Source organism: Lepisma saccharinum, chromosome 21 (genome assembly GCF_977018435.1).
Source record: "Lepisma saccharinum chromosome 21, izLepSacc3.1, whole genome shotgun sequence".
Lineage (NCBI taxonomy): Eukaryota > Metazoa > Arthropoda > Insecta > Zygentoma > Lepismatidae > Lepisma > Lepisma saccharinum.
In genome coordinates this window covers 42,259,497-42,403,675 of record NC_139249.1, presented here as the reverse complement: position 1 = coordinate 42,403,675, position 144,179 = coordinate 42,259,497, and the positions used below count along the sequence as shown (strand labels likewise).

Below are 144,179 nucleotides of genomic sequence, written 5' to 3'. Positions count from 1 at the left end.
TACTAGATACCTAGGGCCGCACAAAAATGAGAAGCTGAAGGAGCAGAAGTGAAGAAGACCATGGACTATTAAAATTTCTTAACGTTGTTATAATAGCAGAATAGAACATGTCAAATCCTTTTTCTTGCTAATTTCATGAACGAAGGAGTATCTAGCGCTTAAATAAGTTCTTACATCATGACCATATTTTCAAAGGTCACGTGATACAAACAATATGTACAATTTTATTGCTCGAATATAAACAATTGTTCCTCGAAATAAGAATGTAAACATTTTGAATGCCAACAATTAAAAGTCAAGTGGAGAGATAATGAAGGCTGAAATCAACATCCTTGTTTCTTGGTTCGCGTCCAGTGTGGCTATTGTTTTCCTTTAGTGCGTTTGCGGTATTTGTGTTATATGGCGAAATATATATTGAAAGTGGCAGTTTTAATGAACAACGAAGTTTAATGAATATTTTTAATCAGATGTATCGATATTTTAAACTATACAAGTGCTATTAGTACAGAGTGTGCATTTTGCAGACAAACGGGGCTTTGGCGTCTAGACTCACACTCAGTCTGTGTGTCGCTAACCGCCCATGCGTGTTCGTCATTGCCTGGCTTCAATTTCACCCTAATCTTCGCGTGACCAAAAGAGACAGAAGCGAGATGTAAACTAATCAAATCAATAAGTAGATAACAGCAGCAAATGTTGTGTCTTCATGCAAATGTCGCATATAATGTGAAGGCTAGGATGAATGATGAAACAGGCTGTTGGAACAAACACAACTTCATGTCCAGGTTTTTTAACCGGGATGCGAACCTAGGACGCCGTGTGTTTTGTGGCACGCTACGCTAAAAATTCAGCCACAGAGCCGGCTTGCGGGAGTGATTTCCGAGACGTAAACGATATAACTGAGAAGATGAAAAGAGACTGTTGCATTGGCGTCTTCAAGTCTGCACGGAGCGTTCACCACATCAGTTGCAAAACCTTAACTTGATTTTGCTGTTTCATGGGTGATATTATTTATTCCCATATTTTCGGTCATTGTGTTTCTGTATAATCAAGGGGTCTCGGGTTCGATACCCGGTGGAGGCACTAGTGGTTCGGATCCCAATTTTAACTGTAGGTCCAGTCCCGATTAACCTGACTGTGAATAAAGTGGACTTAAAACACCAAGTCAATTAATTGTGTTTTTGTAGTCGAACTTTGAGATATGCATGCGAAAAGAAATGTTAATTCCACGATGGTGGATTAAGGGTGTATGCTTTGTTAACTGACTAGCAATTACAATTATGGAAAATTAAATCTTTGTAGGTAGGCTCACCTAAAGACTACTGGTAAAATGTTTTACTTTTATGTAGGACTGCTGAATTCACCGCATTATTCCTACAAGGGAAGGGAAACTATGCCTTCAAAATGTAAATACTTTTATCCAAAACCCGATTAGCCTTCCTGTGCATAAAGTGGACTTGAAACAAAAAAATAATCAATCAATCTTATCCAAAACGCTAGTAAAAAAAGTAAAAAAAGAGGGTGGGAAAAGTTGTTTTCAGCACTCTGTCGCTGTCCTCAATATTTCGGCATCCATGTCTTACTTCAGAAGCACGGACTTGAACTTTCCTACAGTATAAACGAAATATTACGTGCAACCCTCCCCCACTCCATCCGCCAAAAAATCTGCTGCTACCAGGGGGCTCTGGGTTCTGCTCTAACTCCGCGCTTTTAATCCGAGGAGACGTGGTTCTTCACACATTGACTCACATGCTAGCCTTTCATGAAAATTCGCGCTTTTAGTAGGTCATTCCCAGTGAATAGAACTGCGGAGGTGTAGCTCGCGCACATTGAAACAATGTTTGTTAAAAAGAACTTACGAAGCTTATTTCACGTCAAAATAGAGGCCTAGCAGTCTTTGTCGAATTGTATGACTCGTTCCCGTGTGTCTCCATATCGATGGCGGGGCAATCGTTTCACGGTTAAGCTCTCGAAATTAGTAATATTTTATCATTACTGCAAGAATTGTGCGTTACTCTTCCTTTCCTTTATGCTTACTTGAGAAATGTAGATTTATTTCAATTTCACTGGTTTTTATAGTTTTCACTTTGTTCTACAATACGTATATCCTATCAACATACGTATTTTGTATTTTTACCTGCTCAAATGATATAACTTGGTTCTCTAATATCTAGAGTTGAACAACGGCCAATTTGTAGCCATTTTTATAACTTACTTAAAACTGTTATTCCAACAAAAATGATTTGTGTTATTGAAGTCGCGACTTTAGAATTTTATGATCTGTAGGAATCGAAGATGAAAGAGGTACAAATTACATCACCTAGCCTATACCTTTTTTCGACTACATTTGAATTGTATTCTAGCTCAGGAGTAAAAGACAGAAGAGGAAAGGTGGCAGCCAAATTGTTGAATGAATGGGAATCTGACCAAAGCGAAGAACCCTTCAGCAATACCATATAATACATGATTGCAAGCATAAAACCATTGTTTTACAAAAGAACTACAGTTAAGACTGGAATAAGTTTGGTTTTTCTTATCCCTAGCTTCCCCTGGCGTACAAGAAATTAACATACCTGAGGGGGCCTCAGAGGCCCAGACATTTTTTTCCTTTTTAACATTAAAATTAAAATTCATGGAACAATTTTTTAATGAATCATTTCTTCTTTTGTTTTTCATATAACTTATATAACAAATATAATAATTGCAAAATGACCATCATGTGAACCAATTATTACACGAGTCTCACACACATTTTATCATTCACTAGATCTCAAAATTACATGTTAATGTTGAATCAATGGTATTTCTTGTTTTCGTATGTGCTGTTCTCAAGTAATTATAATAACTACATTAATTACCATAATTATCAACCAATTGTACACTGTTGTAGGCACAAGTTTCATGGCGGAACATACTGATGGGCCCACAGCGTGAATTTTCCTCCTATGTACGTTACCTTCATCATTGTATGAGCAAAAGTAATTCAGAAATATTGGTAGGGACCATTGCAACGTATTTTAATTTATTTTCATTTTTTAAATACAAATGTCCGCAGTTGAGAATTTGGTTGGCCTGGAATCCCCCCCCCCCGGGTAAGCTAGTGCTAACAATATATCATTTTAATTAAGGGCGCGGGGGAGGGGCTGATTCCAAATAAATAATGGTTATGCACAATATAATGTAATTTAGTCGGTAGGGCGCCTGTCTGCCACACGGGAGTCCCTTGGATGATCTAAGGTCGAAATGTTTCCGTCGTTGTCCCCGCGTAAAGCGACTGGAGCTCATCCAGCCTCAAATAAATGGTGGGTAACTAGAGGTAAAACTCTGGGGTGTAAAGGCGACAGGAACGTAGTGCTGATCACATCACCTCCAAATTGGCCGGGATCGAAGAGTGTGTGAGGCCTTACACATCTTTTTAGATAGTCTGATAGATAGTCTGTTAATCTTTACGAGACTAAAACAAAATGAAGAAGAACTGCATTTAGAATGTAATCGTTATATGCGTACCTTCAGTCACTGCCACAAATACTGTAGGCGCAATGCCTATCAAGTGTGTTAAAAAAACACCCCGAAATGTTTGCCGAAATCGTGGCCATGACGTTGGGTGTGATTTCGCGCAATGAATATCATCCAGTGGAAACTGAACCACTGAGGCTCGAACGCCGGACCGCCGCATCGTTACATGTGATACCGTTACCACTACGTGACTTGCGATAGTGGACAGCAGTCATACTATTTCCCCATCTTTCTTTGCAGTTCACGTTAATTGTGCAGCGAACTTGAATCAATTGGGGGTATTGCGTTCCCAACTATAACTATCCCCCTGCACACGCCACTGATGCTTGGGTGTATACATTACTCTCGTTCACTTGGAAGTGAACCCGAAACTCGAGCTCTCACAGCAGATCCAGCACACATGTCTGGGCGAAACAACTCCAGAGTCCAGACTCTTAGGCGCCAGTAAAAGTTAGCGGTGGAGTCGTGCGAGTTTCGTTGAAAGGAACGTTCATTTCTACACACGTGGCCAAAGTCCTTTGTTACACTGGTTTTGTTGCGTTTTTAGTGTTGTCAATATTTAGCTGCAGGATACATGCAAGGCGTGACAAAATTACGATTTATCTTTTGCAGAGTAAAAAAAAAATCTCTTTCGATAAAGTTAACAACAACGAGATAGGAAAATACTTAACCAGACATCAACAAAGTGAATAACAGCATTTGCTTTTCTTCACCTTTTGATGTATTACCAACGCAAATAGATGCCATTGTTTTTTTTAAAACTGCCGATACTGTGCGTAGATGCAGTGAGGACTTCTGCCACCAAAATGGCACGTTTGCTGTCTCTTCCAATTCTCTCTATACTCTGTCCCGGGTATCTATGGAGCAAGGCTGCGCAAGAAAGGGGAAGAGTGAGTAAGCGGAGCGCTGCTGGAAAGGGTGGTCGTTGTTCACCTTTACCACAATCCCGTTCCCTCGCACGCGTTCGTTAGTCAGTCCTCCATATTGACTGATTGCGCAGAGACTTGCTTTCGTTCGGCCGCTGCAGAGAAACCTGGGGCAGAGCATATTTCCAAATTATTTCCTATTTGCCTCATTAGAGATACGAAACTGACATAGGAATTCCAACCCAGAATTTTTGGTGCTAAGATAATGAGTCCACCGAGATTTTACAATCCTAACGTCCTTTAACTTTTCCAAGCAATCATAGCTGAAAGATATAAAAAGGTTCGATTATAATTCTGTTAAAGTAGAAGCATTTTTCGTAAGTAACGAAAGCGCTTTGCTCATATTCGAATAGCATCGTTCAGTAAACAAACGATTCATTGATTGACTTTGTGTTTTAAGTACACTTTATGCACAGTGTGGCTAATCGGGACTAGACCTACAGTTGAAGGTGGAACCCGAAACACTATATTCCTATGCCTTCATCCGCTATCGAACCTGGGACCCCTTGATTACAAGGCGACGACGTTACCACTACACCAACGGGGAGGTCCCAGTTAACAAACGAAACACAATACGAGTGCAAGGAAGAGTAACAGTGTAAATAATGCTTTCTTTTCTTCTACAACACACCCGATATTAACACACTTTCAAACAACATCGCTAATTTTGGTTACCGTCAATACTTTCTTCTACAGATGAAGCAAATGAAAATTGATATGTGAGGGCATAGTCTTGCGCACGGGGGGTGCCAATGGTGCCTGACCACCCTGGAATGTATCCTCAAAAAATAAAATATGTAGAAACAACCACTACAATAATGAAAGTTATATTTCCCGTAATGCCTCCAAATTGGAATTTTAACAGTTTGGTCTTTCTCGAGTTCTAGCGAGATGGGAGAAGCGATTTGCAGCCAAAGCAGGAAACATCTGGAAACATCTCCCTTTCTCTCATTCTCATTCTACCTTTACTAACCAGATATTGTTGAGAAGCATCGACATGGAGAAAAAGTATACAAAATTGATTTATGTACGAGAGGTGGTCAGAATTGCTACAGCGTAGAGCTAGAATTTATGTTTGCATTCATTAATATTTACATCGCTTTTCAGCCACTATTGGCGACGACGAAGATGAATTATGAGTTACACTTACAAAGGTAGACTCATGCAGGCCGGAACTTAAAAATACTTGATTGATTTATTTAAATTATGGACACGTCAGCACATTTAACACTCACTCTGGTCCCCCATTTCCCAGTTCTTCACTGCCTTCATTTGAAAATGTTGGTTTTCTTAAAATTTCGGAGTGGACCGTAGCCCCTTCAACCATCCCCCCTCGGCCTACGCCAGTGATTACGTACAGTCGAGGCAAATACTAGAACTGCCGTCGTCTGAAGACTCAAGTCTGTACACCCTAGTTAAAAACAGATGTTGCGAAGGGCAACTTAGCATGCAGGGCGCCAACACGCAACCGCAGAGGATTATACTGTCCGTGCATCTGGGCTCCAGATCCTCATTATTCTGCAGAATGCGGTCCAGGGTTTTACTGCGTGGAATTCGTACTCTTCACAAACGTCACGCCTTACACCTCACACAGGGAATCGAACCCGGATCCATTGGCACTTAGGTCGCCAGTTTACCACTGAACACGCTCGACCACCGAGCTATCTACGTATGACCCATACAATGCAATGAAAAATGCTGCACGCCAGGCTGATAAAAATCAGAAGGACTGATAATAGCCTAATTGTCAAAATACTTTTTACTCCAAGGTGTGAGTTTAACGACTAACTAAAGTAAACCGTGCTCTAGAGAAATATTTTAGTGCTAAATTTTGGACTTTAGAAGATGTTGACTTTCTTAAATGTTCCCTCCTAATATTCTAAAGCTCATGAAATATTGTTGTTTTGCAAACACCAATTCACTTCTTCCCTGCCTACAGAGGAACGGGACCCGCCTCTGCAACTCATATGACGTCATGCTTCAGAAGGGAGAGTTTCCAGGACCGCGTTGCATTCACCTTGCGGTCTTTCAACGGTGGGAGAGCTCCACCTTTGACCCCTGTGTACCTTCACAGCATGATTCAATGCACGTAGATTATATTTACCTTTTACCTTTAGAATAAGTAATTGGTCGAGCACTCTCGAGTCACTCTCGGGACAGAGTATACAAACAGAGCTACAATGTGCCTAGCTCGTAACTTCACTCAAAGTTTCAGAAAATTGTACATGAAAGGCCGAGTTATCCAATATATATAAAGCCCCAATCCCACCACTGACTGACTCACTGACACAAATGTTCTCCATGAAGGAACCCCCGGAGGCGAGAAATGCCCGATTACGACACCCCATGAAATCGTCACAAAAGGCCGAGAAAATTCAAAATAGCTCAAATAGCCCTTCTTTTTTCACGTCCTTAGCAACCGTTGCCACGGACATTTTTTGCAGCACACACTGTTTCCTTCAATTCTTAATTGTGGAGATACATTATATTTCTCACAGATCTACAACACACAGCTGAATCAACTCCTGGCTTTGAAAAGGTGGATCAAACGAGGGTGACATCTACATAATAAGGAGTTTCAGCCCAGATACAATTACGTACATATATTGGTAAACTCAATGCGAAAATATTATCTACATCGTGGTTGCTTTAACTAAATGTTTAGAGGTATAATAACAAACAATTATTTAGAGAGTTTGCCGTGCTTGTTGTTCACCATGGAAACGGACGTTTCCCGTTTTGAACGAGACAGTCCTGTTTGAGAGGCGTGTCCCGGTCGTCCCTTCGTTATTATTTAAAAACACTATTTGTACCGTTTTAGAAAAGCCTAGGGGTTAGCTTGAAAACCAAGTATAAAGTTGAGACATTTCATGCTAAAAAAAAAGTTGTATTGTTTTGCGTGTGTTCCGTTATTTGTAGAGAGTGCATAAGTATGCCCAAGAAACGTATATGCAGTTTCAATATGAACTTGGGACAAACCACAAACTGAAGTGGGAAATCTCGCGTCAGATGTGTGGGGTAAGGTTTTTGAGGAGATTTACAAACGGTTGGTGAAAAATAAAGCCGCTCTCAAGAAGATTGATTGTTCTGATACATACTTCTGGCACTCCCCAACTTCTGCGTAGGGCTAACATCAAAGGTTGATCAGAAGGAACCAGAAATACTGTGTAAGTCACACCGAGATTATAATAAATAATAGCTTTTGACAACGAGAGATCATATTTCAAATAATAAAATAATAATAATACTTTAATTATAACAATAAATTTATAATTAGGCCTAACTGATTTTTCAGGAGGGGAGGAGGTACACTGATCTCCTTGGGATGTTTTGGGGTCAAAATATTATGGGCACCCTACTACTAGGGTGCCAAATATCTAGCCCCTGGGTTCTCATTCCATTGTAATTATCATACTCTTACCATGAAAAGGTCTCCTGCGTATTATCTGCGGTCCCGGGTTCGAACATAGATGAGAGCTCCACAATTTGGGTGATGACGCAACACAATTAATATAATTCAAAGACTTAATAAGGTTCTCCAGGCGGGGGAGAACCGGAAATTTTTCCACCTGTTCAGGCAGCTCCGGCGTCCACCCATCGTCGTATAAAGTGGGTACCTGGAGGAAACTCTGGGTGTAAAGGCGGCAAGGGACGTGGTGCTGATCACATCACCCCCACCTTCGGCCGTAATCAAGAAAGTGTGAGGCCCTAACCCCACGCTCCCTATACGCCTTCATGGCGTGGTGCATTGCACAGGGGAGCACTTTCCCTTCACCTTTTTTTTTTTTTTAAATAAGGACGATCTGGCTCCTATTGAGAAATTCTGATAACAGCGTCGATGGGACTGAATGCGATCAACGAAGAACCCATTTGATAAGCTCTGGTCTTCAAAAGGCTGTTGGACTATAGAGTTACTAAATACATGGTAAAAACAGATAACTTGGTCCAAATTTAACAATGTATATCTTGTCCCAACCCTCCATCCCCGGTCACGTTCCTGGTCTTGTATATATATAAGTGTCACTTCACCAGAAACCGAATTCATTGCCTGTGTGCTCACTGCAGGTCGGTCTGCCTGAGACGATTCCAGACACTTTGGCGCCAGCGGCCAGCTGGGTCGCTCGGAACTTGCTTTTGGCGCGCCACGATTCGGATGGAAACAGACAACTCTGCTAGTGATTCTTGCAGTCTAATTCTCGAATGAATATTTCACTTGCTCTCGTTGCCTTCACTAATTCTATTTAAACCAGCCCAATAATCAAAGAACAAAATAGCTATATTGGGAACCTTTCCAACAACTCCCACATTCGCAAAATAGTACATATTGTGCTTGGTTAAGTCCGCTTTATGCACAGTAAGGCTTATTGGGAATGGATCTACAGTTTAAAGTGGAATCCAACCCACGAAGTGCCTCCACCGGGTATCGAACCCGGGACCCTTTGATTACAAGGCGACGAAGAAACCAATACGCCATTTTTTTTTAAAGGAATACCCCTAACCGGAAGTATCCCCCGTTTTTCACTATATTATCAAGATTTTCATTTCTCGGTTATTCTCAATTTTCAGTTTTTCTCATTTGGACAAACAAATACCCGTGCCTTACCCGGGACTCCCACCCGGAACCCCTGACGTCGTAGCGCTCTGTGATAACCACACCGTCACGGAGGTCGACATGGCCATCGGGGAGGCTTTAAGCGGAACTCGTACCCCTCCTACTTGACTGCGAGAAGAACTACCGAAATAAGAAAGGACCGGGAGTCCGGTAAAAAAGGCGCGAAAACGAAATGCTTGTGGTCCAGGTGCTAGGACGCAAAGAAGCACCAGCAGACTTCATGGGTGACGTGGAAGTAGAGGTCAGGTGATCAACAGTTACTGTGATTGGGTGGTTGCAAGGAATGAGATTTATAAAACATTTTCTTGTTCGCTCCATTCGCGAAACAAACATTTCTCTACGATTCACATCAAGTTTATACGTCAATCATTCATTATTACAATTATGCCCTATTTCAGGGGATCCCAAACTTTGTAGTTTCAAAAGTTATCCGCGGCGCCCAAGTCAGAATATAGGCATAGGCCTATCTAAAACTTGCAACGCTAAGTTAGTGTTGTTAGGTTGCTTGCCTTATGTTAAAAAATAAGCACATATTTCAAATTCAGAAACATTGTTTATGTAAAAAGTACTAAATAAGCACATGTTTGGAACAATCATATCTAAAACCCTGTGTAGATTAACAAGTAAGTGGCATTTCAGTTAAAATTCCGGAACAATTCTATTGCGAGTGACCCTTCACAACGATGAGGAAAGTGAGATCCTAGTTCCAGCGAATAATTTGTTAGGGCCGCTTCAGTTGATTATAGTGCACGCTGAGTGTGCACATAAAGTAGAGTTTCAAATATAATGAGTGGCTTCGCAAATGATCTACGGAGACTGTATTTGTATAAGCATTCTCTTCCTTTCCTGAGGAGAATTCAATAAAACAAGGCTTGGTGTAGCTTTCAGAGGGGAGCGGCACGTGACACGCTTAACTTGCAAACCAGCATTCAGAAATAAATGCAACCTTTCGTATCAAGACAGGTCAAGCTGCACGTGGAGCTCTGATTAGGCCGTTTTCTCAATACCGTGCATCCTGTCACCTAGTGCTCTTGTTAGCTCATGCGCGGTGAATGTTTGGATTTAGACTAACTGTGCTAGTGTCGCTTGCCGTTTGCCGCTTGCAGCTTCTGTGTGAATTCTCCGTGTCGCTTGTCGCCTGTCACTTGTCGTCTGTCGTTTGCAGCTTTCTTGCCTTGTAAGGGAGAGAAAGCGCCAACCAACACATGTCCCTTGGAAGCGAACCAGCAGTAATGAATTGAACCTTTCGAACAGAAGCGACACGACAAAATGCAGGTGTCGCTTGTAGCTTGCGTGTCGCTCTGATTGGCCAGTTTTGTTAATACCGTGCATCATGTCGCTTCGTACTTTTGTTCGCGCATGCGCGGTGAATGCTTTGCCTTATATTGAATGGTCTAATGTCGCTTGTCGCTTGTCGCTTTGGTATAAAATCTCCATGTCGCTAGTCGCCTGCCGTTTATGCCGTTTAAGCAGATTCCAGACCGAAGCGTAACGCGACAAGCGACAAGCCTCGGTAATCATTGCAACGTTTCGAACTGATACAGCACGGTAAGCTGCAAATATTGCATGTCGCTTGGTTGTGTCACTCAAACTGGCTACTTTATCAATGTTGTGCATCGTGATGCCTCCACTTGTCGTGCACGGGCGGTGAATGTTTTAGTCTACAAGACAAAAGGGACCCGTGTCTCTTGTCGATGTGGAAGCACACTGTCGCTTGTCGTATCCGTCAGAATTCTTCCCCTGACCCCTTCAAGGAGACTTCAGATCGAAGCGACAAGTGGCAGGCGACAATCGACAGACAACACTGGCATGGACGTCAGCAGGGTTTTTTCCAGGGAAGGGCAAGGAAGGTATTTTTTTTTACAGGGGGAGCAAATAAGCCACATTTTACCCAATGTTCCTTCAAAAAAACATTGCTTACATTTGAATTTATCATGTTCGTGCATTAATTAGCACATATTATTGTGGCTGAAATGGAATTATATGTGTGAAATATATAATTTTTGGTTGACTTTCATTTTCCAAAGGGGGCACGGATCCCCCTTGCCCCCCTCCTTACGGACTCCCATGAACACTGGCGACTTCGATCTAAAGCAAGAAATTCACCGCTCATGCGCGAAAAACCTAATGCACCGAGCCGAAAGCGACATGTGCAGCTTGCCCTGTCGCATCAATGCGAAAGGTCGAATTGATTACTGAGGGTTCAATTCCAAGCGATACGTATCTCTTGTCGCTTGTTACTTATTGCGTTTCGCTTGGTAGCGTTCCAATAAAGAGCTTCGTTTCACACAGTTGCGGCATGATAGGCCACACAAGCTTGCTTTGATTTCTGAAATCTTCAAACAACACATAAAAGTATGCAAAGTAAAAATTAAGAGTCAGCGATTAGGGTAAATGTGATTATTTTCTCAATTCCACAGTGGGGCAAAAACTCCTTAAGTACGCCACTGACTGCGCCGCAGTTAATCCCTTCCCAACTCCGCCGCGAGAGGAACTCTTCTTTTCTTCCCCCTCCCCTTCCCAATGATCTGCGCCGAGACAGATAAGTGCAAGCTACGCGCTCTCAAATGACGCCGTAAAGCGCGTTTCACAACTTTTTGCCCAATTCGGTATGGTACGTAGCTGCTTACACACAGGAAGAAATCATGTGACCTACAAGAATTGTGATTGGTTGGACGGGTTTTGCAATATTGATTGGTACCCACAACGGATGCAATTGTATTAAAATTACAACACGTAAAATAGACAGGTGATATTGGTACCAGGTTCCAACAAGAATAGTAACTATTTTTTCGTGAGGAAAACTGCATAAATGATAATTTTCAAAAACCACGGTGGTATTTGTAATCACATGCATGGTCTCGACATTTTAAAATGAATTTTATTTTGCTAATTTATCAAATTATAGTGGTTCCAACAACATATGTACACTCACTCGGGCCTTATAAGACCACGTTTACACGTATGTGTGTGTGTGTGTGTGTGTGTGTGTGTGTCAATATTTTTGGCTTTGGTATTTATATAAAATTTCTTGGTGTTCAAATCAAAACTCTATATTTAATAAACCTATAACAGGTTATCAAAATTCTGTATATTAAATCAAATAGATTTGTAATTCAATTTATACAAATCTGCAATATTTTTGTGTTTAAAAATATGAGCAGTACTGCAACAATACAACCTTACTCTTCAACAGCTCTTACAATACTGGTTGATATGCAATGCAAAATCTCTTTATATACCCTAAGCACGGACCGCATTGAAAACATCTGAAACAATAAGCCAATCAGAATATAACACATCATCACTTTATGTCATAACCAACCAAACAGAAAACAACACATGTCTAATAATTTATTGCATAATATTAGGTAATAATTTGTTGCAAAACATGATGCAATATAAATAAACCAGAAATAGGCCGGAAGTAGGCAAACCGGAAGTGGACCGGAAGTAAACCGGAAGTGGACCGGAAGTAAACCGGAAGTGGACCGGAAGTGGACCGGAAGTAAATATGTATGGGTGTGGGTGGGTGAGGGTGTGGGTGGGTGCGGGTGTGTGTGGGTGTGTGTGCGTGGGTGGCTTAATTTTAAGTGTGGCCAAAAATAATATCAAGAGGGGCATATTTTTGACAGGATTATGGACAACAATCTCACAGAAGTGCCTTTTATAAGTGTAGGCAAATCAATCTGAGGGGGGTCATACTTTCCGGAAAATTCCCGAGGGCATTTTTACAAAAAATCTTGGATTAGACAGAGTTCCACACTTGAGCAAAAAGCTCATATGGGCATGTTGAGCTAGTTTTAAGTGTAGGCAAATCTGCTTGAGGGGGGTTCATACTTTCCTGAGTTTATAATATTGTAAATACAACTACTCTTGTTTGCCTGCATTGGTATTTTATATCTATTATATCTAATTAATATGTAATAAATATATACAATAAATAAGGATTGTTGTTGTAACCTGGATCAAATTTTCAGAAAATGCCACTGTTCTGTATGCTACTATCTGTTGATGTGGTGATTGAACAATGTTCTTCATTTCTCCCCATTTATTTGGAAACCAAAGTTGTAACGACCCTGCGTGGTCGCCACATTTAACGACCCTGAGCGGTCGCAATATTATATTTTGTTAAGAAGGTTTGGATAAAGAATGCATGCTAAATGTTTAAATGTGTTAACGGATCCACCTCTACATTTATTAGTTTCGCTTATTATTATTTGAACCTGTGTGGTCGTTGTATTCTGTACATGTAAACGGGTCCACCTCTACGTTTATTAACTTCGCTCATTATTAGACCCTGCGTGGTCGTTGTATTTGGTAAATATTATCATTTATTGTAATTTACTCTGTTCAAATCGTTGCAAAGTCCTGCGAGGCTCAATATCAATTGTATTGTCTGAATGCACACAGTTTTAGTTTATATTGACACGTGCAACTAGTGATTTTCCCACTAGTGTTTTCTTAATGTTACTTCTTGGATGTTTCTCAGTACGAAGTTTGCTATATGTAAAAAAATGAGTTAGCAACGCGTACTTGTAGTTAAAATGTTCACCACCTATGCGCCACCGTGAGTATAAAGCCAGCGCAGCGAGGCCCGGGTTCAGTTGGCTTTCTGGTCGGCTCACGATAAGGTCTCTCTTACCAACTGACCTGGAAGAAGGATCACTCCGATCTTACGAGAGTCCAAGCATCCTAAAGAAGGAAGGAAGGAAGGAAGGTGCACACCACTCTTGCGAGAGGCCAAGCACCCGAGAAAAGTCGCACTCCGCTTTCCAGCGAGAGAGGTTGAACTCTGCCTTTGGCAAGAGAACCCACTCCACTTTAGAGTGACAGGAACCGCTCCGCTTGTTGCGAGAGATTTCCCTCCCCTATCAACCTGCGGCACCCCGCCAGAGTAGTGTGGCATTGGGTTTCCAGACAACCTACTCTCTCTTTCAGGGGAACCCGTGGCGACTGCGGCGACCAGGCCCTAAATAAAATTAGGTCCCCATACTCCCCATTGGCGCCTCACTGCGAGGAATGAATTGGATGTTCCCCCCCTTTTTCCTTCGAGTCTAAAGGTGGTACAGGTAAAAGCACGTAAGGGATACAGGTAAAGACTCGTGTGCTAACGGACATCTTTGTGTTCAGATTATAATAAACTTTATATATATTGATGAAGGAATTGGGAGCATAAAAGTCAAAACATTAATTTGCCTCCAACATCGCTCAGAAGCTCGCAAGTTGAACGCTCATTCACCCCACATTCCACCGGATGCAGAGCCGAGCAACAATAATTTTCCACTCGGCTCTGCACAGTCAGCAAGGCAACGGCCCTCGCCAGCGGTGAGTGCACCTCCACTGTAAATTTCCATCTGCATCCAGGGATACCCCAGGTGCACAGTGTAGGTGCAAAGTCCACCAAAGTATGACACAAATCCAATGTATAAAACCGCTGGAGACGGTAAATCGCTCGCTCACTTAGCTCCAATACCACCACCAAACTGATCGACGAGAAGAGGACGACGGCCTGCTGAGAGATCGCGACACTACGAGGCGGCAACAAGCGAGAAGTCCATAGCAGTCCGGATTAAGCCAACCGAAGAATCTGCAAGAATAAAACAAGTCGCCGAATTGCCTGCCGTCTCTTATCGTCATCTTCGATCTCTCCAGCGGGCACCAGTCACCGTCGCCGACGCCAGAAGCCGAGGGCCAGACCAACAGCAAGGGGTGAGTAGCGTTCAACAACACAGGCTCCCAACAATCCTTCATCAGCCTCCTTAAGGGTAGAGGTGGTTAGCCAAGTCAAACTTAAGACCTATTGTATTTATCTGAGCTACGTCCCGGCGTGACTCGATCCCGTACCTTACCCGACGTCACGCTACATGGTGGAGATAGCCGGCTCCACTCCGTGGATTTCCATAAATTTTTTTTTTTTTTACGTCACTCAAAACCCCATAATATAAAATCCCCACCGGACACAGCAGCAACCCTAGAAATTCTTCTTTTTCGATAATACACTTCGTATTATAAAACCCCCACTTGTTAATTTTTTCTTCCGCTCAGTCTTTCATTCCTTGTGAATAAGTGCATAAAAAATTCCCCCTCCCTAAATTCGCATGAACGAATCCCAAATTATTCTTCACGAAGAGCTAGACCGTTCTCTTGACCAGATTCTCTCCTTAGCCTCCGCTATTAATTCCCCCGCTCCTTCCCCACGAATAACCAGATCCAAGGCTCAACATCCCGATTATCCCCAGTTTCTAGGTGGTCTAGAAACACCCAAACGAAAAAAGAAACACCCAGAACCCCAAACCAGTACACCTAAAACTAACACCCCTACCACCATCAATCCTACCCCTACCACTATCAATCCATCCCCGTCAATAATGTCCGTAAATATACCCCATGGCTTATACCCCGCCCCCTTCACAGGAAAAAACCCTCAAGAAGTTGAGCAGTTTTTTTTTAAAAGTTCGATAGCATTGCGGGCGCTTTGGCGTGGGAGGAAAATAAAAAACGCGAAATGTTGCCATTGTTCCTCGCAGACATAGCGCTCACATTTTTGAACGATCTCAAGAAGCAGCCAAACTTCAACACCCTCACCTTTCCGCAAATCAAAAAAGAATTAATTTCATTATTTAAAGGCAGTCACTTAGTCAGCATCCCCATCCAAATTTTATTAGAGACAAAGCAGGAAATTAACCAGTCCATTCATGATTATGTCATTCGTAAGAAAAATCTCGTCCTTCAATTCTTCCCGCAAGCGACGAACCCTCAAATCCTTTCTTATGTTGTGTCGGGACTTCGATCTAAACACATCGCTGCGATAGGAGACAAAGAGTTCACCGACACAAGTTCTCTTATTGCACATCTGCAAAATCAAGAAAGGCAAGACATGCTGATTCAAGCTAGACGCAATGAGGAACAAAGTGAAGCGATGAAACTGATAGATGCCGCTAAGTACATGCACTCCATTTACGCAACAACCTCCCCTCAGTTTCCCAACTGTACGCAACCACAGGTCAGCAACACGCATCCTTTCCCCACACCTCAGCCTGCTTCGTCATTTGTGACGTATTCCCCCCTACCCCCCTCCCGCAGATCTCTCAAGCTCCATACAACTTTCTTCCGCAGCAATCGTATCAAGCAACACCAGCTCTCCCAACCAACTCCTGGCAGGTCCAAACCACGCCCACAGCCCCTCCTTCCCTCCCCTCCAGTCAAGCTCCACACACGCAGTCCGCTAGTTCTACCAGCGCGACCGTTTCCCCGTCTTGCAACGCAATTTTGCCATCTGGCGGTTCAACAGCGAACCAACTAGATTCAGTCACTAATCAATTGCAAACCTTAACATTAGAAAATAAAGTTGAAGCGTTGTGTCACACTGTACAGAACCTGGCGGATCAAATACAATCAAATAACAGTAATCAATTTCAGACCCGGCCTACTTTTTACGGCCAGGGGAATGGCAATCCCAGAGGTTCTACTCGCGGCATGCGACGTAATTTCAGATCTCGAGGTGGAAATAATAATTCAGCCGGGGGGCGACAAAATTCACAGTTTTCGCAATGCCAGATCTGTTTCCGTTCAAATCACTCTACCAGGGACTGTTTTTATAATCCAAACAATGAAAACAAGGGCGATTTAAACTGAAAAACCGTGTGAATCGATGGGACGGATCCACACGCAAGACAAAATTTGACACAGTTCCTATCCTTGAAAAAAACAACCTATTCTTCATTCAAGCTCATGTAAATAATAACCCCCTAGAAATTATGATTGACAACGCAAGCCAGATTAGTATTTGTCCTCAGCATTTAATTCCACCCAATGCAAAGAAAATTCAAATGCACAGCATTATTAAAGACGTCACTGGTAACAGACTTCCTATCTCAGAAATTGTAATACTCCCCCTTCACATAGGAAGATATAGGTACTCCCACCCTTTTAGAGTTGTGCAATCCAAAGAATTACCTCCTCTCCTTGGCAATGACTTCTTGAAGACACAAAATTGTGACATTTCACTTAGTACTAACCTGTTAACTCTTAGACGCTTAGGCCATATTCCGAACTATATCCTTCCCACAAAATCACACACCTACACCATCCCTGATGTAATTTTTTCTAAACTACACCCTACTAGCAACACAGTTTAGTAACAATCCCAGAAAATGTAACCCTAAAGCCTAGAACCCGAACATATGTTCCAGTTTCCATCACTCCCCCCCTCCCCCACAATATCCTACTCACACCCTCTCAGGAAACACTCCTTACATACAATATCCTCATACCCCATGCTCTCCTTAACACTTCTTCCCCTCTGTTACTAATTCATAACCCCTCAGAGAAACCAGTCACGCTCAAATCCAACACCCCACTTGGCCAAGCAACCCCCTGTGACATAATAGTAGACATGACAGACGCATCCAACACTGATATGACTACCACCACATACGCATGCACGGAAGACAATACAGACAACACAAGACTGAAGGAAAGTCAGAAAAAATTTGACCCATCTTGCATCAGTATTAACCCCGACTTATCAGAGGCAGACAAACAGAAAATACAGTTAGTATTTGATTATGCTGATGTTTTAGCTTGGAAAGGCGATAAACTCACCACAACCCCAATTTATGAGTACGACATTGACATTGGCGACAATAAACCTCCCTATATGAGACAATACCCCATCCCTTTGAATCTTAGAGAGCAAATGAAAATTGAGCTTAACAAGCTCTTACAAGATGGCATCATTCGCAGGTCCGAATGTAGTCCATTCCGACACCCAGTTCTCTTAGTGCGCAAGCGAGACAATTCGTTCCGCGTGGTGTCTGACCTTCGGGCACTGAATAAAATTATTCAGCCCTCTTCTCTCCCAACACCTAACATTGATAACATTTTAGCAGACATGGCAGGCAAGAAATATTACACAACCCTTGACCTTAAATCGGCATTTTTTCAGGTAAAATTAACAGAAAGGTCAAAGAAAATGACCTCATTTGCAATTAGTAATTGTGGAAATTACGAGTATGAAGTATTACCAATGGGATTGAAGACAAGTAGTCAGGTCATGAACAATGTAATGTCTATGGCTCTATCTGACATAGATAGTTCCGAGATATCTGCATATACGGATGACATAATTTGCTACACAAACTCAGTTGACGCAATGCTACAAGTTTTACATAAAGTCTTTGCTAAATTACGTGCAGCCAATTTGAAACTAGGGCCAAATAAATGTAAATTTTGCTTTGAGGAAATTCCAGTCTTAGGCCATCTTGTGTCGCAAAAGGGATTTAAAATTTCTGATCACATCCTGCGTGCAATCAAAGAATTCCCTCCACCTAAATCTAAGAAGAATTTGAAATCCTTCCTAGGCATATGCAATTTCATCAGACGCTATGTACAAGGGTTTGCGGAACCCGCAGAATGTTTGTTCAAATTACTCAAAAAGAAAGTAAACTTTCATTGGCATGAAGAGCATCAGAAAAGCTTTGAGGCATTAAAAGACAAAATTATTTCCGCACCCATTCTTAGACCTTATGACCCAAAGCAGACTTCATGCGTATACATCGACGCGTCATACCAGGGTATGGGTGGTTGTCTTATGCAGAAGGATACTGATGGAATACTGCATCCGATAGCTTTCTGCAGCAGACACCTTACAGACGCTGAGAAAAAAGCAGATGTCTTTTCTCTTGAAATTGCAGCTGCCTTTTATGTCCTAAAATCATTCAAATTCTTCTTAATCAACACACCTTTTATAGTTTTCACAGATAACCATGCATTGTCTTACCTTAGAACAACAAAACAGTTGTCCGGGGTCCTTGCTCGAAGATCACTCTTCTTCCAAGAGTTCGACTTCCAAATCCACCATATCCCATCATCACAGAATGGTATTGCTGATGCATTATCGAGGAATCCTGTAGACCCAGCCCCTTCCTTGCCCAACAACACAGCACAAGACACTTCCCTTGTCACAGACGAGGAGGACATACTAAATCAAGTCTTCGTGTTACAATCCGATGACTTTGACATAGGTACGGCACAAAGAGAGGACCCATACTTACAAGCATTAATCAAAATTCATGAAAACCACCCAGATGCTGATCACAAATTAGAGAAAACAGCCTACTCATTTGTTATTGACAATGGAATCCTTTATAGGAACACTAAATTTTCACCAGGCTATAGAAGACAGTTATGTATTCCCCAAAAACTAAGAAAAGAAGTGTTTCAATTAATTCACTGTAACAAAATGATGGCCGCACATCAAGGTGCTGCTAAAACATACTCCCATCTCTCTTTACGCTACTATTGGCCTAATCTAAAGAAATACGTGTACGCTGCAGTACGCAAATGCACTGAATGTCATGTAGCAAAAAGGGCTCACGGAGCCGTACAACATACACTGCAAACAAGCCCACTCGCTAGTCATCCCTTTAGCCAAATACATATTGACGTGTGTGGACCACTGACTTCAACCTCTGACACAGGACACAAATATTTTCTATCCGTTGTTGACAATTGTACCAGATTTGCCATAACTACAACCCTCCCCAACCATGATGCCAACTCAATAGCTAATGCTCTTGTCTCCCACGTTTTTCTCATTTTTGGTCTTCCAGAGACGATTATGCTTGACAGGAGCTCCCCGAACTGTAGCAAATTAATACAGGAATTATCCAAAATTACTGGTGTCACATTAAAATTTGTTGATACTGCTGCCCACTTCAGAAATGGTGTAGTCGAATCATCTTTTCACTACTTGAAATCCATCATGAAAACTTATGTGGTACAAAAACAAGGTAAATGGCATGAACTTTTGGCTAGCGCGACCCATGCCCACAATGTAAGTACACATCTTGGCATGAACAACTCCCCCTATTTTTTGCTATTTGGACAACACCCTAGGTTAATTGCAGATGCTGTTCTCCCTACTAATCCCAACACCACTATCCACTCTAATGAACAGAGAATAGAACAACTCCAGGCCGCTCGAGAACTAGCACACAAACATTTAGCTAGGCGATTTGAGCAGCAAAAACAATGTGCTGACAAAAAGACACAACAAACAACCTACTCCCCTGGACAATTAGTGTATATTTCGGACACTACCCCTCATCCCCACGTACCCAAGGCATTTTCCTCCTCCTACAAATTTCAAGGGAAAATAATTTCACAAAACGACGCCAATTCCTATTTGGTGGAATACACCGATGGTCGTGGCAAACTGAAAACCGATGCTATCACGATTCACCGTTTGAAACCAAAGCACCTTGACTCGGACGAGTCTGTCACTTAAATATTCAATTTTTCCATTTTTCACCGTTGCACAGTCCATTCACACTTTATAAATATTCTTTTCGCACCCACATGTCAATATAATACTTGTATTTTCGCAATTTATTTCACAACGGACATTTTTCACTCAGCCGCACACAAGAACGAGCACATATAAAAACGGAAGTTCCGCCATTTTGATTCACGTAGTATCCTCTTCTTCCTGTTCCCTCCTCCTCAACACTGTACACATAAAAGAGTCGGGAATTAACTTTAAAAGCAAGTTCGAAGACTAAAATAAACTTTTAATATTCCACAAAGTAATAATAATAAAGAAGTAGAAAGTAAAAACGGCCAATCAGGAACGTAGTCTCTCAACTGACTACTGGTTGAGTACGTGAATTTTCCACTCGCTAGCAACAACGCGATTTTTTCTGTCTGCAGCAAGCAGATTGTAAAAAAAAAAAAACTCGCACAAGTATCTGCGCATGCGTGACCTACCCGTAGACGAATCTCGCACAGCTAACGATGTAGCAATCGCCTCGGCTCGAGCAAATACATCGCGGAGCGCAAAACGTAAACAAATGGTAATAAAATACAAACAAATAAAAATGCAGAAGTTTATATTATAAACTATTCAGTCTCGAGAATCGCTTGCATTACAGCTTGTTATTCCTTCTCTTTTCAAATTTATCATTAGTGCTCTTTTACCTTTTTATTTGAGTAGCTAACTCGGAAAACAATTTTTTTCCATCACAAATCTCATGCTTAATACCTGCTATTTTTTTTTATGCAAACTCAGTTTTAAAATTGTATCTTTGTCCCTTTCAGGGTTCACTACCGACAATGGCAGTAATGTTACTACTTTCCTTTTTTTCCCTTATTTTTTCGGTCACCACGGCGACTGAACATGTGAAAATTATCTCGGGAATTTATCTGAAAGAACTACCAGGCACCATCCCTTATCATTATACCATCCCCATCTACTATAATGTGAAATTACAAATGCCTAAACCCCAACACTTCCCATCAACACTACATAATGCCATGTGCAACAAAGGTGAAGCAGATTCCAACCAATGTAAACTTGCGGTCCAACTCCAAAATTTTCATTCACACCTTTTTTCACACCTTTCACTCTTCACACGACCCACTCCCACCACTTCCGTAGTTAGACAAAAGCGTGCACTCCTTGGCTTTATCAGTAGCATTGCTAACTATTGCTGTGATTTTGCCACTACTAAGCAACTAGAACCCTTATTCCAAAATGCTCATGAAGTAAAACAAACGATATCTAACATTAAATTACAACTGCAAGCTAATCATATTTTCTATCAAAATTTAACTGGTGAAATTCACTCTTTCCAACATCAGATTGAGGATGTTTTTACTGAATATGCTAACCACTCTGATAGTTTGGCTAGAAATCAGGAAGCATTGATTAATAAACTCAAAAATTTAACAATCAAAGATGCACATCAAGCACAGGCGTATCTCATCGAATTTATGACCCTAACCTTCCAGCTTAGCCAAATGTTCACCCTTTTTGAATATGAGAACACCATTAACAATTGTAAACATCATTTTCTCTCTGAACATGTTGTATCTAAAACAACACTGCACCGAGACTTGAAAAAGATTCAAAAAAATATTCTTCCTACTGGATTTGATATAGCGATTCCTCTCACCCTTATTGACATGTATTATCAGATACCACTGTCCCAGTGCAGAATATCTGCTGATGCTGTCAATATTGAGTTGAAAGTGCCTATCACTTCCACTCAGACGAAATACAAACTTTATTTAGCAATCCCTGTACCCTTTTCGTATCAAAATTTAACATGCGTAGTGTCGCATAATCCATCGTATATCGCCATCGATGATTCTCATAATGTTGTCACCATTAGTGGTACAGACCTTGAAAATTGTCAGGTCCATACACAGAAATTGTGCCTTCTGCCTTCTCACACAGGAAGACACGATGGGCTCAATTTCTGTTTTTCCAAATTGATTCAAGCAACAACCGTGGCTGATACGATGAATGTGTGTACCTACACATGTCACGAATCCCACCTCACTGATGTGGTCAAATTAGATTTAAATGTATATGCAATAATTAATCCTCCTCCTACCATCACCTTTTTTTACGCTATTGGCTCCACTTTACATTATAATCTTACCCCTTTTCACGAACCCGGTGCAGTATTGTTACACGTGGCTTGCCGTACAGATGTACTTATCACCCCTGATATCAAAATTCATGCTATCTTTCCTTGTGGTTTCGATCATTCAACAATCCACCGAACAATTCATATCCTTCCTGCTGCCTGGACCAACAATCCCAATTTTCTACTCGAAACCCATTACAAAATTTCCCCCCTTGTGAATGCAACGGCTCTTTATCATAAGCAATGGACATTTCATATCCCTCACCTTAACCTCTCCCAATATAAAGTTCTTGACATCCCTCCCATAACTCCACTTTACAGACATGCGGATTTTCCTATCATTATATTTTTTTGTCTGGCTCACATGTCTTACTCTAGGTGTCATATACCAATTTAAAATTCTCCACATTCCCCTTTTCTTATGTTTTACTTCTAAGGCTCGTGCACTTACCCCTCATGACCTTGTAAAATCTCCTGCACATACAACCACCTATCTCTTCTTAATTTTCATAGCTCTGCTGCTTCTCTGTATTTGCATTACCTACATGTATTTACGTCTAAAACGTCACACTTCTTGCTGTTCATGTTGTCACCGGCGAACCCCATCTCCTCCTAAGACATGTTCCGTCCCTATTATTAGTCCTCCTATTTCCGTAGCTGCTATATTTCAACGTCCCGCACATTCTCCACCACCCCCTCCCACTCTTCGTCAACTTACAACTCCCACTCGCTTAGCTCCTCCTCTTCCCACACGTATCACCTTCGATGATGGCTACTGTCTACCCACCCCTGTAATTTCACTTATGTCACCTTCGACTCCAACCTTTACTCTTCCGCACTTAGGCGAACACCTTTTCTTATAACTTCCCCTTCCCTACGCTTGTCGGCTCCCCCTTGCACAACGTCACCATCTGGCCATACTACACTCACGGCGTTTCTCAAGCATCTCTTCGGCAGTTCCGCATACAGCCAGTCACCCAGCAGTCGGTCAGCGAGGAATCATCATGGCGCAGCAGTCATCCTGGAGCAGCTGTACAAGCAGCCAGCCAGCCAGCAGCCATCTATTGCAGACATCATGCAGCCAGCCAGCCAGCAGATATCTTATTTCAGCTCATCATGCAGCCCGCCAGTCGGCCAGTGGACATCATGCAGACATCATGCAGTCCTCATGCGGCTCATCATGCAGACATCATGTAGCCAGCCAGCCAGGAGACCTCCTATTGCAGCAGACATCATGATGCAGACATCATGCAGCCAGCCAGCCAGGAGCCTTCCTATTGCAGCAGACATCATGCAGCCGGCCAGCCAGCAGATATCTTATTTCAGCTCATCATGCAGCCCGCCAGTCGGCCAGTGGACACCATGCAGACATCATGCAGCCAGCCAGACACCATGCCGCCATCCTGCAGCAAGCACATAAACATGTAGCCAGCAGACCACAGGCAGCCTGCAGCTCAGCATACCACCAGTGGTCAGCATTCCAGCTGAACATGCAGCCAGACCCGTGCATTACAGCTATACCGACAGCTCCAACTTTTTTTTTCTTCTCCACATTATTATATACAGGGTTTTTATTTTTCTTTACTCAATGTACTTTCAATTATTATTTCAAAATATACTCTCCATAACCATCTCTACTCTGCTTTGTAACCACTCACAGTGGATACGTCTTGGCCAAGGGAATGATGAAGGAATTGGGAGCATAAAAGTCAAAACATTAATTTGCCTCCAACATCGCTCAGAAGCTCGCAAGTTGAACGCTCATTCACCCCACATTCCACCGGAAGCAGAGCCGAGCAACAATAATTTTCCACTCGGCTCTGCACAGTCAGCAAGGCAACGGCCCTCGCCAGCGGTGAGTGCACCTCCACTGTAAATTTCCATCTGCATCCAGGGATACCCCAGGTGCACAGTGTAGGTGCAAAGTCCACCAAAGTATGACACAAATCCAATGTATAAAACCGCTGGAGACGGTAAATCGCTCGCTCACTTAGCTCCAATACCACCACCAAACTGATCGACGAGAAGAGGACGACGGCCTGCTGAGAGATCGCGACACTACGAGGCGGCAACAAGCGAGAAGTCCATAGCAGTCCGGATTAAGCCAACCGAAGAATCTGCAAGAATAAAACAAGTCGCCGAATTGCCTGCCGTCTCTTATCGTCATCTTCGATCTCTCCAGCGGACACCAGTCACCGTCGCCGACGCCAGAAGCCGAGGGCCAGACCAACAGCAAGGGGTGAGTAGCGTTCAACAACACAGGCTCCCAACAATCCTTCATCAGCCTCCTTAAGGGTAGAGGTGGTTAGCCAAGTCAAACTTAAGACCTATTGTATTTATCTGAGCTACGTCCCGGCGTGACTCGATCCCGTACCTTACCCGACGTCACGCTACACTATATATATATATATTGCAATATATATGATATATATGATGAAGGAGACAGTAAACACTTACCACACGAAGAGAAATAATTCTATATTTCGGGATCTGAGTCGCACTTTCAAGATAGAACATAAAAGATCGACGACACTTAGAGAAGAGGCACAGAATACTGACCGTAGCGTCTCTACAATCAGTGTTGCCAGAAACAGTTGATAGAGAACAAGAAGTACTTTAGCCAGTGTTTCCTGTAAGGTGGGTGGGTAGTTTCGGGGAGGAGAGGAAAGAGTTACTAATTGTCTAGGTTGAGTCCGGGGGGTATAGTGGCATGAATGCCTGCTATATAGGCCCTTTCCAATCACCTGCGGAAAGATGTGTCAGAGCAGGGGGGGGGGGTAAAAGATGGATGATGGCAACACGGAAGCAGTTATTGAAGGTGGTGTTATGGCTGTTGGTGTGGATGGCAACTGTGAAATCGGAGTTTTGGGTGGAGGAACGGTGATTATTTATCCTTAGATTCAAGGGGGTGGTGGTTTCGCCTAAGTAGAAGTTGCCGCAGATTTGGCAGATGAGGGTGTAAATTAGGTTGGATGAGTGGCAGGTGCCCTTAGGGTGAACGGTGAACTCACCTGGCGCTGTGTGGATCAGGAGGGTGGGGGAGGTGATGGGTATGGGGCAGGTCTTGCATCTGGGTTTGTTGCACCTGTGAGCTGGGGGAAGTGGTGTGGAAATTGCCATCCACACCAACAGCCATAACACCACCTTCAATAACTGCTTCCGTGTTGCCATCATCCATCTTTTATCCCCCCCCGCTCTGACACATCTTTCCGCAGGCGATGGATAAGGGCCTATATAGCAGGCATGCACACCACTATACCCCCCGGACTCAACCTAGCCAACCAGTAACCAGTAACTCTTTCCTCTCCTCCCCGAAACTACCTACCCACCTTACAGGAAACACTGGCTAAAGTACTTCTTGTTCTCTATCAACTATTTCTGGCAACACTGATCGTAGAGACGCTACGGTCAGTATTCTGTGCCTCTTCTCTAAGTGTCCTCGATCTTTTATCTTCTATCTTGCAAATACGGCTGTTCGCAAACTCCAGCCAACTCAGCGTAGATCTTGAGTGGATTACGCAGACGTCACACTTAACGTCATGTCGACGTCACTAGCCAAACTGTTCCACGCTGCAGTTTACGAACAGCATGGATTATGGCGTGGTGGATCGTCTCGTCTGCTTGACTCTTGAGCATGTTTAAAAGCAGTTGACTTTCTTTGGAAGTAGTATTAGGAGTAAATAGCATTAAATCTCACTTCTATATAAAGCTCGGCTACATTAATATAAATTAATAGAATATTTTGACAAGATTTAGAAATTGACACAAAAAATAACCGAAAAAAATGATCATACGTATGCCTGCACATCAAAAATGATTATTTTGTAGTATTTTCTTGGTTGGTGAATTTAGTTTAGTATACCGTGTGTTATCACCAACTAATATCGTAAATGAAATGGTTTCAAAAATATTTATTTCATTACAGTTCAGATCAAAAACTACTTTTCATTGTTTTATACTTTTTTCTCTTCGGATACCAGTTTTTGCATATTTTCCCCATATATACACATCTACGGAAAGAAATAAGATAATATTAACTACATCTTTTCATTCAGCTGCCTTTCTGACTTACGAAGGCATCAAATAAATGATTGCCGGCCATTGAAAGCTGTCGCGTCGTGCTTCTGCTAGTTTTCGTCTGCAGTCAGCCAACTCAGTCGCATCGAGAATGGCTTACAAATCTTACGAGCCAAGTAAGCCGGATACGTCACCGTGAGGTCACGGAACCGGAAGTGGGCGGAGCTAGCCGTACTTGGATTGAGTTTACGTACAGATGTAGCCGGCTTCGTCTAACTTGGCTGGAGTTTACGAACAGCCGTAATGCGACTCAGATCGCAAAATATAGAATTATTTCTCTTCGTGTGGTAAGTGTGGTTATACTAAAATTAGGATCGAGCTCTACAGGCGATAGGATCAACAGTGACAGTGATCGTACTAGCCTCAGGAGTAGCTTCCCGCGAGTGATAGGATTAACTATTTCTTGTTCCACATAATTTCTCTACCGTTACTACTCGTGTGCAGTGCTTCGTTTACTTATTGTTATTTTCTCTGATATCGTCCATTTGGAGCAATGCCCATTCGACCACAGTGGCCACCGGCGGCACGCCGGCCCACCCCAACAACGTCGACATGTTCGCAGAACGGGAACGAACAGCGGCGGAAGAATTGGTAAATTTAGCGACAACTGAGTTACCTACTCCACTTCAAGAAGATGATATATCAATGGTTGATGTAGACAAAAGGAAAGGTAAAAGGACTCTGGATGAGGTGAGTACTGAGGACAATGTTCAAGACAAAATGTTCCGCCCCTCACAACCTGAAAGACGCCAACCAACTTTATGGTATTCGTCAGAGATACCAGGACCCTATGTCGTCCTTTTGGACGGAATTAACCAAAATATTGGCAAACTGTCTGGAGGCAGCATTGGCAATAAGTTTCGAAAGGCTGAAATTCCCATAAACTTAGTAGAACAATGTGGACGGAATTGGGTGAGGGTTACGTTACAAACAGCTGACCACGCAAATAATCTCATCCGAAATACTACCTTCTTAGACTCACTAGGTGTCAGAGCTAAAATCCCACAAAGTCTCATTGAAAGGGAGGGCTTGGTCTATGGAATTGAATTTGACGTCTCCGAACAGGATATTTTAGATGGTATTACTTCTCCATTTCGAGTCATATGTGCCAAACGATCGAAAAACAAATCTGGAAAGGAGATGGTTCCTCCACCTTAGTCGACACTAAACTGATCTGTTTGACTTTTCATGGCAAATTTTTACCGGACAAAGTGCTTATTAATAGTGAACTATTCACGGTCAAACCGCGTGTGCGGGCTGTACTTCAGTGCAAAACTTGTTTCCGTTATAGTCATTCGCACGTCCAATGCAGATCAAAACCCCTGTGTCCCACTTGTGGACAGAAAAGACACGGGGAAGGTTGTACCAATGCTCCTTTGTGTATAAATTGTAAGGGCCCACATGGGGCACTTGATCAAACCTGTGCCATTTGGCAAAGAGAACAAAACATCCAAACTAGAATGGCGGAGGAGAATATTTCTTATCATGAAGCTAAAGATAAAATTGCTGGAACCTAACCCCTACCTTCACGAGGGACGATATCCTCAATCCTCATTTCAACAAACGGGACTTCCCCACATTAACTCATTGTAATTCTACCCTGGCAACCGAGCGTGGTGTTTCTCATAGTGTTTGGGATAATCCCTTCCATCCATTAAGTTCCTGTAATCAGCTAGAAACTTTGCAATCCGCTCCAGGAAATCGTGCTAATCGAAGACCTGTGGAACCGGTCTGTACTCCAAACAACAATCCCCATAGGCCTGTTTCCCAAACGACCTCGGAACGCCGGGAACATATCTCTCATCGACGACAGAAAACTAAAATTTCTCAACCACGGGGTGATCAATCTGGTTTATCCTCATACAGTAGCCCCACTTCGGAGGATGAAATTTGTCCTTCTTTGCCCGTAGGAAAACGGGCAGTTCCCCCGATAGTTCCAAGGCCGCGGAACCCTCAGTTTCCGCTTACCAACCCTATGCCAGAAACAAGTCTCCCGTCCCAAGACATCCATCGAACCCGCTATGACCATAAGACATTATCTAGTGATCACCAAATTCTTTATCATTCTCTCCTGGACCTTATCCCAAACCTCTGGAATTTGGCTATTAAAATTCACGACTTCAAAGAACAAGAACAATTACTTCGCAAAATTCAAGATCTCACGTCCCATTTACTTTCTATTATATCGGGTCGCTAGCCTGTCCCGGTATAGACCGCCTTCACGTGTCTTTTCCTTTTTTCTTTCTTCTCTTTCTTTCCTCCTCCTCCATGCTATTTTCTGCCATTATTCAATGGAACGTCCACAGTTTTTCGGCCAGAAAATGTGAATTACAGCGACTTGTGGCGGATTATAAACCCCACCTTCTTAGTTTACAAGAGGTGAAAGGCACAAGATATGAGAACTACCGATTACCACATTTTATCTCTTACGGTCCTCCTTTCCCCCCAACACAACAAGGTGTTGCTATCTACGTACATGAAAATATTCCACATTCTCTCCTTTCTCTCACCCCTTCTCTTCCTTTGCTTCAACATTATAATGTAGAAATTGTTGCTGTACGCATTCAATTTCATCAACACTTATACACACTCCTATCCCTTTATATCCCTCCACACCACTTTTCGCAGACCATCCCTCTATCCACCCTCACTGAACTTCTAACCTTACTCCCAGGACCCTACCTAATAACCGGAGATTTCAACAGCCATCACCAGCTGTGGGGCAACGACCTGACCGATAGATTAGGTTACACCATTGAAAATTGGATCCTTGAGAATGATTTTATTATTATGATTGACGGTACCCCCACCCACTATCCACACAATGGTTCCCGTCCGACCAGTATCGATTTAACATTAGTGTCTCCTAACCTTTTCTCTCATATCAATTGGACCAATGATTTTGACTTACGAGGGAGTGATCACACTCCGATATTTCTTTGTTTACCGAATAATTTCTCGAAGACAGGCGTGAATGACATTCCCGTCCGTCGATGGACACGTGCTTCTATTAACTGGACCACCTTCCGCTCTTATTTTCTTAAATTATATTATACGGATGATATACCCTCACACCGGACTATGACATATACCAAATTCCTCCACATGATTACGTTAGCTCTTGATCGGAGCGGCACGCGCCAAAATTTTTTTTCCATCGATCGATTTCCCAAGATTCATTGGTGGAACACTCAGTGTGCCGCCATCAAAACCAAAAAAACAGCACTCACAAAACTTTATGCCAAACACCCCACGCCCGAAACCTGGCTGGTACTACACAAAATTCAGACTCTCGCAAAAATACATATACCAAAGCAAAACGACAGGCATGGAAACTCTTCTGTCAGTCCCTCGATATGAATCTCCCAATCGGAGTCATTTGGCGCAAATTCAACTCTTTACGACACCCCCATGTTCCTCGTCCCCGACCGATTAATAATGCCTGGGAAGTTGAATTTATGGATATCCTCACACCTCCTACAGTCACCTTACCTCCCCCCTTTATAGACCAGACAAACATCACATTTACAGCAGATTTCCCCCCTGTTACAATACCGGAACTCCAACATATTTTAGAAAACAGCCCATCAACTGCCCCAGGATATGATGGTATCACTTATGACATCCTCAAACATTTACCAGAACAAGGACTCAATATTCTCATGGCGATTTTTAACTCTGTTTATCGTAGGGGCAAAATCCCGAGAGGTTGGACCCAACATGTTGTTATCCCGATATTAAAACCGAATAAACCAGCTATACATGCTACATCTTATCGCCCTATTGTTCTCATACCGGTTATGGCTAAACTTTTTGAAAGAACTTTACAACACCGAATATCTTGGAATTTAGAAAAACACATTTTTTCCCCTCCCTCCCAAATGGGTTTTCGCACCGGACTTGGCAGTCAAGATGCCATCTGTACCCTTACAGTGGCACTTCAGAATAGCCAAATAATGCTTGATTGATTGATTGATTTGGTGCTTTAAGTCCACTTTATGCACAGTAAGGCTAATCGGGACTGGACCTACAGTTTTAAAGTGGAATCCGAACCACTGTGTGCCTCCACCGGGAATCGAACCCAGGACCCCTTGAATACAAGGCTACGACGCTACCACTGCACCATAGGGGAGATCCTCCAAATAATGCGACACTATTGCTTTAGTTTATTCATCGATGTTGCTCACGCCTATGATTTGGTTCAAATTCCAATATTATACCACATTCTTGATACTCTTCATATTCATCCGGTGGTAGCACAATTAATATGGCATCTATATCAAGAACGCATATTAGTTTTTTTTTGGTTTCCCCATAATGTCACAGGACCGCGATTAATCCGGAGTGGTATCCCACAAGGTTCCCCACTCAGTCCAATCCTTTTTAATATATATACACAATACTTACATCAAACATTAAATTCTAATCATCATATTCAATATGCAGATGATTTTTGTTTCTATAATAGTACAGCAGATGCCACTAGAGGCATCTTAGACTTACGCAACTTTATCCTTCAATTACGAAATCAATTATCGCTCCGCGGTTTATCATTTTCCCCGGAAAAATCTCAGATTATTATTTTTAATCCGTATATGATTACTCGTTATCCTAACAACTTAACTCATTTACAACAAATTCCGGTGGTTCAAACCTGTAAATACTTAGGAATCCATTTTGATCGTAAATTAACTTGGCAAACACATCTTACATATTTGCTCACAAGAGGGAAAAAATTGATAAACATTTTGAAAGGGCTTGCCAATACCAAATGGGGTGGTCACCCCTCCATTATGATACTCTTTTATAAGAATTGTTTTCGTTCCCTTTTTGATTATTCGGCTCCCGTATTGGGTGGAATGTCTGATCGATGGCTACAAAAAATGGATATTTTACAACGTCAGGCACTCTGCCTTTGTCTCGGCTTAATGGCATCCAGTCCCAATGTTAGCGTTTATGGAGAGAGTACTGAACCGCCTCTCTCCCTCAGATACCAATACTATACCATGAAATACATATTGACAACATGGGAAGGACACCCTCACCCCTTTAATACCGTATTCGCTATTCAAAGACAACTGAATGAAACTTTAACCCTCGATCGCTTTCGCCCTCGGCTTTTCTTTTTGTCTTGTTATAATATTGATCGAGACGCCTACCATCTCAGCTTCACATTTACATCTCCTTTGATTTACACTTTACCGATACTCACCGCCCCTCTCCCTAATATTAATTATACCGATTTCGGTCGACACGAATACTACAAAGAATTATGGCCCGACTACACTTTTATTTACACAGACGGTTCCAAAGATGCCGACCGCGTTGGATGTGCCTTTTATGTCCCTCGATACAATGTTGTACGTCAATTTTCCTTATCGTCAGAAGCATCTATTTACTCGGCAGAGTGCTATGCCATTTATCAGGCTTTGCTCCACGCTCGTGAAGCACACTACACGCACACTTTAATTCTAACAGATGCCCTCAGTGTATTATTTACGATTATTTATCTCGTTGTGGTAAGGCAGCTTATCGTTTGCAACTCTTTCCCACCTTAATTTTACAGGAGTACTTTCACCTCCACCACAACGACCAACGCGTACAGTTCACTTATGTCAAAGCGCATAGCAATCTTAATCCTTATCAAGACCTAGTGGATCTTTATGCCAAAACAGCTGCGGACGTTCCTTCCCCCTCTCCTATCCGACTTGCCTATACTGATCTTTTACCTCGGGTCAAAAAAAAAAAAAAATCATTCCCAGTGGGAAAATTGGGTTCATGCCGCAGTGGCAAAAACCACTACTTATAAATGGTTCATCGATAAACTCCCTATTCGACCCTGGTTTCATCACCTAAAAATGCCTCGTGAAGTGATCACTTGCATCCTACGCCTTAGAACGGGACACGTGACCACAAACGATCATCTGGCAAGAATTCACCAAACTCCCTCTCCCAATTGTACCTGTGGAGAACATAAACAAACCCCCACCCATTTATTTTTCAATGCCCGCTATGGAATACACAACGACAGGCACTTTTTCACAGACTCCTTCGAAAAAAGGTTACTTTTCCTCTCTCCTTACCCTCATTACTTTCATCACCTTCCCCCTCTACTATGTGGATTCTCTATGGATTTGCTCGACAGTGTGGACTTCGCTTTTGATATCATCCCTCATCATTGCAGTGTTATAGTGACAGTGAAGTGAAGTGTAACAAAATATTGTGCTGTTCATACTAGTGCACGAATTTCCAGCCCTCAACGTTTTCAGACCGTTACCCAGGACTGCTACCATACAAGCAGTGAGGGGCATGAAGAAGAAGAAGAAGTATGGTAAGTGTTTACTGTCTTCTTCATCATTTGTAATTATCCGCCCTTCTGGCACCTTTTCTGACCTTATTCCTGTGTTATATATATAAACCTGGTTTAATCTTTCTTTACACCCAGCAAGCCCTGAGATATTTCTGAGTCTTTGTACTACGGCTGAATCAGTTAGCACATATGGCTAAACTTTTGCCGACCACCCAACTGCAGTGTTTAGTGTGTTGAATGCAGCCAGTACCAGTACTCCTGCGCCGTGGTGTTGAGCACTGCGTGGGTGGACGTTGCATAAAGTTTTGTTCCAATGAGCTGCATCTAATGGAACCTATCTCTCAAACAATATTATTTACATTCCCTGTAACTAAAAATGTTGCACAGTGTTTTTGAGTTGCAAATCATGTACCATAGGTTACCTTGTGCCTGGACAACTGTAAATCTATTTTCAAGAATTACAAAACAAATTATTAATGAATTAATCAAAACAAAACAGAGAAAATAATCTTCACCCTAAATAAGGACATTGAATGTACCTCAGTAAAGCTTCTTGGTCTACATCTAGAATCAAAATTATCGTGGGATGTGCAAACAAACAAATTATGCTGCAAAGAGGCCAGAGTTATCTGCTTATTATATGACAATGTCTGGAGTAAAGACAATCGTTATTCTATAATGAAACATACACACTCTGTTTCCTCGGATTAAAGTATCAGGCATCTAGCACAGTAGGGGTGATTTTTCTCACCTATAGTACAAACCAGAAGTAGAATCCAGGAAAGACATGAACACTAGTTAAAACTCTTAGCATGAACTGAAACATAAACCATCATTAAGTGAAGTAAAACAGAACTACAAAGACATGGATAAAGATTTAGAACAATTATATATATTTAATTCAAAATAAACAAGAGCACACAAAATTTTTCTTTGCTAACATGAACAAGCTATTCAGTACTCTGATACAAGACACTCGAGGATCCTTACAAAGAACTAAGTCTTGTCCTCGACTTTACCTTCTTCATTACAGAATAGATAACAAGTTTGAAAAATCACCGTTTAAAACTAAGAATGATGAATTATAACGTGACTTACACAAGAAATTAATAATTACTCATTCTTATAAATTTACATAAATATTTGAAATTCAGAGATTATTACTTCTGAGAACCAATCATAAACTTTCTAGCTAGGATTTATCCCATTGCATGGCATAATCTTGTTAATATAAAATTCCTAATGCAACAAAGATTTAGGTTCAGCTTCTTTGACATCAAGCAGCTCGAAGGAACTAGACGAGGTTAAGATTTTTACCATAGAAGTGCCAAATGAGGCTCAATGATGTGCAGTACTTACGATCGTAGCCACTCAGCTGGACAGGTCAGGAGGTCTACTCCATACATACCAAGGGGAAATTTCAGTTACTTGGAGAATATCCGATCATGGTAGCATTCACAACTTGGAGTTCGTTTGGAACATCGTGCAGTATGACTCGAAACTTGTCACTTTTTTGCACACCATACACTCGCGAATCACAGGGAAATATCCGTCCTTTACAACGTGCACTGTTCACTTTCTCTGCAAACTCCTGCTCGCATGCGAATTACTTAAGAAATATAATATTCCTTTTTTCCATGAAAAACTTTCGCATGTTGTGCCTACTGCACTTCTCATATTCAACTAAATTATTTTCCTTTCTTTATCACCGCAAATGAAAGAAATAAGCCACACACTATAACACAGTACATCATTTTTACCAAACACAACAATAGAGGCTTGCCTTCAGATTTCAGTACCAAGACTTGCTGTTTCTAAGAATAGAAAAGTAACAATCTCTTTGAGCACAAGCTGCCGTATGTTAAGAATGCAGCTGTTTACTCATAAACATTCAAGACTGTGAGTGATTGTTGCTCTCTTACCAGCAAATACAACACTGCAAGCTTAAATAAAGCTATTTTTAAATCGAAACAACTTGCACATACATTTGGTTAAGAATGCATCTTAAAGCAAAATTAAATGAAGTTATCAAGTGCATAGTTATAAAAGAATAAAGCAGACACCTCTCTGTATTATGAACATATCACAGTTTATTATATACTGTGATAATTCAATAAACTTTGATCCTGCGCAAGTGAAAATTTATTGGTGCAATCTTATTATGCATTCTTTCATAGCTATTTAACATATGGGATTTTATTATGGGGTAATTTGTCAATTGCTGGCAGTGTATTCATTTGGCAGAAAAAAAGCAGTAAGAAATATAGCTGGAATATTCAACCAATCTGTTTCATGCAAACCTCTTTTCAAGCAATATAAAATAATGACTGTTCCATGCCTATACATATTTAGTTGCCTAATGTTTATCAAAGGAAATATTCATAAATTCAACATGAGATACTCTGTACACAGACACAACACAAGATTCAGTTATTAGTTGGACACACCATCAACAAGGCTAAGCAAAGTACAACATAATTACAAACACATGGGAATAGAACTCTTCAACCAGCGGTCAGGGACAGCTCACTATGCACCTCTTGAAAAATTTAGAAGGGTGCTGCAAAACTGGCAAGGAGAAAAGGTTTTTCTACTCAATAGATGAATTTATTCTGCACTCAAAAGATTATTTAAATTTTTAGAACTCTCAATAGTATATGTAATACTTTCCTCTCCATACTCACCTCACCCTATAGATTCGTTATTTATGTAAGCTTGTTTATGCTATTCTTGTATTATGCCTTATATTTGTACCGATGACGACATCTATTGCATTATTGTGATTATTGTATTAATATTGCAATATTAATGATGAATAATCATATTGATATTGATATACAGTGAGGGTGACTATGGCTCATTGTCCTCTCTGTAGTGAGACAGATATGTGGGGGGAGATATGATTTGTTCTGAATATTGCTTGAATTTTACATGATTTAATACTTTTTTAAAACTTTGCCTAGTTAGTTTTTTGGAGAATAAGATATGAAACTCTCAATAACGTTGTAATAACTGCAGTGACGTGCGGTGACGTCGACACTTGGGGTAGCAATCAGTGTCATGCTCAAGGGGAGGGATTGGTGTGGCTCATACCCCTCCCCCCTTTAGGGGCCAGTATTCCTAAAAATAGAATGTGAATAACAGGAAAAGATTGCAAAATGATGAATGAGTACTAAGAAAAGTACACGTAACCCCCACCTCCATTTGAAAATAGAAAAGATTTGATTTGACTACTAAGCCAGAGATCCTGGGTTAGAATCTCGGCTTGGCCATGAGTATTCTTTGAGTGTGTCCCTTCATCCATTATATTGTATTATCTTCACGATTAACCAAAAGTGATGGAAAAGTGAAGTAAAATAAACCAAATCAAGCAATCAATCAATGATTTGACTTGATTTTTGTTACTTGGCGTCGCTTTTTTCTCACATTTGGTTAATTGCGAAGATGGTACAATAAAATTAATGAAGGGACAAACACAAAGAACATCTATGCCCAGGTCGGAGTTCGAACCCGGAACTCCTGGTGTCGTAGCACGCTGTGATAACCACTCCCCCACGGTTGGTTGATTTGGTGTTTTAAGTCCATTTTATACACAGAAACAAAACAGGTAACAAAACACACTTTTTTGTAGTTTCTTCAATAATATTCATTTGGCTTCTTGAGTTCTGAGATACATTTTTCATTTCAAATTATTTCATTATTCACTGCAGAGTACAACACAGGAACAAGAATGCACGCTCATCACGGGTTCGAATCCCAGCGTGGATTGTTCGAGGTCCCTTCATTAATTTCATCACATCATCCTCATTTTCGCGATAACTAAATGTGGCAGAAAAGCAAAGTAAAATAAACCAAACCAACAACAATATGAATGTGCGTTCTCTTGCCCAAATAAATACATCCGTTGGAGGCCAAGAGATTAGTATATTAAAAAAAAAACACTACTAAAACGAGAGCGAGAGAGAGCCTGAGCAAATATTTGTACTTTAATCATTATATATTCCTATTTGAAAAAAAAAAATAAAGTAAAATAAAATTTAAAAAATAAGAAAGTATAACATTATTGTCTGCACATAACACGTTCCCATTTCATAAATAATAAAACTACTTCCCATACATATTGTACAACGTGTAAAATGTTGTGTAAATACAGAGAACATATAAGTACTGCTGAAATTTTTCCTTTGAGTTCTTTAGAAGATTTACAAAGGAATCGAATGGAAACCAATCCCCTATCTGTCCTATAGGAGATAGACTAGGGGACCCGAATACATGGGCTTTCAAGCATTGCAGCAGGGCGAGGGGGCAAGGGAGGTAGAGGCAGAAATCTTCCCTTTTCCTTTGGAAACTCGTTTCTACCTGGAACTGCTAAGGCGGAAGAAGAGCGAGCTAGGCCAGTTTTGTCTGCGGATCACACCGAGGGACGAGAAGCGCGTGAAAAGAAAGTGTTGCATATGAACTGTGGCTTTAACAAGACAATAAATATTGTGATTTGAAAATAATTAGAGATGTGAGATTGATTGATCTATTCTGCTAGACTAGCTACTCCGCAGTGCACGTCACTGAGTAACTGTCATAAAATAGTTTTGTCATCACCTTGTAATCAAGGGTTCTTGCGTTTGATATTCCAATGAAGACACATTGTGATTCAGGTTCCACTTTAAACTGAAGGTCCAATCTTGATAGCCTAATTAAACTTAAAGTGAACTCCAAACAAATTTTGATAACTGTCATAAAATTAGAGCTCTTGAGCTGATATTTTGTATATGTCTATCGTGTATTGATTCAAAGAACTTATTTAATGAAACACTTGGGTTCGAACATTTTTATATTAACTCCAAAACACATGTCTCAAAAAATCAACAACAAGTAACTATAACAACAATAATATATATGGCTGTTTCCGCCCATGGCTTCATAACTTCCACTAATATATAACAATGTCCATATAGTGCTCTTTAATCTTACTGTTAGAAAACTGTGGAAATTGCATTTAGCCTGGTTGATAAAAGTAGTTTTCAACAAAATGAATGATTATTCATACATTCATACTAGTGTCTTTTTAAACAATAACCATGTGTTTTATCAAAATAAATACCAATGTGAGTATAGATATTAGTTTGATAAAGTATCAATACATTGTCAACAACATAAAAGTTTGGTAGTTAACTTTGCAAATTTTAGAAAAAATAATTCTGATAGCATTGTCTTGTTTTTAAATGGTTACACATTTTAAAATTAATTTCTATTTATTTTTCATTCTATGTAAGCTTTAAAAATACAAATACCTAATTGTCATAACTTTGAGGAGATTTCAAATTTCTAATATACAGTTCATTTCCCTGTACAAGAAAATTTAGTTTTTCTTTACAAGAAAGGTGTGAAACATCAGATAAACATGGCACACACACAACTCTCTTCCTCTGTTTTCAGAGAAAATATATAACACTAGTGTTTTGTGTAATTGCAGAATGTGCTGCCAGGGATCTAACAAACCACAAGTTCCTTCAATACCACCTTTCACACCCACGTCAGAAGACAATTGTCATTTTTTATCTGATAGTCCTGAAACACAAGTTCTGTCAACAGAACAGTTGCACCGTTTAGTACTGCTTGAGTTACTGAAATTAATTCGTGCAAGACCGAAAGAAATATACAATGTAAGATGGAAAAACATGTTACCATGGACTGTTAAATAAACAAGTTCAAATTATTGTATAATTTGCTTAATTTGAGTGCAAAGATCATGGAATTATTTACTCTCTAGACATAATACATAATTTACATTTGTCACTTGAGATTAAATAGCATTTGTTTAACACAACAATATTTATGTTAATGAAAGTATCATATGTATCATATGATATAGAACATTTGCAAACAAAATAGTATATGAGAAGCAATAAGCAATGATACTAATTGCAACAGTACATATGTCAGTTTTAATTTATTCCTGATGTGAAAAGTTTAGACAAGATATAATTTTATATATATACAATAAACAGGGTTTTATTAATTTGTTGAAATGATAAATATTTGTATGTAGTTGACTTGGTTAGCATTCTGTGTTATTGAGTTTTTTACAATATTTTGTAGTTTTTATTAACAAAGATATTTTTCACCTCATTTTGAATTATGTAGTGGTCAAGGGAAGTGTTTTTTTTTTTTTTGTTTTCCTTAGCCTATTTTAAACATTGGGTTTCCATTTCAGCTGATTCAGGGTTGTTAAATGTCAAGGAATTTTAAATAAATTCAATTCCTGTCCAGGAGAGAAAACAGCAAGCGTAAATGGGTTCTGGACCGTAAAGAACCTTTTTATCTGTAAAGTATTTCAATTCGGTCCAGGAACCTTTTTTCTGCATCAATTTAAATATCGTCCAAGGACCCTTTTTCCGGATTAATTTAAATACTATTTAGGAACTTATTTTTAAATGAAACAAAATGCAAGTTGGATCTAATTTAAATTGTGCGAGAAAAAAAGTTTACGGAACCAAATAGAACTATTAGAATGTATGGATTTCTGGATCGTTAATAATCCCAGGTTTGTTAATTTCCAGAAATTGTAAATAAATTCAATTCCAATACGGGAGAGAAAATCATGAATTGTAAATGAGTAGTAGGTCGTAAAGAACCTTTTTATGTATAAAGTGTTTCAATTCGATCCAGAAACCATTTTTCAAAATGAATTTAAATGTGATACAGGTACCTTTTTTCTGGCTCAATTTAAGTACGGTCAAGGAACCTTTTTCCCAGATCAATTTAAATTCGGTCCAGGGACCTTTTTCAATGAAACAAAACACAACTTGGACCAAATTTAAATTGTGCGAGAAAAAAGGTTCCAGTCCTGCAGCGGAACCCAATAGAACCTATTAGAATTTGTGTGTTCCTGGACCTTTAACAACTCTGAGCTGATTGCTACAGTAATATGAAGTCCTCTTATTTGCGGTGTGATTCAACAAGCTGTTCATACATCACATGATAATAAAATGCATGGAACACTTAACCCTCAAAAGTTGAAAGAAAATGATGGAGTTATTTTTATATTTATCTAAAAATGAAATATGTATTTCATGTAAACATGGCAGCAAATTAAATACTCACTCCACTTATAATGATGAATAAATCTGTGCGACGTAAGAGCAAAATGTCATTTTTAGACTAGAAACTAGAGGTAGTTGGGACTAATTATAGGTGTTGGATGTTGCCTTATATTTTAGTGTTTCAAATGGCAGTTAGAAATTTTGTGCTTTAATTCCTTTTTAACTTTGGGCATATCAACATCATGTAAACAAATGGTAAGTAGGATTTGGTTTCTTTAAAAACGGTAATTCATGTGATGTAGATTTCTGACTTGTGGATGATATCAAAAGTGACCACTTCTAGTTACTCTTCTGTGATATTGTTAATATTTTGATTAATATACTAAATATAATATATAATATATATATTCTCCCCTATACGCCTTCATGGCATGGTGCTAAGCACAGGGTAGCACTTTACCTGTTTTTATACTAAAATTGGTTTATGCATGTGCATGCATGTGTGATATAAATGTCCAGTTATTTCACGTGTGTAAATTTGTCATACAAAAGTGTTTCAAGTCGTTAAGTTTTAAATGTGTATCAAGTTGTTTAAACTCAATTGAAATATCTTTATTGAAATAATGAACACTTTAGTTTTAAAATGAAGCTTTATATAACTAAAAATTCAAATTGTTGCTATTGAAGTAGCTAAAGAAAAATGTACTTATTTCTGTGATATGATATTGTAACATACCAATTATTCAATAAATGAAAGATACCACATTTTCCTTGTACGTTATGTAACATCTTACCATTTTGTTTTTTCCCTCTTGTGTTAACTCATTATTCAGTGATACACGTTACTTATATATTACCTTGTCATGCACAGTTTATAGTTTATTGTTTAATGCTTACACAGCTGTAGTTTGAGTAGCCTTCTTATCGACATGTAAACTTTTAATTTTTTAAACTGTTATGGGTTGTTTTGCCTATTCAAACAATTTGAATCTGTTTCTCTGGTGTATAACTAATTATACTTCTTCAGAACTAATGAATAATTTTGCATAGTTCATTATGATTATAGAGCAAAATGCATAACTATAACAGCTTCCCACCAGTAGGACTGAGTTACATGGAAACTTCTATCAATGCATTTGCATTGTCTACTTCACTGCAGGACCATGCAAGAAGGCTTTGGTTCTCCAGAATGGAACAAGCTATAACATGTAGAGGCTATTGACTTCTTCAGCAGGGGTACGGCAATCTATGGCAACACATTGTTCAATTTGCTTACAAGGTTGGTTTCCACTGATATAATTCGTTACTGTTGTCTGCTCTTACACTGAGATACAATGCCAGGGGTACCGGGTTTGAATCCTGGAATGAGTAATATTTGGAGTGTCCTTCATCAGTTTCATCATATCATCACTCATCCTCACGATTAGCCAAAAGTAGCAGAAAGGCATGTAAAATAAACCAAGTCAATCAAGGTTGCCTGTTGAAACTGGTACAGTTATGCCTTTGGCTCTATAAAAACCTAACTACTTCAGCAATAAAACTAAAGTATTACATATGTTTTATTATTATTATTATTATTATTATTATTATTATTATTATTTGCTTTAAATGAAACCTAACTTAATTTAATCTTGCAGATTGTGGAACATCTGTGCCTGAAGGTGAATTATATGTAGTCAATGGACAGCAGGCTGAAGTAGGTGAATTTCCTTGGCATGCTGCTATTTACATCCGCAGAAGGAACAACCAATGGGATTTCTGGTGTGGGGGATCACTAATATCAAATGAAGGAACAGTTTTATCAGGTAAGAATTTCTGAAGATATTGCTAAATTCTCATACATACTTTGCAATAAAATGCACATACATACAGTAGTTTAGAAATAGAAAAGCAAGCCAGTATCATTATGCATGACAATACACTACATATTATTTTTGGGGGAAGAAAGATTCATGAACTTTACATACAGGCTGTCATTAAAATGACATAGAAATGCATAGATCACCAAAAATCTCACCAAAGAATCTGTGCTCTGAACCTTCAACTTCTCCTCCTAACTTACTGTCCTAACCAACCTGTTCTCTATCCACACATTGCCAATCTCTTACCACATCCCTGCATTCCAATCCTTGTCGACTCTAACTTTCTCATGCCTCTTAACATTGGGTGAAACATGCCAGTGGTTGGCTAACATACTATGCAGCCCTTCTTTAAGAGAAAAAAATTCTGAATTAAAACTTCAAGATGAAGGCAAACTTTTATGTCACATTCTGGATGTCAAAAGAATTATAAAATTAAATGTATAACATAACACAGGTATTGATGCAGCACGAATTAGCAAAAATGGCATGCAGCCTGTTAAGATAGGAGAGATGTATTTCACACCCTCCAGTAAAATTGATCTTGGCTGAAAATCCTTGAATAATCTTAGCACAACCACACACACATTTCATTCAATTGCTGTAATTGAATACTCAAACAAATGCTTCAGCAATTTCTTTTGTTATCACCTGTGCTCTTCTTTATTCTATTTTAATCCATGTTTTGGAGTAAAATAACTAAATAGATGTTTTAGGAAAAGAAAGCTTGACTGTGTTTCTCTTTCTTTATATATATATATATATATATGCTGCATTTCTCTCCCTCCATTTAAAATAAAAATTATTAATTAAGATTGAATATGAAGGGTATAAGTTACTCTCCCCCTCTTGAGATACTTGGGGGTGGGTGAGAATGTACTCAAAATGTTTGTGCCAAATAATATAACATATTACTTGTTTCTGCTATAGCTGCTCACTGCTTTTGGGACAGGGCACTTAAGAAGCCAGCTTCAGCAGACAAATTCTGCATCTCTCTTGGAAGATATCACAGGGATTGGGGTACAAAGGATAGATATGTTCAAGAAAGATCGGTAAGTTCTTCTTTGTCATGCATACTTTTTTTGAATATTGCATTTTTTAAGTACCATAAGGAGAAAGTTTAAGTTTTTTATACATATCATCCACACTTATCACCAGGAAATGGACACATATGTAGTAAAAATGGGCTAAAGACGTAAATACATAATTATTTATTTTCACCAAAATCTGGAGTTTAATACGGACATAAAATTGTAAAAATTTGCCTTTTTAATAATATGTATAAGACACTACATGAGTTATGTAAAATACAGTCTCGGCGTTATAATTATTACTGTGACTGTCTTGAAGAAACAAGAAGCAAATCCAGTATGTGTCCCACAAAGTAGCTGCTTCTGGTACTGCTGTCGGATGCACAACTATACGCGTAGTAGCAAGGGTGGGTCTTTGCCAAAATAACATTTGAAACAACGAGGAGCCAATGATTGAGGCCTCATTCTCTATTGTTGTAAATAAACAGGAATTTCAAGTGTTTTAGAATGGCAAAAGCAAACAGTTGAGACGTGTAAAAATGAGAAAGAAATATTGTTTGGATGATACAAAACTTGAAATTAATGCAATTATACGGTATTGAAATGGTCTTAAACTTTCTTTGTTTAACTTCACTTCGGACTTTGTCAGTTATTGACAAGAAATTCACCCAACTCTTTCAGTCAGATGGGACAGTTATTGTGCAAATATGGAGTACATGTTGATAAATGTTCTGAAATATGGAAATAATGAAAAACTAAATATGCTGACCAAGGCAGTACTTGATACAGAGTCTGAAGAAGACCTTGCTAGAAGGTTGAAACATTACGTTTAGTTTGTTTTTCATAAAATAAATTACTGCCTTGGTCAGCATATTTAGTTTTTCATAATCATGGAAACAAGGCTTAATGGTGTTATAAATGGAAATAATATGTAAAAATAAGTAAAATATGGGCCAAAACCTAATATATGTACAAATATTTTAAATGAAAACTGAATTTTTTAGTCTACATGGCATGATGCACAAAGATAACACAAAATATATATTTGATTTGAGCTCTATACATAAATATGTATTTCCATATATAAGTCCGTTCCGTACTTATTACCATAAACATTCAGAAAATAAATCAAGAAAACAAAACAAATAGAAAATGTAAAATCATCAAGTTATAAGCATTTACTAATTTATGGATGATGATGTAAATTAAACAATCTTTTAAATATGAAATGTGATAAAAACAGATTATTGATAATTTATTGCAAACATTTGTCTTTCTTCGCAATTTTCTTACATGTTAGCTTTGTCAGTAAATAATAAAGATTTACTTACGTGAACTTTTGAAATTTCATATTTCCGCGTTGCACAATTTAATTGTAATATAATTAAGCCTTATTTCCATATCAAAAACACTAAGATGCTGACCAAGTAAGTTTATTAAGATTTAAAAACACTTAACATGTAATATTTCAACCCTATATTTTGGTCTTCCTCAGATGAAGAACTAAACTAAAAAAATCTACAATTTAATGGTTAAATGCTATTAATTTCAAAGACCCTCTGTTTACATTCACTAAGGGTACGGCATCTGGTATAAATAATAATCATGAATAAAGATTTAGAATCAATCAGTAAGCAATATACTTAACAAAATTACATACATACACAGTTTTAGTGATTTTTCAGAAGTTTTTTGTTTTTAAATTTTTGTACACACAATTTTTTGTGATGCCAACATTCAAAAACACTGTGTGTTTCTAACCATTGACGTTTGAGATAGGCAACCCTTCATCAGTTCATGCAGTTATACACTCACCGATATCCCTCTAACAAAAACACAACAACACCGAGATCTAGGTATCCTCATACAGAGGTTGTTCGATTTATATCCGACCATGTTTGATGGGTACTCACCTTAAGAGATACCGCGCCGCCACCACCGATCATGTTCTATTGGAACCCCAGCTTTGTGGACTATCTCCCGGCATCGCAGTTTCCATTGCAGCAAGCTCCAGTGCAGGACAGGCATGGGAATTCTGTCCCACTCCTCCCTGCAAGCTTTCCATAGACCATCCAGGGTGTGCGGGTGGCGATGTTGATTACGTTGTTTCAACAGTCCAAATGCGCAAAAATCCATTGGACTGGCATCTGGGCTTTTCACAGGAATGTCTTCAAACGGAATGACAGGAATTCTTAATTCCTCTTCCATTTCCTGATAAAAACGCAGTGATGTTCTGGCGGTATGACTCGAAGTCTTGTCCATATGGATCATCACCTGGTTCGCATCCATTCCATACAATTGTGGGATGTCTCTCCGATAGATAGGTGTCAGAATATAGTCTTGGAAGTATCTGGCATTCACCTTCACGTTTTTGTCCACCTTGTGTATCATCAAGTTACCCTCATATTCGAATCCCGTCACAACCATAAAGCCACGAGGGAAACTTTCCCTGCACTGACGAAGAAAGTTGCTGCGCCCCTTGCCGTCAATGTCACGGTATGATCGCCCGAATGTGACCACCAGCAGTGAGATGGACATATGATTCATCCATTGTGACAACTTTCTTCCATTTGGAACCCGCCAGGTACTTTTCATACAGTTTCCTACAGTTCGTCTTACGTTCGGCAATGTGATGCGGTAGAAGGTGGTGTACACGGGCCTTCTGCACACACTTCAACGTGAGGCGCTTGTGAATTGTTTTGTTCACAGTTGACGGTGCAAGGTGAAATCTGTGGGCCATATCACGTTGAGTCGGGGGATTTTCTTGGCACGCCAATCGACTGATCCCCTACGCACTACGGGTGACACTTTGCTTGCAGCCCTTCTCCTGGTGGTTTTCGTGGGTGAATGTTTCGCATGGAGAGCCTGTTGTGTGTAACGGGCCACAATAGCTTTAGCAGTAGTCACCTCGAGTGTTAACCCATTCTCCCGACACTGTTTCACAATGCATACGTATGAAAACTTAGCATGGAAAAGGGCCATTACGTAACCCTCCCAATACCGGTTGATTTTCGGCGCCATTTCATAACATTCACTACCAACACTCACGCACCTACAAGGTCAGACACAACACTGCTCCCGCCAGCAGACCCATAGTTCCAGCATGATATGCCACGTGAAAGCACCGAATCGACAATGGTCGGATATAAAGCGAACAACCCTCTGTAGATTCAAAACTCACTTTCGAAAACCACATCATCAACCATCACAAATAAGGCAATGCGTTTGCTAGGCCTACTTTACAGATTCACCGAAATCCATAACCCGAAAGCACTTTCCATTTACTTCAAAACATTTGTGTCCCCCATTCTAGAATACTGTTCACCCATCTGGAATATGGCTTCCCCTTCTCATACCTTCAACATCCACAGTGTTCTCAGCTTTTTCCTCTCCATCGTTTGATATAGAGTGCAGGCCCTGAGACTCCTACCTAACAGAGATCTGCTTGTAAACTTAACATAAATAATCAAGTATCACCTAGATATGTTGCAGATATGAAATTACTACATAAGATAATTAATGGAAACCTAAGATGCAGCATCCCACTCCACGAACTCTCCCTCAGAGTGCCTAGATATATAACACGAAGCAAGGAAACTTTCCACACTCCAGCTCCCAGACTCTCACTCATACAACGTTCATTGTTCCATAGGCTACTGAAACAATTCAAAATTGTGCATTGCATTGTGCAAATAATCTGTTTACCTTGGTACTGTTCTTGGCTTGTTTATTTAATTTAATTCGTGTGTGTTTTATTAACATTAGTGTACTGTTTTACTGTTTCTTTTCAGTTTAAAATGGCTTCTGCTGTACTGGAAATTTCAATAAAGAAATAAAGAAATCTTCCCAAAATGAACACCCTCGTGGGCTTATCTCAATATGTATATTTATAAAAATATGCCCCTTTGTCTCAGTAGGGATGATTTAACCTCTAGGGACAATAATTAGTTTCACATACACCAGATTTAAAATTAACAATATTATATTTTTTGCACATTTGATGTAAAATTTAGAATATAATGCTTTTTGAATATGTCATTGATATTAATTACATGGACTGCTCCAACATGCTGAAATTTCATGTTTCCCCTTTTGGCACATTTGTATCTCAGAAGTACAATTTTTCTGTATATTATAGCTAAGAATGTAATTGCATTAACAATTACAAAATATAAGAGATAGGAAATCGGTAAGGATGGAAAAGATTGGATTGATCTTGCCCAGGATAGGGACAGATGGAAGGCTTGGGTTGCTGCAGCCATAAACCTTCGGGTTTAAGAAGGCTAGAGGCTAAATTTTTTGAGTTTCAAGATCATTACTAATACTACTCAAGCTAAATTAACAGTGATAATAACAGGGTATCTAATCCTAGTCTAAGCATATCACCTTCATAGAATTAATAAATATAAAAGAATGAATATTAAATATTTCATTGTTAAATTGGTGAATAAAATCCTAAATTTGATTTTAAAAACTACACTTAATACACAAAATAAACATTTCCCTTCTAATAGTACATTTGTGTAGTTATCAGAGTATTAAGTTTATTCCTGTGTAAAGGAATCCATATTTGCTTCTCAAATATTTACAGCAGAATTATTCAATTTTCCGTGAATTTGCTAACTTAGAAATTAAGACTTCAGAAAGTGTCGTGCCAGTAAATAAACTCTAAATTTCGTGTTTAAGAGTTTATTTCACATCTTGTACTTCATTCTGCATTATTTCGTGACAAAACATGGCAGGAAAATGCACCTCATATCTTTCAAAAACATGAAAAATGAACATTACCATGTGTGTTTCTGTCAAGAATGAAATATTCACACCCCTACCAATATAATATTGATGCAACTGGATAATCACGTCTCTGCAATATAATCGATATCCGTACAAAACAGATGGTCAAGCTCAACAGATCTGATTATTTTCAAACGTAGCAATATAAAAAAATTGCCAGATGATCAGGATGGAAAAGATGCATTCAGTTCATTTCTAAGAAAAGAATTCTTACTGTTTATTATCACTTACAATTGCCCACAGACAGTGGGTCTCCCTGAGAGCTTAGTGGTGAACTTGTGATGAAGCAATCGTGAGTATGATTCCCAGTGGAACCAAAATGCAGTGGATCATATCCCACTTTAAATTGGGAGTCCACTCCTGATTAGAAAACGAGCAAGTAAATGGACTTGAATTTTCTGCAATTGCCCACACAAACCTTAAGTAATCACATTTCAATTGTCATCCTCTATGTGCTTCTTATAAGGTTCATCAGAAGGAGAGAGAGAGAGAGAGAGAGAAGATGCTAATTCATACTTTTGTCTTTGGGAATTATATAATCCCAAAATATTGTATCTAAAATTAATGACTGCCTCAGGGGTCCAAGGGGGTTTCATGATGTGCCTGCGTTATGGGAATTTTTGGGTGGGACAAAATTTTATACCAATTCTATATATCATCACACAAAAATGGGTGGGGATCATATCATTTGATTGACTTGTTATTGATTTTTAGTTTTGATTATTGTGTTTGGTTTTTCTACCTACCTGGGTGATCGCGGCGATACGGTTGAAATGAGGGGCAGGGGGTCATCCCCCCCAACCTTCGATGGAAGTCAATTCTAGGGTAGCAAGGGGGGACAAACATTGATGGCCAAAGGCACTTGCAGGGGGGGGGGGCACAGAGAAGCAATTACCCCTTCGATTTCAAATTTTATGCAAATAAAAATACATTTTGTAAAATTTTCTTGCTTGCTTCGCTCGTTTTTGTCAAGTCCAGAGCTGTAGCTAGAGGCGGCAGAAGTCGGCCATGGGCGCCGAATGATCTAGAAAGAATTGTAAAAGAGAGAGAATGCCATGGTAGGCAGTGAAATTATTTGTGCCCTATTAAATCTATATTTTTCTCAATTGCAAAAATTGGATCTAAAAATTTCCTTGCTCACTTCGCTTGCATTCTGCTTGTTTTCTGTAATGTAATGTATTTAAATAATATGTGTTGTATATTTGTATTGAATAAGCTTTGAATATGTACACAATTTAGTGTTAGCTTGTTGTATATGCAATTTCTATTTTATGTTGCTCCATGTTGCATATGTGTAAATCATATGTTGTACATGAAAGTTACATATGTATCTTCGGAATGCATTTATCATTCATTTTCTGCCATTCAAAAATATGGTTTGTGTGCTTGATTTCCATTATTAGCTAATGTGAAATTGACGGTGTTGAAAAAATATTTCACCTCGTTTATTTCAAACAAATGCTTTAGCACAGACTCCTACCCCCTTTTTGCGTAATTTATGAGGATAATAAAGTATTTGATACTACTACTGTTAGTAATAATAATAATAATAATAAAGTCATTATTAATGCTTTATTATTATTATTATTATTATTATTATTATTATTATTATTACTGGTACGTTTATCCTGGTACTTGCACTCCCCAGACAAAAAAATCGTGGTTGCACCTCTATTATATTTTTCCGCAAATTTTGTCTGACAAAAATTATTTTGAGTAATTAATTCTGCATAAACGGGGGGAATGTTCTACCTTTTGGGGGGGAGTGCATCATGGGCCTTGGGGGGGATGGGCATCCCTGAACTGCCTTGTCCTATTTCACTTACACCAAACAAAAGAGAATTTAAGGTAGTGAAATTGGCTTTCATGTGAATACTTACTCCTTGGTATTTCAGCCCATAATGCATACAAGGGGTCCCGTGTTCAGTACTCAGTGAAGGCACATAGTGTTTCGGATCCCACTCTAAACTGTAAGGTCCAGTCCCGATTAGCCTTACTGTGCATAAAGTGGACTTTTTTAAAACACAAATTCAATCAATCATAGTGGATCTTTGCTTCTACAAGAAGTTATTGCCATTGGTCCAAATCCATGGAAACTATCATCCAGTTTCAACTTCAAATACATACATGGCATCATTTCTAACGCTCTTGTTCCTTCTATCTGGTTTTTGCTCTGCCTGCCAGTTATTTTCTATCTCCTTGAACTGCCATATATTATTTTTCCTTGGCATCTTAACTTCCGCCATTCTCTTGACCTTAGGCTTCATGTATTTTGCAATTTTATGCCTGAAGTTAAATATAACGGGTGTCCCACTAGCTTTCGAACCCGAAAAAAACGTTATAATTTCCGAACGAACATACATAGGAAAATGAAATTCACAATACTTATACCTTGTTTCATACTGAATACATGATCTTCACAGCAGGTGCTGCAAGTGTCTTTCCTGGATGTATGTCCAGACATGTTTATACACAGCGTTCCATATTGGGAAAAGTCCGATGTAGAGTCTCCGGTGTGATCTCGTGAATCGAATTCTCGATGTTGTTGCGGAACTCTTGCAGTGATCGTGGTTTATTTCTGTAGACACAACCTTTAAGGAAACCCCATAAAAAGAAATCTGGAGAAGACAAATCTGGGGATCTTGGCGGCCACAATCCTTTGGAGATGATTCTGTCACCAAAAAAGGACTCAATGTCTGCCTTGGAGACGTTGGAAGTATTGCATGTCACTCTGTCTTGTTGGAAATAACCACGACGCATTTATTCATCATCCAGGTGATTCACAAACACACTGAAGATGTGTAAGTAAACTTGTGTATTTACTGTCTTCAAAGAAGGTGGGTCCAATGATACGCTGTTGAGAAATTGCACACCAAACTCCCACCTTCAATGGTCCTTTACGGCATCCAAATTCACGTTGAACGGTCTGATACGGTCTCAATATCCAATATTTCTTTACAATGAACACGCGTTCTGGTACGGTGTACCGATCCATCCTTGGGATGCAGGGACTCGCGCATCACACTAACCCACATGCACCACTTCCCCTGGCGCCACCTACCATCTTTGTTTTGACGCGTGCGTTTATTTTCAACCCTGCCTCGTGTTCAGCATGAAACAAGGTACGTGTATGGTGAATTTCATTTTCCTATGTATGTTTGTTCGGAAATTATAATGTTTTTTTCGGGTTCGAAAGCTAGTGGGACATCCATTAGTTCTGTATTAAATGTTGTTCTCTAGTATTGATGGGACCAAATATTCAGTGCAAAACCCTTCTTTAAGGTCTTCTACAGTTTAAAGTGGGATTCAAACCACTATTTGCCTCCACTGGTTATGAAACCAAGGACCATTTGATTACAAAGTAATGGCATTACCATAACACCATTGTAGATGGCCAATATGACAATATATATATAACAAATCAGAGGACGCTACTCTCTCATTTAAAGTTATTTTGATTTGTGAGAAAGAAGGTAAACATAAACATAAAGTTTTCCTTTAGTAATGTTTGTTTGCTGCCAACATTCATTTTCTAAATTCAGAGGTTGTGTTGTTCGTATTTGTCACTAGTGAGACCAGATGGAAAATCTATTTACTTGTTGAAATTTTTGTGTCTCAATCTCCTGCAGCTTCATCCTATGTGTAGCGCCAGCTTTCATATATTTTGTTTCAGACTTACACTCCATGGCAAAAATGAATCGCCCCCACCCTTCCTTAGTAATAAAGTCTAAAAATTTTCCTCGAAGCAGTATTTCTTCATTTGTGGATTTATTTCAACAATGTAATATTTACAACAGTTAGTGTGTGATATTTTAAAGTACATACTATGTAGATGAAGTAGGGAGTTCTTACATTTTCCTACATTTTTGCACATTATTATTATTATTATTGTTGTGACCCAAATTACATTAATTCTTTGTTATTATATTTTTTATTGCAAATGTACAGTATATTTATTACATTTTTCAAGAAATAATTAAACAATAACGGAAGGCAATAAAGGCCATAAAGCCTTTCTTTATTGATTTCTTCATTATTACCTTCATTGTTAGAGTAAGTAAAATATCAGAAAATGTTAAAATTTCGTACAGTATGTACAATTGTCAAAATAAACTGCTCGCCATTAAAAATGCAACACCCAGAAGGAGTAATCGGAATCGGACGATATGTGCACAGTGTGTATAGGAGAGGTGCAGAAGGAAATGATTAGGTGTTCAAGACCGTCATGCGTCATGTGCACCTGCCACGCCATCTGGTAAGTGGTACCTGTAGCAGGTCAAATAGGTGCAGAAGAGCAGTGAAAGTGGATGGTCGTGAGTGTAGTGTGTTAAAATCGGTCAGCAATGCCACGTCGTCGAATACGGCAGCGATTCCAGCAGGTTTCCCAGTTCAATCGCGGCTGAATTGTTGCATACTGTGAATGCGGATTATCCTACCGTGAGATCGGTGCCCGTGTAGGATGGAATGCATCCACAGTGATCCGTGTATGGAACCAGTGGGTCCAGGAAGGCACTGTAGAGCGAGGTAGAGGTTCACAACGTCCGCATCGGACGACGGAACGAGAGGACAGACGTCTGATACGCATGGCCCTTACAGACAGAACGGCCACGTCAACGAGGATTGCGCATGAAGTACGGGATGTTTTACAATGTCCAGTGTCCCCACGAACCGTGCTTCGTCGTTTGGAGAACCGGGGAATTTTTTTCCCGGCACCCACTGTTACGGATTCCTCTGACGCTAGAGCATAGGCGTTTGCGTCTGAGATGGTGCCAAGACCGTCGTGCATGGATGGCGGAGTGGAATGCTGTAGTGTTCTCTGATGAATCCCGCTTCTGTATACAACATCATGATGAACGTACACTCGTGTGGCGGCTCCATGGCACTAGGCTTCATGACGCCTGCATCATGCATCATCACACAGGGCCTTCATTGGGTATCATGGTATGGGGTGCCATCGCCATAGGTGTTCGTTCGTGTCTCGTACGCATTCAAGGGATATTGAACAGCCAACGGTACATACACAGGTTTTCACCCCTGTTGCTGTCCCATTAATCCATGCACTGCATAATGCCACTTTTCAACAGGATAACGCGTGCCCCCATGTTGAAAGGAATGTCCTCGCATTTATGGAAGCTAACCACGTGCCCCTGCTTCCTTGGCCAGCACTTTCGCCGGATATGTCGCCAATTGAACATGTTTGGTCCATGGTGGGTCGCCGGCTGGCCCAACTCAGGTTTCCGGCACGTAATGTTGAAGACCTCTGGCACCATGTGGAAGCCGCTTGGGACGCCATATCACAAGCAGACATCGATAGACTTATTCTGTCCATGCCTCGCCGTGTTGCAGCAGTTATTGCCGCCCGTGGAGCCTGTACACGCTACTAGCTTCTTGGGGTTATGCAACCATGTTCTACGTGTCACATGTCACACCACCGAGCTCTAACTGTAATCATTTTCTTATCTTATTATGAACTACATATTTGCCAAGTTTCGTGTTTCTATCTCATTTCCTTCTGGGTGTTGCAATTTTAATGGCGAGCAGTGTAATTAAAAAAATAAAACATACCGCTTGAAAAAATATTAGATTTTATCACAAGTGGTCGATTCTTTTTTGCCGTGGAGTGTATTTTCAATCACATATGTGTGGTATTTTGGATGATGTATCAAATTTATCTATATAAAACATTATAAAAGCTAGAGTGCCTTACACCCTGAGTGGTAAAAAAGTTTGAAATATCGGATACACAGCACAGCACTTTATTAATAAATAACTGAGATAACTTAGGAAGCTTATTAATTTTTTGTGAATGGTTTGATATTAATATAAATTATTTAAATATAATTTTGTAAACGTATGAAATAATGAAAATTATGCTTTTTATTGTTAGGTAAGGCATATCGTTATTCATGAGAGGTACCAAGATTTCAGCAACAACTATGCAGCAGACATTGCCATTGTTTTTCTTGAAGATCCTATTACACTTGTAAATGCAGTACGACCTGTTTGTATTGACTGGAGAAGATTGCTTACTCGGGAAGCTCTAAGTGATGGAAACATTGGAGCTGTAAGTATTTGTAATCAAGAATAGATTTTTAACAAGTATTTCATGGGATTCATATTATACAAATGTATCAATGATTTTAACTATTGATAGACCTTTTAACCTCTTTAAAAATTTTGTGCACTGTCATGCGCAAAAGACATTGTAGCTATGGAATCAATTACACACTATTCAAATTCATATTATGGATGTATGCACAAGTATTGCTCGTCAAAATGTCCATGACTATTTTCATTTACATTTTTCTTGCTTCTCACATGTTCTAAGAAATGGATTTTTACATATGCTGGTGAAGAGGTTGGCAGCAACTTGTGTGAGGTTGTGTTTCAGTTCTTGAAGTTCACTTTGCAAAAACAAAGAGAATAAACATGGTGATTGACAATTTGCTTTGTAATACTTACACACCCCAGCGTACTCTATGCCTTCGTTCAGGGTCTTGTCTAATGATGAACCAATCTAGGGAGTTTTTGATAGCCACAAGATATTTTTGTTCTGATGCATGCCATGTTACAATTGAAAACATTATTGTAGATAAACATGAAGAACTGCTTTGAAGTGATTTTCTTAAAAAGTTCTCCTTGTCACATTTTATATTTCGAAGATAAGAAAAACTCAATATGCTGACCAAGGCAGAAATTTATTTTATTATAAAACATAAACTAAACTTAACGTTTCAACCTTCTAGCAAGGTCTTCTTCAGACTCTGCACCAAGTACAAATGTAACAAGGTACAAAAACAAGATGATATATACCACACAAACATTACTCCCCTCCAGACTATTAGAAAGTTGTTCTGGAACATTCTAGCAGGTGGCTTTCCCTTGTCAACTGTACTTTTACCTAAAAGGCTAAACATTTTCTTCCATCTGGAATGTGGTTAAACTCTTTATCTCATGCTCTATTTCCTTCATTCTTCTTCCTTCTTCTCTCCTCTTTCTCTCTTGTCCTTTCCACTCTTTCTAACACCTTCTTCCATTCTTTGTTTAACTTCAGTCCCCCATTCCAATTCATTGTGTCTTCTTCACCTTTCTTCTTTATTTCCTTGGCCTCCTTCCATTTTCTCACTATGTAACTAATTAGGTGAGAGGTGGTGGCATAGCAAATGTAAAGACTGCTGCTGTATACCTACCAATTCACCAACCCTACTAAATTCAGGTGAAGCCATAGTGACCGAAAAAAAATTCAGTAATACGCGTGCAAAAAATATTATATTAGGCCACTAAAGGTAGCCACTTAATTATCGCAAAAAAAATTGGGGGGGGGGGGTTACTGTGATGCTATAATCAAAAATTTCAAAATAGGGGGGGAAATTTTTTTTTCCAAAATTGAGCCCAATTAATTATTTCTGTAACAAAAAAAAATAAGTACAACCAGCTCTGGTACCAGGAACTTTGTAACTAATTAGGTGGGTAGTTAATTAATAAGTAAAAAGGGAAGACACGAACTGAGGCCGTGGAACCAAAATTAAACGTACCCAAACCCAACAATTACACAAGTAGTTTTGTTTGAAGCTTATGACGTGTTTTTGTACCCAGTAGCCTCAGTCTCGTAAGAGAACTATGAATCGGAACAACCCAATAGATTAACAAAGGGAATACCGCTCGTATTAATGCCAAGAGAAGTTATTTTCTGGAAAAAAAGCTTTAATCTGTAACCGAAGTTGGGGGTTCGTTCCGTGTCCATATACTTACAAACCTAATTACCCTAGTTGGATCAAGAGTATATTTTCTAGGATAAAATAGGTAAGACAATTTATGACTTGCGACACGTGGTCTAATTTATTATAATAGCCTCGCAACGAAGACTGACTATTATTTTTCCCAACATCAAATACATCAACATAACAATTAGATGAACCTGCGTCCATTCAATAGTCCAACCCTTCGCCAAACACTATAACAATAGATCAGATCAATCTCTTAATGTTACTCTCCAATGAAATAGCATTAACAAATTCCCCATTAAGTGAATGTTTATTTTAACAAATTAGCTTATCAGCAATTTTTATAAAAATGTTTCTTCTTATAAATTATGGAGACCTAATCCTGAATCTGTGGCCTTTCAAATGACATTACACAAATCTCAAATTCTGTGGTGCTCTTACAAGAGTTTTGTCTTAGGTACGTTGCGTATCAATTTCTTCCCCAATACATCGGTGTGAAATTATGTAAGTGCCTTTTTAAATTCCTTTTTACCAAGTCGTAGCGAACATGTTCCTTGGTTATTTATAAAGCGTAACGCTACGATAATACTGTACATAAGTAGTTCGCCAATTTAGGCATACGTGAACAAGAAAGGGAGCAAAACGTCGCGCCACGTCTCTCCAGGTCATTTGTGACGTTCGTTTGACAATTGGGAAGTGAAAAATGTAACCTTTTAGTTTGCGCTCTTTACAATATTCTCTTGAATTCACACGTGCAAAAATCCACCATAACTATGTACATTCCACGATGACACTTCGTTATTCACTGGTCACTATCACAAAAGGTACATACCTCAGCGACGAGTCATTCAAGTGCAGGGTTCCTTGAACAATGGAAACGTCAAAAGTCAATCATCCTCTTGCTAAGCGCTGTTATGCCCAAACACGTCCCTTCTCAAAATTTACGTCCATCCGTTGAGCAGTGAAGAAAAGGCGAATAGTTCAATCTCGCAATCGATCCCACGTGAGCATTCTAGCCAGACTTCACACGACTTGACTTTCCTGGACGACTGTTTGTATCCTTCTCTCGAACATCGTCAATTACACCCACCTCGTGCGTAGTCAACTTCGAGAACAAAAAAAATAGGAATCAAAATGGGCAGCAGTCAAACACTTTCGTAATAGTCACAACACAACGTCGATCCTCTTTCAACAGCAACAACTCTCTCGTGTATTCTTCTCCATACAGTTTCGAAGAACTTCTTTTGCCGTGATCCGAGAGTTAAAGGTAGGCAATGTTCACAAAGGTCGATCAATGGGAGGAGGAAGTAAAACTTGCCCAACGTATCCAGTGTTCCTTCAAGTGGAGAATGTTGCCCAAAACTTCGGCTTCTGTCTATGCGTAATCGCGGAAAACCGGCGATGATGCTGAGGGCCTCTAACGGCGATTCAAACAACTATCCCTAACAAAAAACAGACGCAAAGCGTACCGAAGTGATGAGGAAAACTGTGAGGTTTTTCTACGTGATAATATAACGTATTACTTTTATTACTATTCTGCGTAGAAAAATGTCACAATCTCCCCCTGCTGGCACAAACAAGAACATTTCCCATTCATACATACTCAAAACCAATACCATTTAAAACCTGAGCACCATAAATGTAAACTAATCCACCAAATAATGAAGATATATATATACAATTAGGCCAATTCATGACATTCTAAGTAAAGTTATTGCAATACCATCCTACTAGATCCAATTACTTATATAAAGAATAGGAATTGGTGTGCCGTATATAGACTAAGTCGTCATATATATGCTATAACTTCATAATACCTCTTCCAATAACTCATTACATTTTTCAAAAGACAAAACTAATACCATTCTAAATGTATAAGATACCACCTTGAAACTGGAGCATATTAAATAATTGAAATAATTAATAAATGCAATTAAGATGAATGGAAAATGAACATGACTTAAAAGATTGCAATCTTATGGTGAAAAATGAAGAACAAGTGACATGAAAACATTTGACAATCAACGAAATAGAAAATACATTCCAGTACATTGCTAAAAAAATACCTATGTATACACCCATAAATGGTCAACAATCTTCACAGGTTCTGCACATAAATTGCACTGTATAAACATTAAGATCAATATTAAACCTGAAACCGTTGCACTTTTTTCCTTGGGGGGGGGGGGGGGGGGTTGAAGATTTAGGAAGTAATCCTGGTGTCAGCTAGTACGTTGAAATATTCCCAGTATCATTGGGCATAGGTTGATAATCCCAGTTGATGCCTCCTTCCTGAATTCCATAGTTGATACATAGTACATGTAAGTCTCCTCGTAAATCATGAAAATAAACACAAACCGCAAATTAGAAGGAAAATAGAAGAAATATAGGATAGAAGAGAGGAAACATGAAAAGAAGGGAAGACAAAGGGAATATAAGAGCACCATTACAAGTTTTAAATAGCCAATAATGAACACACCATCAAGAATTACTACAGGTGATACCAAAAGACTTACTAAATGAATTTAATGTTTGGTATTTACTAATAAACAAGCTCAAAAGGAGCATATTTTAACAAATATCTATGAAAAATAGAGTTATACAGTGTTCCAACAGTGAAGAGAAAAGAACACCTCTTCATGATCATGGAAAATACATTATACAATAATCAACAATGAAAACCCTTAGTATCATAATGTACATATAAACAATAATAACACTGCACAGATATACTTATTGCCTAATGTACCTCCTACATTCTAAATTATGAGTCACGAGCATTGTACCCATTTGGAGAGAAACGACGTCAGCAGTATTGTGTAGAATGCCCGGTTCTCCGGCAAAAATTGCAATACAATGTTTGAAATTGTCGCTGTGGGTGATTATAATTGTGTCCCCGTGTGGTGACATTAGGTGGTGAAATAGCCACACGTTGATTGACATGACCTACTTGCTGTTGGGTGTAAGCTTTTTGCATTTCTAGTGGAGTAATAGATTGTGCCAAGGTCACTAATTCAGTCATGGACTGCGGACGAGACTGGAACAAGAGACAATTGGTTGAAGTGTTATTAAGATGTTGGAGAATGAAGGTTACCAAAACAGTAGGATCCCATCCCAATTCCAAAGCCTCCGCCGAATCTCTAACTTCCGACACGTAAGTATGGAGTGTCTCTGTCTCCTTTTGAGAGAGTGTAACATGAGTATTTACCAAAATTGTATACAAGGACATCGGAACAGAATGTCGCCAAATATAAACTTGATCATGTCTTGCCAGGACATCATCGAAGCCATAGCGGTCATCCAAAGAGTTTGTAAAGCCCCCGAGGTACGACGAGTAGCATTTTGCAGGAGCCAATGTAAAGGATATTGATGGGATGTCACTAAACGTTGCAAGGCCAACATGAATATAAACAATGCGGAATGGCTTTGGCCATCACACATGGCAAGAGCATCAATATGGGTATTTAGATTCCTCAACAATATCTTATTCTTAACGAACCTTAAAGTTCGTGGGATCTTAAGAGTATCTAGCAGGTTAACCAGTTAGCTAATGGGGTGATGTAAACTACTCATCATTCATCCTCTTGATGAGACCACTCGTCATTGACATGACGAGTTATTGCTTGGCATGCGAAAGGTACAAATTACACAAAGGAATTAAACTACTGAAAAGACAATGGTAACTCGTTGGATTTTGTGAACCGTTGAACCTGTATCATGGCTGGGTGTAGGATAATTACCTGTCTAACTGAAGTCTCTGAGCTGAATGAAAATAGCGAAGTCCTCTGTACGCTTCTCTCCTATTTGTCGACCAGGGCGTTGTTCTACTCTTCACCTACCGACTTGCTGACCACCTTCTCTCTCCCAACTCAATTCCCAAAGTCCAGTCACTTCCCAGCTTGTCTCACCTCTATATTCCCTGGCCATCGAGCTCTTTCTCGATGCCGAATCGCCGAATCGTGTTTATTATAATTGCTACCATGCAAACCGCTGACACCAAACCCAGAAGTATTACCTGTTTCCTGAATGCTCAGGAGGTTTGCATGGCACAACACAATGCATTGTAAACATGCCTAAGAGGCTTGAGACAGCTGAGAAAAACAAGTGAATGCCCTGGTCAACATGAAGCGTTCAGAGAGACTTAATAAAATAAACATACAATCTTAGGGATTGATACGTATTAGAGATAGAATTATCACTAGAATGGTGAGATGACATAACCGAAATCGGAGATGTAGGAACCGTAACCGTCGCGGCTGTTGTAGCTGGCGAAGGTGACGAAAACGTTAGGGAAGCAGTAGAAGTTGTAGCTACATTTTCTTGAACTAAAGTTGCCTGAGGGATAACATTAACCGGATTTAAAGGATGAGGACCAGTTAAAGACAGAGGTGGTGGCATAGCAAATGGGGAAGACTGCTGCTGTATACGTACCAATTCGCCAACACTACTAAATTCAGATGAAGCCATAGTGACCGAAAAAAAATTCAGTAATACGCGTGCAAAAAATATTATATTAGGCCACTAAAGGTAGCCACTTAATTATCGCAAAAAAATTGGGGGGGTTCCTTTGATGCTATAATCAAAAATTTCAAAATAGGGGGGAAATTTTTTTTTCCAAAATTGAGCCCAATTAATTATTTCTGTAACAAAAAAAAATAAGTACAACCAGCTCTGGTACCAGGAATTAGTTAATTAGTTAATTAATAAGTAAAAAGGGAAGACACGAACTGAGGCCGTGGAACCAAAATTAAACATACCCAAACCCAACAATTACAAAAGTAGTTTTGTTTGAAGCTTATGATGTGTTTTTTTTACCCAGTAGCCTCAGTCTCGTAAGAGAACTATGAATCGGAACAACCCAATAGATTAACAAAGGGAATACCGCTCGTATTAATGCCAAGAGAAGTTATTTTCTGGAAAAAACGCTTTAATCTACAACCGAAGTTGGGGGTTCGTTCCGTGTCCATATACTTACAAACCTAATTACCCAAGTTGGATCAAGAGTATATTTTCTAGGATAAAATAGGTAAGACAATTTATGACTTGCGACACGTGGTCTAATTTATTATAATAGCCTCGCAACGAAGACTGACTATTATTTTTCCCAACATCAAATACATCAACATAACAATTAGATGAACCTGCATCCATTCAATAGTCCAACCCTTCGCCAAAAACTATAACAATAGATCAGATCAATCTCTTAATGTTACTCTCCAATGAAATAGCATTAACATATTCCCCAATAAGTCAATGTTAATTTAACAAATTAGCTTACCAGCAATTTTTATAAAAATGTTTCTTCTTATAAATTATGGAGACCTAATCATGAATCTGTGGCCTTTTAAATGACATTACACAAATCTCAAATTCTGTGGTGCTCTTACAATGGTTTTGTCTAAGGTACGTTGCGTATCAATTTCTTCCCCAATACATCGGTGTGAAATTATGTAAGTGCCTTTTTAAATTCCTTTTTACCAAGTCGTAGCGAACATGTTCCTTGGTTATTTATAAAGCGTAACGCTACGATAATACTGTACGTAAGTAGTTCGCCAATTTAGGCATACTTGAACAAGAAAGGGAGCAAAATGTCACGCCACGTCTCTCCAGGTAATTCGTGACGTTCGTCTTGACAATTGGGAAGTGAAAAATGTAACCCTTTCGTTTGCACTCTTTACAATATTCTCTTGAATTCACACGTGCAAAAATCCACCATAACTATGTACATTCCACGATGACACTTCGTTATTCACTGGTCACTATCACAAAAGGTACATACCTCAGCGACGAGTCATTCAAGTGCAGGGTTCCTTGAACAATTTGTGTTGCCCACGAGACGAGACGGGACGAGACTTTGGTCTGTCCCGTCCCGTCTCGTGAAAATGCTGTCTCGTCTCGTGTCTCGTCTCGAAAATATTCGTTTGTCCCGTCTCGAAGGGTTCTGTCCCGTCTCGTCTCGTCCCGTCTCGTTTTGTCTCGTCTCGTCTCGTCTCGTAAAAGTGATCCGGGATATCATGCCAACAAAAGTCAAAAGTAGTAGAAACACGAAATATTTTTCCGAAAAGTGGGATAGAGCTCCAAATATTTTACCCATTGCGTGGTGAGAATAAATAAGGTTCGTTAATCATGAGGACATTAATATTAAAAATGCAGTTTGTTGGTTACTGATTCCTAGGTATCTTATGAAATCTACCTTGTGGTTTTTCTGGCTTCCATACAAGAGTGCTCTTTTCATTACTGCTATACCTTTTGGAAGTTTTGAAATGTTTTCCACTAGTCCTTCTTTCTTTCTGAATGTCGAACTTCCGTGCACTATGAAAATGTACATTCCTTCTTTAAATTCTAAGCTTGGCGCTCGGGAGCAACAAAAAAGTTTTTAAATGTGTAGTACGAACACAAAAGACTATTTAAAATTTCAATACTTAGTATATTACAAATAGAAAGCATTTATTCTTTTTAATATTGTTAAACATCTTCTATGACATAAGTTTCAAAAAGTGTTTCTTTGTGATATTGTGCTGTTTCTTATGCTCAGCTTATGATGCACATACTTCTTTGTTTTCTCTTTAGCCTCTAAGTCAGATACCACCACCGCTTGATCTAATTTATCCTTCGGCAGGCACGCATCTAGAAATATATGTCGGGGAGGGTGTCCGAGCCAAGTGTTTCAGAAAAAATGATAATAATAACATTAACGACAACAATTAAGCAAATGTTTAAAATAATACATTAATATAATTCATAGGTCTATTCACTTGAATATGTAAATTAATCAATTCTATTATTGTTATTACATGAAATGTTACAAAGATTGTAGAAGAATAGTAATATAACAGCACGAATATTAGCTAATATCTAGCTTACGTGTAGTTAAGATCGCCTAAATTTGCATAAAAACAACTGTCCTGGCAAGAAGTTTAATGTCAAAAAAGGTGATGAATTGAATATTTGCTAAATAACACTTGACGAAAAATAAAATTCCTGATTAATATTTTATTCTCATTATTATAAGTAGTAGTGTACATAAATCGTCATTGATACTGTCATTCAAAGCCGTATGATCGCAATAAAATCCTTGTTCGGCATAAAAAAGTAACCCTCGATTATGCTAAAGAAATATATTTTTGTTTAGCTAGAGCAAGGCTCCAGGAGGATGCAAGAAGCCGTTCCTGCAAAAGTGTATGTTGTACGAAGCGAAGAAACGTGACAAAACCACCACGTATGGAAGGCAAACCTGCATATATTTTATATCGCACATTTACAGAGCCGTGCCTCCTGAAGTTATAAAAATCCCAACTTCAATGATTCTTTTAGACATGCTATAGTTGAAAAAAATATGTTTAGATGCACCAAAAGTGCATCATTATCAGATTATACATATAACATGTTATTGGAATCAACATATTTGTGTAAATTGGGTGCCTCCCCGATTACATAGTAATAACGTCGAGGTCTTGTAATCAAGGGTCCCCGCGTTCGATACCCAATGGAGGCACAAAGTTGATCTGATCGCACTTTAAACTGTAGGTCGGTTCGCGATTTAGCCTATTTGTGAATCAAGTGGACTTAAAACCCAATATCAACCTTAAGAATTTTAGAACCCACTAATTCACCTGCAGCTAAGTCAAATTTCACATATCCCTCTTCATCCTCGTTCATAGACTTCCTGCAATACTCTTGTGCATGTGGGTTGCATCCCACCAGGTGCGAGAAATGTAAAGAGTTATTCTTTCCCTGTACTGCGTTATTTCTTTTCATAAGAGTAAGGCTAAATTCTCGTTTTATCTGAACTTTTCAAAAATATGCAAAACACGTCTCTATCTTTAAACATCCATCCTTTCTCATGTATGTGTAAAATAATCCCACTCTGTCTCAGAAAACCTCCTCCTACGATCAAATGTCGGAAACAACTCCTAAGGCTCAACAATTATAATTTTTTGCTTACATTTTCTATAATTTATACAAACAGTAGCACACATCACGTCCTTTGGTGCAACACTGTCAACAGCTAATGTTACTTTCCTCGTCCTAATAAATTTACTTCCAACCAGTGACGGCGCCAGGGAAATGTGACTGGGGGGGCGGGGCGGAAGGCTGACAACAAAATATTGTAAGGGGGCAGTCACATTAAAACGCCCGAAAACACTACACATATATATACATATATAATAATACTTATAATAATAATAATTATTATTATTATTATATTCATGTATGGTGTTTTGTGTTTGTCTTTTATTTAGAGTGGACGTTTACTGCCTAAATTGATTACGAGTTTATCTCCACATGATTCGTTTTAATAAAGACATTTTATTTAGAGTGGACGTTTACTGCCTAAATTGATTACGAGTTTATCTCCACATGATTCGTTTTAATAAAGACATTAATTCTTTTTTATTGATAAGTTGCGTTGTCTCTAGTGGCCTATTTCAGTATTGAAAGACATTCATAATTTTATAATTCATCGTCTTTCTTGAGATGAAACTACTGATATAAATATTTTAGTTATAAGATAATAATATAAATGACGAAAAAATGCTTCTAAGAGTTTAATTTTCTTGCAAAATAAACGTGATGTTGGAAGAAATGAATCTTCTTAAGTATTAGAAACAATGCGAGGCACTTCTCCTGTAGGAGAATTCTGCTCTATGTGCTTTGGAGAACACATTGCCCTTCTTTGGTACGTCCAGGACTTGACATTTCTTCTCAGTGGCAAGAACAGCCAAATGAGGCAGTTTGCATCCAGCATCCTGTTTCGAGCAAGCCTTTTCCAAGATTTTAAGGACAACCATCTTCGTAATGCTGAAGAGTTTTGGGCAAAATTTGTGTTTCACCTTTCAAGGAAACGTTATCACAGGATAAAAATCAGACAAAGGTTACAGTTATCTCATAATTCAAGAAATATTCTGACCCTGGCATTACTTACTCTACCACTCCAACGTATGTCTGTGCTACACAATTACAGGCACCTATGGGGTTCGTGGGAAGAAGTTCTTCGATTTTGATATGTACGAGAAAGAGAGAACCTGCATCCAATGATTGAAGAGTGGCAAATCCTAATAAGCATTCTTTTACCTGCCCGCGATATGTTTTGAATCGAATTTTAAGTGTAATTTGCATTTTAAGGTTCACGTTCAATACATTTCCAAATAATATCCTCTCATTAACTTCAAGAGTATCGAAGAAATTCCCTTTGTTAAGGTTTCCTCAGACTCATTATCTCGAAATTCAAGTCCCTGAATAGTAAGAAACCGCGATGAATCCACAACAAGTGACATGTAGTGTCGGGTTTTCTTCGATCACCTTTGGTCCTGGGTTCGATACCCAGTGGAGGCACTTTAAACTATAAGTCCAATCCCGATTGGCTTTTCTGTGCATAAAGTGGACTTAAAACATCAAATCAACCAACCAACCAAATCTTGAATCAACTTTGAATGTCTTTTAATAATTAGCGTTGTCACTAACGACCACGATTAGAATAATTTGCCCGTACTACAGATGATGTCTTGTGGTCCTCAAAATATTCGTGATGTTTTAAAATCATTAACATTCAACACTTTTTCCCAGTTCTTACGACTGGTTAAAACTTAGGTTAATCTCGGCTATTACAGGACATAAATGAATGAGAAATCACCTATGCCCAGGTCGGCGCTCGAATCTTGAACGAAAGTCACATACACATAGCTCTATATATATATACTAAACAAATTAATACTTGTTAATCAAGTTGGTATTATAAGCAGGAAAGTGATATAATGCAGAATACACCACTTTGGAAAGGTGAAAATCGTCATACTCTTATAAATGAACTCTCTCATTATACGATATTTAATTAACTTCAGTTGGAGGGCCCGGGGTGGGGGGTGGCGAAGTGTCTGACATGGGGCGTCCCCCTGCCTCCTCTGGCGTCGTCACTGCTTCCAACCCTCTAATAACTTCGCTGCTGATAGCCTCACCTTCGAAATGGAAGCTTGTGTGTTGGCGAATAATACAAAGCACTTGTGTTCACTGTCCCTCTTTCATTCAAAGTCTGCCGTTTTCCTTTTCAGCTTTTCCTGCAAAACTTCCTGTCAGCAAGCAAAGCAAATTACAGAATTTATATTGCCCCTCCCTTGCATCAACCTTCATTCCTACTTTAGGCCTGGATTTATGGCACTTACCCGCTACTGCAGGTCAACCTCGCCCCTATGTTTGGTGTTTACCCCCTGAAGCAACGGTGTCCATTGTTCAAAGCGAAACCTCTGTCAGTGAGGAACGGCGAAAAATAGTCTCGGAATACACCCTGGCCGTAAACAGGCTCCCGCCACCCTGACATTGGTGTCAGCTTCCCTCTGAAGTTTGATAAAACTACTTTGTGAAATGTGTTTAGTAACGATTGAAAATGTAGACAGTAGATACTACATGTATTTTGCTCATAAACTTGAAGGCTAAATTCACAGAATGAAAAGAACAGCTACAACATTCCTTTATCTGATTTACAGAAAGGCTAATCGGGACTGGACCCACACTTTAAAGTGGGATTCAAATCACTATGTTCCTTCACCGGGTATCGAACCCGGCACCCCTTGATTACAAGGTGACGACGCTACCACTATACCATCGGGGAGTCCCCATAGAACAACGTTTCCTTCTACGACGATTATACAGAACTTAGTGCACTTCCTTCATTTGAAATCTATTCTATATCAGCCTCAGTATTACGTTATTACAATCCAAGGAATAGTATTCTCCTTAAATAAGAAATAAATAAATAAAAAAAGCATTGGAAATAATCTTCAAACGGACGTAAAAAAATCGAATCCAACCACCTGTAGAATGCCTGAGGGAAACAACAAGAATTTTCTCAACAAAGACATTTCCGAAATTTCCATAACATTCTAAACATTTCGTGCAAATAATCACGTGGTAAAATCTTGTCATGGTTCCCTGTAAACACTAAAATCACCAAATTACTTCTTTCCATAATACCCGTATTTTCTCCTCCTCTTTAGCTTTCAGCTGTTCGGAGTGGGATAATGGAAGATTATTTGTCCCTAATTATCTCTTTCTCTTAGTCTTGCTAAAATCTTGGACTCCTTAATAACTTTCCTAACAACTCCTTATCAATTTGTACTGCCATGTTTCCCACAATGTTTTTCCTACTTCCTAATAACATTCACTTCTGTACACCCTTTGATGTAAAAATTAAAAAATAATAATAAACCCTATCCGTAGGTCAGTTTATGTTTCCAACCTATAGAGCTGAGACTATGTTTACAATATAAATCTCGGACTCAGACACTCCACGATCTTTTGGCCCCTCCTTCCACCTTCTCTACCTGCCCTTTTACTTGATGTTATTCAGAATTGTATTAGTATCTGGAGTACTATCGTAACATAAAATTATTAACCTGGAATGAATTGAAAAATAAAAATGGGTAGTATTGCTGTGATTCGAAAGAGTATTGAAAATAAGTTTAGGTATTCAATTCATTCATTCCTCTCTCTAGAATAGTCTTCTTTTGACATAATACACGCTTATCAACGTTTCTAATTTAAATACCTTTTTCCAAGCAAACAAGTATTTGCAACTGATTAAATATTTTGCTTTTATTTTTTCGAGACATTCGAGACGAGACGAGACTTTTCAAAAGCCGTCCCGTCCCGTCTCGTGTCTCGTCTCGAAAACGAGACGAGAAAGGCATTCCGTCTCGTCCCGTCTCGAATTTCAAAAGGCTTGTCCCGTCTCGTGTCTCGTCTCGAAAACGAGACGAGACACGAGACGAGACGGGACATGTCCCGTCCCGTGAGCAACACTATGAACAATGGAAACGTCAAAAGTCAATCATCCTCTTGCTAAGCGCTGTTATGCCCAAACACGTCCCTTCTCAAAATTTACGTCCATCCGTTGAGCAGTGAAGAAAAGGCGAATAATTCAATCTCGCAATCGATCCCACGTGAGCATTCTAGCCAGACTTCACACGACTTGACTTTCCTGGACGACTGTTTGTATCCTTCTCTCGAACATCGTCAATTACACCCACCTCGTTCGTAGTCAACTTCGAGACCAAAAAAAATAGGAATCAAAATGGGCAGCAGTCAAACACTTTCGTAATAGTCACAACACAACGTCGATCCCCTTTCAACAGCAACAACTCTCTCGTGTATTCTTCTCCATACAGTTTCGAAGAACTTCTTTTGCCGTGATCCGAGAGTTAAAGATAGGCAATGTTCACGAAGGTCGATCAATGGGAGGAGGAAGTAAAACTTGCCCAACGTATCCAGTGTTCCTTCCAGTGGAGAATGTTGTCCAAAACTTCAGCTTCTGTCTATGCACTATCGCGGAAAACCGGCGATGACACTGAGGGCCTCTAACGGCGATTCAAACAACTAGCCCTAACAAAAAACAGACGCAAAGCGTACCAAAGAGATGAGGAAAACTGTGAGGTTTTTCTACGTGATAATATAACGTATTACCTTTATTACTATTCTGCGTAGAAAAATGTTACAACTAGCATTCTCTTCTCCCTTCCTATCTGCTTAGCCTCATCCCACTCTATGTCATGTCCTGTTTCTCTCGTGTGTTTAAATATCGCATTTCTCTCTCTCTCTTAAGTCGTACATTATCCCTATGTTGTTTCAACCTGTCTTTCAGCCTCTTTTTCCTTTCTCCTATGTACACACTCTGACATTCTATACATTTCACTTCGTAGATAATCCCTTCCTCTTCTCTGTTTTCCATTTTCTTGTTTGCATTCTTCGCTATTCTTAAGATGCTTCCTGTAAGTTTTAATGCCCGCTTTTCTAAGCACTTTGCATATCTTTTCTGTGGTCTTCCCCATACTCCTTATTCCAAACCTCCTATCTTTTTGTTTCTCTTCGAATTCTCACCTGCCACTTTTCGTCCTTCTTCTATTTATGTCCAGTCTACCCTCCTTCTCATAGCCATTCTTTTCCAGCTGTTTCCATAGGTTATTTATTTTGCCTTCTTTTTCAAATTCTTTTGAGCATATTTTCTTGATTCTGTCCTCCATATTGTTTATAAAATTTATTTTTGTCACCTCACATCACTTCTTTTGTGGCAGAATACCCCTGCTGCACACTTCTTCTGATGCCAAGCGGTTTCAATTTCTTGTCCTCTCTTCCTTTTCATCAATATATCTGGGTAGCTTATTTTGTCTTCTTCTATTTTGAGTTCCAATAATATCCCTTGCATTTCTGTGGCAAATATTTCAAGCTGCCTCTTCGTTCCCTTCCATATGCCAAAACAATCGTCCACATATCTGCAAAACAGAATCATTTTTTCAACTCCTTTTTCTATCACTTTCTTTTCCCATTCATTCATAACAAATTCAGCCAATGCTGGGCTTAGGCTAGAACCTATATTCAGTCATTCACTCATTAACATTAATTTATCCCCCATTATACTGTAGCCGTTATTCCAAATGGTTTCCAGCATCTTCACTACCCTTTCACTATCCCAATTTCCTATAATTTCTTGTCCCATTCTCTTTTTAACAATGTCCAAAACGTGTTCCCTCTTGATGCTCGAGAACATACTTTTAATGCCTAAGCTAAACATTGTCGTCTTCATCTCATTTAAGTCCTTTTACAAGAACGCAGAGCAGTTAAGAACAGTGAACAAGTGGTGGACCTCATAAAAGGACTTAAGTTGAATGAGATGAAGACGACAAGCAGCTCCGGCATCCACCAAGCGTTGTACAAAGTGGGTACCTGGAGGAAACTCTGGGGGGTAAAGGTGGCCACGGGCGTGGTGCTAATCACGTCACCCCCACCTTCGGCTGTGATCAAGAAAGTGTGGGGCCCTAATTCCACACACCCTATATGCCTTCATGGCGTGGTGCAAAGCACAGGGGAGCACTTTACTTTTTTACTTTTTTTATATTTGTTACAATTGAGAAACAGAATACCATTTCTCAGTGCAATTTGATTTTAGAGAACCATTCTGAGTGGTAATAATATACAGGGTGATTCTCTCGCTAGAGGCCTATAATTTTTTTTACTGAGATAAGGCCGTGAACATTTATATAATGGCAACAATGTAAAACAGCATGGACACCCCCTTCCCATGATATAATGGATTACCCCAGTGGTTTCCATTTGACTTTGTTCCACGTACCTGCATCTCAGCATTTTTGAGTCAAATGCTGCATGAGTAACAATGTATACAGTCGACTAACGAGTGTTTCTTGTTCATAAATACTGGCAAACAGGTTCACTTAAATCCATTAAATTAGGCACACACAGGAGATGTACTATGTAGATTTTCAGCGAAAAATGCAGGCTCGACCAGGACTCGAACCCGGGTCGCTGCAGCACCAGCGAAAATGCAGGGGAAGCCAGGCCAGCTCGGTAGCTCAGTGGTAGAGCAATGGCACGGATTGCCAGAGACCCAGGTTCGAGTCCTGGTCGAGCCTGCATTTTTCGCTGAAAATCTACATAGGTTCACTTAAAGCATGCCAGATGGCATTTCAAACTGAATTTGGTCAAAGAGGTCCACCATCGAAATGTTGCATCCAGTTAACATGCCATTACCCATGGGTGAGTGCTGCACTAACTTTCGTCGTCAAATGCTTGTAATCCAAGCTTCGTGGGAGTGTGAGAGCCAAGCTCTCGTCTACCTACCTTTCCAAGTATCCCCTTCCATAAGATACTACAATCTGAAATATGAGCTACCTCTAACGCTGTCTGAGCCATTTTTGTTTCTGTTTTGTTGGAGGCACGAAAAAAAGGAGCATGGTGTTCACCCACAAGCAACTATATTTTCGCCTGGTAGTGAGTTACGATTGATATTATTTGGCTTCTCAAAGAAAGTAAGTGAAACATTCAAATGTGTATTATTCATAAACAAAAACACATTTATTGCATAAAAGTCATGATCTGAGTCAAATTAGCAAACGCAATCATTAAAAATACATGGGGTGAGTACCACGCTCACCTGCAAGTAACGGCGTGACAGATCCGACTGCAAGTAGCGCCAGGTTAAAGAGTTAGATACAATGGAAAGCTTTCTCACACAACATGCAGGAGGCCACAAAATGTGTGAAGAAACAATGCACTGAGTAAGGGAGTGATTAAAAGAAAGCAAAACTATGCACTTACCCAATGGCAGCGATTGGGTTCCAAAACCAGGGGGGCAGTGTGCCAAAACTGGGGGGGGGGCAAAGACAGTATATTTCCCTTTGTAGATAAGGTTTAGCATATTGTGGGGCAAAAGTGCCCCCCCCCCACCCCAATCGCCACCACTGCATTTACCATGTGCCATGTGTTCAAAAAAATTGCTTCGAATTTTAGATGTCACTTCGCTTTGTGTGAGCGTATATGAAAACTCTCAAGACACGCGTACATGGCAGCAGAAAACCCTCATACTGAAAATATTTCAATTTCTATATTTCGTGGCCTCGCCACATGTTCAAAGAAAGAAAACAGATAGCATCGGTGCAGCAGTGTAGCCAGAAAGAAGTGATAGGTGACAGGCATCAACGGGAAAAGTACTTTAGCCATTGTTTAATTCATAGTTTGTGGTTCGGGAAGGAAAAGTAGGGGGCTAGATTCAGTCCGGGGGGATATAGTGGCATGCCTTATATGTAGACCCTGTCCCATCCCCTGTGGAGGAGATGTCTGTGGGTGGGGATTATAAATGGATAATAGCTACATGGAAACTGTTGTTAACTGTAGTGTTGTGGCTGTTTGTATGGGTGGCAACAGTGAGGTCAGAGTTTTGGGTAGAAGAATGGTAGTTATTGATTCTAAGGTTCAGAGGGGTTGAGGTTTCTCCAAGATAGAATTCACCACAGATTTGACAGATCAGGGTGTACAATGTATAAGGTTGGAGGAGATGCAGGTGCCCTTCATGTAAAGAGTGAACTTACCAGCAGCAGTAAGGATCAGGATGGTGGGAGTGATGATGAATATGGGTCAGGTCTTGCACCTGGGTTTATCGAACCTGTAGACTGGGGAGCATGGAGTAAGAGGTACAATGCATTTGGACCAAAATATTATTGAGGTTGGGAAGGGGTAGAAGGAGGGTGACAGAAGACAACCATGGGTTTGTCCTGAAAGGTATTCCTGGTGTTGGGATCACTTTGAAGGATGGGGAGAAGGGAGGGAAGGGTGTGTTTGATCTTCATGGTATGAAGGTGGTTGGCTTTTTTGGTGTGGTAGGGGTGAGAGCTGGAGTAGTGGAGATGTTGGAGGTGGTTGGTGGGTTTGATGTGTATGCAACAATGGAGACAATTCAATGCAGGTAAATCAGCAAGATAGAAAAATGAGGCAAAATGAGGGCTGGCTTAGTAGCTCAGCTGATATGGCAATGGCATGTTGTGCCAGAAGGCTGGGTTTGAGCATATTGGCCAAAATTTATTAGCAAATGCTCGAACACAAGTCCATTGCATGGCATTTCTAGTTTCACTGCATGGCATTAGCACTAATAATCATGGCATACAGGCCGGACCCTGTGGCTGAGTGGTTAGCACATCGCGCTACAACGCCAAGGGTCCCGGGTTCCAATCCCGCTCGGGCTTGGTTGTTTGTGAATGTCCATTCGTCATTTCATCACTCATCCCCATCTTCGCAAATTAGCCAAGAGGTACAAAACGTGAAGTAAAATAAACTCAATCAATCAATCAATCATGGCATATGGGTTTGAAGGTACTCTCCTGTCTCATTCTGCATAATAGGAACAAAGGCTAAATACTGAATACTACTGTACTACCAAATTTTTGAACAAAATTTCTGACTAGCAATTTGAAGGAAAAGGTGCTGAAACTGTTCAAAACCACGCTTCAAACCAAATGTCTTTACCAGCGGAAGTGGTAAATGGAGCAACTGTCTTACTCACCTGACATTAATTTCTCTTCAACTTTTGTTCGTTTTCCAAAGATGAAGGGTTCCTTCCAGGATGTTGACAGCCTACTTTGTGCAAATATGTAGGTATCCTACATTCTAAGAATTATGATAGAATCATTTTCATAGATTGTGTTTGTAGTTTTCCAAACGTTTTGCAATGAATTGTTCATGGAGAATGAGACACTTTTGCAAATCTGTAAAATCTCTTGTTCTCTGATATCCATTTACCAGTTTATTGCCAGTGCTAGTGCAAAAGAAACTAGTTCAAACAAATAATGTTAACTTGTTCCAAAAAAGAGAAAACTTAAATCCACTGGGAAAATTGGTATAAGTCTTCCAGGATTAATAATGTGAAGTTTATCTCTTGAAGCTTCTACCTTGAATTTATTACAATCACTTCACTACAATTAGATAAGTCGACATAAGATACACAATAATAATTTAATAAAAAAATATTTCAAAACTGTTAGAAATTAAAGGCAATATTTATACTGTAACATATTTGCTATAGAAGTGGAATAAGTTGAATGTTATTTTAGTTTCCAGCAGTTTAATAATAATTTAACAATGTAAATTAAAAGACCACAGTGTAATATGTTTGATCAATTGTTACTAATTACTTGTTTCAAGCCCTGTTAGATTTAATTCTGCATACAGCTCTTGAGAAATAACAAGAAAAGTGTATCTAAATGTTGAGTAATAGAAAGGTGGAAATATATTTTTGTTGTTGATTCCATTCCATTCCTGTTATACTTACTAATACTCTAATTCAGATAGGTCAATAATTAGCATGCACTTTGCAAATGCAGAGCAATAATCATGTGTGTAGAATTTTCGAAAGTTGTCACAGAATATTGTCATGTATTTGTTGTTTATTGCATATTCTGTGAAGGAACATGTTTTGAAAATCCGAAAACATTCAAAAGATTTAATTAAAATTCCTAGAGAAATATTTCCATGAAAGAAAGTGGTACTTAACCCCGCATTCTCCCTAGTTCCTGGTGTGTGGTTTTCACGTTGTTATTTATCAATGACTGTTTTGTCAACACCCACCCTCTCTCTAGCTGAGTTTCTAACCTACCTCCTTTACACCACGATTTTGTTTTCAATGTTAGTCGGATCTTTTAACCGCTAGGGATGGTTCGTTTAAGCCATTTGCTGTCTGAGTCTATGCGCAATTGCAGGTGTACCTAGTTCTTAATGAAAATCCAGTCTGCCGTTTTGTGCCAGACTAACAAAGAGTGCATTTTTATAATTTTTTAGAAGTTCAATATTTATAGTTTTATAGAATCTCAATTGTGGAAAGAAAAGATCTAATCGTAATAATCGAGGATTTGGCATTTTAGACAATTAATTTAGCATATTTTAAAAGCCCAGTCTCTGGCACCATGCGCGAATATTAACATAATTTTCTCATGGAACCCATGAAGGAATAAATCCATTTTTGATTGAAGCTCGGATAGAAAACTGAAATTTTCCATGTAAAATATATTTGATGATAATACAGTTATTCATGACAGGTGGCTGGTTGGGGTGAAACTGAAACTGGAAAACCTAGTGATACCCTTCAGTCTGCCATACATTGAATACAGGAAATGTATTGAAGCTGTTCCTCCAGGTTTTAAACCTCTAGTTACACCAGATAAATTTTGTGCTGGTTATCTGAATGGTATGTATAATGATCTGCTTAAAGGTTTCATTTTATTATATTGTAGGACCCTGTGTAGTTATAATAAAATATCTTTATATCTACATTTGCATAAAACTTCATATTTTGTATTCTGAAATTACAAATGCAATTCAGTACCATACTCATAATCATTATTTCTCCATAAACTAGAGCTTTATTTGTGTGTGAAATTGTCAACTAGAGATACATAGAAACTATATGTATGTTTTCTTTAAGAGCATTAATATTTGGTACGGTCAATAAATATATGGATTAATGCCATGAAAAAGTTAAATAAAGTGACAGAACGATGAAACTTACTGGCGCCTTGGAGGCAAATTGTATATACACAATCTCCCTTCCCTGCCAGTGCTGCCACCTAGCAACACAGTCTGGAACTCCTCTCGCAGACATGTGGCGTACCCCAGATTGGCCTACATATCCCACAAATTTCATCGCTCCGTCACTTTATTTCACTTTTTTCATGGCATTAATCTGGTTATTTATTGACTGTACCAAATAGTATATAATGAAATTTAAGTATAATATAATCCATATTAAGTGATAGCATGTAAAGAAAAATCTACACATTCTAAAAAGCTTTATGTGTACAGGGTGTGTGGTAAGTAAGTATGCAATAAAAAAATTGTTCTAGGTTTTGTAATTTTAATACAATCATGATCAAATTTTGTAAACATGTACATAATGGCATAGGGTTTGATAATTTTCTAAGAATTTCACAAGATATCCACTAGTGAACAAGTAGTGTGTTTAGACCTATAACCAGCTCAGGAAAGTATGAACCCCCCTCAAGCAGATTTGGCTACACTTAAAACTTGCTCAACATGCCCATATGAGCTTTTTGCTCAAGTGTGGAACCCTGTCTAATCCAAGATTTTTGTAAAAATGTCCTCAAAAATTTCCTGAGAAAGTATGACCCCCCTCAGATTGATGAGGCTATACTTATAAAAGGCACTTCTGTGAAATTGTTGTCCATAAGCTTGTTAAAAATATGCCTTTTTTGATATTTTATGATATCTTAAGTATAGTAACTGCTATAGTGCCCTAACATGTATAGATTTCAAAATATTAACAAAATTGTTAATATTGCATTTTTCAGAAAATTCTATTTATAAAAATTAGGCATTTACAGCTTAAATATTGCATATATCAGGAAAATTATAGAGACAAAAAATGTAGAGAATCATGCCTAGAATATGCCTACAAAATTTCAAGTCTCCAGTACTGGTAGTTTTTGAAAAAATCACAAATTCAAAAAATTATCGATTTTTTAACAAAACTTCTAAACAGCCTCTAGATTTCAAATATGCAACCCCCATGCTCCTATTTTGAAAAATAGGCAAGTTATTCAAGATCTAGAGAACAACAAGAGATTTTTGAAAAATTATAGAGATCAAAAAGTTGCATCTTGCCATGTCCAGGCCAAAGCAACAAACCCCATGTCTCTAGGATTCATGGTTCCAGAGATAATCAAAATTATTGTTAATATTGCATTTTTCAGAAAATTCTATTTATAGAACAGACATAAATCAGAGATTTACAGCTTAAATATTGCATATATCAGGAACATTATAGAGACAAAAAATGTAGAGAATCATGCCTAGAATATGCCTACAAAATTTCAAGTCTCCAGTACTGATAGTGTTTGAAAAAATCTCAAATTCAAAAAATTATCGATTTTTTAACAAAACTTCTAAACAGCCTCTAGATTTCAAATATGCAACCCCCATGCCTCTATCTTGAAAAATAGGCAAGTTATTCAAGATCTAGAGAACAGCAAGATATTTTGAAAAATTTATAGAGGGCAAAAAGTTGCATCTCGGCATACCCATATTAAAGCAACAAGCCCCATGTCTCTAGCATTCATGGTTCCAGAGATAATCAAAATTCAAAAAATTATCGATTTTTTCAAAATTTGAGTATGTTGCTCTGGGGAACATGCAGAGTCACCCCCAGGAATATAACTGGCCTAGGATCAAAACTAGTGAAAATTGCAAAAATAAAATAATCGATTTTTTCAAAATTTCAGTATGTTGCTCTGGGGGCCATGCAGAGTCACCCCCATAAATATAATTATCCTAGGATCAATATTAGTGACAGAATGTAGAAACAAAAATTATAATAGGGCTTGGATATAGCTACCAGCCACTATATTTTTATTTTGAACACAGCACTTAAAACTAAGCCAAGATGCACCCCCACCCACCCCCACCCACACCCACACCCACCCCTACCCACCCCCACCCACCCCCACCCACACCCACCCCCACCCACACACATCCATACATATTTACTTCCCGGTACACTTCTATTGCATCATGTTGTGTAATATTAATTGATTAAATGGTTGTGACATAATGTGATGATGTGGTGTTTTCTGATTGGTTTAAATAAGCAGTGTTTCTATTGGCTCTGTAAATCTATATAAGCCAGGGCACAGTGCAGATTCTTCACCATTGCTGGATCGGCAGTGGAACCCACATCGCGGGGGATAGAACCTGAACAGGCTCCACCAAAGTATAGGAGACTTGAAGCATATAATTTGGCGGAATAACCTAAGTAAGGTCATAGAAACAATATACACTGATACAATAAAAGCCAATTTTTGGCAGGGGGCCAAAGTGGTTCCTAAATACAAAATAATTAATATCTCAAGAACTAATTGACATAGCGCTATGCAGTTTTTTTGTCTGCGCTGAACCCAACTGATATTTTTTATTAAGCATAGAATTTTGATTTGATTCCCAAGAAATTTTATATAATAAACCAACAACAAAAATACCAAAGCCAAAAATATTAACACACATACACACACATATATACACACACAAATCACACTGCTGAACCCAACTGATATTTTTTATTAAGCATAGAATTTTGATTTGAATCCCAAGAAATTGTATATAATAAACAACAACAAAAATGCCAAGTCAAAAATATTGTAATCAATGCAATAAGAATATATCCAGCCCCAATTGGGCCAAGCACCAAAAGATTTGTGACCCAGACAAATACAGAACTCCCACAAAAATATGCCCTAAATGCCATAGAAAATATAGCATGCAATACTTCACATATAAACATAAAGATACTTGCTCTGCACAGTCATCAATATTGCCCCCACAACCATCCACATCTGGTCTGAAAAGAAAGCATGAAGCACCTGTTAATGCTGGACCTGCAAAGCAGCCACGCTATGAACCCATCCATAGCAGGTTTAATGCCCAACTTAGGGATTATCGGTTTGTATCAGAGCCAAGATGTGGCATTAAGAATTTTTTGAACAGTGTAAATCCTGATGTGCAGGCAATTCTAAATGCACAAAATGGCTCTTATAAGCTGTCCCTCAAATTGTATACACAATATAAGAAACCAAATGGCACAAAATTTACACAGCCCCACATAACAGAAACTGTACCGGTATATTCAAATGCAAATTCAGACAAAATAATAAGCAGTTTAATAGATCAATTAAATATTAAACACTCTGAATTTGCTGGAAAAGAGTCTGGATGGAGCCTATGCGGATCTCCACACAAGTTATATGTTAATATTTCTGAATTCAGCCCATTACAAGGTTCTACATATTTGCCATTACCTGCCAATATTAAAAACAAAACAGCTGTGGTTAATATAGAAAATAATGATGAGAAATGCTTTTTGTGGTGTATTTTAGCTGCTTTGTTTCCAGTTTTAAGGAATCCTCAGAGAATAAATTATTACAAACAACATGAACATATTTTTGACGATGCAATGGAGGGTTTAGAATATCCAATGTCTGTTCAGAATATTGATAAATTTGAAAAAAAGGCCAGGGATATCAATGGCAAACAATTATCTATTAATGTATTTATTTGTTCCACTGGCCGTGGCAATTGCTTGATAGAACCTCTCAGAATCAGTGCAATTGATGATGATTCTGCTGTTCCGATTGATCTGCTCTTAATTGAAGGGGATGGCACATATCATTACACTCTGATACATAATCTTGAAGCTTTAGTGAGAACACAACTAGACAAATCCAATACAATATTCAAGTTGTGTAGAAGATGTTTAAGTGTATTTGATGGTAGAAAAATGGTGAATGGTGTTTGTGAAAAGAATGCAGAAATTGCTAAAAACAAGTTAATTGAACATTTAAAATACTGTAAAAATCATAAACCTGTTCATATGGTGATGCCCAATCCAAGAGAAAATGCAAAATTCAATAAGTTTGAAGCCTTGTTGGAACACCCAGCATATATTGTCTGTGATTTTGAATCAAATCTCAAACCTCTTGCATTCTGCAATCCAGATCCTGAAGAATCTTCAATTACCCCATACCAGTTACATGAACCTTCCAGCTTTTATTATGTGATTGTACAGGATGGTGTTGTTAGTAAAAAAGATTCATACTTGGGACCAGATGCCATCAAAAAATTTGCACATAAAATAGAAAATGAGTGCCGTGACATAGCATCTAACATCTTATTAAAATCAAAACCTATGTTGCCTTTAACAGAGAAACAAATTGAAGATTTCAACAATGCAGAAAAATGCCCTGTATGTAAATCTGAATTTTCAGATACAAAAATCAAGGTGAAACACCATTCTCATACAGATGGTAAATTCAAAATGGCCCTGTGTAATAGCTGTAATATTAAGATCAAGAGACCAAAATTTGTCCCTATATTTTGCCATGGAGCATCCAATTATGATTTCCATCATTTGATCAGATATGAGGGGTTTGACAAGCAGAATTTAAATATTTTAGCTGAAAATGATGAGAAATATATTGCTATTAGCAAAATAATTAAAGTTAATGGTGTTCCTATTCACATAAGATTTCTTGATTCTTACAGAATTTTATCTGCTAGCCTGGCTACACTGGCCACTCAATTATCTGATGATCAATTCAAAATTACATGTGAGTAGTATCAAAAATGTGACTCCCACTGCAACTCTGATTTCTTGACCAAACGACCACAAAAACCTCAAAAACTCACTTTCTCTCCCCGTTTCGCGCCTCATTTATTACGCTGACGATGTTTCACGGCGCAGAAAAGCAGTGATGAGTGAAAGATGCACTCTCATCCTCTCATCCTCTCATCCTCTCATCCTCTCATCCTCTCATCCTCTCATCTTCTCATCCTCTCATCCTCTCATTCTTGAAGTATGAATGCACCTTATCGTAATCTTCCAAGTCTCGGGGACACCAATGTTTGTATATCGTGACCTTTGTAAACCTCTCTCGGGAACGATGTGCCACACACATGCGCGCGCCTATTTATCTATCATGGGTAGATCATGTTCCGCGCATTTATTTGTTGTGCTGACACAGCGTGATGAGTAAATGCACTTTCTTATTCTTGAAGTATGAATGCACCTTATCGTAATCTTCCAAGTCTCGGGGACACCAATGTTTGTATATCGTGACCTTTGTAAACCTCTCTCGGGAACGATGTGCCACACATACGCGCGCGCGCTGGTGCTTCTTATTATTTTCGTATTGTGACGCAAGCAAAACAAATAATAATTGTTGTTTTTAGGATGCCTGGCCCCTAACCCCGCCAGGGTGCGTGGTGCCCAACCCAAAAAGGTTCTAAAAAAGCGACTGTCATATCGTATTTGAAAATATTATGCTTTTGCCTGTGGATATCTAGAAAAATGACAATTTTGTTTTCTCTCTCTCTGCGTGTGCTATCAACGTTGATACAATGACACAAATTCAACAATACGTAGGCCTTGGGACGAGGGAAGTTATACTTCCTGCCCTACTGACGTCACTATTTCTCAACAATTGCCAGAGCTGATGTTAACAACCTGCTGTAACCTAAGCATCATGTGTATTGAAATATAAACAAAACAAATTGTATACGTCGGCCTTGGGACGACGAAAGTATGGGTGGAACTGTCAACGCCCGTTTATTTGCTATTTGTCCCCCACAGGATATTGTGCGCATTGAAAAGTCTTTTGTTGAAAAAAGTATAGCATTGTTTGTTTGTACCACAAACGGGGGGGGGTTTATTGCTAGGACATTGACTATAGCGCTCATTGTGTTTTCACCAAAGGAGAGGTGGTCGTGTGGGGTGGGGATTCCTATATAACGTAGCAGTTTCTTCTTTTGTACATCATTATCATAGTGAACGTCAATCGTGGCAGTTCAGTATTCTTTAATTTGTTTGTCTGGCAGTATACATACATACATATCATCGTGGAAGTTTTTTAGTGAGCTACAAGTTTTATTTTGAAGTCTCTCTATCTCTCTTGAAAGGTGAACGTCAATCGTGGCAGTTCAGTATTTTTTAATTTGTTTGTCTGGCAGTATACATACATACATATCATCGTGGAAGTTTTTTTTAGTGAGCTACAAGTTTTTTGAAGTCTCTCTATCTCTCTTGAAAGGTAAGTTTTTATTTTTTTCATGATATATTTATATTTTGTTTTGCATCTGACACACACATATTCAAGAGGAGTCATAAAAAATTGACACACACACTTACATGTCGCATATTTTTTACCTCCTACAACAGTGCACACACACACACACACACACACACACACACACACACACACACACACACACACACACACACACACACACACACACACACACATACTGTTCGCGTCTATAGAGGAGCCCAAGTTAAGAGTTCAGTATGGGCCGTTATGGGCTTTTACTTTTGAGATCCCCATCCCCATTCTGCCAGAAACAAAAGTCATTAACATGCGAAGAGAAAATAATAAATATGCAAAAAGGAGAGGAAATGTAAGGTTTTGATGCTCTATACCTTCTATTACAATTCAGAACATTCAAAAAAAATGTGCTTTCCTTTCTTATGTTAAGCGCGATTTGGGGAGTCAAAAATAACAGCCATCCGCCTGTTGCCACTTGCTGCAAACACGTGTTGGGAAGAGGGAAGGGGGTGGGGAATGGCCAGGCAAAAGTTCGTGAATAGGCTTCCGTCTTGGGGCCAGGTCAAGAAATTTATTATTTGTGTGTGGGCTTTCTCGTTTTGGGGAATTTTTCTCTGAAAACAGGCATATTGTATGCATTGGCGGATCTAGCGGGAATACCCCCGGTTCACTTGCTCTTCCCAAAGGATGACTAACTATTATAAAAAGTTAGATAGCATTATATTAAAAGAACATAAAATGATCGAGCAGTTCTTTTCCAGATAGTAAAGTTTGACGCAAATGCATAAATAGGGAATAGATTTATGAGATACCTAAGTAAATTTAATCCGGAACTTGTTGTTTGAAAGGCAATAACGTTAACTGATGGACACAAAGCGAGAGCATTTTAGATTGAATATTTCCAATGTCTGTCCTTTCTTTCTATTATCATTGTTTACACAAATACAACAGAACTTCATCTATTTCACACCTCTAGTTTTTGATTAATTGAGTTTTAAATTCACTTTTCTGCACAGATATGTTAATTGGGACTGGACGGACTTACGGTTTTATGTGAGATACGAACCTTTAAATGCCTCCACAGGGTATGGAACCCTAATCCCTTAATTAAAATGCGACGACCGGGGTCCTTTGGTGTATGCCGGTATTATAATGAACACTGTTCCGTTTCAAATGAGACAGTGCACCGAAAAATGTGAAAGAGGCCTCCCCGATGGCGCAGTGGTAACGTTGTCGCCTCGTAATCAAGAGGTCCCGGGTTTGATACCCTTTGGAGACACATAGTGGTTCGGATCCCACTTTAAACTGTAGGTCCAGTCCCGATTTGCCTTTATGTGCATAAAGGAAAGAAAAACACTGTGATAAAATAGAGAGCAAGACGTATAAAAAGTATATTCGGAAACAGTTATTTTCAAATCTTCCTCCACGGACCGTCATTATTGTGGACCAACAGCTGCAAGAATGAACAGCTTCCCACCAAGTCATGCATTCTTGTATGTTCCTGGTCAAAGCAAACTATTGTAGGTGCCAGCACCCATGTTGTGACCCCACGCTTTTGATGGGCAATTGTTCTCCCATATTTAAATATAAGAGGAATTTGATGCTGAACGTGCTGCTATTACATTAAATTGCAAGTTTAATTTCATCTTAACATCGGAAATTATATCGGAACATCAGTGTTGTGAAACTAAGAATTTTAATAAGACGATCGTCAATAACAGAAAAGATATCGGATCTAAAAATAGCATTAAATTTGCACAGCACTTGTTTACGTCACTTTGAATTTTCACAATTTAAGTGCTTTATTCTTGTGAATCTGGTAAAGAATAATACATAATAATTCCACGCGACTGCACTTTTTTTATAGCTAGTTGTTATTAATACCCGACTTATTTTTTATTGTGATATCATACTTTTTCTCATGGCTAGTAAATATGGTTCTCTATTTTATACATACACATTTATTGAGAAGAATAGTTATTACAAGAAATATGTTACATTCTGTTTCATATCTCGCAACCTCTAGGATTTTCTTATTTACAGAAATTATAATCTTAAAAAAACAAAAATTCAAGGGGGAAATGTCTGTTTCATACAAAGAAAACATATGTTAATATTAAGTTATAGAATAGGGCATAGTGTATAATAATAAATATTATGCGCTTATCCACTTAATACATTTTCTCTTTGTAATTTGGGTAGTTTCCCCGATTCCTACTCCCGCCGTTGAATTGCACATACTCGCAAGTTGCAACAAGAGGAAACATAAAACCGTAGTGCAGAAATCTATTTTTTTTTAAATTATAGACCCATGGCAGCTAGGGACGACCAAAATAACGTCTAGTTTAATGCTCTTTGTGCATAAATATACTATATTTAGCCCGTCTGAGCTACCCTGTCGTTGCGCTTTAATATATTAATTCTTAGGTTCAGGACAACGTAATTTTCAGAAATTTATGACTTGCTACATAATCCTAAAGCTTTGCTAAACAATTTTTGTTATCGATTTACACAAGAAGTTCTTACCTTCGTTGAAAATAACGTTTGAATAGCCATCCTATCGCACTCCAATGTAAAGCTTAGGGCAACCAGATGACGAACGAAATTATTTAGGGACAAACAGGGGTGGCGCCTCTAGAGGAAAAGTTTGGCAGTGAACAGCCCCGTTGACCACTAACTTTTGTTGTTGCGTGTACCACAGCAGACGCTCGATGTGCGCTGGAGCTTTCTTCTACTGCACACCATGCGGCAACGCTGTTGCCATAAGCCCCATACTGAACTCTTAAGTTGGGCTCGCCAATAATATATATATATGTGGAAGGAAAAAAAAAATGTCTAGCATTTTTTCAACTTTTTTTCCTTCTGTTTCAGTGTGCTTTCCCCTACCACCACCACCACCACAACCCCCCCCCAAAAAAATTATCTGTATATATAAATAACAGAGGAAAAATGGAACCGCAACCAGGTCCCTCCGGTCTTTGCGGGAAAGTGGCATGTCGCAACTGTGGAAAATTAATTTCTAAACCTAATATTGCTAGGCATTTGAAAAAATGTCGTCTACCGGAACATGATGTCGTAGTCCCTCCGGCAAAGAAATCTCGCACTGATGGGCATGAATGCGGCGGTGCTTTGAATAAAAGTGCACGCATCATGACGTATAAATCTGGAGGTGACGAAAAATGTGACTCGAGCACCTTCCTCGACAATGTGAAATCTCTGATAGTCGATCAATTACGGGATTGCCTCGTTAATGTTGCAATTAAAATTCATCTCGTCTTGACCCTGCTGTATGAGAAAGTTGTCTCGTCCGAGTCAAGCACTTTCAGCTTTTACGTAGGGTGCGAAGGCTTACATGAGAGCAATCACGACGATCTGGAGGAAATTGTGACACGGCTATTCGAGCACTTGGGACAAAAACAAGAAGAGTTTGAAGGTCGTGGAAGTGGATGGAGTCTTTGCGGTCGCAGCCACATGTTACAGCTTCGAGTCTGCAATTTCAAACCGTTACGCAGCGCTCAAAAAAAAACAAAAACAAAAAAAAAGCAAAATGCAGTGTTAAACATACAAAGTAATGATCAGAAGAGTTTCCTATGGTCTGTCATCGCCGCATTACACCCAGCTAATAATGTTAACCCCGAACGCCTGTCCAATTACAGAGGATATGAGGGGGGATACAAGAATGTCATGCGAGGAATTTCCTATCCTGTGCCCCTGAATGAGATCAATCAATTTGAAAAAAACTATAGAGAGGAAAAAGGAAAAGATCTCGATATTTCCGTGTTTGGGGTTGACGATTGCGACAACATTCGTGTGTTAAGACCTGCGAGAAGCCAGAAAAATGTAATTCGACTCTTGCTTGTAGATGGCCGTTACAGTTTGATACGGAATTTTTCTCGATTACTCGGAAGACAGATGAGCAAGAATCGCGATAAGATCGACATTTGCGATCGATGCTTGAGAGTTTTTCGCGTGGGAAAGAAGACGAAAGAACAGCACAAGTGTTTTGGCTCCGTGAATGCAGAACCCGAAGATGTCATGCCGGAACCCGGAACCAAGATGAAATTTCAGAAACACCAGGCTCTTCTCCACCATCCCGCTGTCCTTTATGCCGACTTTGAAAGCTTCCAAGTTCCCATGACGTCTTGCGACCCTGATCCCTCTACCTCAAGCACGATCCAAATTTTTCACCACGAGCCTTGCAGTTTCTCCATCTACGGAGAAAAATTGAATGATGTCATCTTGTATTGCGGACCTGATGCGGCAAAACATTTTGTTAAGAAGATAGCGGAATGTGCGAGAGAACTTGCACCCAGCCTGAAAGGTTCTTACGTTTCTCCACCTGCTCTCACGACGGAACAACAGCGGAGACATGACACGGCGACAAGATGCGCGGAGTGTGACCAGGCTTTCACCCCCGAAAATCACAAGGTCGTACACCATGACCACCAGAATGGATTATTCCTGAGCACGATCTGTAATTCGTGCAATCTTAGGATTAAGGAGTCGCATTTCGTTGCCGTGTTTCTGCACTACACGGAGAAGTACGATACGCATCTCTTCGTCAAAGAGCTCTACAACATAACTTCTCGAATCAGGATCATTCCGAGAACGAGCGAGAAGTACATCGCCGTGAGAGTGTGGATCCCTCTCGAAGAAGGAGGAAGTGTGGAAGTTAGAATCCTGGATTCTTATAATTTCCTGTCCTCCAGCCTGGCCTCCCTTGCAGCTCAACTTGGCGACGAAGATCTTGTGGCCACCAAGCAAAAGTGTTCTTCGGGGAGAGATGAGAATTTGAATCTGTTGCGTCGCAAGGGCGTCTACCCCTACGAGTACGTCAACGATTTCAACAAATTTGACGAGACGGAACTTCCACCCCGGGAGGCATTTTATTCTCATCTCACGGAGGACGTCTGTTCCGAAGAGGACTACGAACACGCTCGTAGTGTGTGGACGGCCTTCAATTGCCAAACTTTTCGTGATTATCACGACCTGTATTTGAAATTGGACGTGACTCTCCTCATGGACATTTTCGAGTCGTTTCGCAAGAGATGCATCTCGATCTACAAGTTGGATCCTGCGTATTTCTTCACGACGCCGGGATTGACTTGGGAATCGATGATGAAATACACCAACGTGGAACTGGGTCTCATCGCAGAGAAGGAACAGTATGCCTTCATGGAGAGTGCGATACGCGGTGGCATCGTCCAATGTCCCCGACGCCATGCTCAGGCAAATAATCCTCATACGCCTGGTTACGATGCATCGAAGCCCAACACCTACATCGTCTACTGGCATGTCAACAACCTGTATGGCCACTCCATGTCCCAGTGTCTTCCCATCGGCGACTACGGGTGGATGACCGAAGAGGAACTCTCCTGCGAGGATGATTTTCTCAACTGTAGCGAAGATAGCGAATGGGGCTGTTACTTGGAAGTGGATCTCGATTATCCCGAAACGCTGCAGGAGAAACATCACGGATTGGCCCTGGCCCCCACCAAAGAGAAGCCACCTGGAGGATCATCGGAGCCAAAACTCATACTGAGCATGGAGAACAAGTCGAATTACGTTCTGCACTACCGACTCCTCCAATTTTACGTGAGTCACGGCTTGCAGTTGAAGAAAGTACACAGAGGATTGAAATTTAGGCAGAGCAGGTGGCTGGAACCGTACATAACCGAGAACACGCAACGCAGAGCGCAATCGACATCGCCTGCAGACAAGGATCTGTACAAACTGTTCAATAACGCCATCTACGGCAAGACGATGGAGAACGTGCGTAATTACATCGACGCAACGTTGGTCACGGACGAAAAGAAATTTGAGAAAATTGTCGCGTCCCCCTACTTCAAGAACTTCACCATTTTCGACGAGAATCTGGTATTCGTCGAGAAGAACAAGAAGCAAGTGATGCTCAACAAGCCGATTGCCATAGGTGCCACAGTCCTTGAACTATCAAAATTGCACATGTACCAATCGTACTACGATCAGTTTCAACCTTTTTATGGAGATAACATCCAAATATGTTACATTGACACGGATAGCTTCATTTTTCTAATCCAAAACACACCAAGCCTCGAACATGATCTGACTAAGATGAAGCATCTTTTTGATTTTAGCAACTTACCATCAGGCCATCACTTGCATTCGACGGAAAATAAAATGACCATAGGAAAGTTCAAAGACGAAGCGGCTGGTAATTACATCAGCGAATTTGCGGGGCTTCGTGCCAAAATGTACTGCGTCAAGATTGCAGATAAGAAAGAGATCAAGAAAGCGAAGGGGGTGGGAAAAATTAGTAGCAGTAAATTTACCATGAAAGACTACAAAGAATGCCTGTTTCAAGATAAAAGAAAACTCAGCACCGATCATCGCATTGCGAATAAATTACACGAATTGTACACGACGCGTGTAACCAAGGTCGCCTTGGATGGCAGAGACAACAAGTTACGTGTTCTCGATTGTCAAATCCACACGAGAGAGTGGGGCCACTGCAATGGAAGCGATAAATGTGACGTGTGTTAACTGTAACCCCATAGCCATGAAGTCCGCTGTGTGTCTTTTGCCATTCTTCAAAAACAGACGGAGGAAAAGCGGGGCCCTCGGGCGATGAAAAGTTGCAAGTTGTAATTATGTCGTTAAGGCTCGCTCTAAACACGAGGCTCATTAAATTCAACTCTTACTTTTTTCTTCTTCATCATTACATGTTCTCGAGCCTTTTGAATTGCATCGCCGCAGAGGAAAATCTTCTCTTCTCTTCTCTTTATTCGATCTATGAAGGGGCACAGCATGTAGAAATTTAATTTAAATAGCAGGAACAATGAATCTTTTCGGTTTTCGCAAACAGACCATTATGGAAACTGCACCAATAAATTCCAATAACCTCTTACCTTCCGTGTTAACTAAACTCAATGGTCTACTCATCGTTCACCTTAACAGCATTTGGACAAACTGGATGACGATGTGGGCAAGATGTTTTACGTCTTCAACAACAATTTACATTTTTACAAAATTCCGATCGATGGAAAACTTCAAATCACCGTGAATCCGGAAAACGTAGGCGAAATCAAAATATCTACCGGCAAGAACATTTTTCGAATCAAGCACGACAAGATGCTTTCTAACATTACGTACGATGTTTCTGCAGGAGATTGTTTATACGTGGAACTCCTAGGAGATTACGACAAACTCATTCCTCTCTTCGTAGAATTACGAATCGTCTATCCTATTATAAATAACCGTTAACCAAAATGCCTAACGACATTTTCGGCAACACCAAGCGTGTAGACCACGCAGAAGAGATTCTCATGTTGGACGTCAGAATTAAAAAGTTGAGGAGCGATTTGATCGCTTTGCAGGAGACCTTAAACAAAAGTTTAGAGTCGGAGATCGCTACGCTCCAAACGCAATGTCTCGACCCCATTCTGAAAATTGATTCCGAACTGAAAACGCTCATAAAAAATTATGTCGACGTACCTTCTTACGACAACGTTCAAAATATACAGTTGAGCGTGGATAAGCTTCAAAATGATTTGCTCAAATTGCAGCAATTTCAATCGAAAAATGAAGATTTGGAAAAATTGAAACTCGAAATCGAAGAACGAACTTCGGCAATCGAAAAGAATTTCTCTGAACTTCAAACCGTCGTGACGGATATTGATGTAGAACGCTTGCATGTTGTTGTTTCCAAATTACAAGAAGAATTCGCCGGCACGTTGGAAGAAATTAAATCCAAGTTACAGACTTTGGAAGATACCATGACGAACCTACCATCGTCAGACGAACTGCAGGTCATCGGCAAAAGCGTCGCGAACATAAAAATTCAATTGGAGGCTTATCAAGATTTCGAACACATTCAAACCACCATCGCTACGCTTCAGGCGTCTCTGGAGTTGATCAACGAAGAAATTAAAAATATTCACGCTGAAGCAAGTGCGTTGACGAGCATACAAGACACGTTGAGCACGGTTCAGCAGAAGATCGAATATTTAGAAAATTTGAACGTCGAATCGAACCTTGCTCATTTTCATCACGTACTGGACAACATACAGGGTGACTTGGAATCGTTACGGACGAGCGTACCTTCGAGCGAAGATTTGGAAAAATTGAAAACGGCCGTGACGGCACTATCCGATTCGAGCGACGTCAAAAGTTCATTGAGCGATCTCGAGAGTAGGGTGGCCAATCTCCCCACCTCAAAAGAATTACACGCTTTGAAAAGGAGCATATCACGTATGCTGAAACGACTAGAAACGGAAACGGCGAACGTGGAACAGATTCGAGACGAACTTGCTTCGCTGGTGTCGACGCTGCCCACTTCGCAGAGCGTCGCCGACCTTCACACGCAGTTTACCGAGATGCGAAGCATCGTGAACGATCTTACCGAGAAAAGTTCGAAATTGAATCAAGTCGAGAACCTTCAGAGTATCGTCGTCAACATCAGAGATCAAGTTGGAGTGCTGGAATCCACGCAGGAATCGACGCTGGCCTCTTTCGGTGCCAAATTACAAGAACTCAACGAAAACTTCAAGCAGTTGAACGTGGAAGTGAAAATCAAACCGTCATTTTCTACAGTAACGGATACCATCGTCGAATATTTGTTGCCCGTACAAAATACACTGGGACAGCTTCACAGCAACCTCGTTAGCGTCGATACTAAATTCGCTAAACTGCATTCTCTGCAAGCCATCGAAATCAACAGCGTACCCAATCAACAGAGAATCTCCACGTTCGTCGAAGGTAACAAACTGTACATGTTACATCCTTATCATCCGTACTACAAGTTTCTCCTCGATGGTACAATTCAGATAAATGAATTTTCGTACTGGTCTCACGGCAGAAAAGCTAGCGTTCCCACCATGACCTTGATATCGAATCGTGGTGTCCAGAAAGCAGGAAACATTCCTCTGGCACGTTGGAACGAAACGCGCAACATATATGAAATACACGAAGACGAAGATCTCACCGTTTTTGACGTGAGTGCCGGCGATAAGCTGATCATTCAAAACACGAGCGAAGTGCCACCCTCTTTGAATCCCATCACGCTGGTGCTTCTCTTCAAACGTAATCTCTAAAAATGTCTAGGCAAGCCATCGTCGAAGAATTGCATAAACCTGCACGCCGCAACTACAAACGTTTAGCTGTGGTAACCAAAGGAATCGATGACCTCTGGCAAAGTGACCTCGTGGAGATGAGTAGCGGCAATCTAAAAAATGTGCATAAATTGAACAAGGGCAACAAGTACCTCCTCACCGTCATAGACACGTTTTCGAAATTCGCATGGGCTCTACCTTTGAAAGCCAAAACGGGAACGTGCGTCACGGAAGCATTCAAGACAATTTCTCGCGAAAGCGACAGACGGCCTCGGTTTTTGCAAACAGACAAGGGGAAGGAATTTTACAATGCCGTATTCCAAAAGTTTATTCAAAAACATGACATTCGACATTATTCAACCTTCAGTCACATCAAAGCCAGCATCGTGGAAAGATTTAATCGAACCTTGAAAACACACATGTGGAAACGATTCACGCTTCGAGGAAATTACAAATGGGTCGACATACTGCCGGAACTCGTCGACACCTATAATGATACGGTACACAGAACGATAGGCATGAAGCCAGCTGACGTTACGAAATCTGACGAGCAGCGTTTAATTTCTACAGTTTACTGTCCAAAGTACACTCCCACGACTACCAAGAAATCAAAATTCAAAATTGGAGACCAGGTGAGGATCAGCAAATTCAAACGCACCTTCGAGAAGGGGTTCACAAAAAATTGGAGCACGGAACTTTTTACAGTGGTTCGAGTTTTACCCGGAAACCGACACACGTATATAATAAAAGATAGTAGCGGCGAGATTTTGAAAGGAAGATTTTACGAAGAGGAACTCTCTAAAACAAAACATCCCGACACGTACCTCATCGAGAAAGTATTGCGTAGGAAAGGCGACAAACTGTTTGTCAAATGGCTGGGACTTCCGGAAAAGAGTTGGATCGACGCGAACGAAGTGATCTTGTGAGTACGTGGAACGTGGTGAAACGTCTACCGGATTCGAAAAGTCAAACAAAAAAAAAGAACGGCAAGTTGCTTCCCGACAGCATCCGCTGTCTGATCGTAGGTCCTTCGGGGTGTGGGAAAACAACACTGCTCGTGGACAATTTTCTCCTCGCACCGAATTGGTTAGATTGGAAGAACAGGCACCTGTACGTGTTCTCGAAAAGTTTGGAGCAATCCAAATACCAGCAACTGATGAAGCTGTATGATGGTCTAAACATTGCAACGTTCTCTTCGGAAATAAAACCACTCGACGATTGTCGTGAAAATTCAGTCGTTGTGTTCGACGATGTCATCCTGGAAAATCAAAATGAAATTCGCAATTTTTTCACGCAAGGTCGTCACAAAGGAATAGATTGCTTCTTCCTAGCTCAAACGTTTTCCAAAATTCCAAAACAGTTAGTACGCGACAACGCTAATTTCATATGTTTGTTTCGTCAAGATCACACCAACCTCAAGCACGCGTACGATGACTACGTAGGCGGAGACATGAACTACAATCAATTTTCGGAACGCTGCTGCTCCCACTGTTGGAACAGTGACGATTTCGGATTCGCGACGATCGACATGACGAGGAAACCCAACGACGGAAAATACAGAAACAAAATCAACGACTTTCTAAACGTTGCAACGTTGTGAGAAACGACGTGTATAAATAACGTTATGACGAAACGAAAAATCGAAGACGAAAATCTCAAGCTTCGCGATTACCTCGCGAAACGCTTCAAAGGTTGGAAATCCGAGAATCGCGGATTCTACGAAGAGAAGAAACGTCAAGATCAACCTGTGATCGACGCCATCAGCGATCTAGGTAAAGAAATTAAAGGCGTCACGGAACAAAATAAAAATTTGATCAACGAACTCGTACCACTTGCAGCTAAAAGTTACACCGTACCCACGCCCATTTCGAGCATTCCTTCAACACCATTCGAACTGAAGGACGTACCGTCACGACGTCGAGCCATAGGTAGCACGTCGTCGTCTTTGGATAAGATCGAGTTGGGACCTTTGGCACGAGACTACCTGAGCACGGGGAAATTCGACAAGGATGAAGTGTTCGGATTGTATCCGAGCATGGAGAGCAACGAAGGCGGCGGTGTGGTTTGGAAGATTGGAAAATCGAAGGTGACCTTCGAAGGCAACGACATTAAAGTTAATTTAGGCGAGAAGGATAGTTGGAACAGGTATCCGGGTACGGTGGGACTGTGGGAACTCGTTGCCAAAAAGCAGCCGAAAGATTACACCGACGAAGATTACCAGAGTTACAAGGAAATTTTGATCATGACGGATGCCTTGTACCAGAACAACGACGCCTCGCAGAATAGGGTGAAATCCAGCAGCGGCGAGAAGTACAGAAATCTCATCAAGCCGATATGGAACCAGGTCAAAACAGGCAGCGGCGTCAAACTCTACAACACCCTGCCCAAAGAGTTTGTGTGGGTGGACGACGTGCGCAAGCTCATAGACAGGTTGTTGGTTATTGCAGGAGAGGAGAATGCAGGCAATCGTAATTTCTACAACGAGAAGGTAGGAATTGTGGACATGATCAGCACAAAACTTTCCAACTTCATCGTGAACGAGGACAAGGGTATAGGTTACCTCATCAAAATCATCAACACGTTGCCTCCGAGATTCTGGAACGTGGCCGAAGGAAAGGGACTCGTGAACGACATCATCAACAAGTTACCTTTCGAGATGCATTTACCCGGCTACCAGTACTGCGGACCGGGTACCAAACTCGAGAAAAGATTGGAGAGAGGAGACAAGGGTGTGAATCCGTTGGACGCCGCATGCAAAGATCACGACATCGCCTACAACACCACTCGCACCGATCTGGATGCACGTCACGAAGCAGACAGAAAGTTAGAGCACGCAGCTTTCGAAAGATTCGTTAGCAGAGACGCTTCGCTGGGAGAAAGAGTTGCAGCACTGGGCACCACCATCGCCATGAACACAAAACAAAAACTTGGGTGGGGTATATAAATAACATACAGTAAAAAAAAACAAAAAAAAAAACATCATGTCTGGTATAACCGACTTGCCACACGAACTGCTGTGTAAAATATTTAAACATGCAGTAAACGGAGATTGTGAGGATATAAGAAAACTTTTGATCATAGCGAGATCAACGCCGGAATTTCGCATCCCTTGTGAAATGGCTGTCAAGGATTATCTTCGGGAGATTAGCGGCATGAGGTGCGGCGATCTCGACACTCTTTTTTCGGCCGCTGGGAAAAAATTAAACAATAGGTTAGATGAACTGCACGAGGCGAGGCAGGGGAGAAGACGATTCACAGATGATTGGCATAAGTCGAAACAAGAGACAGAAGATATCATCACGCACATCATCGCGTTTTCCGAAGCACAAACTTTCTTTCTCTAACACAGACAAAAAAATCTTCGATACAAAAATCTCGTGAAAAAAAAATATATATAAAATAACACACATCGTGAAAAAAAATAATCTTCGGTGTATATATAAATAACACACATTGTGAAAAAAATTAAATTTCTCTAACACTGAAATTTTTCTCCTTCAATATAAGAGAAAAAAAAATGAGTGATCTCCAAGCATTAAAACAAATGCTAAATTCATCAGTCGAATACGTAAAAATTCAGGAATTGGAAGTGGACAAACCTTACACGATAACTTCCGGTTCAATTGTTTCTACCCAGTATGGTCCCAAGGCGCGTCTGTTGCTCAACGCACAATACAGTCTATTTTTACCAGATCGATACGCTAACATGTTATCCGACGAGAAGCTAGCTATTTTAATCGAGAACAAAACTCAAATCGTGTACAAGGGTACAAAGGAACTTCTTGGTAAGAAAACAAAGCACGTAATAGAATTTGTGTAACGGCTCTGCGCGGAGTATATCCTTGAAAAAAAATTACACGGAACAAAAAAAATCTCAGAACATTTATATATAAATAACATACCGAAAAAAATTACACAAAACAAAAAAATCTCAGAACATATATATAAATAACATACCGTGAAGATAACATATAGAGCATCAACATGAAGCCCAAAGGTGTCGTGTACCAGATACCATACTCCAATCTGAAAAATCTAGGTGCCCTCGATGGGTTACTCACCAAGAAACAACGCGAGAAGAAACGTTCTTGCTTGACGAAAGGACACGGAATGAAATTACTTCTCAGCACACCTCAATTGAGACGCTTGCAGCGTTCGCGGAAACAGCAAAAGATCGGAGGTTTCATATTCAGCATCCCGGCCATCCTGGCAGCATTGGGGGCCGTTGGAAGTTTGGCTGGCGGAAGTGCCGCCATCGCGAAAACCGTCATCGACTCGAAGAAGAACAAGGCAGAATTGGAAGAACAGAAACGTCACAACCTGGCTATGGAGAAGAAGGGGAAAGGTATAACCAAAAAACAAAAAAGCAACCTCGATGCTTTAAAGAAATATAAAAAAAAGAAGAAGCCCTGTCCAACTTCGATATTGAATCTCTGATCGAACTGTTGGGAATAAAGAACTTCAGGGGTGTTTTCATGTCCGATTCTCTACCCTCTGCTGTGAAGAAAAAAGAGTATGGCGTGGTTAACCTGGACAGTTACAAAAATCCTGGTACACATTGGATATGCTACCTCAAAATTGACGATAACAATGCATTTGTTTTCGATTCGTTCGGTGGCACACCACCTGCCAGGTTGGTGAAGTATCTCAGTGTTGCCAACCTCTACTACAATGACAAACGCATTCAGGGTTTCACCGATGTTAACTGCGGCCACCTATGCCTTTCCGTTCTCGCATACATGTCTAAAATAAATAACCCGTCGGTGGAACATTTTCAGAAAGCATTGTGGAATCTTAAACACGATGGGCGTGTTCCATCTCACGAGCGAATCTTCGATCCTGAAACTCACGCTGCACGACGACATCGTCTATCCTAAATCCGTAGCTCTGCGTGCATTCTACAGCATGTACCTCATACCTAACGTCACGCAGCACAACAACAAAATTAGCGTCGGAAGCGAACACATCGTCGTCACGCCAGGTCAATACAATCTTTCCACTTTGCAAGCTCAGTTACCCAAAGGCACGTACCTTTCTCAAAATTCGGTCACGCACAGAGTGGAAATCGTGTCGGCGACGGAGACCGTGGACCTGGGCACCATGGGAGAACTTTTAGGTTTCGAGAACAACACAAAACTCGAAGCTGGCATCAAGCACACGGCGACAAACATTCCTAAATTTCTAGCCATAGAAACTCTAAACGTTCACTGCAACGTGGCGGAAGGCATGATCACGAAATCCTCAGACGGATTGTTAGGAAGTCACAAGCAGACAGGAATCATAGCCACGTTCAAACCCAGTTCCGAATTCATGGAACCGATCATCTACACACCCTCTTCACCGATCTATTTTCCAGTATGCCGCAACCGCATAGACGACATAGAGTTGGTGGTGACAAACGAGAAAGGAGACGTGGTGGATTTCGCAGGTGCAACGACCACTGCCATCGTGGAGATCAACGTATAATAAATAACACGCATAGTAAAAATGGAGCAAATCGAAAGTTACGAATTGCAATCTTTCCCTCCCAACCGTCGCACGTTCGCCAATCTTAACGAAGCGAACAGGGAAATCGAATACGACGTAGACGTAGGCGACGGGTTCGTTCATCCTCACAGAGCGGACCTCTACCTTCAATTCGACGTGGTGAAGAAGGAAAGCGGAGACGCGTTTCCGCCCAATGCAAATTTGATACTCGTGGACAATTTCGTGCCTCACCTGTTTTCGCAGGTGGAGGTGAGGAAACACAACACCGTCATAGACAGAATAGACTATCCAGGCATCACGTCGACGGCAGTGGGAACATTGAAATTATCCAAAACAGACGCAGCATACTACCAGGCGGGAGGATTCGAAGCAGGAACAAAAATATCGACTAGAAGTCACACTGTGCTTTTTCCCATGCGTCTGCTGCCGGGATTCTTCTCGGACTACAAGGAGATCATGTGGAAGGGAGGATTGCGCGTCACGTTTCGAAGAGCAGCCAACGACAACGACGCACTCATGCGATACACCAACTTGAACGCTGACGGCACGCCGATAGCCAACACATTACCTGAACCGGCCAAGTGCGTCATCCGGAGCATGGAATTGAGAATGCCGATCGTGGAATACGAGACGAACTACGCCCTCAAGTACAAAGCAGAGATCTTGAAGAGTCCGCAGGTGCCGATTCACTTTCACGGTTACCAGTGCGTGCAGAAGATGGCATCGGGAAGTCACATGGAATTCGACGTGACAACTCAGTTCAACAACATACAGTTTGACATGCCAGATTTCGTCGTGGTGCTCTTTCAAACCGGTCGCGATAACAACCAGGAAAAAGATTCCAGCAAGTTCGACGACTGCAAGATCAAGAACGTTTATCTGAAGAACGGGAGGAACGAAGTGTTCCCGCGCGAGAATTACAACCTCGACATGACCAAAGACGATTACCTCAAACTTTACGAAGCTTACACCTCTTTCAAACGCGTGACCGAGGGAAGCATGGATATGTACTACACGCCCAGCGAATTCAAAATCCGCAGGCCGATGTTCGTCATCAACACATCTAAGAGAAAGCAGGTGGTGGTCAACGATCGAACCAACATCAAGGTCGTCTGCGAGTTCCACGAAGCCTTGCCTGAGGACACCGTGTGCAGCGTCATCCTGATTGCAGAGAAGTCCTTCGTCCACGACGTGAAGAACGAGAGGGTCACAGAGCAGTTTTAACATGTTTAACATCTTTTCTTGCACAAATAAGAAATTTTTTGTACTAGCACAATCAGTTACAATAGCACAATACGAATTTCACTAATTCAAGACCAGTTACAATATCAATTTCATCAGTTATCAGTTACAATATCTTTTTTCTCATCAGTTTTTGCACTATAGCACGAGACAATCAGAAATTTTTGCACAAAAATTTTGTTGTTGTTGTTTTTACATGAGAAAATTAACAATAAAATTCTTTTTTTTATCGTTTCAGATGCTGTCGAACATCAAAAACACATACACATACAAACACACTAAAAAAATAAGCATGCAACTTTATTTGTAACACACACATACATTCTCCATCTTCATCAAAAAAATATTATAATAAACATAATTATTTTTATCTATCACACAATAAAACTCTATATCCAAAATATTACAACATCAAATAACACTAGAGTCGTTAGTACACGTTGCATGCATTACGGAGGTCCTCTGTAGGGTTTCATGGAAGTTTGGGAAAAAAAAAAAAAACACGTGAAACCCTACAGAGGTGCGGTAATCTACAACCGCAGCCGTTAGAACCTTTTTGGGTTGGGCACCACGCACCCTGGCGGGGTTAGGGGCCAGGCATCCTAAAAACAACAATTATTATTTGTTTTGCTTGCGTCACAATACGAAAATAATAAGAAGCACCAGCGCGCGCGCGTATGTGTGGCACATCGTTCCCGAGAGAGGTTTACAAAGGTCACGATATACAAACATTGGTGTCCCCGAGACTTGGAAGATTACGATAAGGTGCATTCATACTTCAAGAATAAGAAAGTGCATTTACTCATCACGCTGTGTCAGCACAACAAATAAATGCGCGAAACATGATCTACCCATGATAGATAAATAGGCGCGCGCATGTGTGTGGCACATCGTTCCCGAGAGAGGTTTACAAAGGTCACGATATACAAACATTGGTGTCCCCGAGACTTGGAAGATTACGATAAGGTGCATTCATACTTCAAGAATGAGAGGATGAGAGGATGAGAGGATGAGAAGATGAGAGGATGAGAGGATGAGAGGATGAGAGGATGAGAGGATGAGAGTGCATCTTTCACTCATCACTGCTTTTCTGCGCCGTGAAACATCGTCAGCGTAATAAATGAGGCGCGAAACGGGGAGAGAAAGTGAGTTTTTGAGGTTTTTGTGGTCGTTTGGTCAAGAAATCAGAGTTGCAGTGGGAGTCACATTTTTGATACTACTCATGTGCCTTGTTTCCAAATCAGGACCTGAAATTAATTAGGCGGAAGGGTGTATATCCATATGACTATGTTACAGATTTTTCTAAATTTGATGAGTGTGCTCTGCCACCAAAACAACAGTTTTACAGCAAAATCAGAGGATCTGGAATCAGTGATGATGATTATCACCATGCCCAGTTGATGTGGAACAATTTAAAATGCCAGACATTTGGTGATTATCACATGGCATATTTAAAACTTGATGTGACCCTCTTAGCTGATATATTGCAGGCATTCAGAAAATCTTCCATGCAAAATTATAAGCTGGATCCAATATATTTTTACAGTGCCCCGGGCCTAGCATGGGCTGCAATGTTTTTAAACACTAAAAAGCATTTGGATCTGATCCAAGATCAAGATATGTATCTGTTTATGGAGCAATGTATAAGAGGGGGGATGGTGCAATGTTCTCAGAGATATGCCAGAGCAAATAACAAATATATGCCTGATTATGATCCTGCACGGCCATCAAATTATATATTGTATGTGGATGCAAACAGCCTGTATGGTTATGCTATGATGGATAAACTGCCATATGCAGGGCTTGAATGGGTTGAAGATTTTAATATTGAGGATCTTCAGGATTTTGATGACAGTAACTATGGCCTCTTCTTAGAGGTTGATCTGACAATTCCTGATGATTTACACAACATATTTTCTGATCTGCCCCCAATTCCTGAGGTTCAGTGCTCACCTGGCTCTAAACAGAAGAAATTGATGATGACACTGGAGCCAAAACAGGGTTATGTCATATATTACAAAAACCTCCAGTTCCTGATGCATCATGGTGTTCAAGTAACCAAAATTGGAAAAGTTTTGAGGTTCAGGCACTTAAAATGGTTGGAGCCATATATTAATACAAATACAGAGCTTCGAACATCTGCAAAGAGCCAATTTGATAAGGCCTTGTTTAAATTGATGGTCAATTCTGTATTTGGCAAAACAATTGAAAATGTCAGAAAACATACCGATGTTAAAATAATTACTGACCCCAGCCTGAGCAAAAAATTGGTTGCAAAGCCTAATTTCAATTATAGAAGAATTTATGATGAAAATATGGCACTTTTCAACATGAAAAAAACAAAAATTAAGTTTGATAAACCTATTTATGTAGGGGCTGCGATATTGGAATTGGCCAAATTACATATGTTAATATTGTATTATGATGTGTTGAAACCATTTTATAAGGATCATGTAAAATTGATGTACATGGACACTGATAGTTTTGTTCTTGATATTAAAACAGAAGATGTTTATAAAGATATGTCACAGCCTGAATTGTTTAAATATTTTGATACCAGTGAACATACAAAGATTCAACCCCACAACAAAAAGGTGCCTGGCAAGTTAAAAGATGAGACACTTGGTGATGTTATTGTGGCATTTGCTGGGTTAAGGGCCAAGATGTACAGTTTTGAAACATGTAGTGGTGTTGTTGCCAAAAAGGCCAAGGGTATTGGCAGAGTAACTGTGGAAAAAGAGCTTGAATTTGAAGATTATAAAAATTGCCTCAAATCATGTAGCACCATCAGAACATCAGAATCCAGAATTCAGAGTGTGGATCACTTATTGACTACAAATGTTGTAAGAAAAGTGGCTCTGGACCCACATGATGATAAGAGATGCATTTTGTCATGTGGCATACATACTCTACCATGGGGTCATTGTGATTTGAAAAATGGCAAACAATGCCCAAGCACAGAGCATGATTTGAAATAAATAAACATGCCTATGAACTTATTTGGGTTCAAAAAACAAGGTATTATGGACCTGCCAACACCACAACCCTCTCCTGATATAATATCTAAACTAAGTGGCTTGTTAATTATTCATCTGAGCAGCCTACTTACAGATATTGATGATGAAACAGGCAAAATATTGTACATATTTAACAATAATTTAAATCATTACCAATTACCTGTATTTGGGCAATTGCAATTTATTACAACTCCTGAGGGTGATGTTAAAATTTCAGTAGGGAGAAATATTTATAGAATTAAGCACTCAAACATGATTTCTGGCACTGTTTATACTGTTTCTGCTGGTGACTGCTTATATATTGAGGTCCCTGGATCATATGACAAGCTTATACCCTTTTTTATAGAATTAAGAATCAAATATTCTATAATAAATAACTACTAAAACAAAAATACCTAATGATATTTTTGGCCATACAAGGCATGAAGATCACAGTGATGAGATTTTGATGCTTGATGTCAGAGTCAAGAAATTAAGAAGTGATTTACAAGCTTTACAAACCACACTCAATGCCAGTCTTCAATTAGAAATTACAAATTTGCAATCACAATGCATGGGCCCTCTTCTTAAAATTGATTCTGAACTCAAATTATTGCTTCAGAAATATACTGATTTGGCCACATTGGATAATTTTCAAAGTTTGGAAGAAGCTGTAGCAGCTCTTCAAGCCAAATTTAAGACCCAGGCTAACAACTCTGAGCAATTGAAACAGCAATTGGAAGAGCAAATAAATAATGTCCAGGCACAGCTCCAAACAATTGTCAAAAGCATAAAATCACAAGAAGATTTTGATCTAGTGATTTCCACTTTAAAAGAACAGATTCAGTCACTGGAGATACCAAATCTGGATCCTCTGAACAATGCCATAGCCGAGGTTAAAGAAAAAATTGAGACACTTGAAAATTTTATGAACAACTTGCCATCTTCTGATGCTTTGAGTGCAATAACTCGCAGTGTAGCAAATATTAAGCTGCAACTTGAAACATATGAAGATTTTGGAAAAATTCAAAGTTCCATAACCCATCTTGAAGGTACAATAGCAGCAGTGCAAAGTGATTTGGCAAATGTACTAGAATCCCGATTGCCCGGTATTGTAGATACCCTTGTTAGTGTCCAGCAACAAATCACAAAGCTTGAAAACCTCAACACTGAATCTGAGCTATCCCATTTTCATCATTTGATCGATGATATCCAAACAAAACTTGAAATTTTACAACAATCCACACCCACTCAGGCAGATATAGCCCTGCTCCAAAATGCTATGCAAAATGTGGCTGATGCTTCTGAATTAAACAATGTAAAATTGGCACTTGAATTTTTGCAAAATACAGTATCAAATCTGCCTACATCACAGGAACTTAAAAATATTAAGAGAGCAGTGAATCGCATATTGAAATCAGAAGATATCAAGAATATCCAAACAGAGATCAAACATCTCACTCAGACAGTGGCCACTCTACCAACCAATCAACATATTAATGAATTGCATGCCCTGTTTGAGGATATCAGAAGACAGGTCCATGATCTTACTGCTCAAAATTCAAAATTGGCAGTTGTTGAAAATTTACAGCAAATTGTAGCTAATATCAAGCAACAGCTAGGGACCATGGAATCCAATCAAGCAAATGCTCTGTCTGTTTTTGCCACCCAGCTACAAGAAATTGTGCAACAATACAAGAAACTTGTTGTGGACATAAAAATCAAGCCAGGCCATGATGATGTTGTTAGAACCATCAATGAGCACCTTGAATCTGTAACAAGCAGATTGCTTACAGCAGAAAAGGAAATAACAGGCATAATTGAAAATCCCAAACATACAGTAATTCTTGAATTGTACAGCATCCCCAACAAAGAATATGATTCTCCATTTACACCAGGAGGCAAAATATATATGCTGTCCCCTGCACAATTTTATTACCAATTTTTTGTTGGGGGTACATTGAGACCAATCAAGATCAAATATTGGCTTCAACCACAGGCACACCACTACCCTACCTTATCAATAACAAATGCTGACAACAAAGTGAAAATCACCAGTGTAGAATTGGAGGATTTTACAGATCCCAATACATTGGAAACAGCCTATACTGAAGATGATGGCTCTCTGGAATTCAAAATACAAATAGGGGACAAATTATATTTAGAAAATCCTGCAGTCTCAGCTGCTGAACACCCCATAGTTGCAATATTCTTGTTTTCATATTATGTCTAGACAAATTATTGTTGATGAATTACACAGACAAGCCCGACATAATTATAAGAGACTGCCAGTAGTCACAAAGGGCATAGATGATTTATGGCAGAGCGACTTGATTGAAATGGCAAGTGGACAGCTGAAAAACTTAGACCAAATCAACAAGGGCTACATGTATCTACTCACTCTAATAGACACATTTTCAAAATTTGCCTGGGCTGTGCCACTCAAATCCAAGACTGGAAAATGTGTTACAGAAGCCATCAGAACAATCATCAATCAGAGTAGAAGATCCCCGCGCTATTTGCAAACAGATAATGGCAAAGAATTTTATAATTCAGTGTTTCAACAATTTATTAAAAGCCAGGCAATACAACATTACTCGAGTTACAGTGACCTCAAGGCCTCAATTGTAGAGAGATTCAACAGAACCTTAAAAAATCTTATGTATAAACAATTTACACTTCAAGGTAATTATAAATGGATTAATATTCTTCCAGAACTTCTACATAAATATAACAACTCGGTCCATTCCACAATCAACATGAAACCCTCTGAAGTAACTTCATCTGATGAGCAAAAATTGATCAGCACTGTTTATTATCCTAGATATCAGCCAACAATAAGAAAGGCCAAATACAAGGTGGGGATCAAGTAAGAATCAGCAAATATAAGCACTTATTCAAAAGAGGCTTTACAAGAAACTGGAGCACTGAATTATTTACAGTGGTTCAAATTAAACCTGGGACCCTTAACACATATATAATAAAGGATCACCGAGGAGAAATTCTCAAAGGCAGGTTCTATGAACAAGAGCTCAGCAAAACTAAACAGCCTGACACATATCTCATAGAAAAAATTATCCGCAGAAAAGGCAACAAGTTACTTGTCAAATGGCTAGGACTTCCAGAACACAGCTGGAACGATGCAAACAAAATAATAATATGAACACCTGGGATGTTATAAAAAGGCTGCCAGAACCTGAACAGCAGAATAAGAGAAATGGAAAATTGCTACCTGATAATATTAGGTGTCTTATTGTTGGGCCATCTGCTTGTGGTAAAACTACACTAATGGTTGATAATTTTTTATTGGCACCCAACTGGTTAGACTGGAAAAACAGGCACTTGTATATCTTCTCTAAGAGCTTGGAACAATTAAAATATCAGCAGCTGATGAAGCTATATGATGGATTGGATATTGCCACTTTTGAACCAGATGTTAAGCCACTTCATGAATGTCTCGATAATTCTGTTGTTGTGTTTGATGACATTATACTGGATAATCAAAACAAGGTTAGAAATTTCTTTACACAGGGCCGGCACAAAAACATTGATTGCTTCTACCTGGCACAGACTTTTTCAAAAATACCGAAGCAACTGATCCGAGACAACAGCAATTTTATATGTGTGTTTCATCATCAACCTCAAACACCTACATGATGAATATGTAGGTGGGGACCTGAGCTACAATGATTTTTCCAAGTTTTGCAGTAAGTGCTGGAACCAGGACAGTTATGGGTTTGTCACAATTAATATGACAAGAACACCCAATAGTGGCAAATATAGAAATAAAATCAACAATTTTCTAGACATTGAAACATAAATAAATAACCATGAAAAGGCCAATCATTGATGATCTTAAATTAAGAGATTATCTTGTAAAAAGATTTAAGGGATGGAAATCAGAGAACCGAGGAATTTATGAAAAACACAAACAAACAGAACAGCCTATAATTGATGCTATTGGTGAATTAGGTAAGAATATCAAAACTGTTACAGAGCAAAATCAAAATTTGATCACAGAGCTTGTACCTGTAGCTGCAAGGAACATATTAGATTATCCATTCACCCCACTTTCCAGTATTCATACACCGAGTCCTGTTGCTCCTAGAAGAATTGAAGCTACTCAGGATCCTATTGAATTGGGTCTTCTTGCTCAAAAATATTTAAGCACATCTAAAGACAATAAAGATGAGGTGTTTGGCTTATATGCTGACACAGAGCTTGATGGTAGCATCATACATAGAATTGGCAATTTCAGAGTAACATTTATGGGGGATGATCTGATTGTATATTCAGAATCTCGTCTCGGAGAAAAAGGTGCTTTTGTTAAGTACCCCGGCACACCTGGATTGTGGGAACTGATGACTAGGAAAAGGCCTGGCAGCTATACAGATCAAGACTATGAATATTACAAAGAAATATTAATAAAATCAGATGCTCTATATCAGAACAATGATCCCACACAAAAAAGAGTCAAGTCGAGCAGTGGAGCAAAATACAATAATTTAATCAAACCCATATGGTCACAGATCAAGACTGGCAGTGGAATCAAACAATACAACACCCTGCCTAAAGAATTTGTGTGGGTTGATGATGTCAGGAAACTTGTAGATAGGTTATTGGTGATAGCTGGGGAGGAAAATGCTGGGAACCACAATTTTTACAATGAAAAGGTTGGAATTATGGACATGATAAGCACAAAATTGTCTAATTTTATAGTGAATGACACTAAGGGGATTGGATATCTCATAAAAATTATTAATACTCTACCACCTAAATTTTGGAATATTTCTGAGGGTCGGGGCTTGGTTAATGACATTATAAACAAGCTGCCATTTGAACTACACCTTCCAGGCTATCAGTATTGTGGTCCAGGCACAAAATTGGATCATAGATTAAACAGAGGTGATCCTGGAGTTAATCCCCTAGATGCTGCTTGTAGAGACCATGACATAGCATACAACACACATTCTGATCTTGACAAGAGACATGTTGCAGACAAGAAATTAGAAGAGACTGCATTTGGTAGATTTGTAAGCAAAGATGCTTCTTTAAGTGAAAAAATAGCAGCATTGGGAACCACCATAGCTATGAGCACCAAACAAAAACTGGGGTGGGGGTTGTGAATATGTATATAATAAACCTACAATGAAGGCCAAGGGTGTTATGTATCAAATACCTTATGCAGGTCTCAAATCTCTTAAAACTATTGACAGTCTTTTAACCAAAAAGCAGCGCAAGAAAAAAAATTCTTGTCTTGCAAAGGGGCATGGTATGAAATTGTTACTTAGTACCCCCCAATTAAAAAAATTACAGCAATCAAGAAAAAAATCACATGTGGGGGGATTTATATTTACCATCCCTGCCATCTTAGCTGCTCTCGGGGCTGTGGGGAGCTTGGCCGGAGGATCAGCCGCCATAGCAAAAACAGTAATAGATGCCAAGAAGAATAGGGCAGAATTAGATGAGCAGAGGCGCCATAACCTGGCCATTGAGAAACAAGGCAAAGGTGTTAAGAGAGCCATGAATAAGTTTAAAAAAAACAAGAGCCGCTTACAAACCAAGATATTGAAGCTTTAATCAAGCCACTGGGCATCAAATATTTTAGAGGTGTGTACATGTCTGATTCTTTGCCAGAACAACCACTCAACAAAGAGTGTGGCATTGTTAATTTGGATAAGTACAAAAATCAAGGCACTCACTGGATTTGTTATCTTAAATATTTAAAAAATGAGGCATTTGTGTTTGATTCATTTGGAGGTGTTCCACCTGAAAATTTAATAAAATATCTAAATTCAGCTAATCTTTATTACAATAATGCCCGTGTTCAAAACTTCAAAGATGTTAATTGTGGACATTTGTGTTTATCTGTTCTTAGATATATTTCTCAAATAAATAAACCATCAATTGAAGATTTTCAAAAAGCCTTGTGGTATTTAAAACATCATGGGGGTATTCCATCTCACCAGCCAAAATTCAATATTGAAACTTAAATTGCATGATGACATAATATATCCCAAAACAATAGCTCTCAGGGCATTTTATGGCATGTACTTAATCCCTAATATTACACACCACAACAACACAATTGCAGTAGGGGATGAAAAAATTGTCATTACTCCAGGGCAATATAATCTGTCCACTCTAAATGCTCAATTACCCAGAGGTGTAGTGTTAAGTCAAAATTCTGTCACTCACAGAGTAGAGATTGTATCTGCTACAGAAACAGTGGATCTGGGTACTATAGGAGAGCTGTTGGGCTTTGAGAACAACACAAAACTTGAACCAGGCATCAAACACACTGCTATGAATATACCCAGATTCTTAGCCATAGAGACTCTGAATATTCACTGTAATGTGGCAGAGGGTATGATCACCAAATCAAATGGCATAGGCACTCACAAACAAACTGGCATCATTGCAACATTCAAACCTAATTCTGAATTCATGGAGCCCATCATCTACAATCCATCCCCAACATTATATTTTCCTGTGTGCCATAATAGAATAGATAATATTGAATTGATGGTCACTAATGAAAAAGAAGAATTAGTTGATTTTGCTGGAGCCACAACAACTGCAATCATAGAGATTAATATTTAAATAAAAATACATACAAGAAGAAAAATGGAAAATATTGAGAGTTATGAGCTTCAATCATTCCCTCCAAACACGAGGACATTTGCAAATTTAAATCAACCCAACACAGAGATTGAGGTTGATCTTGATGTAGGGGATGGCTTTATACACCCCCACAGAGCAGATCTATACATCAAATTTGATGTTGTAAAGCTCGATGGAACAGATTATCCGGCAAATTCAAATATAAGGTTGGTAGATAATTTTGTGCCACATCTATTCTCTGAAATTGAGATCAGAAAGCATGGTGTTGTTATAAACAGAGTAGATTATCCCGGCATTACCTCCACAGCTTTGGCCACACTAAAATTATCCAAAACCGAGGCTTCTTACTACAAAATAGGTGGATTTGAGGCTGGTGATAAGATATTATCTAAGAACCACACAGTGCTGTTCCCCATGCGCCTATTGCCAGGGTTCTTCTCAGATTACAAAGAAATTATGTGGAAGGGTGGTTTAAGAATCACATTTAGAAGAGCTGGCAATGATAAAAATGCTTTGATGAGGTACTGTGCATTAAACTCTACAGGGGAAGCTCTGCCTAATACCCTACCAGATCCAGGCAAATGCATTATTCAGACTATGGAGTTAAGAATCCCTGTTGTTGAATATGAGGCCAGTTATGCTCTTAAATACAAAGCAGATATAATAAAAAATCCACAGGTTCCTTTACAATTTTATACATATCAATGTGTACAGAAGCCCGCAACTGGTACTTATTATGAGTTTGATGCTACAAATTCATTCTCCAGCATACAATACGACATGCCTGATTTTGTGGTGGTATTGTTTCAGACTGGAAGACACAATAATCAGGAAAAAAATTCAAGTAAATTTGATAATTGCAACATCAAGAACATATATCTTAAAAATGGCAGAAATGAGGTATTTCCTAGAGAAAATTATAATTTAGACATGTCCAAGGATGATTTCCTGAAATTATATGAGGCATTTTCGGCATTCAAAAGGGTCACTACTGGCAATACTGACATGTATTACACACCAGATGAATTCAAAGCACAGAGACCCATGTTTGTAATTAACACCTCAAAAAGAAAACAAGTTGTGGTGAATGACAGGACAAACATTAAAATTATCTGTGAATTCCATGAGGCATTACCTGATGACACCATATGTAGTGTTATTCTCATAGGTGAAAAATCATATGTTTATGATGTAAGAAATGAGAGAGTCACGGAGCAATTCTAGAAGAATTACATTATTTTAATATTAGATAAACAAATTGAACCTGGTATCCAATTGAACTTAAACCGGAAGTAAATATGTGTGTGTGTGGGTGTATGTGTGTATGTGGGTGTGGGTGTGTGGGTGTGTCTTGGCCTAGATTTAGGTGTAGCCAAAAAAAATATCAAGAGGGGCATATTTTTGACAGGATTATGGACAACAATCTCACAGAAGTGCCTTTTATAAGTGTAGCCTCATCAATCTGAGGGGGGTCATACTTTCTCAGGAAATTTTTGAGGACATTTTTACAAAAATCTTGGATTAGACAGGGTTCCACACTTGAGCAAAAAGCTCATATGGGCATGTTGAGCAAGTTTTAAGTGTAGCCAAATCTGCTTGAGGGGGGTTCATACTTTCCTGAGCTGGTTATAGGTCAAAACACACTACTTGAACATGTGGTGCAGAATGTCCACCACGGATCATTGGCCCATATCTCCTGCATGACACCATAAATGCTAACCACTTCCTTCAGATTGAATTGAATTGAATTGAATTGAAAAGTATTTTTATTTACTGCAGAGCGAGATTCAGCCTTGGGCTGCTGTACCACCCAACTCTGGTGAATAAAAGTTACAATACATATATTTATAATACTGAAATCAAATATATAACATAACATGAATGAATTTGACATAAATGAGAAATAATAAAATTACAAGAGAATACATTAACACGCACACACACACACACGCACACACATACACACGTGTACATATGCAATTTCCAAATCGATACTAAAATAGCATGCACACAGGTTGAAATATTCGTTGTGTCAGATAAGTGTTTGCAAAAGACTTGGTTTTACTTGACTTGATTCCTGTTGCTTCACCATACGAGCTAATGCTCAATTGTTGTCTTTGCAATAAAAATAATGACTTGTTCTTTGAAGTTATTGGGTGTTGTTGCAAAAGAAACATAATTGGGAAGAGCATTCCAAACCTTTGCAGACCAGAGGGAGAAGGAGCCTTCGAAATGGATAACAGTGTGGCGGGGAATGTCGATTTTTCACCAACCTCTAGTATTGTATGGATGTATGGAATTTCTAAATGTCAGTTTCTCGTGGAGATAGCTAGGTGTCTGCAATTTTAATACCTTACATATTGTAGAACACTGATGCAGAAGACGTCGCCTAGACATGTTAAGGATTTTGTATGTATTGAGCAAGGGTAGGATGTGCTGATTTCTCCTAATCGAGAGAATGCAACGAATGCAAGAATTCTGTATTTATTGTATTCTGTTCGATATTTTACGTTGTAAATTCATGCCGTACAGCACATCACAGTAATCGAAAATAGGATATATTAGAGTTTCGATGAGATATAATTTCGTTTCTCTAGTGAAAAAGTCTCTCCTCCTGTAGAGTGATCTCATTATTGTTAGTGCTTTTGTGCACTGCTCTGAGATATGCTCTGACCAGGAAAAATTTGGATCGAAAGTAAGGCCTAGATTTTTAACCATTGATGCATAAATTATGTTTTGGTTTTTAATTTTGATGTTAATTTTATCATAATTTACTTTATCAAGATAATAGTTAGAGCCTAAAATTGTGTATATGCATTTATTCTGGTTAATTGCAAGCCCATTTCAGTGAGCCACTTGTTAAGGGCATTTAAAATCATTGTTTAGATTATCTATCTTGTTTAACAAATCCGATAGTGATGACGATATCATCAACTGCGTATCATCCACGTAACAAGGTATATTACAATAGCTGATGGTGTTTGATATATCAGCGATGTATAAGGTGTATAAAAGGGGGAGCAGAATGGAACCTTGCGGGACTCCTCCATTTAATGTTATCGGTGATGATCCAGTGTCGGCTGGGTAAAAAACTCTGTCTTCTTTCGTGTAGATAAGATTGGAACCAGTCTATTACAGGCTTCGAAAAACTGTAGTATTTCATTTTTGCTAGGAGAAGTTTATGATTGACGATCGAAAGCTTTAGAAAGGTCTAATAATACTAGTATAGTTAGTTTTTTATCGTTAATCAAATGTAAAATATTGTCCGTGACAGATAATAATGCTGTGGTTGTACTATGAGAAGTACGGAAACCTGATTGAGAATCGGGTAAGATTTTATATTTTCCAATGTAATCTTTTAATTGTACAGATACAATTCTGTGACTTTTGAAAATATTGATAGAACGCTGATTGGTCTTAAATCGCTTAGAGAGGTTAACGTCTGCTTTTTGGGGAGCGGAATAACTCAAGCTTCTTTCCATGCATTTGGAAATTGGCTGGTTTTCAGATAAAAATTTATAGTATGTGTGAGTGCCGGAAGTATGAAGGGAAGAGGCAGTTTAAGCATTTTGCACTTAATGTTGTCCACTCCTGCAGCATTTGATCGAATGCTGTACACTGCCTTTTCAACCTCAGAATCTTGAACCTGGCAAAAGGATAATTCATTTGCATCGTTTTGAAAGCAGTTCTCCAAGAAATACTTGCATTCCTTTGCAAAAATGGTGCTGTCTCGAGGAATACTGTCATAGACATTGCAAAATGTTTATTAATTTCAGATGGACTGCTCAGGTGAGGCGGAAGTTCTCCTGCGTTCAGTTTGCTACCGATGCAGATTGTTTTCAAGCTATTCCACATATTCTTTGAATTTCTCTTATTGTTATTTACAATAAAAGAAAAATAAGCTTTTTTCTCTTGTCTCATAACAGAGGTGGTAAAATTTCTTAATCTTTTATATTCGTCCCAATGTAAAATTAATTTCCTTCACTTGTATTCATGCAGCGCACATCCCTCAGTTTCATGAGCAGCTTAAGATTATCCGTTAGCCACGGCGCTGGCTCTTTAGTCACCCTAACCGTTCGTAATGGGGCATGAACGTTAAACAGGTCGACGAGATTTTTCTCAAGAAATTCTATTTTAGAATCGATGTTTCCAAGTTTAAACGTTTCATTCCAATTGATATTTACAGCATCTAGACAAAAAATGTCATATTCAAATTTCTTAAATGTCGAATAACATGGGTACCTGAGGGAAACCCTGGGGTGTAAAGGCGGTCAGGGGCGTGATGCCTGATCACATCACCCCCACTCACGACAGGATCAAGAATGTGTGGGGCATTACCCCCATACCCCTATACGCCTTCATTGCATGGTGCTAAGAACAGGGGAGCACTTTACCTTTTTCTTTACCTTTCTTTACCAAATTTCTTAAAATCTCAGTACGGAACCTACTTGGCTTTATCCCTGGGTTATGCGCAATGCAGTGACACGCTTCTCAAGCAGTGGTCTGAAGTTCCGACTGGGCTCGCGATTTCGAAGAAGATACAATGTTTGGGTTGTCAACAAATATTAAATCTAACAATATTTCGAAAGATTCTGTTATTCTAGTGGGTTTATTAATCAATTGTGTAAACTATACGATTTAATAACATATTTAAGAAACAGGATCTCCGCTTTTTGTGTGCTGAGCAATTCGCAATTAAAATTGCCTAGCATAAGGAAAGTGTCTACACTGGCATAGTTATCTGTAATAATTTCTTCCATGATGGCGAGATTGGTATAGGCTACATTCGGTGGACGGTAAAATGCGCAAATACCAAGTTTTAAGTCACTTACATTAACTATCATGCTAATATATTCAATATCATTGGCTTCGGATGGTCAGAAGTCTGCAAATTTTACTGCCAGTGCCAAGTGGGTAAATATGGCAATGCTTCCGCCTTCTTTCTTGCTTCTGTAATTACGGAAAATCGAGTAACCGGGGATGTTGATTTCGTTCGTCCCGTCTGTGCTACAGAGCCATGTTTCCATTATTATTACGATATCGAAAGTTCATTGGCGTACCACGAACCTCAGTTCGTCTATCTTCGGGATTAAAGAATGAAAGTTTGCGTGTGCTATGCTGAGGTCTGATAAATTTGTCAACCTCTGCTTCCAAACCAGGGTGTCGTGGGTCTTTGACCGAGTAACGGGGATTGAAACTGTTTGATGGTCAGGCGGGTAGGGGTGGCTCTCTCTCATGACGTTTTCACCCATTCTTGAAAGAAAAAGGCGCTACTGTTTCTCCTTCCCTCCCCTCTCTCTCTGCAGCCGATCGAAATACATAGCTGTGGGGACATTCTTTGATCGAAAAAGCGAACAATATATCAAGGCAAGCACTTACCTGACTTACACGAAAATTTCTAAGACACACATTGTAACGGTCGGATTGACCATTACTGGTTTTGGTATATTGTAATAATTAATTCCTGGCCAGCTACAAGCTGTAGGGTTAAGTAATATGTTTCCATGAGTGTACTTTTATGTTATTATTGCATGTAAGTGTATATGCTTATTGGATTGTGCTTTGCTGGATGTTAGATTCTCTTGTTTTTTACCTCCCCGGTTGGGGGAGCTAGGTGTCTTTCAAAAGACCGTTGGCAGTGGAATTTTCCAATGCTACGGGGTCCACGTCCACGGACGTTTACCCCGACTATAAAAAGAGCGAGTGGGCTTCTGCAAAAAGAACAGTGTTTCCCCATTGATCGACGAAAGAGGAACGTCTCCTCAAGTTTAGTCCATTTATGGTGGCTAAACTGGATATAATACTGTAGCATCTGGTTATGCCAGCCTCAGTTGCTGTCCCAAGTCCCCTTTTAGAAAAAGCTTTGAATATGTGTATATTCCTATATTGAATAATTGATGCCCAAAAGAAGGAGTGAAGGCGTAAGAAAACGCATTAGTAATGAACGGAATATCATTTAAGCTGAGGATAGGCCCGCGGAGATAGTTATGCTAACTCTGCGGTAAAGAAAGTACCGATGGTTATGCCATAGGTGCGCAATTATATTGATTTAGAGATTTGGTAATTTGGTCTATGCAGACACACATGGAAACGCTACGTAAAATATGTATATATATATACGTAAGTATAATAAACCAATATATCCTACGAGAATGTTATGATTTCAAGATAAACAACGGTACTGTCCATTTAACCAGTTGTATATTCACTTGCTGTATATGTGTAAACAAACCAGGAACATAAAAATATAAATTGTTATGTGAAACCTCCCCTTTTGTAATTCCGGCGCAAATATAATCTGCTCGCTTGGCACCCAGGGTGAGGTGAAAGGAGAGATTGAGGGATTAAGTAGGAAGTAATCCAGAGGGTCGGATAGAAACGAGGGATAGGGGGGCCGACACTTTCACATACGGGGGCTCTATTGTCCAGGATATATCTTGTTGTATAAATTGTCGTCAGGTCTATAGGTTTGAAAGATAGATTTTTTAATTTTTACAACGAAGATCGTACAGAAGTGAATGTTATTACAAAGTGGAAAAAGTAAAGTAGAAAAAATGGCAGTACAAATAGATAGAGATTTGCTTGGACAGCTATTGGGTAATCAGGATATAAGCGATAAATCTCAGGAGGAAATTATTAGGGACTTAAATAATCTTGCTTTATCACGCACTGAACAGCAGAGTGCTAAGGAAGAGGAGAAAAAAGTTCAGAAAATTCTCGATAAGTCAAATTTACTGATTCCAGTCTTCACGGGGAGCGATGACAAGATTTCGCCGCATGATTATTTGCATGAATTGCGGAACTATAAAGATGTCATGTACATTTCGGAGAAGTCATTGTTTGGGAAGATTCTTCTATTTTCGCTAAGGAGGGCTGCAGGGGATTGGTTTAGATTTTCACGCCGTTTGAAGATTTCAAGAGCTTTGAAAATGCTTCTTTTTTTTTTAGAAGAATATTATTCTGTAGATTACAAGAATGAGATCGACAGATTGATTCAGAATCGTTTCCAAATGAGCGAAGAATCTCTTGTATTGTTTATTCGTCGAATGAGGAAGCTGTTTTCTATGAGGCAAAAGGAGACAGATGAATGTGAAGTAATAGAACATATTCTATCTCATGCACACCCTAGTTTCCGAAGGCATTTGTATGGGATGCAATTTCATACTTTGAAGGAATTGGAATCTGAAGCAGCCATTGTTCAGAGGAGGTTGTATTCAGAAAGGCTTTATTTTTCACCGCTCGCCGGTGAGACGGAATTATCTTTTTCTGAAGTTTGCAACACTGAAGAGGACACCTCGCGAAGAACAGGAGTAAAACATTTGGCTTTGTCCGAGAGGACAAGCGAAGGGAGAAACGAGAGTGACCAGCTACTGTTAACTTCCCTGAATCCAGGTTTACTAAGAAGGGGCATTGGCGGTGATGCGACCATAGGGCAAAAGAGACCCTTTTTTGATGCAACTTTTGGGCAAGCGGGGGCCAATAAAAATTCTGCAAAGTTAATTTGTTGGGGCTGCCGTTGTGAGGGCCATAAACTTCAAGAATGTCAACAGACCAATAAAAGGAGACAACCCCCTGGAAAGGGAGGTCAGCAGCGTCCCCAAATGAACCTTCTGTCGCCCGCCGGGAGAAAACGGAGAAACAAAGGCCGTTTTTTGAATGGAGAAGGCTGTTTTCAGCAAGACCTCGAACCTCTCATTCAATGTAAGATTAACAACAAACGCTTTGTAGTATTTGCAGATACGGGAGCTTCAGCTTCTACGTTAAGTTTGGAAACTACCAAGTTGTTAGAGAGGGATGGAAATAAATTCATGAAGACGAGAAAATGGAACATTTCATTAGCTGTGGGCAGCGTTACATCGAAGGGCGAGATGTATGCTACTGTTTGTATTAATAACATGAAATTTAAGCATAAATTTATCATCCTTGAGAATTGTTTCCATGACATAATCGTTGGAAGGGATTTTTTGAGGTAGAGTGGGATAATTTTGCACATTGATAAGAACGGTTGGTCGTTCAAAGACAGCGATGTGATTTACACGTTCTCGAAGCGTGCATGTAAATGGGAATTCGCTGTACAGTGTCTCTCAAAAGTTTTAGGACAACGACATTTTAAACTAGGCAACCCAATTTACACAAGGAGTTGGTGGGTTGCGTGTAGAGTTAGGCTGAATTTCAGGGTTGCCACATGCACATTAGATATTTATAAAATACGCGAAAGAAAGAAATCAACGTATTATTGCACAAAACTAGAACAAAAATCAGTATTACATTTGTTGCAAATGGAAACACTTTCTGGAAGAAGGAAAGTCGATGTTCTACTATTTCATTGTTGATGAGTCTGCACAAAGGAAAAGAGGAGAGAGGAAACGAAAGGGGACAAAGGAGAGTAGAAAAGAGAAAGCGAAAGGAGAAGAAGAAAAGTAAAGGAGGGAAAAATAGAGGACAGAAGTGGGTAGGAGAAGTAATTACGAGAATGGAAAAAGATGCGAGGAGATGAGGAAAGTGGAGCATAGAGGAGAGAAGAGAAGAAGGAAACTGAGGTGATAGAAGAGGAGGAAAGGAGTTTGGAGAGGAGAGGAGGAGACGAAAAGAGGGGAGTGGAATGGAGAGTAGAGTAAAAGAGAGAAAAAGAGAAGAACGAAAAGAAGAGGAGAAGAGTGCAATGGAGTCGGAAATCTAAGACAGGAGAGGAGATAAGAGGAGTGGAGAAGAGTGGGATGGAGATAAGAGGCGACAAAAGTAGGGAAGGCGGTATGAGATAAAAGCAGAGGAGGAGGAGGGGAGAGAATAAGGAGAAGGAGAAGAGAAGAAAAGAAGGGACTGGAGACGAAAGGAGAGAAGAGGTAGTTGCAGAAAATATCGTCTCGGCGTCAAGAACTAACTAATGCATTGATCAAATTATCGACATGAAACATTCAATAACATTTTATAATGAATTGGAGAATGTATTAGATCGGCGCGAAATTCCTTTTGGCCGAGTTCAGAGCAAGATAAAATCTTCCACGTAAGATCTTTGATTTTACCTGCGATTATACCACTAAAAACATGAATGTAATTTTAATATTTATAAGAATTGTCCAATTCTTCCCCACTTCTCGGTTCGTTGAAATGGAGATTTTGTTTTTAAATATTTCCCCTCCCCCATTGTTAATTCCAAACTGAATCATTCCGTTTCACACGGCGTGCACAATGAACACAATGGGATATGACTAGAACTTACGAAAAGTTTCTGCCACCGGAGGGGTTTGAACCTACGACCATCAGATTGACAATCCTTAACGGTAACCACTACCCTACAAGCTTTCGCTCCTGAACGCAGGTGGAATGAGCTGACGAATGTGAAATGTAGATCCAACTCTCCTCCTACATGCCATGTGCAAAGAATACTTGTTTGTAACAAAGAAAACGAAGGTAATACGACTCGGCGAAAACATTTAATGGAGAATTGCACATGATGGAAACTTTTCATTCGATATTTGCAGAAGTATCCTTGCATTGAACTAGAGTGGAAAAATGGGTAAAATTAGTATGTCCTGAATTTCCACAAATATAAATAGTTAAATGTTTGTCAATGTCTTTGAAGCAGTACACAATTATCGTTAGAGTATCATAATTCAAGATCTGATACGTGAAAATATATATCCCTTTGAACTTGTGTCAATTCATTTATTTGTTTATTTTTTTTAGTAAATTTCAGATGCAGAACAATGTAGCCACAATACACTGCTATTACAAATAATGTCACCATGAACTTGTTTAATAAAAAGAAAATTAAAGAAAAGAGAACACCTGGTAAGGAGAATCGAACCTGGGACCGCTAGCAGTCCAATCGACAACTCTGACCACTACATCACGCCCTTTCCTTCCGTTGAAACAACAATGTTTAATTATTCTGTCTTTCCAATATTGTAAATGTCCTTGGATATATACTCCGTCCCAGCTAACTGTGGAGCAGGCAAACGAAAACAAGTCTCCGCGGAAGTAGTGATGCGAGACGACTCCACCAATGAACACGTGAGAGGAACGGAATTGCGTGGAGAAGTGGAAATCGACTGAAGTTACCAGCCTTCCCATCAGCGTCTACTGATTCTCTCTTGCCAATAGATTTCCCTCGCTTCTCTGACGCTATTGCGCGGCCTTGCTCCACAGTTAGCTGGGACAGGGTATAAATGTAGTTGAACTTTTTACTTTAATTTTGAATTGTTTCTTGTAGTATAGCTGCTATCTTCGTGAATATATTTTCGAAGTGATGAAGAAAAACAAGAATATTGGTAGTTTTTGTGAAAATGTGAGTTACTTCTTCTAACTTACTTACACGTATTATGTTGATTAGACATTATTAATGGAAAATATCTAGACGCTTCAAAATTGCGGACGATGTTCTCTTCCTGTGATACTGCAGCAAAAGATATGCTTGTTTTCTGATGCAAGTCTCGTGTCCAGAACAGCCTTATGAAATGTATTTGCTGTTGCGTAAGGTGACACGAAATAATTACAACGTTTGCGAACTGCCAAATGTGCGAAACGTTTTTCAAAGGCAGACAAGCTTGATACGCGTAGCGTAGCTTGCTCGCGTTCATGAGTCACACTTCACAAGGCCGCTCCTTATCGCGAAACAGAGTGCGTCGATGCACAGTGTCTGCACCCAGCAAGTTACAAGTGACCAGAGTCGAATTTTAAAGAGAATCTGAAGAATGATAGATTTCATCAGAGGCGGCTAGGTGGGCACTAGCTCGACATGCAATAAGCAATGATTCCTAGCAAACAAAAAAGCTTATTGAATAAGTATTCGGATAGTAATATGTGCTTTATCGTGCAACACGTAAGATACTAATTGGGATTATAGCGTAGTAGGGCAACCGATCCATGAAAAAGAAAATAAAATTGAATGGTTGCTTTATTATAGATAAATATTTAAAAAATATATTTTTCCTCATTCCCTTGTTTTTTCTTATTTTAATAATAATAATAATAATAAGCCATGGCTCAACAGCTCTCGCAGGGCCTTGGCCTTCCTTCCGAATGCCAGTCTCCCTTCCACAACCCTTCCTAGAGATCTTCAACCAGATGAGGTGACGTGGGGTCAGCACGTCGAACCCTCAACCATTATGCTGACTATTCACCTGATGTTTACATTTTCGTTCCTGTTCATCGCGGGCGGGACCCTACTTCCGGTTTTGAAAAAGTAACATGAATTACAAAGATGTAAGGGTAATATCTTGCAGAAAAGGTGACAATCATTGCGTGGCTGTTGGTTGCAATATGAGGTCGGGAGCGATTAAATTTTCTCAAGTATCTGTGAATCTTTTTTTCGGCAGACACGATACGAAAACTCAGTGGATTCAGGCAATAAAGCAAAAAAAACTGGGAACCACAACATGAGATAGAAAAGTTAAGAGAACTGTATTCTAGTAGATACACAAATCAAAAAATTTATTCTGATATAGTCGGAGTACATTTCAGTTTTTTTGTTGTTTTAAGTACGCTTTATTCACAGTAAGGCTAATCGGGACTCGACCTACAGTTTAAAGTGGCCATATTGTGCCTCCACCAGGTATCGAATTCTAGACACCTTGATTACAAGGCAGCAACGTTACAGCTATGCCATCGGGAGGCTTCGAAGTATTTGAATGTTTATAAATAATGTAAGCTTTATTTCAACCTGCCGAGTCCTCAAACTTCCTGCATATTCGTATCATGTGTGAAAGTGCCTGTTTTGTTTTCGTTTTCTTGAAATTAAAAATCAACTGGCATGGTTTGATTGATTGGTTGATTTAGTTTATTTTACTTCGCGTTTTGTGCCTCTTGGCTAATTTGCGAAGATGAGGATGAGTGATGAAATGGATAAATGGACATTCACAAACAACCAAGCCCGAGCGGGATTCGAACGCGGAACCCTTGGCGTCGCAGCGCGATCTGGTAACCACTTTTTTTTACTCTATCAAAAAACTATAATATACTTTATTCACATAACTATCATACATTTTCATAAATATTAAGCTAACATATACAATACTTTTGATAGATTTTTCTTGTAGAAAGAAAATACTGGAATGTAACAACTTTGAGTATTCTTCAGAAGCAAAGCTTCTTGATAATGAGATTTCGATAGTAATAATATTACAGAACAAACACCATTTCTTACCTCACATGACACAAAAATGATGCACCACCCAACACCCTACATCTTTATAGATTTTCTACATAATAAACTGGGGTAAATTTGTAAGAAACTTGGAATCAAAAATATATATAAAAAAAGATCTGATACAGAAGCACTGTCCGTTATAATTTAACTCATTTTCAGACCACATTACCTTTGAGTATTAAATTTGTAATGAAAAAAATAGTTACGTACTTCCAGAAGCACAAATCATAATAATGAAATCTGTTTTGACCCACAAACAATAGCACTGAATATGAACATTTCAATCATAATATGGAGAAGATAACGAAAGTGAGATTCTATTTACATTAAATCACATTTACAAAACTTTCTTGAAAACAATTCTTATGTTGTTTTTTTCTCTTATGTTGTTCGGAATACTGAAGAATGTTTATTTACACATTCGAAACATTCATGATGCACGATTGCTACAGTTCCTGCCATTGATACCTTTGATAGAAAGAACACATTTAATTCTACATTACATACTTGTGGAAAGACGATTATTCACATAAAATTGATGCGCCGAGAAAAGTAATGTGAATACATACAAACATGCAGCTATCCAACAGTTGTAGGCATTCGTTTGATAACTTTTATCAGCAGCCAGATAAAAATCTTTTACTGATGGATATGATAGCTCCAAAGGTAAATCCTTTTTATTAAACAAGTTCATGGTGACATTATTTGTAATAGCAGTGTATAGTGGCTACATTGTTCTGCACCATGTCACCATGAACTTGTTTAATAAAAAGAAAATTAAAAAAAAGAGAACACCTCGTAAGGAGAATCGAAGCTCGGACCGCTTACAATGCTATCAAGAACTCTAACCAATACACTACGCCCTTGGTTTCTCTTGGAGCAACAATTCTTAATTCTGTCGCCTCAATATTGTAAACGTTATCCTGCAAAAGAAGTTCAATACTCCCACATTGCTCTGTACTTCTATAATTAGTTTATACACATGCATTTGAAATCTTACTCTGAATTTCTTTCTTCGTATTAGTATATCTAAGGTTGTGAATATATTTTATTTGTAATTTTATAACGGTTACATGAACATCTAAGAAATAGTTCCTTATAACTTGGAATCTGTATATTGATACTTTCGAGCTTTCAAATGATTTTAGACCACTAGATTTTGGCAAGGGATTGTGTGTGATCCATGTCAAGTCATCATTGCTGAAACAAACGTTTGAAAACTCCGTGAAATTTTCATTCTGAGATAAGTTGCTTTAGTTGCTACATGTATGAGAACTACACTGGCCCACTTATCTCTGGAGCAGGTGATCAAAAACAAGTATCTGAGCAGCGATGAACACATGAGATAAACGGGATTGCGTGAAGGGAGAAGATCCACTGCAGTTACCAGCCTTTCCAGCAGTGTGTACTGCTTCGCTCTGTTCACTCGATCCCCCTTCCCCTCTTTTCCCTTCTCTTCCGCTATGCGCGGCTTTCCTCCAAAGATGCTGGGACCGGGCACAGTTAATTGTTTCGCAAAAATAATCTCTATGTGCCACACATATAATTCTTACTCACATGAAAATAAAATAAAAATGTTGTCAATTTGTATTCAGGGGTAGTTTCACAGTTACAATCTTTTTTGGCCTTATGAGAAGTTTAGTGTAAATAGTCATTTTGTTTATAATTTTTTAAATTGAGGTCTATGGTTGAAATCCTCATATTTAGGGCTTGAACTCGTCACCTGAGAGGTTGAAGATCCGTCCTATTCTTTGTGCGTGACCTTCTTTATCTTTTCTATTCATTATTCATCCTCATCCTTGCTATTAGCCAAAAGTAAAATAAGAAAAGTCCTCCGCCGTGATCGTACGGTCTAAGGCGGTTTGTTTGGACTCCGACTGCGGGACGGCATGGGTTTAAGTCCGCCTGAGTTCAGTCTCTGGGTTCTCGGCCTATGTATAGGACCGGTGGCAGACCGTCGTTAGGAAATTGGGGAGCTACGAGTGAGTAGCATAACCCGGTCTCGGAAATCTCCTATTCGGATGTTCCTGGCTAAACAAAAAATAGTCGAGCAGACAATTCGATTATTGAAGGCGATAAGAGAACTTTCGGTTTGACCAAGTTTCTAATATAAACAAGTGAAATACAGGTTGTCTTCGAGCTTACTTTGTTCAAAAGGAGCGGATACAAAATGGATCACTTGAAATGTTTAAGTGGCACACAGAAACAAAGATACCTCGAAGAAATTGACCAGTTCCCGGAGCCTTTGGATGAAGATTTATGGAACAATAGTAATTTTTTCCGAGACAATGTCGATCCTCTACCAACGGTTTCGTTGGTATATACACGTATATTAAACAAGAAAGTTCATTCGCTTATGAGTTAAGTAACACATTTTTTACATTAAAAAAGAAGTAAATAATAATAAATTCTTAAAGGTTAAAAGAAGATTAAAGACACCAACGCAAAACAAAGATATTCTACATATCCTAATAGATATAAAGTGCATATTTTATTTCTCATTAATAAAACCACAGATCAATTTTTACATAAACGTGTATCTTAAGTTGGTTCTAATTTATGTTTGGCCACTTATCATTCTTTACAATTATCATTCTAATTAACCATTAACATATATAGCCATGCCAGTTGTGCCGGACACTGTGGCCGAGTGGTTGTAGATGCTGAAAGTTGACGAAAAATTTGGATATCGTTCTTCTTGTGATTTTTTTAACAATATAAACATGAAAATTTGTGGTCCTAAGTTGTCCCTTTGTGGATTGATTGTTGTTTGTGAATGTCCATTTATCCATTTCATCACTCATCCTTATCTTCGCAAATTAGCCAAGAGGCACAAAACGCGAAGTAAAATAAACTAAATCAACCAATCAATCAAACCATGCCAGTTGATTTTTAATTTCACGAAAACGAAAACAAAACAGGCACTTTCACACATGATACGAATATGCAGGAAGTTTGAGGACTCGGCAGGTTGAAATAAAGCTTACATTATTTATAAACATTCAAATACTTCGAAGCCTCCCGATGGCATAGCTGTAACGTTGCTGCCTTGTAATCAAGGTGTCTAGAATTCGATACCTGGTGGAGGCACAATATGGCCACTTTAAACTGTAGGTCGAGTCCCGATTAGCCTTACTGTGAATAAAGCGTACTTAAAACAACAAAAAAACTGAAATGTACTCCGACTATATCAGAATAAATTTTTTGATTTGTGTATCTACTAGAATACAGTTCTCTTAACTTTTCTATCTCATGTTGTGGTTCCCAGTTTTTTTTGCTTTATTGCCTGAATCCACTGAGTTTTCGTATCGTGTCTGCCGAAAAAAAGATTCACAGATACTTGAGAAAATTTAATCGCTCCCGACCTCATATTGCAACCAACAGCCACGCAATGATTGTCACCTTTTCTGCAAGATATTACCCTTACATCTTTGTAATTCATGTTACTTTTTCAAAACCGGAAGTAGGGTCCCGCCCGCGATGAACAGGAACGAAAATGTAAACATCAGGTGAATAGTCAGCATAATGGTTGAGGGTTCGACGTGCTGACCCCACGTCACCTCATCTGGTTGAAGATCTCTAGGAAGGGTTGTGGAAGGGAGACTGGCATTCGGAAGGAAGGCCAAGGCCCTGCGAGAGCTGTTGAGCCATGGCTTATTATTATTATTATTATTAAAATAAGAAAAAACAAGGGAATGAGGAAAAATATATTTTTTAAATATTTATCTATAATAAAGCAACCATTCAATTTTATTTTCTTTTTCATGGATCGGTTGCCCTACTACGCTATAATCCCAATTAGTATCTTACGTGTTGCACGATAAAGCACATATTACTATCCGAATACTTATTCAATAAGCTTTTTTGTTTGCTAGGAATCATTGCTTATTGCATGTCGAGCTAGTGCCCACCTAGCCGCCTCTGATGAAATCTATCATTCTTCAGATTCTCTTTAAAATTCGACTCTGGTCACTTGTAACTTGCTGGGTGCAGACACTGTGCATCGACGCACTCTGTTTCGCGATAAGGAGCGGCCTTGTGAAGTGTGACTCATGAACGCGAGCAAGCTACGCTACGCGTATCAAGCTTGTCTGCCTTTGAAAAACGTTTCGCACATTTGGCAGTTCGCAAACGTTGTAATTATTTCGTGTCACCTTACGCAACAGCAAATACATTTCATAAGGCTGTTCTGGACACGAGACTTGCATCAGAAAACAAGCATATCTTTTGCTGCAGTATCACAGGAAGAGAACATCGTCCGCAATTTTGAAGCGTCTAGATATTTTCCATTAATAATGTCTAATCAACATAATACGTGTAAGTAAGTTAGAAGAAGTAACTCACATTTTCACAAAAACTACCAATATTCTTGTTTTTCTTCATCACTTCGAAAATATATTCACGAAGATAGCAGCTATACTACAAGAAACAATTCAAAATTAAAGTAAAAAGTTCAACTACATTTATACCCTGTCCCAGCTAACTGTGGAGCAAGGCCGCGCAATAGCGTCAGAGAAGCGAGGGAAATCTATTGGCAAGAGAGAATCAGTAGACGCTGATGGGAAGGCTGGTAACTTCAGTCGATTTCCACTTCTCCACGCAATTCCGTTCCTCTCACGTGTTCATTGGTGGAGTCGTCTCGCATCACTACTTCCGCGGAGACTTGTTTTCGTTTGCCTGCTCCACAGTTAGCTGGGACGGAGTATATATCCAAGGACATTTACAATATTGGAAAGACAGAATAATTAAACATTGTTGTTTCAACGGAAGGAAAGGGCGTGATGTAGTGGTCAGAGTTGTCGATTGGACTGCTAGCGGTCCCAGGTTCGATTCTCCTTACCAGGTGTTCTCTTTTCTTTAATTTTCTTTTTATTAAACAAGTTCATGGTGACATTATTTGTAATAGCAGTGTATTGTGGCTACATTGTTCTGCATCTGAAATTTACTAAAAAAAATAAACAAATAAATGAATTGACACAAGTTCAAAGGGATATATATTTTCACGTATCAGATCTTGAATTATGATACTCTAACGATAATTGTGTACTGCTTCAAAGACATTGACAAATATTTAACTATTTATATTTGTGGAAATTCAGGACATACTAATTTTACCCATTTTTCCACTCTAGTTCAATGCAAGGATACTTCTGCAAATATCGAATGAAAAGTTTCCATCATGTGCAATTCTCCATTAAATGTTTTCGCCGAGTCGTATTACCTTCGTTTTCTTTGTTACAAACAAGTATTCTTTGCACATGGCATGTAGGAGGAGAGTTGGATCTACATTTCACATTCGTCAGCTCATTCCACCTGCGTTCAGGAGCGAAAGCTTGTAGGGTAGTGGTTACCGTTAAGGATTGTCAATCTGATGGTCGTAGGTTCAAACCCCTCCGGTGGCAGAAACTTTTCGTAAGTTCTAGTCATATCCCATTGTGTTCATTGTGCACGCCGTGTGAAACGGAATGATTCAGTTTGGAATTAACAATGGGGGAGAGGAAATATTTAAAAACAAAATCTCCATTTCAACGAACCGAGAAGTGGGGAAGAATTGGACAATTCTTATAAATATTAAAATTACATTCATGTTTTTAGTGGTAAAATCAAAGATCTTACGTGGAAGATTTTATCTTGCTCTGAACTCGGCCAAAAGGAATTTCGCGCCGATCTAATACATTCTCCAATACATTATAAAATGTTATTGAATGTTTCATGTCGATAATTTGATCAATGCATTAGTTAGTTCTTGACGCCGAGACGATATTTTCTGCAACTACCTCTTCTCTCCTCTCGTCTCCAGTCCCTTCTTTTCTTCTCTTCTCCTTCTCCTTATTATCTCCCCTCCTCCTCCTCTGCTTTTATCTCATACCGCCTTCCCTACTTTTGTCGCCTCTTATCTCCATCCCACTCTTCTCCACTCCTCTTATCTCCTCTCCTGTCTTAGATTTCCGACTCCATTGCACTCTTCTCCTCTTCTTTTCGTTCTTCTCTTTTTCTCTCTTTTACTCTACTCTCCACTCCACTCTCCTCTTCTCGTCTCCTCCTCTCCTCTCCAAACTCCTTTCCTCCTCTTCTATCACCTCAGTTTCCTTCTTCTCTTCTCTCCTCTATGCTCCACTTTCCTCATCTCCTCGCATCTTTTTCCATTCTCGTAATTACTTCTCCTACCCACTTCTGTCCTCTATTTTTCCCTCCTTTACTTTTCTTCTTCTCCTTTCGCTTTCTCTTTTCTACTCTCCTTTGTCCCCTTTCGTTTCCTCTCTCCTCTTTTCCTTTGTGCAGACTCATCAACAATGAAATAGTAGAACATCGACTTTCCTTCTTCCAGAAAGTGTTTCCATTTGCAACAAATGTAATACTGATTTTTGTTCTAGTTTTGTGCAATAATACGTTGATTTCTTTCTTTCGCGTATTTTATAAATATCTAATGTGCATGTGGCAACCCTGAAATTCAGCCTAACTCTACACGCAACCCACCAACTCCTTGTGTAAATTGGGTTGCCTAGTTTAAAATGTCGTTGTCCTAAAACTTTTGAGAGACACTGTACCAGTTATGCAGAGAAATAACGTGGTACAGGAAAGGAATAACTCGTCAGATCACTCGCGCCTGGATGGATGCAACACACATGCTCAAGAGAATAGCGGGAAGTCTACGAATGAGGATACGGGCCAATTAGCAGATTCCCAAGGACTCGAAGTTCAGAAGACTGCAAACGCTGGTGCATTATGCTCTCTGAAAATCTCGAGAGAGGTGAAGAGAAAACGGAGGAAGGGAATAAAAAGGGAATGCAAATTTCCTCGAACAAATTCCATTTCTACGGACGAGAAGAACCATTCATTCTCATTGTTGCCTTTTGCTTTAGAGGACAATGAAAAGGAGGAATTACTGGTTTCTGAGAGGCTACAAAAAACTTCATCCCTTGTTTCAGAGCAAATGAGAGACAGTTTGTTATCTCATATAATGAAGCAACTGAAGGAAAATCATTTCTCTGGGAGTAAGAAGTATAAGGAGAAAGTTGCTAAGTTGGCCAATTAGTCGTTTTTGGATGAGGAGGGAGTTTTGTGCAGGAGGATAGTCTGCAAGCAAGATTCTAAGGGAACAGCCAAGATATGGGTCCCGTTGAGTTTGAAATCTCAAATATTGACGTCACATCACGATTCTGAATTTGCAGGACACAATGGGAAGCAGAAAACTTTGTCGAAAATCAAGGAGAAATATTCGTGGCTTGAAATGACACGAGATATCGCTCGCTACGTCAGAAGTTGCGTTCCCTGTACTGTTTCCAGCAAAAGGAAGACAGAAGAAGTGAGACTGAAATACAAGAAAACGAGCCCAGCTTTACATAAAGTGTCCCCGGATGAAGAGAACGAGATCAAACGTAGGCCATGTAAATTTCGCATTGGAGGCAAGGTGTGGCTGAAAGAGCACACTACATCTGGTAGATTGCGTGGCATTAATTGGTGAACTTGAAACTGAACACTCAGGTCCTTGTTTAATGTCTGGAAGGATTAAAGAAGATACTTACAGGGCAAAGAATGGGAAGGATTGTCCGATTGTGGAAGGTGAACTAGGCCAGTTGTCCAGCCATAAACCACCAGCTTTTGCTGTGAGGTGGAGGGACAGAAAACAGCCAAGGGGAGCCACGCGACAACTCCTAATGAGGGTTAGGAAGACTACCGTCTGGCCGCCTAGACAGCAATCCCAGCTGTCATAATAGCCGACCGCCGATCTTCTTTTATTTTGTTAATTTTTTTTATATTTTAGTTTTCATTTGTATATAACTTACCCCCATTTTCTTCATTCACACAACACTGTTTATTTATTTGTGTCTCTCCAAGTTGTAAACAGAAAGACACATTGCGAATTTAGGTTCGAGAGTCGAACCAGGACTCAGTTGGGAGTCGAACCAAGACTCAGTTGGGAATCAAACCAAGCACTCGGTGAAGAGTCGAAGCCAAGGACTCAGTCAGGAGTCGAAGCCAAGGACTTAGTCAGGTGTCGAAGCCAAGGACTCGGTCATGAGTCGAAGCCAAGGACTCAGTTGGGAGTCAAACCACGGACACGGTGAAGAGTCGAACCAGGGACACGGTGAAGAGTCGAACCAGGGACACGGTGAAGAGTCGAACCAGGGACTCGATCGGGAGTCGAACCAAGGACTCGATCGGGAGTCGAACCAAGGACTCGATCGGGAGTCGAACCAGTAACCAGAGAAAACCAACTTCAAGGAAGGTGCTGCCAGGAAGACTTCATCCTAGAGAGGATACTTCAGTGGCGGACTTCACAAGGAAGAGGAAGCTTGGTGAATCTGTGAACATTGTGGACAATGTGATTTAGTGAATGAACTAGTGACTATTTAATTTATTCAGATACTCTGAGAACAGTTGAATATCTTTAGTGTGTGTTGTGTAATCGTGTGTAATGATTTTGTAAATATGGTGATCTTGTTTCGAGTGTATTGTTTTCTTCTTGTTCCTCTTGAAGGGGGGAACTATGTAACTGTCGGATTGACCATTACTGGTTTTGGTATATTGTAATAATTAATTGCTGGCCAGCTACAAGCTGTAGGGTTAAGTAATATGTTTCCATGAGTGTACTTTTATGTTATTATTGCATGTAAGTGTATATGCTTATTGGATTGTGCTTTGCTGGATGTTAGATTCTCTTGTTTTTTACCTCCCCGGTTGGGGGAGCTAGGTGTCTTTCAAAAGACCGTTGGCAGTGGAATTTTCCAATGCTACGGGGTCCACGTCCACGGACGTTTACCCCGACTATAAAAAGAGCGAGTGGGCTTCTGCAAAAAGAACAGTGTTTCCCCATTGATCGACGAAAGAGGAACGTCTCCTCAAGTTTAGTCCATTTATGGTGGCTAAACTGGATATAATACTGTAGCATCTGGTTATGCCAGCCTCAGTTGCTGTCCCAAGTCCCCTTTTAGAAAAAGCTTTGAATATGTGTATATTCCTATATTGAATAATTGATGCCCAAAAGAAGGAGTGAAGGCGTAAGAAAACGCATTAGTAATGAACGGAATATCATTTAAGCTGAGGATAGGCCCGCGGAGATAGTTATGCTAACTCTGCGGTAAAGAAAGTACCGATGGTTATGCCATAGGTGCGCAATTATATTGATTTAGAGATTTGGTAATTTGGTCTATGCAGACACACATGGAAACGCTATGTAAAATATGTATATATATATGACTACGTATAATAAACCAATATATCCTACGAGAATGTTATGATTTCAAGAACAACGGTACTGTCCATTTAACCAGTTGTATATTCACTTGCTGTATATGTGTAAACGAACCAGGGACATAAAAATATAAATTGTTATGTGAAACCCCCCCTTTTGTAATTCCGGCGCAAATATAATCTGCTCGCTTGGCACCCAGGGTGAGGTGAAAGGAGAGATTGAGGGATTAAGTAGGAAGTAATCCAGAGGGCCTGATAGAAACGAGAGATAGGGGGCCGACACTTTCACAACATCTAGGTTATTTCTTCTCTTCATCAGGTGGAGATGAGTACACAAACAACGACACACAATCACAATCACATTTACACACAATATTGCTTGAGACGAAGACACAAACACATAATATTTTAATGGAAAAATAGAATTAAAGATATTTAGATTATTAGTTTTCATGGTTCTTGTAGAATACACTTCTTACGAGCGACATAGGAGGCACTTGCTGCTGTCCCAGAGTTTTTTTTTTATCATTATTTTTTTCCCCCGTATTACGGCTTGATTGTTTTACAGGTTTGATAGTTGTCTACACAATGTGACATAGAGTTTCGTGTTACCTTTCCTGATCACTATTTTCCCATCTTCCATGTACACCTGTTTGAGACCGAACTTCTCGATGCCCTTCCTGAGAAGCATCACATCTGGCTAGGAAAACATCAATAAACAGTTTTCATGCAGGATCATCTACACTTTCCAATTACTGTATGGTTGGTCTTCTATCAGAGAATTCCAGGTCATTGGCTGGGATGATAAGGACCACATGAATGGCCTGCAAGAAGTCTAGACATCGCAACCTGTGAATTTTTCCTGTGGGGCTGAAAAATAGGAGGAGGTGTACAGACAGAACCTCGCACACTGCTTGCAGGAAATTGTGGATTCCGAAGGGACGGGTCCAGAAATCTTCGACCGGGTGGGCAGAAGCTATGCATTGATAAATTTGGGTGGGCCCTATAAATGTAAGACCTTATATGAGTTTTACATATATGTATCCCCCTCTCTTATACTCTCGACTTTACTTTAAAGTCTTTTCATTTTCTCTTTACTCTTTAATTGCTTCTTCTTTCGTTGTCAGCTTCTTACCTCTCTTTCTCTAGTTCCATTCATCATATCTTTCTCTTAAGTGATACACATGCATACACATATGTGCTTAGCCTACACACATATAGAGGGTGTCATTTTAATGGCTCCCACGGACCACGGAAACTTATAGAGGACATCAAAACAAACAACTTTTCTCAGTAACATGTTTCTCGTTTGTGCATTATTTCGGCTCTACAGTCGTTCAAAAAAGCCCGTTTTGCCACCTGAATGCTGGCAACCGCACACAACATTTGATTGCATTTGTGACGTCATATCCAGTCGTGAAGCGATGCGTTCCACGGTTGCCAGGAACACACATATTCTGTGAAAAATGATATAGCTATAATCAGCCACATTATGTACCATAAAACAAGAGGAGAAAACCCATTCTGTTACCTAACAGGAAGTAAACAAACGATACGAAAAAGGTAGAAAGAAAATAGAATTCAAGTGGAAGTGGTCATATCGAATTTTGTCTCAGCTTACATGTCAAATATTTGCAAATCTAATTACCAAGTTGGCATATACAATTTAGTCTATCCACTTCTTCCTTCTGATACTAGCTGTCTGTCACGCACTGAACAGATGTCAAAATAAAAATGGAAGAACTCAAAATTCCAAAGGTAAGCAACACATAATATAATGTATATTCATGGCATTATGAGGCAAGTGACAAAAATGGTTGAAAGTATAGGGATATAAGTAGTAGTAATATAAGCTCCCAGACGACTGTGTTTATCTATGCACTGGATACACATGTAATAGTTCGCAACTGTGAACAGGACAGTATATTCGCTACTGATTCATAATTAGATTGTTATTGTGGTTGTACGTGTTTTAGCCGTAATGTATCAACGTGAATCTCGGATACTTCCGTTATCAGCACAAAAGTACCACAAGGCATCTGGACACAAACCTGTAGATATCAACCTTGCAATGAGATATACAAATATTGGACATGTAGCTGGGCGTAAACAGCCACATGTAAGCTGCAAGTCCAATAAAATATATTGTTGTTGATATTTGACATGTAAGCTGAGATAAAATCTGATATCGGCACTTCATTTTGAATACGTTTTTACCATTCTCATATCGTTGGTTCACTTCTCCCTCTCCGGAGATGACTGCTTATCTTCTGGCTGGTAGGCTATGATGTTCGGTCTACTGGACACGTTTCTCACTTTATTTTATAGCTAATAATGTGGTTAGTAGTTTATCATTTTCACAAAATTTGTGTGTTCCTTTCAACCCTGCCGTGCTGTTTTGCCGCAGAAAATGACGTCACAGATACGATCAAATATTGTGTTGAATTGCCAGCATCCAAGTGGCAAAACAGTCTTTTTTGAACAGCTGTAGTGTCAGATCGATCCACAAACGAGAAAAATTGTTTGTTTTGATGTCCTCTATACAAATCTGTTATCCGTGGGTGCCATTAAAATGACATCCTGTATAGTGTTGAATCTAGCCACTTTCTTCCCAGGAAGCGTTATCAAACTACACACGAGAATGTCATCATTATCAAATTATAATAGTAATATTTTAAAATTGTGCTTACCTCGCTTACCTCTCATATGTAATTAAATGATATGAAATTAAGTGTAATTAGGTATATTAACTATTATATTAAGAATGAGATTATAAAAATCAATAAAATAATAACTTATCAAAAAGGACGATAATTTATATTCTTTCATTATTTTGACTTCTAATTATAAGGAGAACTGAATCAGTGCTTATTATTACCAAGAAGTCAGAAAAGTATTTCTACATTAAAGTGAATGAAAGGCAGCCAAATTGAACATGATTGCCAAATTTCTTAGCCATTGTTCAAATGTTATTGAAATTTTCGTGTTTTTTTTAAAAAATTTCCGAAGAGGATTCCCTGAAGGCAACCCCATAAATTCATCACTGTGTGTGTGTGTGTGTGCGCGCGCGCGTTTTGTCTTTTCTAATCTATCTCGCACCTTGTTTCACTTCCTTTCGCTTTGTCTCAGATGAACAATTATTTCAAGACAGTGTTTGTGTATGCACAACCATGCATTTCAATATAGCGAAATAATGTGAATTAGTTTTAAACTTGTGTTGCATCACATTATGTCCATCAAGAGCAAAAATGCAAGGCACATACTCCATGTTATATATTCGGTGACAGTGATAGAAAGTATGGATGGTAGACAATGGTGAAGAATAGAATTAGTTTTTCATTATTCAATCATATTCCTATCACATGGCTTTTTAACTCAAAGAAGTGTTGCTTACTCATTGGACGCTAATGGTAACTTTTCTTCGATTACAACATTTTTGTAACTGACAAATGTATATGGATTAAAATTAAGTCTATTAGAAAAGTTTTAAAATCCACACACAAGAAACAATTCAAATAATTGAAAATCTGTTCAGAATTGAAGATAATATTTGCTAACTTTTCTCATGCGAGAAAAGTAATGCAATATGGTTAGACGAAAACATACATTGAGGTAACCAATAGTTTACATTTTGTAGAAAGTGATTTTGGACACAAGGAATTCATCAACGTTGATCATCTGTTTTTCACAGATGACTTGGGTTGTATTTGTGACCTTTTTGAACACACTCAAATGCTAACCTGTCTTCTCGATGACGTAGAGGTAATGATTTTGCCTTTTAATCAAGGTATCCCACATTAAACTGTAGGTCCAGTCCCAATTAACCAATCTGTTCATAAAAGTGGACTTAAAACTCAATTCAAACTCAAACTCAGTGAAATGTCAAGCTCTCTCCTGCTAAGTACACCCTGGAAACTTCATTCCTGCAGGCCAACTGTGTAGTCTCTGGTACCTGAAAACCCACTCAATAATCATTAGTGAGGTTTGTGGTTTGTGTGCATGTTTGTGTTCACCCTTCCATCACTTTAATCTAATCACCATTCAACCTTACTGTCAGCAAGGCTACAACTTGCAGAAAAGTGATCTAAAATAAAACAAATCAGTCGAAACAGCCACAGCGTACTCTTCCACAAACGTAGTTTCATTAGTTCATGATTATGGGCCTCGAACAGTGGGGTAAAAAAAATTATTGTATTTTTGTTTTTATGTTTAATAAGTAGAATCTATTAAATATTTCCTTCCAGCCCTTCCCTCTTATTAATTCTACGTAAGTTAATAACAAGAAAAATCACATGATTGCATGACTGAAAGGGAAAAATTACACGTAGAAAGAGAATTTCTAAATAGAATTAGCTGCTCATTATCAACTCACTAATTCTGCACCTTTTTTCCAAACACACAGAACTGTTACATTAAATTATTCACCTTGGTATTGATTATTGTGATTGCTTCCTATTAGCAGAACTAACATAAAATTGTTATTTTGGATACCATATCGTTATTTGAAGATGACACGTACATAAAAATTATGATGAAATAAAGAAAGGGACACATCAAACTACCAATGTCTTTCCTGCTATTTCAATGTAGGCCTAATTAAAAAAGTCAAAATAATTTTGTGAGTAACTGTAGGAAGTAAAGCGAAGAAGAGGTTCTTATTTGTTTATTAATAGATTACTTTAATCTACAGCGCCTTACTTTAATCTTACCCAGGCATGGAGCGGATTTCCATAACCCCCTCCCCACCCCTTCAACATAGTTGCAGTTGTAGCTTTTCGGCCAAGTTATGTCAGATGGTTAGTTATATTACTATATTTTTACTACATTCCAAGTATGTTTTTTTCCATCATGGGGCACTTTTCGAAGCAATTTTTCCCAGTAAAGGTTTAGAGCTGCAGCACTCAGGCACCTCTTAAGTCTCCTACCCGCTTCTTATCATGTAAGTGTTCATTTGATCACAGTGTGTATTTCAAGAGCTCTGGTAATTCCTTTTTTTTAATGACAAAGTTAAGGAAGTTGAAAGAAAAGCTTCAATTAATTTCATTCAATATAATATTTACTCTGACTTTTCTAAACTTATTCACTAGATCAAGATTTTTATGGGATAATATTATGTGAATAGTTCGATTATAGATTATTCCACAAGTAAAATATGCATGTATTGAACACCAGAATTCACTTCTTTATGGAACCATTCACATTTCCCCAAGTGTATATATACACAAGGAGGTACCCAAAATAAACCAGAATCATAATGTTGCACGGATTACCGATGTAGTTATGGCTTGTGCTGTTAGGTGTCATTAGTATGAGATATCTTGCATCAAACTGCAAGTTGTCATTATTCTGTGCTGAGTGGTTCGTTTGTGGTGTTGTGGCAAGAGTCTTTTTTTGAGTGATTGTTGAGATGGCGGACCACAAGGAGCAAAGGACTTGTGTTAAATTTTGTTTCTTGTTGGGAAAAACGACTGCTGAGACCATTGTTATGCTTCGTCAAGCTTTTAATGAAACTGGTTTCGGAAACACACAAGTCTACGAGTGGTGTTCCCGGTTCAAAGATGGCGACATATCAACTGAAGACTTGCCAAGGCCTGGCCATCCTTCGACAGGCATACATGAAGAAAACATTAGAAAGTTCGAGATGCCATTAATGAAGATTGTCGAAAGACCATTGAGCAAATTTCTGAAGAAGTGCAGTTGTCCTGGAGTACCTGCTAGCGCATTTTAACTGACGCTTTGAATATGAGACGGGTGCCTAAATTTGTGCCTCGCTTGCTGTCAGAGGAGCAGAGAAAGAATCGAGTGAATGTTTGTCGCGACTTGAAGGCTGAACTGCACAAGGACCCAAATTTTCTCACACGAATTGTGACTGGGGATGAGTCCTGGTTCTATGGGTATGATCCTGAATCAAAATAAGAATCCAGCCATTGGAAGACTCCAAATTAACCACGTCCCAAGAAAGCTAATCAAGTTCGATCCAATGTGAAAACAATGTTGATTTGTTTCTTTGATGTGAATGGGATTGTCCACAGGGAATTTGTTCCCCAAGGACAAACAGTGAACCAGCAATTTTACCTGAATATCTTGAGAAGATTGCGTGAAAGTGTGCGACAGAAGTGTCCAGAACTGTGGAGAAGTGGAATGTGGTTACTGTACCATGACAACGCCCCAGCCCACACAGCCATGTCAGTGCGACAGTTCTTGACAAAGAACAACATGGTGCTTGTATCCCATCCCCCGTACTCACCCATTTAGCGCCCTGTGACTTTTTTTGTTCCCGTGGCTGAAGAGGAATGTGAAAGGGAAGCGATTCCATGACGTCAATGAGGTCAAAGACATTACGGACAAAACCGTGAAGAGTATTGCGCCAGAGGAGTTTCGAAACTGTATTAAACAGTGGGAAAAACGTTGGGACAATTGCATTAAAGCACATGAGCAATACTTTGAAGGTGACTAGAGTAGACATGCTTACCTGAATGTACCTACAACATGTACATGTACAGTCAAAATAAAGCAAGGTGACAAAATTTCGTTGTTTTTTTTTTGGGTACCTCCTCGTATTTATTGAATTTGATCGGGTGGGCACAGGAAGTTTTGTTTGGACACTTGCCCACCTGCACCCACCCTTGTCGCCGTCCCTGGGATTCCATTACATTTGTTTGAGGAAACTAATGGATGCCATTAGTGCATACATTGAATTGTAATGAAAATTCATGTCATGATATACTTGCTCTATTAAACAACAATATTGAATACATAAAAAACAAATTTGGTACATGGTGAACTTGTTTCTTTTCAATATGGAAAGAGTCTCTGTATTTTCAGTGTTCTTACACTATTTAATTCACAAATATTGGTATAATTATTAAGAAGTCATTCTTCCTTCAAGTGAATATTAGCTGTTAAATCACTAATACTTTTATTTCAATACAAATAAACAAGCATTTTAGTAAATATTTCAGCTTTACTTAACAAAGATTTCAACAAGCTAATTGAATTTACAGTGATGTACTTTCCACACAGGTTAACAATGCTCAAGTTTTAACAATTACTTTAACTCTGCTTTTTTTTTGGAATTCTGTTAAATTAACAAATTTAAACTGTAAAGTAATTGTAAGAACTTAAGTATTGTTAACTTGTGCGGAAAACACATCACTGTAAAATCAATTAGCTTGATGAATGTTTCATAAGTTAAACTGAAATGTTTCTTACTAGAAAAAAACATTTATGTTTGTATTGAAATAGAAGTGTTATTTAAGAAGTTATAATTTGTTTAATAATGCAGTGATAAGTTTGTGATAATTGTTACCCAACCAGACAGGAAACCTACGTTGCAGATATTCCATGCCAATGCTATATGAATTGAACTACTAAGCCAACATTAGTCTCTTTGTACATTATTTAAAACATTAATAAGATGTCATAAGTTGTGAAAACTGTGGCTAAGATAGAGATTGTTTTTGTAACAGGGTTTGTAGATTACATACAGTGCTTGCTTGCTTGCAGTGTGTACCAAAGACAAAGAGCAATCCCTGGTTGTACTGAAATTTTCTCCAACTTATCAAAAAGTTGTTGCTTTAGTTTTTGTGTTTTTTTTTCTCCTTACAGGAACAAGTGTGTGCAAAGGTGATAGTGGAGGTGGACTCGCATTTCAATCAAATGACCACTGGTATGTGCAAGGAATTGTCAGCGTTGGAGTTAAAATGGTCTTACTTGCGATCATAATCAGTATACAGTGTTCACTCAAGTTTCTGAGCATATCGAGTTTCTGAGAAAAGAGCTGACATCATCGACTAACGTAGGCAGACCAACTTGGGATTAAGACTGTGGTAATGGTTTACAATCTAATATTTAGTTCAAAACTGAAATGACATTTTTTTTGTGTATGTGTTTTGATTTGCCAAATATATTTTAAATGAATGTTTTATTAAATCGTTTATACATCGATTCCTTAGTATTTTTACCTGTCCTTGGCATTTCTTGTCATAAGAATGAAGTGATTATTACAAATATTTAGATAATTATATTTGAACCAATTCCAATACTGATATTTGAACATTGTATCAATTGATTGTTGGGAATATTTATGAATATTTGATATATAATCATTCTAGTGGAATTATACCATATCAATTTATCACTTCTATTGAGTCATTCCATACGAAATCAACACAACTCACAACCTGACCATCTCTGATTCTCATGCAATTTGGGGAGTTGAAACTATATATGGAACGTAGAAACTGTGAAAATTTTGAGTCTCATGCGTATTGTAATTGTCAAATTATTGAAGGTCAAAATTCACACAAATTGCCTGTTCTGAGCTCGTTTATCTATACTAAATGTGCTGTAACTCTGTTCCTATTTGGCCTAGGAAGCTAAAATAAAGTATATTGTGCAGAAAATGGAACAAGCTTTTCAATGGTATGTAACAACTCTACCTTTGGATAAAAGAAGATATTGTCACGTGACCTTGACCTTTCACCTTGAAAATCTCAAAACATGTCATGGCCAAAAATTGTGAAAAAAAATATATTTGCCACACCATGCTATACTCTAAAATACATGAAAAATCAAGCTGGGACTGCAATGGGATCAAAAGTCAAAAGATACAAAATAATATGTATAACTATGTGACTGATAAAAGCATAATTATAATGTACATCCAGCCATAGATATAACAGTAGGAAAAAATTTTGCACAGCAGAAAATAAGTTGGAAAGTTGGAAATGCTACGCACACCGAGGCATTCATGATAAGATGCCTTGAGGAGCCTCCAGCAAAGTTTTCTCAACGCACAACTTCAGTACCGAAAGTTATGCTACATGTCGATTGGCAACTTTTGGAAGCATGTTGTCTGTCTACATAGTTCTCCCCGTGTTTTAAAATGATCTTGTGTTCACGATTTTTTTTTCAACATAGTTCTGACATTGCAGTAACCTTACACTATTTTTTTTCTTATTTCCTTTTACCATGACATGTTTATAATTTATCGCAACTATGAAGATGGATGGAAATGCGATTAAATTGACGAAAGAACACTCAAGAGTTGGAACTCCATGCCGAGACCAGGACTCAATCTCAGAAGCAAAGGCAGGGAAGTTTAGTCAGATTGTCCTAACTCTCGGGCATGACTTAGCTTATAATTATTTGTAATTGCTAAGGAGTATTTTATCGTATATTCATGCCTAATATCTGTATCTGGACACTTTATTTATGAGCGGTATTAAATCCAAAATGTGATCGTCGGGAAAAATCCCCTTTTTGTTTGAGGGTAAGGGGAGGCACATCTCGTCCATATCTGAGAAACAATCATAGCTTACAATTGAAGTGTGACGTGCCAAACACTACATGTGGAGATCTGTTGGACATGGCAATTGTGACATGCAAGTTTCATTATTTTCATTATATCGTATCCTAATTGATAATCTCAAAATAACGCAAAATGTTTGCTGATATACGCAAATTCACAATGATTAAGCTATCCTGTACCTACATTTTCTAAATGTTAAATGAGGGTGATTGAATGTGTGCCTGAAGCTCAAGCTAGACTTGAAATGAAGAGGTAACATTCATATTCATGATAAGAGAGAGTTGTAGGAAGCACAGTAGGTAACAAAATATGTAAGGAAGATGTGTAAGTATCTACTGTATGTGAAAAATGTCGACCTCCATAGAGGTGTGGTTAGCAGAGCATGCTACGACAACAGGGATTCCAGATTCGAATACTGGCCTGGGCATTGTTTTTAGTGTGTGTGTGAGAGAGAGAGTGTCCTATCATATCATCACTCACCTTCATCGTCGTGATTACTCAAAAGTGGCAGAAAAGCGACACTAAATAACAAAAATAAAAATCTATGTGAATGTTATAAGCTCCTTTTCTGCCAGCCCTGCTAAATTTTCACTTTTCATCTACTGATTTATACGAGGGGTGACCAGAAAGTAATTTCCAATTAGTAGGGACCTTGAAACCATGAGAAATATTAATTGCTGCGAAGTTGTGTTTAAGAATGTGCAGTGATGTCTGGACACATTTTTCAGCTGTTCGAAATAACGCGAATTTGGCATAAAATGCGGATTGTTGGCGTTTTTAGCAATTTTTTTTAAAAAATGTTCTCAAAGAACGAAAAATTCCGTGAAATCCAATATTCTTGTCCTTCCTAGGCTTAAAGATACAAAATGTGCCATATTTGTGTAGAACATGCATTTTTTTTAAAAAAAATTGAATTTGAATTAAATTATTTTGGGTGCGTCAGCACTGAGGCTATTTTGAACCCGTCACACTATACGGGGTTCAGCCCCTTATCATAACAAAAATATATGAGTGTCTGAAAACTAAAATTGCCTTACCTGGGTTAAAAGCTGAGGCTAAAAAGGGCGCCCAGCACAAATAAGGACTAAACACAAGACGAGACAGAATTATACTGGCCATGGAGCCAGTCGCCAGAGCCTCATTAGTTTAAAAGCACAATGGAAGTATTAAGTTCTAGTATATTTGACAAAAAAATATTCTAAAACAAAAAGATCAATTTTGGGAAATTGAAAATGGAAAAATGGAAATTTTGTCCTGGAAAAGTCAGAGAATTTCATTTCTGCTTGTTTGTAGCCATCCTGAATGATAAATATTAAAGATGTGATAGATGGAATGGGATGAAGACCAGGACACATTCATATTTTCTGGCCCAGGTTCTAACCCAAGATTTTCGACTTTGAAGAGCGTGCGCTAATCAATTAGCCACGGGTTCGGCTTTTTCATGTTTATCAGTTCACCAAATTAATATCTTCGTCATTCAACATCAGAGGTAGAAAAGCAATGTAAAATAACGAAAACAGGAAGAAGAAGAAAAAAAAGCATTCACTTATCATCACTCAGCAATTCCATGCTGATCAAATCCACACACCAACCTCTTTTGGCATTCGTCTTGCAGAATGGCCTTGAGGACCAAAGATCACCCATTTCCTGGTTTCAACTCAAGGCAATTCAGGTGCCTTATAAAAGCTGCCTTGGAGCATGCAGGGTTTCTAACTCACTTCGCCGTAGAGCTTACTAATACATTTGCGGTTTCTTGTACTAGGGTGAGTCAAAAGCTTATAAAATGTAATGGAGTTATGCTGGATACAATTGATCATAATAAAAACGTGTTGGACCCAGGGAGAGCCATAGTTGTGTGTGTCAAGCAGAGGTCAGCTATATTGTTGACCGCCACATTGAATTCAACCCAAGCATTTTCAATGGAAAGGGGCTGATGTGACATATCAAATCAAGCTAGACTTTCACAAGAAATGCAGTGGTGAAGGTTTTGTTCAACTTTCCACTTACGCAGATGTTGCATCCATTTTGCCGGCAGGCATGCTCTCACTGCCCGTGTGCTAGCTACCACTCCACGGATACCTCTACCATGAAAAGCACTGTATATTTCTAAAGCCAGCTGCACACCAGATCTGACTCGCAACATGGCGAGTCATTTTGTTTGTTAGCTAAAATCTGATTGCAGATTTCGTACATGTATAGGTCATTCTTTTATAATTTGAAAGCACATAATGATGCATTATATTATAAGTATACGTAACAGTTTACAGCAGATTCAGTGTATCAATGTGTATGTAAAATTGATGTGTTAGTTTATGTTTTGAATTGAATTTATATAATACTGCTACTGTGCTTGCATTGCACCAATGTTTATTGCTGTTTCTACAGGGATTATTCAAATAGAATTTTTTTGGCAGCTGTTTCCAGTCTGTAATTAGAGGTCTGTGGCTGAAGTGAATGGATTCACACACGCCCATAAGAGACTAATGTTATTCCTTCCCTGTGACGGTTTGCAACAAAAATGACTCGTTGTTTCGTGTTGAGTCCGGTCCAGTATGCAACTGGCCTTATGGTTAATGATGTCTTTGTAGAGATTAGAACCTATAACTCCTGATTTTACAGCTTATAAATAGAGACGTAAGTCCGCTGTCCCTAAATGCAAGTAATTTGGTTTGACTGACTATGATTATCCAACGTGCTCTAAGGTATATATATGCAATGTCGAAAACAATTATGTTTGCAAAATATTGTTACTTCCTCACAAATTACAGTTAAACAGCAAAGAGAAGAAATTAGAGGAATGATGCATGGGTGGATTGGACTCACTGGCAAAACATAGCGAAGGGATTTCATTGTGCAGGCAAACTAGAGCCCACTCCCTCTTCAGTACCTTTCATGGTCACCCTTGTCATTCATTATGACACAAGCCCTATTCCTAATACTATGGGTACAGGAATTTCGCGACACTTTACGTTGTCTTATTCCACTGTACATATCACTCATCACTTAACTGTCTGCACTAACATGATATCATATTTTCATTCCAACTATATTGGAAATTGTTGTGTGGCTGTTGGACTAATATAGTAGTAGTGATATTTGTTTTAAAATATATGTATTTTCTAGGGACAGTCACAATTAACATCGTTCTATATACTATACAAAAATGCATGTTTAAGCTTAAAGAGCATTTATTTGTGCAGTTTTCCTATTCCCGGGAGAGGTTGGTAGGGGTTTTACAGACATACCACGCAAAAAACTATTTTCATCTTGTGGGTAGGAGGGATATTGGCCAGGGCTTAACTAGTCACGCAAGTTTGACTTCGATGGCGAGTGGTGACTTTGTCTGCCACGCTATTCAAGGTTGCCTTGTGGGAGGGAGGCGAAGAGGTTTAGGGTATCTGGTCATGCAAGTTTCTCTTTGTGGTGTTACCTGTCATGCATCGTCTAGATGTAGATCTTGCAGGGACAGGAAGCAAACAAAGAAGAATCGTGCACGGGTGGTTGTGGGCCGGTGCTAGGTATCCATGCAAGGTGGACCTTGTGATGGTAAGTAGCCAAACAGAGTTTAACTTGTGCAGGGCCGGTGGCTAGTTCAGCTGTGCAAGATGAAGATTTTAGTTTGGGGCACTCTTGTCCAGTAAAAAGCGGTCTTGTGAGTGCAAGGTGTGGTAGACGGTGCAGAATATGTATCTTGATAATGTTATTTGATTGAATATCTTTAATTTTTATAGGGTTAGTTATATATAATTCTTCTATAGTTATTAATTTAAAAGAGAGAGCAGTGCAACTCCTATAAAACTAAAGCATGATCACCCAACAATTCTATTTAATAAACTAATCTGTAAATTAACGATGTAATGTGAAGTGAGAGGGTTGAGGGGGGTAATCTTAAAAAAATAGTTAAATTGTGACGTAGAATTAGTTAGAATATAAACGTTACCCAAAATTCAGAAGTTACGAGATGTTAATAGTCTCACAAAGAACAAGTGTGGACACCTGGAGTCGTAGGTCCCAATGCTAAAAATTCCTCTACAGAGGTCGGCATGGCGTTCTTCACGTGGCCTCCAATATGGCTGACAAGGAAAATCGTTCGAGCTTCGAATTTATTTGTTCCTGGACATTCACCAAACTTGCCCATATTGACTTCCACAAGTTACGCATGATACAATCTCTTTTCCACTTGACATGTTCGTCTCACACTCGGTGTTTATTGCAACGGTGACGTTTCATCACACTCCTGGTCGATAAAACACACTTTGAAAGTTTCGTCACACTTGCACAACACCTTTGTCTCTCATTACCACCACTCTACCACTCAGTTTGCTTTTTTCCTGTACCGATGCCATAATTGTTTGAGCGAGACTAGCGCCGCCACCGCTAGATGAACAAGTTCGGAAATTTGTTGATCCAAATCACGAATGTACTATTTCTTTTGCAATGCTTAGTTTAAAAGAAAATCTCGGTTTGTTGAAATGTGATGACTACTTTAAAATTGTCAGTTGAAATCCGAACACAATGTATTACTGCTAAGAGCCAACGAAAGAAATACATTGCACACAACTGGCAAACAATGGGCAAGATAGGCGTCGGCCAAGCCTGTGAGCTATCAGTGTCACCAAAAATCGAATGTCACGAATGCGTTCAACGGAATAGTGCTTCGCACCCAGCCCCCGTCACAACTAATCCCGGTCTTTTCTAACCTTAAAACAATACTGTGGGTCTCATTGATAGCTTTACTATTGTTGTATCAACAAACCAATTGTAGCCTAGAAACAAAAGTAAATATCACAAGCAAGTCAACAAATAATGTCTGTTAATTTTCCTAGTTTCCAAGAAGAGAAACATTGTTTAAACAGTAAAGTGTAGAACAATGCTTCCATTTGTATTATTAATAAAAAAACAATGAGTTCCTAGGAAATGAACTCCAATATGACAACAAGCAAGTATAGCTATAAAAGCTTAGATCATTTCATATGTTCATTATGTACTCTATGGACATGGGACAAGGTAAATTGTCAGTATCCCAGACGAAATTCTATGTGTACATTTTACACGGCTATAGAAAGGGTATCTTATTTAGTAAGGTATAAATTATTTAAAATATCACCATTTGTGATGAACTGTATGCGTGCAATGGATAGTTTAATTAACAAAGGGAAAACTTTTCATTATATAAGGTTAAAATTGCAGAAAAGTACTGTATATGTGGAAATAAACCAGCAGACACACTTGCAATAAGAAACTGCTCGAATGAAGTAAACAATTCAGTTACCATTCCACTAAACTGCTCTCTTGCTGAAATTCAGAAACTACATTTCTTAAGAGCGGCATATATGGTTTAGCATTTCATTAGGAAAAAAATGAATGTTGGAACACCATTGAGAAAACTTGATTTTACAATTGTCGAAGATTGCAATTGTTTTAATCAATATAAAAAAATGGTTATTCGATAACTTGGAAAAAAAGTGTCTGTGTCTTCCAAATGTATGCTGGGCATGATCCGCGAAATTAAAAGCTGTACGTCTAATGAAGTTCACGATGATCATGGCAAAAGTAATTCTATTCCGTTTATATCGGGATAGCATTTAAAATTTTAGATATCCATTTGGAGGGTGGGTGGGAAACTAGTAAAATTTAGATGTGTCTCTGTGTCAGTCACCAAGTGTGATGAACTGATGCAGGGGATGGTGCAAATACATATAAAAATTCCTCAAACGGGTTAATCGTAGAATAACTGGTGCCTTTGCGCACCACACTGGTCACTTCTCCGTAAATCACGGCTCGGGGCTAGATCAAAGCTGTTGTGTACGACTTAGGCTTAGTCAATTCAAGGTTGCATTTGCTGGTGTGTCTGTGTGGTGGACATACCACGCAAAAAACTATTTTCATCTTGTGGGTAGGAGGGATATTGGCCAGGGCTTAACTAGTCACGCAAGTTTGACTTCGATGGCGAGTGGTGACTTTGTCTGCCACGCTGTTCAAGGTTGCCTTGTGGGAGGGAGGCGAAGAGGTTTAGGGTATCTGGTCATGCAAGTCTCTCTTTGTGGTGTTACCTGTCATGCATCGTCTAGATGTAGATCTTGCAGGGACAGGAAGCAAACAAAGAAGGATCGTGCACGGGTGGTTGTGGGCCGGTGCTAGGTATCCATGCAAGGTGGACCTTGTGATGGTAAGTAGCCAAACAGAGTTTAACTTGTGCAGGGCCGGTGGCTAGTTCAGCTGTGCAAGATGAAGATTTTAGTTTTGGGCACTCTTGTCCAGTAAAAAGCGGTCTTGTGAGTGCAAGGTGTGGTAGACGGTGCTGAATATGTATCTTGATAATGTTATTTGATTGAATATCTTTAATTTTTATAGGGTTAGTTATATATAATTCTTCTATAGTTATTAATTTAAAAGAGAGGGCAGTGCAACTCCTATAAAACTAAAGCATGATCACCCAACAATTCTATTTAATAAACTAATCTGTAAATTAACGATGTAATGTGAAGTGAGAGGGTTGAGGGGGGGTAATCTTAAAAAAATAGTTAAATTGTGACGTAGAATTAGTTAGAATATAAACGTTACCCAAAATTCAGAAGTCACGAGATGTTAATAGTCTCACAAAGAACAAGTGTGGACACCTGGAGTCGTAGGTCCCAATGCTAAAAATTCCTCTACAGAGGTCGGCATGGCGTTCTTCACGTGGCCTCCAATATGGCTGACAAGGAAAATCGTTCGAGCTTCGAATTTATTTGTTCCTGGACATTCACCAAACTTGCCCATATTGACTTCCACAAGTTACGCATGATACAATCTCTTTTCCACTTGACATGTTCGTCTCACACTCGGTGTTTATTGCAACGGTGACGTTTCATCACACTCCTGGTCGATAAAACACACTTTGAAAGTTTCGTCACACTTGCACAACACCTTTGTCTCTGATTACCACCACTCTACCACTCAGTTTGCTTTTTCCTGTACCGATGCCATAATTGTTTGAGCGAGACTAGCGCCGCCACCGCTAGATGAACAAGTTCGGAAATTTGTTGATCCAAATCACGAATGTACTATTTCTTTTGCAATGCTTAGTTTAAAAGAAAATCTCGGTTTGTTGAAATGTGATGACTACTTTAAAATTGTCAGTTGAAATCCGAACACAATGTATTACTGCTAAGAGCCAACGAAAGAAATACATTGCACACAACTGGCAAACAATGGGCAAGATAGGCGTCGGCCAAGCCTGTGAGCTATCAGTGTCACCAAAAATCGAATGTCACGAATACGTTCAACGGAATAGTGCTTCGCACCCAGCCCCAGTCACAACTAATCCCGGTCTTTTCTAACCTTAAAACAATACTGTGGGTCTCATTGATAGCTTTACTATTGTTGTATCAACAAAACAATTGTAGCCTAGAAACAAAAGTAAATATCACAAGCAAGTCAACAAATAATGTCTGTTAATTTTCCTAGTTTCCAAGAAGAGAAACATTGTTTAAACAGTAAAGTGTAGAACAATGCTTCCATTTGTATTATTAATAAAAAATCAATGAGTTCCTAGGAAATGAACTCCAATATGACAACAAGCAAGTATAGCTATAAAAGCTTAGATCATTTCATATGTTCATTATGTACTCTATGGACATGGGACAAGGTAAATTGTCAGTATCACAGACGAAATTCTATGTGTACATTTTACACGGCTATAGAAAGGGTATCTTATTTAGTAAGGTATAAATTATTTAAAATATCACCATTTGTGATGAACTGTATGCGTGCAATGGATAGTTTAATTAACAAAGGGAAAACTTTTCATTATATAAGGTTAAAATTGCAGAAAAGTACTGTA

The 144,179-nt window shown here is 39.2% G+C and overlaps 1 protein-coding gene across 1 annotated transcript; it reads left to right on the top strand.

Moving 5' to 3' along the window:
- Nucleotides 1-40,989: 40,989 nt before the first annotated feature.
- Nucleotides 40,990-134,973, top strand: LOC146004149 (clotting factor C-like). The gene is made up of 5 exons (XM_083142814.1): nt 40,990-41,125; nt 41,555-41,722; nt 42,707-42,828; nt 53,489-53,665; nt 134,650-134,973. Exons 1-5 carry the CDS (start codon nt 40,990-40,992, stop codon nt 134,764-134,766), a joined length of 720 nt encoding a protein of 239 aa, XP_082998940.1. The 3' UTR covers nt 134,767-134,973.
- Nucleotides 134,974-144,179: the final 9,206 nt, after the last annotated feature.

Excerpts from the sequence above, each read along its gene's own strand:
- LOC146004149 (XM_083142814.1), top strand. The coding sequence starts at position 40,990 with ATGCATAACTATAACAGCTTCCCACCAGTAGGACTGAGTTACATGGAA. Across the intron at positions 41,126-41,554 it reads AATGGAACAAGCTATAACAT|ATTGTGGAACATCTGTGCCT; the intron begins GTAGAGGCTATT and ends TTAATCTTGCAG. Across the intron at positions 42,829-53,488 it reads GATATGTTCAAGAAAGATCG|GTAAGGCATATCGTTATTCA; the intron begins GTAAGTTCTTCT and ends TTTTATTGTTAG.